Below are 101,977 nucleotides of genomic sequence, written 5' to 3'. Positions count from 1 at the left end.
TGAAACAATGTCTTTTTATTTGATGCCCCTCTCAGCAGGCCGTTCAATTTTGTTGGTTTTTTAACGCTTGTTGAACGATATATTGCACGAAATATTCGTTCAATTTGCTGGAACGGTTTGTTGTTGTTTTTTCTCTTGCAAAAATAGTGTGAAAATTAAGTGTTACCTTTACATAGAAAGAAAATTTGTTGTTATTCTACGTGAAGTAGAAGTATTGTGCAGGTATGTATTGTTAGTTTAAACAAATAAGTGGGAAAAACTTCAGAAATTCTGCAGTAAAACTAGTTCAACGGGGCTCTAACTCCTCATGTTAAAAATGGCTCAACAATGGACCTCTGTCTGCCGGGTTTGTTGAACGAAAAAAATGGCATTCGGTTCAACGGTCTGTTTCATAATCGGCAAACGATGGTCCCGTGTTGGCCTCCCGTTGAACGATTGATTGGACTTTCATTGGACCAATGATCCAACGTATTGGACCAGTGAAGGACCACCGTTGAACGTTTTTTTCTAAGTGGGGCCAAATGACATTATGCCAAACAAAAGCCATGCCAAACGAGTTTATGACAAACAAACTTCGGCCAAATAATGTTCACCCATAAATTACTTGCTTATAAATTTACAACCCGCATAACTGATAATGTAAACTGATGCGGCTCGAAGTATCTGAAAACTATTTGTACCATTTGGGAATGTATCTGTATTATTTTTAATCACATCAATATTGGATCGAATTCCCATCAGATCTACCCTGACTTACTATCGAATTCATAATGTTCAGGTTCGACCACGCCAGAATTCGATCGAATATATTATTATTACATATTTGTTTAATTTTAGCTATTTTTTATGCGAGGATATGTTTGTTATTCGCATATTTTTGGCATAACAAAGAAAAAACTTGACATTAGAACAATATTTTAGAGAGTAAAGTCTTCGCAGCGGATTCTTGTCGTGGCTGCTAGTGCTGCGATCATACTAAAATCTGAAATTGAGAATCCTTCGAGAGGTATTTCACTAAACTAAAACTAAATCTAAATGCGTATTAATAATTCTCGTGTAAGGGCATTTTTAATGATTACTACAGTAGTGACATTCCAAATTTGTATAGCGGCCCTTACACGAGTCATTAAAAATGTCATTACTAAAAAATAATATCATTTTAATGAACGTGTAATGGTGCAGTAATGACGAGATTTATATCAAATTTGAAATACATCATTACTTAGTGATCATTAAAAATGACAAAAATAATGCTCGTGTAAGGGCCGCTTATGGAGAATTTATCATTATTGCCCTTACATGTTCATTAAAAATGACATTACTTTCTAGTAATGACATTTTTAATGCTCGTGTCAGAGCTGCTAAGGAGTTTTCATTTTCAATCAATATTTTTACTTGTCTTCATGTTTCTTTCGGTATAATACAATCAATGCAGAGTGGAACGACTAGGTTTATGAAAATGCGTTCTATTTTATTTCAGAGAAAAATACAAAAGAAATACAATATGTCATATCAAAAGGTGGTAACTTTTTCGTTTAATCAGTGTACAAGCATCCCTGCTGTAAATTCCAACACTCCTCCTCGCTGAAGCACTGAATATTTCATTTCTACTCCTTCCTGACGAGCCCAAGACGCATCTCAAACTGAGTAGCGGCCTTTACACGATCATTAAAAGTGTCATTACTAAAAAGCAATGACACTTTTAATTATCGTGTAAGGTCTACGAGTTCAGTAATGACACGAGTAATGATGGAATTCCGGATTTTCCATCATTATCAACATTATTTCTTCTTCCTATATTTTTGTGGAAGTGCTGAATATTTTTAGAACTATACGCCAAAAAATGACAAAGTGTAGATTTCAATTGTTAATATTTCATCAACCTTAACGTTTCAATGGCAAATCAAATTTATTTTCAGCTAAACGAAAATAAAAATATTGCTATTGCTGGAGTAGTTACAAATACTCATCATTAATAATGAACGTGTAATGCTAAAAAGTAATGATGTACAGTAAAGCAGTAATGACGAGCGTTTGAGCAGAAGTGTCATTACTTAGTAATGACACTTTTAATGATCGTGTAAGGGCCGCTAATGACCTTTACAGCACAGACTAACAGACATGACAGTATGAGTAAATTCTTATAAAAATAATTTTTCGTGATGCACTAGTTCCACCTATATTGTACTGCGCGAACTATTTACTATCGGTACACCCCTTGTGTTATGTGAAGAGTTTTTTACTAGTTGGTTTCCCCTCGTTTGTCAACACCGATCAGCTGCTTGCAGGGATGCCTGATTTCATCGTAATATTTGAAAATGAATCATCACAACAAATTATTGGATTACGTTGATAATATATTTAACTTTTTTAGCGATGTTGGAAGGTAACCATTTATTTTTCTCAACGTTGCTCATCTAGATTATTTTTTATTGTGTTGGTAATTTACATCCGAAATTAAGTGGCGGTAGACCAGAAGCAAGTAAATATTGTAACAAAACGGGTTCGATTTTGTATTGCGTTGGAGGATGAGAAGTAGCACAATTATGTATATAGTTTTGGTAATATGTATTAAATCTGTATCCTGCATTAAATTCGCATGAACGTATACGAATCAATACATTACAGGTAATTCTGTAAAAATGGCATCTGTTCGTAAATGTATCTGGTATCTGTTCGTAAATGAAAAAAATAAACACAGTCGTGACATATGCGTGTACTGTCCTGTCTGTTAGTCTGTGTTTACAGGACCTAACGGCTTTGTTAAAATGTCAGCAACCATTCTGTCCGTGGGGCAGTGTTCTAGCTGGATCACACCCTTTGCGCATATATCCCTAGCATGATGGACTTTTGTATCAATATGTTTACTCCGTTTCAGCGATACAAAATCCATGCAGCTTCTGTTGTCTTCGTAGAGTACCGTGGGTTCTAGCTGCGCCTCACCAAGTTCCCGCAACAGTTTGCGCAACCAGATTTCTTCAGTTGCCGCTTCCGAGAGTGCGATATACTCGGCCTCCATAGTTGACATCGCAACGCAATTCTGCTTCCGACTTGCCCAGCTCACAGTAGTTCGACCGATTTGAAACACAAAACCGCTAGTAGACTTTCTGTCGTTTGTATCACCCGCCCAATCAGCATCGCTGAAACCTCAAAGCTTGAGTTTAGTCGCAGCTCTGCAATCAAGCCTTAGTTCGTAGTGGCCTGTTCCAATTAAATATCGCACTATCCATTTGTGTTCAATCCAATCCTGTTGTGTAGGACAACTGCTTTCCCGACTTAGTATGGAAACCGCAGCTGCGATATCCGGTCTTGTATTCGTTGATACGTAGAGAAGATCACCAACCAGACTATGGTACTGTACATTATCGGGTAATACCTTACTGTTCTGTTTCAAATAACCAACATCCAAAGGGTAATTCGACGGTGTAGTGTACGATTTAATTAATACCTAGAAATGTTAGGATTAAATTAAGAGTACAGAAACATCGAAAGATTAAAATAAGTAAATAAAACAACTGGCAACTGTGTAGAGCGCAGTTGATCAGTTCTTACCCACTTGTACGCGGCGGGCAGATTCCCTCCCAGACGACTGGCTATGTCTGCCAGCCATTTTTGCCGGAATTCTGCCAGAATTCCGGCAAAAGTCTGGCAACAATGCAACAACCGTTTCCGGCAGAGAATTTCGCCTAGCGGTTATTAACGGTTCTTTTCTGTCGGATTTTTGCCATACAAGATTGGCAGAACCGTTTTGAATCGTTTCTACATTTTAAGCGTCTTGGTTTTATTTTTTCAATAAAAGATACATATGAAAGGCAATAAGTTATTGCCCTTCATATATACTAATCATGAAAATTGTTATTGCCAATAACATTACTTTCTCACTACCAAACACACCCATATTTCAATCTCATTTACCTCGTCTCAAGATTCGTTTTTTGTACGTACATGCGGGATTGACGAATATCAAATGAAGTCGAATAAAAAAAAAAGGAGGGAAATAATCAAGACATGTACGGCGAGATAATGACGCAATTTCGCCTGGACAATTTTGACAGCAGCCATAATGCAGCCAGCCTTCTGACGGTTGCCAGAATTCCTCACAAGCGGGTATGAGTACCCTATAAACTACAGTTGTGTGTCTTTTGACTCTAAGGCTGTGAACCATTTCGCGGTTAATTTTAACCAGACCCTGTCAGCTTGGAGCGATCTCAATCTTCAGTTCAGCAACGCCATCGCACGGCGTCTCATTCAACATGTTATGTCAATTGTGTGGGTGCACAGCCCTGCTACTTTGGCGCGCACGAATTTGACATTTCTCTCCCCTACTTCTATGTATGAGATTCGATGCGGACTCACCTGAGGGCGACATGCTCGCAGAAAAGGATGTTGCCAATGATTTGTTCGGGAAATCTGAGAGCTGGATATCTTGTTAATATGATGTCTTTGTTTTAACTTTTGGTTAAAATCTGACATTCGAGTGGTTAATTTGATGTTGTCAAAAATAACCTTGCTCGAGAGCATGGTTATTTTTGACAGATCGATAGTTATTTTCCAACACTGAAAAAAATCTCGCAATGAAAATTCTAATACTAATTCGTTAGTTGAAATTATTTCCAGTTGAAAATAAACCCAAATAACTTTCCGTCCGTCAAATTTTGAAATGGGCCACAGTTTTAGTCAAATTTAACTACTCGACACCAAATAACCACTCAAGTGTCAGATTTTAACCAAAAGTTAAAATTAACCGTGAAATGGTTCACAACCTAAGTCTACTAAAATCCAAGCTAAACTATACTTCACTATTGATATGGAGCACGAGACTTTTAATAAGGATCCTCCGGATAATATCCTTCGGACGATTTATACCATTTTACATATCTGGATTTGATAGACGGCTTCGCTTCATTTAGTCCAAATCTACTAGCAATCTCATGAATAAAAGCTTTCTGACTTAGACAGTATACCACAGACTAACAGACATGACAGTATGAGTAAATTCTTATAAAAAAATTTTTCGTTATGCACTAGCTCCACCTATATTGTACTGCGCGAACTATTTACTATTTGTACACCCCTTGTGTTATGTAAAAGTTTTTTTACTAGTTGGTTTCCCCTCGTTTGTCAACACCGATCAGCTGCTTGCAGTGATGCCTGATTTCATCAAAATATTTGATAATGAATCGTTACAATAAATTATTGGATTACGTTGATAATATATTTAACTTTTTCGCGATGTTGGAAGGTAACCATTTATTTGACTCAACGTTGTTCATCTAGACTATTTTTTATTGTGTTGGTAGTTATCACCCGAAATTAAGTGGCGGCAGACCAGAAGCAAGTAAATATTGTAACAAAACGGGTTCGATTTTGTCTTGCGTTGGAGGATGAGAAGTAGGCACAATTATGTATATAGTTTTGGCAATATGTATTAAATCTGTATCCTGCATGAAATTCGCATGGACGTATACAAATCAATACATTATAGGTAATTCTGTATGAATGGCAACTCTGTTGGTAAATGAAAAAATAAACACAGTCTAGATGACAGACAGGATGTTTTTGATAGGGTAACGTGGCGCCATCATGACACATGTGAGTACTGTCCCAAATAAAGGAATATTCGAAATGACCGTTAAAATGATTGAAGAATCTAATTTGAGTGTCCTGTCTGTTAGTCTGTGAGTATACTTCCTTTTAATCTTTTCTCACTTTAATCAATGACAAAAGCCCAACTCGTTCAAGCTCTCCTTCACTGTACCGCTCCAGACCCTTGCCGATTGCTATAGTCCGTAGAGACTCCGCTTCAGTTTGCATACAAGCCCCTCTTTACCCGGCACGTTGAATCCAGATGGTTGACGCATAAAAATTTCTTCCTTAAGGGTTCCGTTTAAATAGGCAACATCAACGTGTCGCATTTGACATTGGCGAACCAATCGCTTGTCGTCCATGAGGTAGAGCCACGAGGGACCAGGTATCATTGGAAAGTAGAGACTGGTATTCCTCGTCCATCGCATTCACACTGTTTATCGCTTCTTTGTAACTCTTTGGTTCATTCTCGTTCAATCGTGCAACACCAACAACATAATCTTTCATACGCTTTGGTAGCTCATTAACGTTCGAACGTCGCGACCTTCTTGGTTCAGGAACGTTTTCTTCCGATTCTCTCGAATCGAAGAACTTTTCACTACTTGAGTTCATATCACTGTGAAATGACGACTCCCCGAGCGCACTCAAATCCGAGCTGCTTTCAAGTGGTTCCGGATCTACATTTATTTGTTGCTGTATGGTATCTATCTTAATATCCGATGGTAGTTCCGGTTCACATTCAACTACTCACTCTTCCGAAGGTTTTAACAATTGCTCCTCCTGAAACTCTTGACCTAGTTCCAGAAAGTTAGCGTCTCGAGTGATGGTGACTGTTAGTTCGTTTGTCTAGGAAACGATATGCCTTCGATTCGCAATCGTATCTGTATGGGTACAAATGAGTTTATAATAATCCACGCATAGTATGCCATGACAACTGCAGTGGGGACGATGGCACTAGGTCAATCGAATCATCGACCATTCATTGATTGCATCACGGACAGCTGCACAGGTAATAAGTGATTCGCTCTCAATGTGATATAAACAGGTGGGGCAGACCACATGGCTTGTTTCGTTGGTAACCAAAAATTTGTAAATAGTTCGGTGTGACGACATACATGAAAAATAAATTTGCTTTGATTCAATGCCAGCTAGTCCGAACGGTGTGACGAAAGCAAGCACGTGGTTTTTAGTTTTACTTGGTTTGCTGAAGCAAAGTTAATTTCACTAACACAAAAGAGATGTGTTTGCCCCATCTGTTTCTACCACATTGATTCACTCTGGGTGATTCCGTTTACAAAGGAAAGTCCATTATTCACAGTAGCCAACAAAGATAAGCATCTCAGCCTTGCTTTCCATCTTTCCCCGCTTGGCAGGGGACTTTCAGGTGACTAATATCTGGTTTCTGACCACACCATAACTCGAACGGAGTTTTATTAACCGCTCGTGATGGTAATCTATTTTGTATGTATGCAGCAGCCGTGACTGCTTCTCCCCAGTATTCTTTTTCCAATCCAGCATCGAGAAGCATACACATTGCCATCTCTTGCAAGTAACGATTACGACGTTCGGCAACACCATTCTGTTCCGGTGAATAACCTGCAGTCAGCTGCATCTGAATCCCTTCTGATTGGTAGAACCTTTTGAATTCCTCGAACTCGCCACCGCGATCGGGACGAATAATCTGTGGCTTTCTTTCGAATTTATTTTCCACCAATCGAACATAGTTTTGAATGCCTGAGATTTTACTTTTAACAAGTATAAAACAAGATATCTACTGAAATCATCGATGTGTTAAAAAATACTTCCGCCCACCAACCGTGGTGTTTTTCATTGGTCCGCACAAATCTGTATGGATTAAATCCATCGGCTTAGTGCTTTTCCGCTCTGATTGCTGTGGGAAAGGCAATCGAGACATTTTTCCTTCCAGGCATTGCTCGCACCACAATCGACCAGCTTCATACCCATCACCAGTTGTTCCTTCTTGATGCTGTCGAACACCGATTGATGCCGATGCCCAAATCGCCGGTGCCACGTATGTTGACAATTGATGGAATGTGTGTATCGCTTAGCTACCGCTGCACACTCTGATTGTTTCAACTCGTACAAATCACCACTTCGCTCACCTAGAGCAATAATTGCATTCGACTGGTCAATCACTTCGACGCTATCCCGTTTGAATAGTACATTATATCCCTTATGGACAACAATCCACTGTCCAAATCAAGCACATATAAAACTTTGCCCAATTCTATTTTTATCGATTTACCTGATCCAGTTACACTTAGAAAACTATCGCAACCAAAACGTCCAGGTAGAGTACTATTTCCGTTTGCCATCGAAACCTGAACGTTCGACGACTTATTCAATTCATCGAAGAAACCCTTGTCACGATTATGCCACCTATGACGATTCTAAGGCGAAACGTGAAAAAAAGTATACATAGTTATGTGTTCTAAGCACAAACATATGGTAACTCCCAAACAACACAATTTTTTTTTTGCAGCTCTGAATCAGTTGAAAGCGGTGGCCTTTCGCGAGGGTAACGTGCCACTTGAGCCAATTAGTTCTGATTAACCGGTAACCAAGCCAGATTTTAATAATCTACAGCTTCGTTCTTCTAATAGATTTTAAAAGCAGTTAAATTCGTGCTACTAAAATAAAAGACATTTCATGTGTTTTGATTTTGATTAAGAACATGTTGCTTGTTCAAAACTAGTTTTCAACATTTTATTTTTCTGTCTTATGTATTTTAATATGTTTTCCATATGCATCTTTCCGGTTAAATGCTTTCGAACACACATTGCATACAAATGGTCTGACATCTTCATGTTTCGTCCTGTTGTGCCTTTTCAAATCGCGCTCATGTATGTACGATGCAGAACATTTGGGGCACTTAAACGGCTTTTCATCTAGATGACCTTTGATATGATAATCTAACCGATCCTTTCGAGTGAATGTATTAGGGCACAAGTGACATTTGAACGGGCGGTCTTCCCTTTCGCTATGGATTACCTGATGTTCTTGCAACAAATGTTTCTTCTTGAATCCTCGACTACAATATTCACACTTATACAGATCGTCCGGTACAGAATGGTATCGCACATGGGTTACGAAATTCGGTTTCAATGCAAATCGCATTTTGCAAATCGGGCACTCATACTTTCGAATATTGGCATGACTTTGTTCATGATCAGAAAATGATCGCTTGTCTTTGTATGTTTTTCCACATTGAGAGCACTGGAAACGATGTTTACGAAATGGTCTGCGCTGATGTTCAATAAGTATTTTATCTGATTTGAACCGACGAGAACAAATTTCGCATTCATATTGGTTATCTAGATCAAGAGTTTCTAATTGCGGTATGTGTTCTTTTTTTGCGTGATCTTTGAGAATATCTTTGGAGTCGAATTGTTGACGACAAACGCAACATTTGTGAATATTCAGTCGCATTTCATCAATTTGTTGAATAATTTTCACCCTTTTGTGAAATATTTTCTCATGCTCTCGCAGATTAAAAGCATTTGCAAAACTATCTGGACAACGTTTGCAGAAGTGTAGTTCCTTGGAATACATTTTTCTTTGATGCTGAAGGAGATTTTTTTTGGTTTCGAATCTTTGATAACAAATACTACATTCAAACGGTTTCTTTAGAATTTCTTCACTATTTGTAGTTTTGTTTCTGTAGTGCAATTTATCAGAATGATCCAGAGCTTTTTCGAATGTACTCAACGGCACATTACAACCACAGCATCTATTAGGAAGGCGTTCAGGTTTATTACAGTTTTTCTTGTATTTCGGCTCTTCGCAACTTTCTGAACTAGTTTCATCTTCTTGTTCACTAAGAAAAAAAAATTTCTCGTCAGGAACTTCATCTAATTTTTTAACCAGCCGTTTAGGTCGAGTTGTAGATGAACTATCTTGTGTTGATATACAGTCTACGATTTTAGTTTCATAACAAGATGGCATTACTTCTTCCTCGCCCTCCGATTTTATAATAGTTTCTATAACATTTGGAATATTATTCAGAGGATCCCTATAATATAAAATCCAATAACGGCTATTTTTAAGTATTTACATAAAATTTATGCTTACAGTTCAGTTTCTAGTACGTTGTTAATATTGACTTGTGCCTCTAAGATTTTTCTAACAAAACGGTGGGCTATTATCAATTCATCCTTGCAGGTCCCGCAACAGCTAGATAAAACACTTTCTTCGGTAGGAATCTAGAAGCAAAGTGTTTGTCTATTAAAGACACAAAAAAATATCTCACCCGCCAAGGCTAGTTGGACCAAACCATGGTCTTAGTCATAACATCACAAAAAACTATCTTACCTTCAACTTCAGTAATATATCTTGAAGCATGGATAGCAAACTCACTCCATCAATCATTTCATTTAATAGGTGATCATCATCAGAAAATGATCGAATGCAAATTCGACAGATTTTGTGTTCAATTTTTATGTTTAGAGGCTTTTCCATTTTTTCAGATGTTTGTATACTTTTCGATGTGTTCTAGGTTCTTTCCGAAAAAGTCGTATATACTATTGGGTGCGTATTTTTGTATATCTTTTTTTTTTCATAAACTACCATATTTCCCTTTTTTATAGAAATTTAAATCGGATCGATAAAATACTTTTCGTGTTGGCATATTTTTGAAAAGCGTACTTATTATATTTGGAGATGGGATAATAGAAAACCGATTGATAGATTAGCAAAAGAAAATATTAAACAAAGCGTTCTCTCACGTAGATAGGACGTTTTGAAAGATGGGTATAATATTGAAAGAAGAGTTTTGTTGATGTTTCTCGAGTGTCAAATTCACAGACACTGCAATTCAAAAGGTCGTTGTGTCGTTTTGCGCAATTGAGCAATTTGACGTCTCTGTTACGCACACCGATGCAGCGTATACGGATATTGCGGGGTTCGATTTTACACTGACGTAAAAACATTTATAAATTTTATAATTATACACTGCGGAAAAAGTGCTTAGAGTTTCATTAGTTTAAAACAAGCAAGAATCAGTTCTATTTCGTGTTGGAGATTTTTGTGAACAAGTTTATGGTTATCTTAACTGTTTTCTAAGCATTGCACAATTTTTCGATAAAATATTTCTTCAATAATCGGCCCTATGCGGCTCGACAAAATTTACTGGGCATCTTTGGCACACTCACACTAGTATTAATCATCTATTCTACAGCCAGAGATGCCGCGTATTTTCTTAGAGAATTTTTATAACCCTGTATGAAAATAATAGAACGAAATCTTCGAAATTCTATGTTATTCTAGTACATTATGGCTCTAGAATGAGAGATTAAATAAACATTCATTCATCATATCTTCATAATTGGAATTCTTTTCTGTTATATATCAGTAATAGCACAGATAACAGATATACAGTGTCGAACAAAATTTTTCAAAATCCTGTGAATATTTCAAATTTGCTATACGTTGGAAACAGTATTGCCACCTACTCGACTGTTCGCCGCGATCTTTCAAAACGTTCCACTACGTTCCAGAACGATAACAAAATCCTCCTGCCTGTTATAGAAATATTCAAACTACAACAATTTCAACACTTATCACACGATTTCCCTAAGTGGTAAAGACAACTTTATTTCCATGTCGCATAAATCACATGAGAATTCGATCGGAATAAAACAAAAATAAACTTGTCAATTTATCGAACAGCAAAACGAAAATCTAGCGTAATGTGAATGTTGCACCAAAAAACTGTGGTTCATGCGAAAGCGGAACCCAAATCGTGGTGGAACATTTTGTCGATCGTTGTGACATCTGCAAGTGTTCGCCACGCTGATTGAGCAAATTTTACACAGGGTTCATATGTGAGCCTGTATATCTGTTATCTGTGGTAATCAGCCTCCTGCTATGACGTCATGAAACTGTGGCCAGCATCATTCTGGAAAAACCGAAACAATGAAGAAGAATGGCTTACAAAAAATTGGATTTTACAGACTACTTGTTTATTCAGTATCCTTTACCGCACTTCCCCGCAAAGTATCGATCAGAATATCATCACTACGATAAGGAAATTGAGATTTTACTCGATTTGAAATGCTCGAATGTTTGTTTACCCTTACTCTGAGCGATTTGATTGCCCACCAAATGCCCCAGATGTTGGCTACGATAGCACTTGCTGGAGCGCCCTATCCTTGCCACCGGGCTGGTGGTAATAGCAATCTCTGGTGCTGGATGGCATTGGAGTATTACGGCTAGTTATCCAGAAGTCCAGCCTCAACATTATCACGGAGAATATTCAGGAACGGAAGAAATGGATTTTCGGACTAGATTGCGCAAAACATTTGTAAACTGGTTTCAGTCTCGAAATCAACTTATCTACAGTCCTCTGCCTAGTTGCAAAGCCATCAGTAGGGGAGAGAAATGTCAAATGTCAGTAATCCCTTGCCATGGCGTTGCTCAATTGAAGATCGAGTTCGCTCCAAGCTGGCAGGGTCTGCCAGTTTCCAGCTCTTATATTTTTAATCAGTATTTTTTGTACTCTTATTTCATCTTATTCATAATATGGTTTTCGATTATACTTATATGTAGTACATAACATTTTCTTTATAAATCTGTATGGGATTTCAGTACTTTATGCGCAATCCAGAAATGTCAGATACTTTTACAGAAAATCTGTATTACCCTGTGTTAAAAATGTCTATCTATATTCTACTTTCACGTTTAGGTTTTGCAAGAACTGCCGATGCATCAAATTCATCTTTGACAGCTATCGGTGGTTTGTTTACATATCTTTTAACACGTATTCAAATTAGAGTGAACACATAAACAAACCGCCGTTAGCTGTTAAATGATATTCATTCAATGAATTTTGTGAGGTTATGTCATGTTCATGTAAAACCTAATCGACGGCACGACCTGCCACTCGTCCACAGATTAACAAACAGGACACTCAAATTAGATTCTTTAACCATATAAACGGTCATTTCGAATATTCCTTTAGTTGGGACAGTACTCGCATATGTCATGATGGCGCCACGTTACCCTATCAAAAACATCCTGTCTGTCATCTAGACTGTGTTTATTTTTTTCATTTACAGAATTACCTGAAAGGTATTGATTTGTATACCTCCATGCGAATTTCATGCAGGATACAGATTTAATACATATTGCCAAAACTATATACATAATTGTGCCTACCTCTCATCCTCCAACGCAATACAAAATCGAACCCGTTTTGTTACAATATTTACTTGCTTCTGGTCTGCCGCCACTTAATTTCGGGTGAAAATTACCAACGCAATCAAAAATAGTCTGGATGAACAACGTTGAAAAAAAAATAATTGTTTACCTTCCAACTTCGCTGAAAAAGTTAAATATATTATCAACGTAATCCAATAATTTATTGTGACGATTCATTATCAAATATTTTGATGAAATCAGGCATCCCTGCAAGCAGCAGATCAGTATTGACAAACGAGGGGAAATCAACTAGTAAAAAAACTTTTACGTAACACAAGGGGTGTACCGATAGTAAATAGTTCGCGCAGTACAATATAGGTGGAACTAGTGCATCACGAAAAATTATTTTTACAAGAATTTACTTACTCAAAACTATATCGCAAATTTAACTACCCCTCAGTAACTCGTAATGTCAAAACTAAATTGTTCGAAGAATTATTGAAACTGGCAACAAAGGCAAAAATTGTTGATTTAGAATAACAGTTACCTTAGTTACCACTGTTATTTCGTTGGTAAATAAAAATAGTCTTAAAAGGATTCAAAGCGTGATTGTTTTTACTGGAAAAATGACTTCGTCGGCCAAGTACCAGGTAAGGTATTTCTAAAATATATGCATACAAGAGATTTTACAAATTTGCTTTATTTTGCAGTATACCCGTTGCGAAGCCGAGCAACAAGTATCTGCCAAGTTGAACTGCAAGTTGCTTGTATTATTACCAGAAATTGAGCTTTGTTTACGATGCGGAACTATTAACTTATGGAGTAGTTTATGAGCGCCTCGGTTGGAAACAGGAACATACGACAGCTTACGGTCAGAAAATTGGTAATTTTCTAGTATATCGTTTCAATAATACGAGATTGATACAGAACCAAATAATTTGGTGTGTTTTGCCTAGCATTCAAAATTTATATACATGCAGTTATATTTCAGAAACCAGTTATCAGGATCGCATTGGAGATGGAGCAGTATTGTGACTTTTTGATAGATAGTAAAATGATGTAGATAGTAAGGTAGTAAAATGTTCCAGAAAGCGAACTGAAAATGCCAGCACCAATTCAGCAGCATTCAAGAACTGATAATGATTTTAGGCAAATGGCATCGAGTCGGATTCGGATCTCGTCGGAGCGGTAGGAAATTATTCATGTGATCGATGTTGTATAAAAAATAAAGCATCCCTAATGAACTCAGCTCAACATTTTATTTCTTGTAGTAATTACAATCCGAGTTAAAATCACTAGGTTATCATTATCTTTTCAGTGCATTAGTCAAAAGATATGACGCGGACGTTGGTTTGTTAGGTGTATCGAAAATGAGGGTGATAATCCAGACGACAGTGATAGACAAAACGTTCTTAGAATATGTGGATTATGTATCTGATTTTCAAGATAAGTGTATTAAACCCATGGGAAAGTCGGTCGGTTTTCCATTACGTCATTTAGCTTACAATATCTCACCGCATCGGAATTTTCCGACTGTGTCAACTATTTGAGTCCGTTTGGTAATTTTTCACTTCATTAGCAATGGGAAACCTGAAACCGACCTTCTACTTTGCTCCATCGAATCAGCCAACGACATAGAAATGATTTATCAACACACCAAATCTATCAGGCGGTAATGGTTCCTTTTTCGGCGGAAATGTTTCAAGCTATAGTGATGTCGTTCACGTCAGCCATCTGAGGCGGGAGGTCATATTCGACATTTTTTTCTGGATGAAGTTGACAAGATTTTCCGTGAATTTGCAGAGATTGGGCACCGACTTTGCTCTGAAGGAAAATGAGCCAGGCCCGATTTTTCGCTAGTATAATTCATTGTATTATTTACCTGAAGCAAACCCCCGTTTTGTTCCGGTGGCAAACTATTTGTTTATTTGTATTGGGACTTCTTGGAAACTAGCTCGTAGCAACTAAAGAGTGTTGCTCGACAAGATAATTTTTATCAAATACGAGGGATCGCTCGATTTTGGTAACTGATGGTAAATCATTACCGGACATTTTCAAGCCGATTTTTCTTCAGAGTGCCTGGTCGTGTCGTCGACCTAATGATAACTTCATTACAGAGTAGCAATGCCATTCCTAAACATTAAGCTTTTTTAATGAGATCAGCGTTCATTCTTCATATCGCCATATCTTACTGTAGCACTTACGAGAAAGTGCTTTTCGATCAGATGATATAAATAAACTAAAATTTAGTATTTCAACTAACGCTTTTGTTTGTTATAATCATACATTTTTGTTTTTTTATAATCATACATTTTTGTTTGTTTTTAAGAACTAAATGATTTCTTTCCGACTAATTTGCAAGGTAATTTTTGAAACCACTTTTATTTCGATTTATATCTGTTTTCAAAATGCTAAACACCAAGCTTTTGATTGATATTGCCAATTTTCAAAACATTTGGCCCTTTTGTCGGGAGAAATTTTCACATTATTCACATATACCCATACCACAATCAAACCTTGGTATTTTATTTATCTCTGCATCGAATATTTTGTGTAAAGAAAATGTGTTATGTAATGTAATGCAATTTTCAAACATTCTATTGATAATCAATACATACGTTTGAATTGTTGAAAACCTCCTTTTGAATTGTTGAGAGATGAAAATTCTCTGGTTTATCGCGCGGAAAAATTGCTCCGGTTTGTAAGAATTAAAACTAATACGGTTCATTAAAACAGTAAGCTTAGTTGTGACGTTATACAAATAAGATCATAGATGAATTGAACCAATTTTTTTTCTTGATATAAAGGTATAGAAGGATTGAATCAACATAGGCATTGCGGATAACATCAACTCAACTTTGGTTGACATATAATAAGTATTACAATGTTTCTTATATGTTTATTCCATATATGTTATTTGCTGGGAAATAAAGTGTTATTATAATCCACAGCCAGTTTACAAAACAGAAGAATTGTTATGTTTTATGTTAACTAAAATTTTTCACTTTACAGGTTTTGTCGGCTATTGATTATTAGGTATAGCGTGTTACAGTTTGAAGGTTTTGTTAGTTGATGACTGTACTAGCGGAAGTGTGAATATAATGTTAATTTGCAGTAGGGTACAAATCATTGATATTCTATGTGTCATGCTTTAATTTTCTGGAATAAATTTTTTTTATGGTAATATGAGAAAATCTTCATAACACCTAGATATTGCATGGAAAAAACGCATCATTGAATTATCATAGAACATATCATGACTTCAAGTAAATACTGCCATAATATTATGTGAAATACTTTATAGAGAAATGAAAACCCGCAGAAATTTTCTCGGATTTACAGACAGCGTTGCCAGGTCATTTTTCCAAAAATCTGTATTCGGCGCAAAATTCTATCTGTACCATATCGGTATCCGAATCTCGTTAACATTACTTCACGGAAATGTCACCAAAGCTCATTTTGGTGAGCAAAAAAAAAGGTCTCGTTGCCAACCTTTCATCCTGTCTATCCATGCTATCAACGAAAATCGGTATTTATCTGTACGATCCGTGAATTATCGGTATTTTGGGAGTACATATCTGTATTGCGGTATAGAGGTCAAATATCTGTATAAAAACCGATAAATCGGTATACCTGGCAACGTTGTTCACAGACTTTTGCAACCATATCTGAAGATGTTTAATTTTTTTATCTGTCATCTCTGCTCGCTAGCCACTACCTTTTCCTATCTTCCTGGCTACTTACAGATGCCCTTTTTGAAAAATTCGACTTGTTTAGTCGCAATCCACGAATCGATTGATTTTTTTAACTCCATTAACATATACGAGGTCTGTTCAAAAAGTTCCCGGAATTTTTTAATTGCGCGCGTCTGGAGAGTCCGGTGGTCAAACATTTTCTTTTATTGTGTTGGTACATATGTCCCTAATGTATGGTAAAATTTTCAGCTGTATTCATTGTTTACATTCTGTCTTGTAGCGGCTGGTGTAGACGTGTTTTTTTTAGCTCGGCGATTTTTGTTAGTTTAAACAATGGAAGAATTGAAGAGTCAAAGAATTTGTATTAAATTTTGCGTGAAAAATGAAATAAAGTGTAACCAAGTGTGCGAAATGTTACAGAGAGCCTACGGTGAGTCTGCTATGAAAAAAACAAGTGTTTACGAGTGGTATAAGCGTTTCCAAGATGGCCGCGAAGACGTTGAAGACGACGAACGCTCCGGTCGACCCAGCACGTCAATAATCGATGAAAATGTAGGAAAAGTGGAAAAAATGATTATGGATGATCGCCGAATCACTATTAGAGAAGTTGCTGATGAAGTTGGCATATCAGTTGGCTCATGCCATCATATTTTTTCAAATGTTTTGGGCATGAAACGAGTGGCAGGAAATTCGTTCCAAAACTGCTGAATTTTGATCAAAAAAACAAACGCATTACCATCGCTCAGGAGCTGTTAAACGACGGCAACGACGATCCAAATTTACTTGAAAGGGTCATAACTGGTGATGAAACATGGGTGTACGGTTATGATGTCGAAACAAAAGCACAATCGTCCACATGGAAGCACCCAACGTCACCAAGACAAAAATCGCCGAGCTCCAAAAAACACGTCTACACCAGCCGCTACAAGACAGAATGTAAACAATGAATACAGCTGAAAATTTCACCATACATTAGGGACATATGTACCAACACAATAAAAAAAAAATTTTGACCACCGGACTCTCCAGACGCGCGCAATTAAAAAATTCCGGGAACTTTTTGAACAGACCTCGTACACTGAAAATAATTTGCACGTTAGCATCATGTGCAAAGCATTCGATCTATACCGGACCTTACACGATCATTAAAAGTGTCATTACTAAAAAATAATATCATTTTAATGAACGTGTATGGTACGAGTTTTCTATGCAAATTTGAAATATCATTATTTAGTCATCATTAAAAATGACAAAAATAATTCTCGTGTAAGGGCCGCTTATCACTACTTGTAGAACACATGGAATTCATGAAAATAAACACTTAACTCATAAAATGAGTGTAAAAACTGTTGATATTTAGTGGAAATCATGCTACGTTTACATGAAATGCATTTAAAAACGATCAGATATATCGTTACCTCTAGATTCTATACGCATTTCATGTGAATGTCACATAGTTTTCCAAATAGATTTTAATTGAAACAGTGTTGACCGATTTAAGTGTTTTACATTTGTGCTGTACTCATTCGCACTAGAAAATGAAGTGTTTAACACATGTTTAACACAAATAGCAAAACACATCACATCCAAAAGAAAAAACACATCAAAGCTAAGTGAAAAATAATCTAATCTCGCATCTTAGTGAATTTGCAAATAAAATCTTGAAACAAATCGCCTTGGTTATGTATTATATGAAAAAGCATATTAAATTGAAGTGGTGTTTTCATATGAATCGACCGTGCAAATTTTTATCAGTGTAATTGGAAAAGTGCTTGTCAGTCAGGCCATGCTTCATCGACCGAAACAAATAATAGCCGGAAGGAGCAATATCTGGGCCATACGGCGGGTGGAATAAGACTTTCCACTTTAGCGGAATCCTGAAGATGTCGTTTATGAATCCTATATATTTTTCAGTTCGATGATTTTCTTTCATTGTTTCAACCTTCAAATATCACATTAAAAACGTACACATATATTTAGGAACACGAAAGATAATCGAATCTAAAAAGTTGTGAATATAAATTTAATAAGAGTGGAAATATATTAACATTCCTTTATAACCTACGCTTCCAAGTAAAGCAGCGAACATGATACGTGAGATTTCATGACTAATAATGTTAGTTTGTTTTTTTTTTCATTTCATTTTTTTCATTAGGACATCTACATGTTTATATATTTATCAGTAAGAGAAAACTACCCATGAATGGCATTTGCGAAATAGTATCCCTCATGGACATGATTTGATTTCTGATCCCTAGCACTGCTCTGCTATTGAGCTACCCTATAGAAGAAACGAAAATAATTTTCCGAATCCGACTGTACATTTCGCTATCTAACACAAATTTGGATATGAACAGAATCGTAAAATAATACACAAACTTAGCATGGTTTATCTGCATCACCCAAATTTTTGCTCAATTTTCCTATCGAAATAATACGTATCTCTCTAGCAAAAGCAAAATTTGGTGCAAAGTATCACTAAACATGTCAAACTATGTCATTCTATTTCACCAAAACCATCAGATATCAGATAACCGTGTATGTGGATTTAAACATTTGTCTTATAAACTTTTAACAAATTCGACGCTCGTCGAGCATTTTCATCATCCACCGTTATCAGGGCCATGATATGTGTTAGTAATCGACGGCCTTCAGTTCCATTTAGTTGGTTGTGGCGCTTCATGTGTTCGAACAATGTTTCATATCCACGAACTGGCTTATAGCTGAGATCCATTACTTCTAAGAAATTAAGCAAAAGATCTGCGTTTCTCGGATCATTTTCGTACACCTCAGTAACAATCCGTTGATATGGAAAATCATCAAGATCACGGAAATTGTCAACTGCATCCTTTATCCTACCAGCTCTAATGTTTGCAATACATAATCGTTCAAGGGTGGCTTTAGTTTTGGCACGTTCTTGTTCTAGTAAGTGAAGATTTTCGTCAAGCTGCACCTTGAATAGTTGCATATTGTTGCGCAAATTTTCCACTTCATTTCGATATCTGTCCTCCACATCTCTTTTCAGATTATCTATCCTACGTAAAAGACGTTGTATATCTGTTTGGTAACGAGCTTTGGCTCGCTCATATTGGGCTTGATTCATAGTATCTCGGTTAATTGATTTGTAGTTTCGAATTACTGTTTGCAGTGTTCCGCGGAATTGCGTTAGTTGCTTGGCACATTTATCAACATTTTCAAGGTTGGCATCAGTATCGAATCCCAATCGAGTATCAATTGGTATACTTTCCGTAGTCGAATTAAGATTCTTAGTGAGGCGAATCAATTCCTCAATTTCTTGATGTGAAACAGTGCAAGCATCTAACGGAATAAACTGTTGACGTTTGATTCGAGCCTCCGATGTGCAGGACGTGAATGTCACACAGATTGTTATTACCAAAGTCACGAATTTTAGAAACATCTTGTTCTTACAATGTGTTATACACGACTAAAATTATTTCATTGTACAGTAATCAATATAAACCGTCTTATCATTTCCATTGAAGAAAATGCTGATCTTTTGTGTATACAGGTCATTTAAAATGGGAATCCCGACTGTTATAATTTAATACTTTCCCGTCGAACTGAACAGTATTGAATTCTGCTATACTCTAAACCTAGTCCGAACCTTTTGACGTGAATTCATCTTACTTTACTATAGGACGCCTTTCCTATCCAAATGCAGATATACTTGGGAAGGATTGTTAGTTCGATGCATGTTGCTACTTAGAAGATGAGAAGGAAAAAAAGTTTTTTCGTGCTGAAGTGGCTCGGCCGTGCGACACCGCGAGATACCATAGGTAGTCAAAAATAGTAAAGTCCATGTGACTATTAACGAAACAGCTGGATGTATGGTCATTGTAACCTTTCCAATCAAACTAAGAAAGAAAGAAGAAGAAGAAGAAAAAAATGTCTGTAAAGGTAATCTTAAGGATAAGAAACCAACTTTGTTTGAATAGGTACACGGAACGACCGAGATCAGCATTTTCGCGAAAAATTTAGTTGATTTGCTGATTTTAGTTAGTTATTTTTTGAGACAACTAAAAAAATCTTACTTTTGCTGATTTAGATTTTTTATTCTCATTCCCTTAATAATAATAAAATATTTGTTGAAATGACTATTTTTTTTAGTTGAATTCACAAATTAAACGTACTGTCATTTCTTAGCTAAGGCACACTTCATATCCAGTCAACTAATTTTTTAGTTGAATTAAAGAAATATAATTTTGTTTTCAACCAATATGAATGGTTGAATTGGCTTCTGCAATCTGCAGCTATATGGCGCCCTGTCACCGAAACGGTAACACCTTAATAGCGGCCCTTACACGATCATTAAAAGTGTCATTACTAAAAAGTAATGGCACTTTTAATGATCGTGTAAGGTCTACGAGTTCAGTAATGATGGAATTGTGGATTTTCCATCATTACCAACATTATTTCTTCTTCTTATTTTTTTGTGGAAGTGATGAATGTCTTTAGAACTATACGCGAAAAAATGACAAAGTGTAGATTTAAATTGTTAATATTTCATTAACCTTAACGTTTCAATGGCAAATCAAATTTATTTTCAGCTAAACGAAAATAAAAATATTGCTATTGCTGGAGTAGTTACAAATACTCATCATTAATAATGAACGTGTAATGCTAAAAAGTAATGATGTACAGTAATGCAGTAATGACGAGCGTTTGAGCAGAAGTGTCATTACTTAGTAATGACACTTTTAATGATCGTGTAAGGGCCACTAATGACTACTAGCCACTAGATGGCACACTACTGCCGAAAAAAATTCAGACGCGGTTGTCTTTTCTATATTGGCAGGTATAAATACGATGTTGTGTTAAAGAAAAAGACATAAACGAAACGTAAACATCTTTTTGAATTTTTTTTCTTCTAAATCACTGTTTCTTCATTCTCACTGAAAACTTTGAGCACTCGGAAAACAAAAACCGAATACAAATAGTACACCGGACGGCGCAGCTCGGAAGGTTTGAAGATACAAAAAAACTTCATCACAATTAGAGTGAAACATTCGAAATTCACTTCACTGTTCCGCGTAAAAACATTATTACGCACAATCGCTTCAAGTGCGCACAAATTCTGAATAAATACGATTTCCACTAACAGTTTACGACATTTTTACATATCGGTTTAGAAATTTAAATAAAGATATATCGAACACATGCGAAAAACATCAAAACAATGTTCAAGCAGTTTCAATAAGACTATCCTTTTTAGCTTTTTAATGGATTGTTTTGCTTTGACACTTCTCATGAGTTTTTGGCTAATAAACTTGTTAATAATACCCATTTCAGTTTTGGTTTTTTGTGCTGTCCTTCAGTAATGATGGTGATAGATAAATAGAAACAAATTTTCTGATTTTAATAACAAAATTAGTTGTCAATGAGAATTTCGTGTTGGATTGAAATATTGCTGGTTCGAGTCCAGGATATTCACCAACTAAACACATTCTCTAAAACTAAGAGTTTTTTCAACAAAGTAAATTCTCAATTTTAACTAATTTTATAGTTATTTTGGAAATTTTGTTGTGAAAATCAACTAATCCAAAAACAGTAATACGAATTAGGCGCAGAGCTAATTTCGGTCGTTCCGTGTACAAAATAAAAATGGTGGGCATATTCAGCATCTCCAGAGGCTGGTTGGAAAAATAGTCATCGTCGTCTAAAACTGAAATCTTAAACATACATCAAATTAATCAGGAGAGAGCGAGAACCTATATGAATTTAGTTACAAAACTGTGAAGACAAATAAGGCTGCTTTTTGCTTGGTTGTTTTTATTAATTATGTTTTGTTATGTGTTCATTGAGAAAAAAAGTTTAAGTTTGTTAAATAAGCGCGATAAATTCGAATAAATTCAAATAACGATACATTTGAATTTAATCAAAGTTCGACTTTTAAACTTAGCAATTATGTTGATAATACATCTACCGTTTAAACCAAATCGCAGTGCTCTTGTTCAATTAAGAACATTCACTTCTCATAAGCCACGTGTCCATTATTTGGTATTTTTTAAACCACCCCCTCGTAAACTTTTCGCCCTCCTCTGAAAGTTTACGTACACTTTTCGTTTTCACGATACATGAAGGAAAACAAGTTTCTGTGACAAGCACTATAATTCAAAATGATTTTCTGGTTTACCTGAAGAAATTCATTAATACAGTTGAAAATGAAAATTATTCATCCAATAAAATTTTAACCATGTATTGATTTTCTAACTTTCGTGAATCTAATGATAGGTGGTAAGCAGCGGTGGTTTACGTTCTACACCGGTACGTACACGGGACCAACCGAGCAAAAAAAAAGGTCATTCACAATCGACAATAAGTGATTTCTCCTAAAAAAATAGGTAAAAATGATATTTAGTGTATGTTGAAACTACGTACACCATGCTGTAATGATACCGGTATTTTCCCAACTCTGATGATAAGGAGTGTTAAAAGAGCATTCCCCAAAGATACAAAATTGATAATTGATTTTGGAAGTCTCATTGAAACACGTTATCCTTAGTTAAAAAATCATGTAGGATTGCTGTTGTCACTAATTTTCACAATCAACGATTTCAGACGTAGATCAATCGGCACTCATGTCTGATCTTCCACTTCCGGTGAAACTCTCAATGAGTGAACACATTGTGTTGTGTTAGTGCGGTGAAAATTTGAGTATTTGGATAGAAAAAAAGGATTTTCATCCGTACTTTGGCGACTCCACGTTGTCACGAAGTGAGGTTTTCACTTGTAGTCTGGTGAAAAGAAAGTCTATAAAGGACTATAAACGAAAATTAACTGGCAATATAGCTAAGTTACTGTGCCATCAATCGGTGTCATCTCAAGTGAGGTGACGCCACCCAGAAGTGAAGAAGAAGAAGAAGATGTGTAATCTTGATAATATGTGATTTTCCTCCACCAAGACCAAAGCTGATCGAATCATCCAATGATTGATCTTACATGAATTTTAGCTCAAAATCAGTTCTGATTTTGTGTGACAGAAGGTCAGTACTGATTTTGATCGATGTGATTTAAAGATCACTTATTAATCGATCTTTAACAGATCAGATCACTAGTGATCATTATTGGGAAAGATCACAAGCGATCTTCTTTGACAGTGATCTGACGATTTTTTATCTTGATTTTCCAAGCCTTGAGTAAGACAATATGTTGCTTAGCCTTAATATTTTGGAGCACTAGTCAACAGGTAGATCGTAAATAGCAACCAGAAATTAAATGTTTCGGCTAGTGTTTTGATGATCGATATAATTGGATGTCTTTGTGTTACCGGAAATACTTGAAAAAATGGTTTGTAAAATTTTGTTTTCCAACAATTTGTGTTGATAATTTTAGCAAAACGGCATTTTTTACAGAAGATTTTTATATTCTATTTGAGAATTGAGAAAAAGTTATATTTAATCCATTGACTCAATTGAAAAAGATTCACCATTATCATTCCGCGGTCAAATCTAATGGTGAAAAATTATTGCGTAAACCCAGAAACCTAAGTTTTTAAGATTATCGTTAGGGAATTCTAAAACCGTGCAAATTTTTCAAAAGTTTTTAAAATCTCACAAATATTTATTTTTCAAGATGCACAAGCCGAAAAGGGATGCAAAGTTCTGAAACCTCTTCATTGCCAATGGAATTCAAAGAAAAATAAGATCACATACGAAAGACTTGCTATTCAATCAAAGTACTACTAACTTTTTAGATCAGATAGATGCTTTTAAATTATGTTATGTCAAAAGTTTCGATTGATTAAAGAAACAATCAACAAATATGCAAACATTACATACAAACCAATTCACAACTTCTCATATTGCTATTAACACAGGAGGCGATAGCAACCAGTCGACGCCTTTCTTTTGACTAAAGGTCGTCATAGACACAAGGATATAGATAGATTTCTGCTCGAAAGTGCAAAACCAGAGCAATCCACGCCACCAGTGTTTTTCAATGAAAAACGGCATTAGTTATCTCACCTTTTGACGACCTTGGGGAAGTGATTTTTGCATCATATCCCAAAAGTTAAATAAATGATCACTACACAAGATCAAGCCATCTCTGGGAAAACGAAGTGAGGTTTCAAGTTCTTCCGGAACCGGAATACAGGGACCGCAATACGAGAACTGATATAGTCGATTTAGTTACTTACAAATTGGAACAGTTTTCAGCTCAGTTTCGAAAAGTTTTTACGTTCTTTTTATCATCACTTTCAATAATGGTTTCGAAATTTTTAATATTCAACACCTTATAATACCTGAACTGGAAATGTGATCTAGATCAAACCTAGTATGTGCTCATTGCACTGTAAGTCTTTTTATTTGGATTAAAGTTTGTAAATGTTCGTTCATCTAATAACAGTATTTAAAAATTAGACGAATTTTTAAACCAATTTTAATAAAATTTCTGCTCTACCATGTTCCTTTCTGCAAAAAAAACACTTAAAATTGAAACTTTTACACTAATAACCCTGTAATTTCGGCATCGGGAGTTGTTCAGGTATTTTATATGACGCCTTTATTTATATCTCAGTTTGTGAAAATCGGCTAAACCATCCATAGGATCCGGAAGTCATATTCAAGAACACAAGTATTGTCATTTGTATCTAAATTTGTAAAAATAGATTCTTCTCTCTCCAGGTATCATTAGATAGGTGGTTCGGACTGACTCTAACTACATGATAACTTATATGAAAACCCTGATAAAATTGAAAATTTTTCACTAATTTTTGGGAACTGAATGTCGGACACAGATTAAATCCAGGGATTTTCTATAAATTCCTAAGGCCTTTTGTTTGAAGCTAAATTTGTTAAAATCGGTTCAGCCATCGGTTATGAAACTCAAACGACACTGTTTTCATAGTTCAGTTTGAATAAGGAAGTTGCTAGGTACGTAGATGCTTAAATAAAAAAAAATCTGATGGACACTGATAGGGGTTTTCCCATAGATAATTATTCTATGTATATGAAGTTACCATCTACATAATTCGATTTAGTTGGAGAATCGCTTGCTATTTCGACGGACGTTTCATTACTTCATATAATCAAAATTATGAAGCATTATATCCCGGTTGAGGTGCAACACTTATTAAACAATTTAAGAACTGAAGTAGTGCAAACCAAAACCCAAAATGTAAACTTTTTCGATGGAAATCATCAAGTGTTGCTAATTAGAGCTGATCAAGCCCTTATAGGCTTTAAATACAATGATAAGATTAATAAATGGCATTATTTGTGGAGCCAGGGGTCGATTTTCTCTGCTTCGGATGAAATCGAATACTGTCCATGGATTATTACGAACGATGGATTCATCACTCTGAGAAGTGGAACTGGATTGCATGTATACAAACTAGATGACCAAATGAAATTAAACTATCTAACGTCAGATGGTCGCTACCATGACACATATGGGTGGAATCAACCTGACCATAGTCTATTGATTGGTTACTTCTACTCTGATCCAACCCAAATTGGAATCATGAGTCGTGATTCTTCAGGAAATATCTCTTTTGAAGCTGTAATCAAAGATGAAGCTTTGAGGTTGTCTCCGCTTTCTATTTGGAAGATGGATCCTAATCCACATTTAGCGGTATATTGGAACAACATGAATACAATGATAACCCTAGCGTATGTAGATTCAACAAGCCAACAAGCATTCATAGTACGTAAGCGCAACGAACTCGGAATTTTTAAAATTGGGAAATCTCACTTGATGGAAAATATTCTTTCCACTTTGATACCATTTTCGCAAACAAAAGAGGACAATATTTTTTTCGGACGGACTTCTTCAGATGTAAATTTCATGCACGATATATTCCATTTCAATTCAAGCGGATTGCACGTATATAGATACATTGCATCTTTACGAAGCTATAAACCAACATTCTTTGCACCAGTGTTATCCGATAAACTTGGATGGAAAAGCGACCATATTGGTTCTACTGTTCTGTACGACATGGATGGAGATGGTATGGATGAATTTATACTAAACGGACCCGCAGGATTGAATGCAATGGCGATTGTTCCAGATTCAAAAGAAATCGTCAATATTTTGAGTACTAGAGAATTGAATGTTAGCTGTAGGTATGCTAGATCGTTCGTTATGTATTATTTAAACAAACAACAAGGATTCGTATCAGTCACTAGTAGCGATATAATTTCTTTCCGATTAGAGCTATCTCCTGATAGTGCTTCTGAAGAAACAGAAGACGATCGAGAAAACGATGAGTTTGATATAGTTCCAATACCTTTACTGCCAACAGTCAATCGATCAGTTGTACCTTTGCATGATCAGCTCGATTTCAAATCCTTCTTGTATCCGAGAAATCCGCTGCTAGGAATACTAGACTTTACCATTACTATAGTGAATGTCCCAAACGCTTTCGGAATACCCATTTCTCATTCTATTAAGTTTAGAGAATATGGTATCGCAGATGTTCTGGGTTCTGGTTGGACTCTTCCTGTCGACTGCATTTATGTCGATCGAAAGGGAAGCATATTTCCCACAGAACATACATATTATCTGGTAAAGGATGGTGCTATATCTCTATTGAAGCCAAAACATGAGAGGGATACAAAGGATTATATTTCGTTCACTTTGGATGGATCTACTGATGTGAATATTAAATTTTACAAAACGGACAATAAATGGGAAATAAAAACTGTATTAGAACTGTATTTGTATGGATCAATCAATAACATAGATTGGATCCAGTGGGAACCAGGGTCCGATGAATGGCCGCGCATGAGTAATACGACTGTTTCTATGAAAGCGAAACCACTAATTTGGTTTCTCTCCTTACGAAAGGACAAGTATGAAAATTTTCTAAAATATATATATGAACCTACGTACTCCTCATTGTCTTCGGGGAAAAAATATGTGGAGAAATTAAATTTGATAAAAATTTCTAATAACAATGGCGATTTCGTGCGATTTAGCTATGACCAAATATATAATACAAAATTATTAGTAGGATTTTTCGTGCGCACCATAAGCTACAATCAGGAAGTAAAATTCCAATATAGTCTGATTAGAACTAAACCACGTTTAATTTCTATTGATCAAATTGGATTACCGGTGTTACAGTTCAAGTATGATGGTTCAAAGGGAGAACTTACTGAAATTCACTATCCTAATGGGCTTGTGTCGAAGTTTTCCTATGGACATATAAATTTTTCAACCGCTTCTACCGCCAACAAGTTTAATTTTTTTTCTGATGCTCAGGTCACCTACGGGGCTGGTTATACGATAGTAAGTGGGAAAACTGAGTCGGGTCAAGTACGCATAATGGCACGAGACGTCGTTGGATCAAAGACTATTGACCTAGCAGCGTTGACATTTCCTCATCTTGGTAAAGAATTTGTTACAAGCTATGAAATTTTTACATTCGATCACTTTTTTATCGTTTCTTTATCTCATGAGAACCACAAAGAGTTGTGTTTATTCAAAAAAAATGTATACGGTTGGTCTGCGGACGTTTCGTATATGAAACTCCCGAAAGATAGTATCACTATGATCGGGAAGTCATACGTTTTAATAAGAAACGGTAAGAAACTGTCAATTGTACAGTTAATTGCTGAAAGATGGGACGTAATTAATGTTTCGAATCAACTTTCATCCAATGCAATAGTCCGAGCATTTTCGTATGCTTATATTACATATGACGATTTAGAGTTACGTGTGGGCTTTCAGGACGACATTGGTACCTGGATAACAAAAATTTTGCCATTCGGCACCAATATGATGAAATTTAGTATGCAAGTCCTCGAAAGTTTTGGAACGGATAGTGATACTATGAAAAATCTTCAAAGTCTTTTCATGGAAGGGATTCTTAATACGCACCATAACGCAATAGTTATTAGAACATTATCCCTAGCAAAAAACAAGTTTTACTCAAACATGCATTTTAAAGTTTTTAACGAGAAATATGAAATAATCAATCAGGAAACGGTCTCTGTTTTGATAGAAGATTTAGAAACTTACGTTCTCCATCTTCCTCCCATTGACAACAACTATTTTAATGTTTGTTACCGCTATGCTAATGGTAAATATGAACTAATAGTTAAATCACACACTGGTTCTGTTCAAGATGAAGTAAATAAACTTAAAGAAAATGTGGAAGCGGAAATTCGTAAACATCCTCACGCATCAGATGCTGAAAAGAATAAATATCGACGTGAGAGTTTCGAAAATCTTGATAGCCAACTTCGTGAAATTTATAAAAATGTCACAGCAAGTATTCGATTCGCAATTGATCCGGCTAAATTAGAAGTTTTTGTTAATAGTGATTATGTAGTTTCCGCTTCTAGCAAATTTAGATTCGATGGAATGCGTTGGAGCTATCAAGAAATTCCTCAGTCTGAAATAAACATATCCAATTTCACATTAGAATTAGGTGAATCGTACAAACTATCAAAATCTGACAGAAACGCGACATTTGAACTTTTGAAAGGTGATAGCTTGATTTTGAATTTGGATACACCATATGGCAACGATCTCCTGTTGAACTATCCGACATATATTGGAATTCAAAACTCTAGTGGAGGCGGTGATAAAATTTTCACTTTTTCAAATAACAAAATTTACCATTTAGCTAAAGGAGAAAGGATGAGCAAAATTAGTAATAACGTCGCCATTGTGACGGTGACTAAGAACCAAAAGTCGGTTACAATTAGGTCTATTAAATCTCTTACCGATTTTCGTGAAAATGTTGTTGTAAAGCAAACATTTATTCATGATAAGCAAAATATACAACATACTACATTCGAATATAACTTGACAGAAGCTGAACAATATTCCGATGGTTTTACATTCACCAAATCGAAAATTTTTCCTGCTGGAAAACTAGAGTTCGGGTGGTATGAAGAATCTTTCAATTTAACCACGATGACCAATAGCAACAAAACTGTTCATAACTCTAGGGGACAAGTTGTAAAGGTAATAAATACTGAGACAGAATCCAAAAACGAACCATTTGATAACAATGCTATATTGACAGATCGCTTAGGACGCTATAGAATCGCGGATTTTCGTCCATACAAAATTTCACAAGAGGTTGTGTCATATTACGGATTTGAACCATATGAAGTGAATCGTATTGGAGTAAATAAAAAATGGATCTTCGATATGAAGTTGATACGACAAGAGCATTCAAATAACTTTCTGCGGTTGCCTGCTGGATTTTCGATTACAAGCCAATTCCAACCAAAACTGAACGGATTGTCTTACTTGGCAGCCTGTTGGATACGCACAAATCAAAGAAATTTTATTGCTCATAGTTTAACAATGAAAGTGCTTTCAACGAATAACACTTTGTTGAAAGAACTCCACGGACAAATTCAAAAACGCATTGGTCAATGGTTCTACGTAGAAGTCGCATATCGCAGTGAGACCAAAAATGATACATCTCGTTTTGATATAGAACTGAAAAATGATAGTATTCATCCTATGGATGTCGATCATATCTTTTTCACACCGTTAGATTTTAGTTTTCAAATCAATATATTGCATTATAAAACCGGAAAGACTCGTGCTGTTTTAACTAATTCGGGGTTGTTGAGTCAAACGATGTATGATTATTTAGGAAATATTGTTGCACGAATTTCTGAGCAAGGCACGGTTGATTTCTATGCAATGAAATCGAGAAATTCAGCGATGACAAAAAATGGAGATTTATTGTCGCTGGTTGAAATGCGACCGATGTTTGGAGAACTGAAATATAGTTCTAGAGATAAAAGTTACAGCGAAATATTGAAATACTCTCCGGAAATTCTAGGTGTAAGGTTTTTGTACTCCTTTTCAGGAATTGGCAGTGTTTTACTTTCCTTGGGTGATTTTTCTGTGAAAATATTTCAACACGAAGGTCAAATCAAGTTAAAAGTTAACAATTATCAATCGACTATCGTACATTCAGAAGGGGAATGCACGTTTATATTAACAAAATCACACTTCGTGGTTTGGATAGAGGGTCATTTAATATTAGAAAAAGAATTCGATTTTTCTTCAAACATTTGGTCACATGTAAATTTCAAAACAGTGGGACAAACATCTATATCTGAGATTATTTTTATGTATAATCCAGTGGTAAGGGTATTTTATCAAAATAAGTTAGGTCTTACTATTCAAGAAATTGTATTAACAGATCACAACACTACCAACTGTCGTCAGATTGTTTATGACGAAATTGATCGACCTGTTCTTAAAACAAAATGGACAAAGTTGAAATTAGAAGGACACACCTTTCTTAATTACAATTCACTATTTGTGTCAAATTTAAATACCATCCTGCAAGACAGAAAAGCTGAAGGTCTTGTAAATCAGCTTCATCCTGATTGTGAAGGTTATCCGTTTACATGGATTTCGTATCGAGATGACCCTTTGGAAATAAAGTCTGCAGTAGGATTGCCTGGAAAACAACATTCCGTGGATGGTCCCCATAGCACTAAATATGGTTCGAACCCAAATGTCGCGTTTTTGAAAGTTTTGTTCCCTTTAGCGAAAAATTTCAAACATGATTTCGAACTAAGCTCTGAGGACTCTTTAATAGTTCGTGTAATAGACAAATATGGAAATAAAGTGGCCGAGCTAGTCAAAGTAAAGAATCACAATCACAGATTGACCACGTTTGAGTATGATGATCAAAATAGGCTAATACGTGTGCTCCCACCAATGTATCATCAGAAAAGTAATATACTATCAAAGACAAGTTCATTTGAATCCCTTGTATTGAATGCCGATGAATTGATCCTCCGGAAAATGTGGGGTATTTATTATCAATATGACACAAAGGGGCGTTTAGTAAAAAAACTAACCCCAGACTCTGGTAGGCAAGAGTTAATGTACACGGATGAAGGTTTGCTTAGGTTTATAATACATGGTGATCGAGAATTATCTACTTATGATATAATTTATTACAATTACGGATTCGACGGAAAAATTGTCGGAAGGGGTATACTAGACGTACCAAGGTATAGACTGAACACATTTTTAATGAATAATTCCTCTTTGCCGACATCGGAAAACTATATTATGTATGATTTTGGTGAAAATGAACTTGCGCCTTCGCACAGAAATCGTGTTCAAAAGTCCCGAAAAGTATCTAATGGTACAACAACTACAGAAGTCCTTTTGTTTGATGATCAGAAAAAAATACTAAATCAAATTTTTGTTTCATCAGTCAAATCCTTGTCTATTTACTATAAATATAGAAATGACAAAGTAATCGAAATTATATACCCGTTTATAACAAACGGAAAATTACTTAAATTATCGTATGACTATAATGTGGCTGGCAAAATTAAAAATATTCGTTTACATAATCGTACGATCGCTTCGTTGAAATACACTGCTTCCGGTGTTCCAATGGAATTACATTTTGAACCAAATAGTCGTCACACGTACAAGCGCTTATTTAATTACAATGAACCAGGTTATGTGTCGACTATTCAGGATCCATTTTTAACTGAAACTGTAGATTATATCTCCAATAGCTATGGTGCACAATCGTTTAGTGATGGAACTATTTCCGCTACTACTTTCAATGCAACTTGGCACAGCAACAGTAATTTTGAATTGTTGAAATTGAAACCAACACATTTTATAACCAATGATACTAATATTGATCAGGCAAAACTTTGCTTCCAATCTCTTCGAAAACTTGGATATCTGGACGAATACAGCAGACCGCAAAAAACCTTTTACCCGGCGTTGGAGCTTCAAATGCCTTCAATATGTAATACTGGGAGTAGATCAAATTCCATATCAGCTGCATTGACAAATGGATTTAGTTCAACGTATGGGCATCGATACGATTACGAAAATCATAAACAATTGATAAAGGCTAAATATTTTCAAAGCCATAACGAATTATCTTTGAATCCTTTAACAGAAACAACATTGTCTAAACATATTCGTGGGATAACCGTTTCTGAATCAAAAGCTATTTGGAACATACTTAAAACAGCAGGCTTTATCACCACCGATTGCAGCAACAGTGTAGTTTGTCATGCTCTAGAAGGAAAGTCTTTATTTCATCCAAGAATAACCAATCACACTAATGCTGCATCGTTAGAAATCCTTTTTGCCAGTGCAATCAAAACACGAAAAGATATATCAGAGCCAATATTCAAAACCATTTGCAAAGTTTGGTATAGCTATGACCCAATCAACCAAGAACGAATTTGCAACGCTACTTGGGAAGAATTGTTGGCTGAAAATTTTGTAGGAATGAGATCCGACAAATCAACAAAAGCGTTAAACCCAGAATTACAACGGATATTAAGGGGATATTCAAAACATTTTGGTCAAATAGCTTCAATATTATACGATCATTTTGCAAATTCTTTGGGGAAATCGAACGCAGATGTGCAATCGTATGATATAGATGCAAACGGTAATCATATTCATTTTTATACAGGATTTAAACGTTACCGAATGGAATACATTGAAAATACCAACAAAATTTCGAAGGTTTTTCTTGTAGATCTGAAAACTGAATCTATACGTGAAATTGAGTTTTCCATGCATCACAACTTTGAAGGAAGTGTAACAAAAGCATCGCATAAAGGAATCAATAAGATCGAGTATGATCCTTTAATCAAAAGAGCCACGAAAATTGAAATGTCAGATGGACGAACGGTGTCGTTTGAATATGATGTTCGCGGTGAGCGGATATGTAAGCGTGTCAAAGGACGTAATGGGCACATTTTGAAAGAAAAATTTTATATGCGCAATACTGAAGGAAAATGCTTGATGGACTATGATGTTACATATTTGGAAGGTGACAATACACGTTATGTTCGTGGTACTGCATATGTGTATACGGGTGATAATTTAATTGGATTTATCCGCGACAGTCAATTCTATAGTGTTTTCGCGGATCATGAAGGCTCTATTCGATTGGTTGTAAGAAATAGTGAAGTGGTAGCAGCTTATGATTATCTTCCCTATGGACAGCTGATGCGAGAATATATTAGCGACCCAGAAGGAGGAATCGCGTATCGTTATACTGGGCAAGAATGGGATGAAGAAACTGGATTGTACAATTTTCATGCTCGTTTGTATGACCCTGAAGTTGGTCGATTCTATCAAATCGATCCCAAGGAACAATATCCTAGCCCGTATGTATACGCTGGAAATTCTCCGATCTCTTTGATCGATCCTGATGGACAATTTGCTTTCGTGATTGCTTTAGCATTTGCTGGAGTAGGAGCGTACTTGGGAGCATCCGCCGCAAATAATTCGTTTAATCCACGTAAGTGGAAGCTTAAACCTTCTCTAATAGGAGGTATTACGGGTGGAGTTTTAGGAGCATTAGCTCCAGCTGGAATTGGAGCGTCTTTCACATTTCTCACCGCTTCTGTAGGGCTTTCGGGGGTAGCTGCAGGAGGATTGATAGCGACAACATCGGTTGGATTTGCGTATTTCAGTAGTGCTGCTGCGAATAAAAATTGGAATCCGATTGAATGGAACTGGTCAAGTCCCCAAACATGGAATTCTCTCTTCTCTGGCAGTCTCACCGGAGCAACATTGTTCGCTGGTGTAGGCAAAGTTCATAGCCAATTTATTGCACTAAGTGGAACATCAAAGATTGTATTTGTAGGAGTAGTGTCTGTTAGTACTGGAGGTATAGCCCTGTATAGTGGATCAACGGCAAATGATGGAAACTACAGCTTTTGGGATTGGAACTGGAAAAGTCCTGACACGGTGTGGAAAGTGACGATGGGTGCTAGTTTTGGAATGTCTATATCTCCAGACTTGCAAAAAATACAATCAGGTGTTTTAAACAAAGTCAAAGATTTGAAATTTCTCATTCCAAGGAAAGGAATTACTATGGATCAATTTTTAATAGATACTAAGACTTATTTTACAGACTCTGTCGAACTATTCAATCAAATCAAAATTACTCTAAAAGGATTATCCAATCAATTAGTACGTTATCCCGGTTTAGCACAGACTATTGTGATTAGACCAAAACAGTCATTTTCCGATAGCTTTCTCGAAACAGTTCAGTCTGTTTTGTACGAAGCTTCTAAATATGAGCCGCTTAAAAATGTTACGGGAGATATCGTTACCGCAATAGATGATATTAAGAATATTGATCAACGGGAAGGATTGCGTAAGATACGTAATATAGAATGCTGTCAACTTCAAGTAATAAATTACCCAACAATATATCAATCAAATATGTTGAGCTCAGCTACTACTCACTTCACATTATTTGACACTTTTTTAAGAGGATATATGCGATTGAAACAATTTGTTTTTGGAAGAAGTTCTAATTGTTCAAATACTACTGATTTGAGAAATTTAAAAAGCTATAAAAAACATTCAAGAATGAACACTCTCAATAATTGCTATTATATTAATGAACCCAACACACAACTTTCTGTAAAGTGTTTTGGATTGAATTCACAATACGAAATTTACGCGAAGTCTTGGGATGAAAAGTATTTGACTAATGATTCGTTCTCATCCTGTAAACCTATCGAACACTTCGGAAAAGCGTCTGTAGCTTGTAATGGAGAAAAGAGTTCTTTAATTTTCACATCTTATTCTGTCGGTAATGTGCTAGATTACTTTAACGGAATGATATTGTTGGCTATAGTAACACCCAGAGCAGTATCAAACATGAAAAATCAGATATGGTCATTGTTAACCATATTCAACGGAAAAGCTGCTAGTACGAAACTAACAGATACAAATCAAGTTATAAATTTAACGAACAGATTAGAAAAACTGTTAGACAAAATTAAAACGGTTGAGACTATTACTAATGTAGCTTTATCTTGGGCTAGGTATATTTGGTGCGATTTGAAGGATGATATCACAACATATTCTGAAAATTCTGAAGCACATAGTAGTGTTCATCTTTCGAATCGAATGGATGCTTTGGAAGAAGAATTGATGGAAACTATTATCGTGTCAAAGTCTCATCAAGATAGCATACTTACTTTCCATAACGATAATTACACCAACTTTATTGATGGCTCTATATTAATGAATGGAGATTATTTTGTCCAGTGTGGAAACAAAGTTCCCTTAATTGCATCGCATATATTGGTAGAATAATTTAATTCTTCACTGTAACTCGAATGTAATATGTTTGTGCTTTCATTCGTCTGTAAAATTAACGTAAAAGAATTATTGTAAAATGGCAAAAGTGTTAGTTTTAGACAGTTTCTTTGAATTATATTATGCATGTATTTTCTTTTCTTTTGGCTTTCTCGCAATTCCAGATGATTATCACCTATCCTATTACAGTATCCTATTCGTAGGTACCGATTTGTAGGTACAGGACCGGCAATTATTTTAAAACTTATAACGAAACGAATGATTCACGGCATGATGCTTTCGCACGCGCCAGTGTTGCGGAGCGGAAATTTTCCATGAGCGGAGAAAGCTCTTCCATCTTCCATTCCATGAGGTCATGAAAAATGCAACAACACTGCTGCGTGCGATAACGTGAAGGCCGCGAGTCATTTTTTTGTCATAAATTTAAAAATAATAACTGCACAGATTTTTCAGTTGATTGTATTATTGTATTCTAATGTGTTTTCCCAATTTGTCCAAGGCCTAGAACATGATAAAAAAAGTTATTCATCCAATTATTTTTTATATGGCTGGAGTTAAAGGTTTTAACCTAATTGTGATATTTTATGTAATATGTCTAAGTTTCATTCAATTTTTTTTTGAATTTTCAACTATTCTCCAAACATTAAGTTAGAATTTTGTTTATGTATTGCTAAAGCTCATTATACGTATGCTTCATATTCAACCAGGATCTAATACGCTCAATATGCTTCTGAAGATGAATATCAAATGGAGGAAAACAGCCATAAATGTTTTGGCTTTGGTTTCAATTTCTATTTAGGAAATATCTTATACTTTTGATGAATATTTCATGAGTCGATAAATTGTTAGTTAATCTTTAAAATGTATGCAAATTGTTCCACTTTCGGATTTTTCGAATTACTCGATTATCTCGAGTTACTTCCATATTCAATAATCAAATATGATTTTTAAACTAATCAACTAAGTTTTAATCGATCATCAGAGTTATTAATCGATTATCGTTATTGGATTTGTCGAACTGCTCGATTGACTTAATAATCGAATATTATTTTCAAATAATTTTATTATATTTCAGTCGATCAACTCGGTTAATATTCGATTAATCGATCGACATTCCGACATCCCTAGTCACGCCAAGCATTTTTTTGTGGAATTGGCTAGTTGTCGAGATTGAAACAAATCTCTGGCTTGATAATTTAATAAATGATAGAAAATGTGAGACATTGTAGTTTCATTTTTCGGTGAAAGGTTACCAAGTCTTCTGTCACTGATAGATTTTTATAGTTTACATTCTGTAATAAGATAAAATCTGATCCAGTACCGTTGTCATAAAGTCTTAGTTATTCTAGATATTCAAGAGGTAAAGATATACAATAAATCTCTAATGGCTTCACTGGATGAACGATAAGAAAGAAAATGTGATTAAAATCACATATTATGTAAACAACCGTTCGTGGGCATACTATTTTTAGACGAGGAACGAAAAAATAGTGAGTTAACGCACAGTTTTAAAGTTTTTGTAATATCTTTCATAACCAATAAACTTACAGTTTCCCTTGAAAAAGACAGTGTTCGAAACGTCGGGCAGTATATAACAGCCATTCTTATTCAACAGACCGGTAAAGCCGAAACCATAATTATTGCAAAATTAAAATCAACAATTATATTTGTGGAAAAAGTTGATTGGTTTGATTTCAACCTCTGGGATGTATTTTTAGGCAAATGTTCACTTTCCCAATTCCAATCATTTTAATTTTAGTTGAAAGACTTCACGTCAGAACAAAAATATGAATGGCTTTTTAGACTTCCTCGCGATTTGGTATTTTCATAATTATTTTTTTTTCTTATTCGTGATCGGCTATAGATGAGTGATAAATATTGATAATTTTGTCACCCTACTAATATAAGTACTCGAATAATCTTAAGTGAATACACCCGATTTTTCATATACGCAGTAAGGTAACAGAAGTATTTTGGCCCACCTACCAAATTTTATGGATTTAATCGATGTTAAGTGTATATGTTGCATAAATTTGAAGCTAATCACACTAAATTACTCACTGCGGAAGGGTTTTTCAAAGATATTACAACATTTGGTGGATATTTTTACAAAGCGGGCCGAAATAAAATCAATCCTAAAGTGGGCCAAAATACTTCTGTTACCCTAAATTATTAGAATTTTCGAATACATTCTTACCAAAATATGAGTTATCTGAGGTCCAAGTGTATATCAGGTATGCTCACTGTTTGTCAGCTGTTTTGTCAAAACACGTACCATCTCCAGAGGCACGCACACCCATAACTTTAAATGTGAACTCAGTTGCTCGATCATAGCAACCACTCACCATCGAGAGCTCAGTCATTTGTAAACTGCGGTGGTGAGCGGTTCGAGTTTTGAAAAGAGTAGTGGAATAATACTTTCGTCAAACGCGTCCGCTCAATAAATGATCCTGGAGTGTACTTTTGCCAAATTGAGCTGATACATCCTTGTTGCAACAACAGATATAGATGAACTGTTACATACTGTGCTTTTGCAAAATAGACAGAATACTTGAAGTTGATAAGTGTGATGAACTTGAGCAGATAAAAATGAGTGGAATCAATTGAACATGATTAACATTTTCGAACATTTTTTGTGATCAGTAATCTTATATCGCTAAGGCAGACATTGTTCTCAAGTTGAATAGTGCAATCATAAGGGTGGAGCAAAACATTCATCGTGACATTTTTAAGCAGCGGTGAAGGATCAGGGCGACATTTTGTATTCTCATATAAAGTTGTCTGAAATCGATTGTGTGTAAGACTCGAAGAACAATAGATGAATCGAAAGTTGAAAAAAATAATTGATCTATAAGTGTTAGTGTGGCTCTCTGAAAAATTATTTGCGGGAGTGTAATAAAAGCGAATACGGTATATTCTATATACCAGCCCTGACTTCAACCAAAATGCTTATAAAGTTAGTTAAAGAAGATTTTTCGTGCATGAGAAATGGATTTATATAACATTGTCTTCGTTTGATCGAGTTATTCCGAATTTATTTGAGTAAGGTGAGTAAAAAATTTTTATTTGTATCCGTTTCAATTATACATTGATTTTTGCATAATCGTATTTATGAAAAGTCAGACGTTTGAATCTTTTTTAGATTTGGTAATAATCGATCATTGAAATGGCTCATTTTTTCATTTCTGGTTATTAATTGTTAATGATTATTACATGGTAGTGAGTTCTTGTTGGCTTTCTTCTTTGTTTGTATTGTACACGGCTGGGGTGTTTTGCTATATGTGATACAGTCGATACACTCACTTGATTATAGCATAAGCAAAATAAGAACCGAGGGATTCGACAGTTAGCTGTCAACATAATCAGCTGTCAGAGTAACTCAATAGTAACTCACGATTTGAAACAGCCGTCCATGTGAACTATATTAACAAATGTTATACGAAGCCAACCACCATAAATCAAGTAAACCTAGCATTTACGCATCCATTTTTCACTAGACGGCGCTTTTGGTGTCACGGGCTGCTGTTACATCACTATTACACTGGGAATCTAGACGCATTTTTTATAAACAATTATCTATTTACCAGCAATTTTCATATTCAACTTTAACATTTCGTAGAATTGCTGTTGCTACATTAATTACTTTTTTTGTGTTTATTTCTACTGTTATTTCTTACCCGCTGAACTCTGCGAAGTTCTTTGCTGTGATAACCCTAGAACGCTCTGGTGACGTTTTACATTCATAAACACTTTCATATTTGTATCATAGAAGTGAAATCTCTTCAAAATTGCTAAATTTCTATGTATTTACAAATAAACGAACCAGTTTCATTCCAACACCTTTAGTTCCTATAATAATATTTATGTTTAAGCTGGGTATAAATAAACGATATAAATACATAAATAGTTTTTTGATAAGCAAGTCTCTGAGTTACGTAAAAAATTCCTGTTTACCTTCATTTTGCTGGGGTACAAATCCGGGTTTAAAATATAATTATACAAATACTCATTGAAAAACAAGTTCTTCAAAAAAACTATATATTGAAATGTCGAATAAAAAGAATATGTTACAAAATTTGGGTTTTGTTTTCGAAATGTTCGATAATATGCGTCAGGTATGAAGCAGAATTCACCTAACCTTTCTATTACATTTATTTTTGAAAGAACTCGCAATAATTTTTTTATTTTAGTTGATATTAACTTTCAGTACTTATATCTAAGAATTTTTTATAGCTCTAGTTAATTGAAAAACATGGAAATTTACAATGAAAAAAGAATAATGTAGGATGCTTTATACAAATACTCAAATATACAAACTAATTCAGCATAAAGCCTTAGAAAATATACAACGGCACTTATTAGAAAGTTAGCCTTATGGTGTATGTTTCGTCTTTGATTTCATTGTGCATAGCAATTTAAATTAATTTTCATTCGAACATAATATAATCTCACAAAATTGGCTGGATCACCGTCAACTCGACGTCAACATTTCAAAAGGGCCTAAGGAAATATTCACAAAAGAGAAAGTAAACAAAGAGAAACTCTCATTGGTTTATGTGCCCTTATCAAATGTTGACATCGAACTATTTGACAACTGATTTGTTCACATATTCAGTCCAATTCAAATGCATGTTCTTGAATATATATATGCAAACCATTAATATCGGTCTAACATGAGCTGTGCAACGGTATTACCACGCGCTCATTTGTGGTGCCATACTGTACAACGCAACTTGAACCCCAAAAGTTAGAAGTTAAAATGAATCGTAGTTAATAATAATAATTATAATAATAATAAAACCTAATTGAATCGAAATTCTTGAACTCTACCTGTACAAAAACTTTGTGTTTGATATACAAATATACAAATATTCCGTTGATAACAAACTTCTTAATAGTGAGTGTAGTGACTTTTTTGCATTTATTTATTGCGATTTCTACTGTTTTCTCAAAAACTACGACAGTATCGAAAAATATACCGTTCTTAATATACTTTCTTATAGACCTTAATCAAAGATTAGAGAACTATCGTTATTTAACAAAGAACCATTGTTCACTTATTCTTCCAGAAGAATTAGCTCTTTTGAGACGTTCGTGAACGGATTGCCCATCTCTAGTGTGATGCGTCTTTTCATTGAGCTTCTAAATAAAAGCTTGTGGCAAATGCTGGGCGACCACAGATTGTGGTTATTAAATTGTTATTATTATTATTGTGTTTTTAATTGCTTGTGCTTAGTTGTTACTTAACTTCACATATTCATGATAACCTGATAAGTTGTGTGTTGTGCGGTTCACGTTTAACTATTTATCAAATCAACTCTTTCTTGTAAAACTATCTAACACAAAATTTTGTTTTTTTTATCAACAGCTGTAAACTGCTGGCCAAACACAATTTTTCTTATTATCGAAGACATATTTCTATTGGTTGAAGTTGTTCCATGTAGTCTCGGCCACATAAAACTTTTGTCCGAGAACATATGTGTAGCCTATCTTTTAATCAATTTATTTGTATATCAGTATGTATACTGGATACCTCGTGGTAACCTTTCTATACTACATCTGAGATCATGTTCCGATCATTAGGTTCTGTTTCTGTGTCCGATTTGGTTGCTTGCTGGTGCGATGACCAACATTAATGTATCTTAATATTTTAATATATCTTAATTGACATAATTATTCAAGATCTGGCAGGACTGCTGTCAATTTTCGTAATATATTTCGTAGTAGTAAAAATTGTGAAAAATCCACTGTTACAGTTCCGAATTTAGTTTTACACACATGCATTGATACGTTTGAAGATACAGCATACGGTAGATTTAGCCAAATTCAACACAATTTTCGGTTTCGTGTTTGCTCCAAGAAGTTACCAAATTAATTATCTTATGAGTTTTTAAGCGGAATTATAAACAGCGGGAAATCGTTTGAATGTCTGAATAATTTTACGTGTATCAAGCACCGGAGATTACAACAATGTAATTTTTTGTATTGTTTTACAATAACTCTGCAGTTTTGTAGATTATTTCAAATTCATAGCTTCAAAATAAAATTTAGTAATTCTCGAAAAAAGCTTCAGGACCTATTTACTAATAATTACTTTGTGGACAAACGTTTCTTTTTGTGTTCGAACTGTACTGGTTATAATCTCAACACTTTTTCTAACCCTATTTGCGAGGTAGGGAATAAAACAAACTTTGATAATTCCAGTTATGATTACAATTATCATTTGATGTGCTGTAACTCTCCTTAAACTAATTCTTCACTTACGACACTCAAAAGCTATTTTCCATTACATTTGAATGTTTATTCTATAAACAAATAACCCCATCTTCTTAGTTGGTCATGGAGGAAGAATTGTGTGTCCTTATTCCGGCGCATGAATAAACAAAAAAAAATAAAAGCGACCATCGAACTACTTTCAGTAGCGTTATACAGCAGACAACAATGGCAGCACCCGATGCACCCAGACGTCTGACATACGTTTGCACACAAAGAAATGCTCACTGTCATCTTTCGTTGTCTTCAAAGTTTACAGTCCTATGGCATGCGCAAACTGACCATCACAACCACGTTGGCTTTTTAGGACTAAAATGCAGGAAATGTTTTGATCGAATATCACCTTTATCCCATTAGAGCTCCGCCTCAATTTTTTTGAGAGGATTGTGAAGTACAGCTATTTACTGCATCATAAGTTCTAGGGTCCAGTAGTTGTAGTTCACAAGTCTTATTTCTTAATTATATTGAGCAAAATCGGATCCCATAATCATAATGAGTGATTACTTGGGCTAAATTAGTAGTTGATTTCCTCTCGTTATTAGTTATTTCATGAAATTCCACGTAAGCATACTTTTCATTATCAAATTCAAATCAAGTTTGTATCACATTACGGTTTACTTTTTTTTTTAATAACTATTTATTGGAATATGAGTTAAAATTAAATTATTAAGATTTAAATTGGGTGTTCAGCCACAAGTGGTGACTTTTCAGCCCTATTATATATATATATATATATATATATATATATATATATATATATATATATATATATATATATATATATATATATATATATATATATATATATATATATATATATATATATATATATATATATATATATATATATATATATATATATGATTTGATTATTTCCATGAGAATATTATTTGCTTCCGCAATTCTGAGATTTTTTGTGTACGGAAAATTCTAAACCTACTTGTATTGTGTAATGGGGAAAAGAAACTTATATACTAACTTACTAACTAATACAGAGAGCGAATCGATTCAATTGAAGATTGCATCGATTTCTGTCGGAATTTGCTTATAATATTATGTGACATTACATCTAATGGTGCTATATTTGTGAGTCTGTGTAACTCATTTGTACTAAACCAGGGAGGACGCTTTAAAATCATTTTCAGAATTTTATTCTGAATCCTTTGAAGCGTTTTCTTCCTTGGAACAACAACTTGACCAAATTGGTACTGCATAAAGCATGGCTGGTCTGAAAATTTGTTTATAAATTAACAATTTGTTTTTTAGACAGAGCTTAGAATTTCTGTTTATAAGAGGATATAAACATTTAATATATTTATTACACTTTGCCTGGATTCCTTCAATGTGATCCTTGAAAGTGAGTTTTTTGTCATACGTTAAACCTAAGTATTTAGCTTGATCAGACCATGTCAATTCCAAGACATTCAATTTGAGAATGTGATTATTGTTTGGTTTAAGAAAAGAAGCTCTTGGCTTATGAGGAAAGATAGTTAATTGCGTTTTTGCTGCATTTGGTTTAATTTTCCATTTTGACAGATAATCACTGAAAATATTTAAACTCCTTTGTAGGCGACTGCAGATCACTCTTAGATTTCTACCTGTGGCTAACAGACTTGTGTCGTCACAGAATAGCGATTTCTGACAACCAACGGGTAGATTTGGAAGATCAGAAGTAAAAATATTATACAAGATTGGAGCTACGCTCGAACCCTGCGGAACACCGGCTCGTACGGGTAGCAATTCAGATTTACAATTCTGATAGCTAACCTGAAGAGTACGATCAGTTAAATAATTTTGAATCATTTCGATCAAATAAATAGGAAACTGGAAATCAGACATTTTTGCTATTAAACCTTTGTGCCAAACACTGTCGAATGCTTTTTCTATGTCTAGAAGAGCAACTCCAGTGGATAACCCAGAAGATTTATTTGCTTTTATCATGTTTGTTACTCTGACAAGTTGATGAGTAGTTGAATGTTCATGACGAAATCCAAACTGTTCTGGTAAAAAAATTGAATTCTCATTTATATGAGACATCATTCTCAACAAGATAATTTTTTCAAAAAGTTTACTGATAGAAGAAAGTAAGCTAAATGGTCGATAACTTGATGTTTCTGCTGGATTTTTATCAGGTTTCAGGATAGGAATTACTTTAGCGTTTTTCCATCTTTTTGGGAAGTAAGCTAATGAAAAACACTTGTTGAAAATTTTAACCAGGAGTCTCAAGGCAACATCGGGAAGATTTTTAATAAGAATATTAAAAAATCCATCATTACCAGGAGCCTTCATGTTTTTGAGTTTCCTAATAATTGATTTAATTTCGTCAAAATTCGTCTCAATAATGTCATCGTGTGATAACACTTGGGTTGAAGTATGCTCATATTTCAGTGAGACTTCATTTTCAATAGGACTCACAACGTTCAAATTAAAATTGTGTACACTCACGAACTGCTAAGCAAGTTTTTGAGCTTTTTCGACATTTGTAAGAAGTATTTGATTTCCTTCCTTGAGAGCAGGAATTGGTTTCTGAGGTTTCATCAGAACCTTAGAAAGTTTCCAGAAAGGTTTAGAATATGGTTTAATTTGTTCAACTTCTTTAGCGAAATTTTCATTTCGCAAAAGAGTAAATCTATGTTTAATTTCTTTTTATAAATCTTTAACTATGTTTTTCATAGCAGGATCACGAGAACGTTGATATTGTCGTCGACGAATATTCTTCAACCGAATGAGCTGTTGAAGATTGTCATCGATGATAAGAGAATTTAATTTAGTTTGAGCTTTGAGAACTGAAAAATTTCTAGCTTCGATAATGTAATGATTCAAATTATCAATTGCTGTGTCGATGTCCGCAGAATTTTCTAAAATAGTTTCATGATCCACATGATTTCCAACGTGAGATCTGTAATCCAACCAATTAGCTCTATGATAGTTGAATATAGAACTAATTGAATTAATCAAAGCTTCGTTGGAAAGTCTGAATGTTACAGGAAGATGATCTGAGTCAAAGTCAGCTTGTGTAATCGGTTCACTACAAATGTGACTTTGATCCGTTAGAACCAGATCAATTGTAGACGGGTTTTTCACGGAAGAGAAACAAGTAGGATTACTGGGATGAAGAACTGTGAAGTAACCAGCTGAGAGTTGATTATGAAGTATTTTACCATTACTGTTATTTTGCCTACAATTCCACTGGACATGCTTAGCATTTAAGTCCCCTATTACGAAAAATTTCGGTCGATATCTTGTGAGTTTTTGCAAATCGCCTTTAAAAAAATTTAATTGATCGCCGGTGCATTGAAATGGCAAATATGCTCCAGCGATGAAATAAATTCCATGAATGGTTTCAACTTCGATTCCCAAGCTTTCAATAACTTTAGTATTGAAAGAAGGTAAAATTCGATGTTTAATTTGCCGTTGGACAAAAATGGCAACTCCACCACTTGTTCCAGTAAACCTGTCAAATCGATGAACCACATAATGTGGATTACTTTTCAATTTGACATTTGGTTTAAGAAAAGTTTCTGTCACAATGGCAATATGAATTTAGTGAACTTGGAGAAAATTATAAAATTTATCTTCACTCGATTTCAAAGATCGAGCATTCCAATTTAAAATATTCAAATAATTATTTAACATCACTGTTAAATTTTAAATTCATTATAATATTATTTGCAAATTTCTATTCGATTTGAAATGCTTCAAAAAGTGATGAAGGCTGACTAGTTGTTAGTCTTTAAAAAGACTGTTAGTGATTCAGGTAGCCTTGAAAAAGACTGAAGCCTTGAATCAATGAAACTCTAGGTAGCCAGAAAAATTTTCCAGGAGCCAAGAGCTATATGCGTGCGGTGCGAACGACTGTTCAACACCGACTGGTTACGGTTTACTTGAATGTATCTCTTGAACTTTGTTTAAAAATATTAAGTGTTTCATAAGAAGCTTGGTGTTATATACTTTCCGCTGAAAAAAATTCCCATATCTTTCGATTTCAGATTGCGACTTTTTGTTGAAATTCATTTGTATTTAAAATTCATTCATATCACGAAAACGTGCTTAATCCACCTAGCAATAAGATGATACCTTTTTTATCGATTCACATGTTTTTTTTGCATCAATATTCGTTTGTCTTTCGAATTCAATAAATGTATATATTTTTTGAATATATTGTCAAACAATTATGTTGCTAAACCGGAACCTAAAAACCAATCGAGCCAAAATACTATGCTGAAGAGTAGTGTATTCAATCTTTCAATCAGTCAAAAATGATTGTATAGAAAATTGTGTTTAATTTTGAAATATCGATATCTCCGTAAACAGTTGATGGATTCTTACAATCTACGGCTCGTTTGATTGGTATGAGGTACTGTGACTGATATAGTCAAAAAAGCAACTTTTTACATAAAAGTTTGTATAACTCGGAAAGTAATCACATTCTGAGAAATACGCCTTTTAATGTTGGGCATACATACAGACACATATACACAGATATACACATAGACATTTTCTCAATTCGTCGAACTGAAGCCATTGGTATATGCCACTCGGCCTTAAGGCCGCGGAAAAGTTTTGCAAAGTTTGAGCGAATGCTATTTTTTATATTTAAAAAAGGTTTTAATATTTAAAAAAAGTAAAACCAATGATTTCATTATAACTAATTGGTTTCGTATATGAGATGACAACTGGAGCTGAGATGAATAAGGGTAAAAGGAAAATGTTTTTTGTAAATTTACAAAATAAGGATGCATAAGTTTAACAACTTTATTTGAAACTGTCGAGCAAAATTTAATTTGAGTTAAATCTTTTTAAACACGCCTTCGACTAAACTCAGTTTATAGGGATATTAAAATAATTTATAAAATCATCACACCGCTTATAAATGCTCGAAAATTAGTCATGCAGTCCAAATTGATATGTGCTATGGTTTTAAAACCCTCCATGTGGAAAACGTTCATAATGTTGTGATATATATATATATATTTAGATTTGGATGATGAGCTACAGGGCGCCTACCCCCGCTTGCCCAATGGTCAATTTACACTTTTTACAAGGTAAAGAAGTTAAACACAGTCGGACCATATCGAGATTGATCGTTTGAAATAGACAATATTTCATTTGGTGGTTTCAAGCATTCTTATGTCTGGAAATGGTCACCAATTTGAATTAACTTGATGCAGTTGAAGTGAATATTAATATATCACATTCGTCCTGAGCTGATAAGTTTGATTCGAAAAGGAGGACTAATATTATTAGGAATAAGAGTAAATTGACATATTAATAATTGTTAAGGAACTTTCAAACCTTTCCGATCCGGTTAGGTACAGGCACTGATGTTATGCATATTGCAATGACGACGAAACTGATTCGGTCAAGTGTAAATATACTCTCAGATTGGGAAAGGTTTGAATGTACCTAAATTTCAATATATTTCTCAAAGGACAAAAAACTGCTCATAGCTCTCAGCACATTCCAATGATTATGACAGGACGGATACTTCCCACTGTCTATGGAAGAAATGAAATATGCTGATCAAATCTCTCATGATTGGCGGTATGTATGTATGTATGTATGTATGTATGCATAGATTGCAATGTATATTAACTCTGTATTTCTGTTTCCCCTGTTCTTTGGCTCAGAAAAGGGAATGGAATCATGTCCTTTTTGTTATCTCTGCGAGCCGCAAATAGCGTGAACAACATCGTCCAGTGTCTGTACACCTAGTAGTTTGATTGCATGTTAAATGCAGCTGTATCTTAGATTGCGTTGTAGAATGCTCCCTGATATTCGATATTTTCATTCACTAAAGATACACTCACCCGTCAATCATCACTCATATCCCACTATGTGGATGCCCAAAAAAATACATCGACATTATCATTAAGGAATACATTGAACACATAGAGCAATTGGTAGGATGACAAAATACCGATACGATACAGACACACGACCCAATAATTGACTGGTTACCGGGTGACTAGTGTTTATTTGGGCTCCATAACCTAGTTCGTTCGGTATGGAAAATGTGGAGCCTTGTAAAGCCATCTTTGTCATCTTTGTTAGTGCTTGAATTTATGTTTTGCCTTTCTCATATAGAAAGGTTATGCAATCACTTGAAAAACCGACCCGGAGGGCCAAGTGTCATATACCATTCGACTCGAACTGAGCAATGTCTCTGTGTGTGTGTGTGTGTGTGTGTGTGTGTGTGTGTGTGTGTGTGTGTGTGTGTGTGTGTGTGTGTGTGTGTGTGTGTGTGTGTATGTGCGTGTGTATGTGTCAAATAATCTCACTAGGTTTTCTCAGAGATGGCTGAACCGATTTTGACAAACTAGGATTCAAATGAAAGGTCTCGTGGTCCCATACGGGATTCCTGAATTTCATCCGGATCCGACTTCCGGTTCCGGAATTATAGGGTAAAGTGTGTTCAATATTGTACACCGTTAGTTAAACCGGCGAAACAAAAAACGTAAAAAATGTTCTAAACTGGTCTCAAAACTACACAAATCGATAGTCATTATCAGTAGGCAACTAAACAAACTGATTCCGGCTATCCTGGTTCCCGGTATCCGGTTCCGGAAGTACCCGAAATAGTGGTCATATATACCAAAATGGATCTCACTCACTTTTATCAGCGATGGTTAGACCGATTTCCACAAACTTAGATTCAAATGAAAGGTCTTTAGGTCCAATATGGAATTCCTGAATTTCATCCGGATCCGTCTTACTTGACTTTCAATCAATGAATTGTGATAAAATCGAATACAACATCTTTGCTTCTGCTCTAAGAAGGAATACCGCAGAAAAAGTAGTTCGTAAATTGTTCAATACTTTTGTTATAGCGACGCTGAAATCTCGAAGTGAATGCTCTTAATTTCATCTTACTCTTGAAGTCAATCTATTGAACAGAGACAACAGAACTCATTCTTACCTATGGTTTTCGTATATGAGATGAATAATGGAGCTAAGATGGAGACCGTTACCCTATTAATGTGCTCAACAGAGTCTAATTACAGAAAGGAACTTGATGTTGCGCCAGCCATTTCTGATTTATTGGAAGATTAGATAAGTTCTAATAGCAAACGGGTGTCTGTCTTTTTTAGAAGTGTAACATGAGCTTAAAGTAATTCAACATAACTACGCAATTCCTTTGATTAGTTATCTATTTATTGCGTAAAGTTTATCCTATCATAGTTCCATACAATAAATAATTTATCTCGAAACATACCCTAGCACAATTTGCTCATGCTTATGCCAACTAACGTTTACGATGACCTACTATTTTCAGGACTCATGTGTCAAGATTTCAATGACCCCAGAAAGCTATTCCTTCTCATCGACAAAGTAAATCTTGGGAGGCCGTGTGAAGTGCGTAACAAGTTATTGCGTAGCAAAATTGGATTTATCGCGTTCAAACAGTTCCAAAAATCTGTAGGCCACTAAAGTTGGACTCGGTAGATGCGGAACATCATTGCTAGATTTTGTATATATAGCCTCGACACGGTTGCTATATACGTATCTATGCTTCGTTTGTATTCGGAGGGAGATTATCGGTTGGGTAGTCTAGGGAAGGCCACTACACTATTTATAATGTGGCGAATATACATGACGCAGAAGGTGCCCATCGAGTGGATGTTGGTGGATGGTATTTTTTTTCTGTGTGAGTGAATTAGGCATGATATCTTTCAGTGTTTCCAGTTTTGATATATAAAATAATAACAGTAATCAACGGTTAGTAAAATCCTTTTTTTGATGTTTTCGTCAATTTTCATCATTGACAATTCTATTTCATTTAAGGGTTTTGGTTCCTCTTAGGTTCCTATTTTTAACGTTCCGCCTGTCGCTCATCAATGCGTAGCATATTATGTTGGACGTTTAGCAGTATTTGCTATATACAAATCACTTGTTCACACCAAACTGATCAGCCGAAAGTGAAACGTTAAAGAAAAGAATTTTATTCATTTGATTGCGATTAATTAATGGATCTTACTCACTTTTTTAGAGATGGCAGAACTGATATTCTCTATCTTAGGTTCAAATGAAAGGTCTTATGGTCCTACCAAAAAATTCTGCATATTTTCGGATTCAACAAAAAATTACACCGGTGTTCAGAGAACCATGCCAAAATCATATAATAAATTGTGAATTTGAATGAATTTTGTAGTAGTAGTATAATTTGTACGGCATGTTAGTTGATTGATGGCCATACGAACCGACTTCGATTATACCAATTCTCGGGTTCCGGTCCCAGAATTACCTGCAATAGTGGAACTTATATCGTTTTTTCATGGATGGCCTAACCGAGAAATATTTCTAGCTAATGCACAAACAACATCTTTGGTTTCTTTCAAGAATCGAAGAAAAGTACTTGAATAGAATATCGCAGTATTACATGAGAATATGATTGATATGAGAAAAGCATCATTACGCTACTAGGTGGATTGAAACAGGCTATAGGTATTCATGTTTCTTTTAATCGTACCCCGAATTCATTCTGGCGGAATTGAACAGGATTCGTCGGTGTCAGCATCACCCAATATTCGTTTAACATTGTTTAACCCAGCATTCGTCCGTTTAATGCTGTATCATATGAATGTAAGTGGCGAATCACATGAATTAGAAAGCATGTGAAATCTCAACACGAAACAACTTGTTGAGTTTAAAACGTTTTTATCAGTGGCAGATTCACATTTTTAGTTTCCTCCATTTTCCCAGTGATTGTCCAACCCTGACGGGAGTCAATATTAAAAAAAAAAGAAAGAATGACATAAGTCCGTTCATCCATTCTGAAGCCGTATTGCTTCAGAAAGGATAAACGGACTTACATCGATCTTTCTTTTTTTCTACAGTGTAGTGAACAAAAAGTTGATTTCGACCTTCGATACAAGAATTCAAAATTTTGCTTTAGGAAGAAATGGTTCGCGATCTAAAACTACAAATTATATAAAAAGTACAAAGCAATTGAGTTCGATGTGTACTATAAGGAGCATGAAAATATAAAGTTTAGCATTCCAGTTTATGTGTAAGATCATGCTATAGCAATGCGTGTGCACGATCTTCCTTCAGTCACTACCGATGTATTTATTCGAAAAGCCATGTCGCAGTACGGAGAGATTTGATCAATAGAAAATAAGGTATGGAAGTATTCCGTTATCTTGAATAGCATAGCAATATGTTTGTTACGTATGCGTTCAACGCAAGCTATACTACCTTATGTAACTTTTGGCCAAGACAAGGCTCTCGTGTAAACCGCTGGTGAGCTATGGTAAGCTCACTATGGTAAGCCCTGCAAGCATCCAAACCCAAGGACCACAGACCTTCCGTTACATCAGCTCCAATCAACCCAAATGCTTCTGAGATAAAACTAAACAACAATAAAACACTCTCCTCCAAAGAAACGGATGACAATTAGATCCAGTATTAGAAAAATATTTTATTTAAATTTAAAACCGTCATGTTAATGCCCCGTTTGCACTTCTGCTTGGTGCTAGTATACTGGCTCCAGCACGCTACCAGCATAATGTAAACGCTTGCCAGCTGCTGGTTGTTGCCAACATGAAAATTTCTGAGCGTTCTAAATTTCATGCTGGCAAGCGATGCTGGTGAAGAAATTAAAGATGGCGACGGAATGAAAATATTGAACGTATTTCATGTTTTTCTCTGTTGAAAGCATACGTTCGTGTAAAGATTGTCAATATTAAAATTAGGAATCACGATTTAAATATTTAAATATTGAAATATTCATTGTTTTTAATCATTTTTTTTAAATTTTGCCAGCAAGAAATTGCCAGCAATAGTGTAAACATTGCCAGCTGCTGGCGTGCAAGTATACTGGTACCAGCATGCTGGCAACCAGCAGTAGCGTAAACGCTACATATAAAAAATACTTGAAATAAAAAAAAATCCATGCGCGTAAAATATTCATTTTATGTTCAAACGGCTCTATTAATTTCAGAATGTTTCGTTGAAAAAAAAACAGAAAATGTAGAGGCCACAGTTACCACAAAATAAAAAACAAACTTACATCACTTCTATATCTTGGCTAAAACTGCAGCAGGCATATATACCTAACACCATCATCAGGTTTCGAACGGGCTTGCTATAACTGTATTGCTCTACCCTTACACATAGGTTACGAAACGGAAACATACCGTTTCTATGTTCTATTGCACTACGTTCCTCATAGGCGTGCTAGTGGTTGTAATGCCAACACGAACCAGCTGATTCGATTCCATACCAATGCGCTCAATAATGACAGCATCACGCATAGAATCTGTCCCACTCGGTGCCCATCTATAGGAATATGATACGAAAAGATGAATGTAAACAAAGAAAGAAATAAATAGGCATGCGCGCAGAGAATGTATGGGTTGCCTGACAATATGAATATGAACAAAAAGAACGTTTTCGGATAGCCAACAAGGAATTTTTAATTGCTGTTAGTAGCAAAGCAAACATAAAAGAAAAATATATAGAATTAGGGGAAAAGGTGAAATTTATTTAAGCATAAAATTGTCTACGATATTATAGGAGTACATTTTTAATTATTTTTAGTTAATCTTTCATAATTTAATAGTTTCTTTTGAAACAAATCAATATCGGTACTGCCTATAACTATGCGATAATTTCGATTAAATCGCTATTATTTAATAAACAAGATGATAATCGTGAATAAGTTGGTTCACTGTCATATCAAGGTACAACGTATCCAGGTACTCAATCGATTCGATCAGTAAAAACGGTCTACATGAAAACAGGTTTTCATGGCGCATATTAACACAATACAATCCCCCGTCTGATAGTCGCAACTTTTTGCACGGTTTTTGCGTTTTCGTTTGTATGTGTTTCGTTTCTAAAGCAGCTGACACATTGATGTTGCTGATATTGGTACGTGAAACGATTAAAAACTCTGCCATGCGCTGGATAGGCGATCTGTACTCTGTCGATCTGTTAAGACGGAGAAGTGAACCTAAGTGATGCGCTGGTGACGGCAGCAACACGTTGATGAGTATATGGTACTAAAGTTTCAAAAGCAAACGTGGTACATAAAACTACGACTACCAACAGATAGTTTTAAGTGAATGGCAGTATCGATTATTTTAGCATAATTGGTTTTAGTGTTCATGACGACACAACCCAAAGTTTTAGATTGGTCGATAATTAAACGATTAGATCAAATTAAGAAATCTAATCAAAACTTATTGTAAACTTCTAAAAAGTCTTCTCCTCAATGTCGTCATCTTCGCCTATTAAGGAATTGTTTGTAAGTTAATATAAAATCAACGTTTATTTACATCCTGCGCATGTGAATGTCGTTTCTCTTGCACCTTGTAATAAAAAAAACGTCGTAAGGGAGTAGTACCATTTGCATATAGATTTTGACATTGAAACTTATAGAGAGGGTTATTTCGTTGAACGTGTGAATTTTCAATATAGTATAGGATTAATTTTTCAGCAATTGTATTTGAAACCGAATAAAATATAAGGAAGAACTTCAGCTATTCACGTTCTCTCGTAAACGTGACATGTGATCCAACCCGAACTCCTTTGTGTTACTAAAATATATACACTTTTCATTCCTTTACATAGTTCGCGCGAACTGCGCAACTGTGCTCGATCAAAGCATGCGCGGTTTTCATCTATGGCACATGTTACGGGGTAGCCAGTTTGACGCTTAAAGCTAGATGAGGTTTGGGTATGTGCCATTGAACAGAGAGCAATAAGTAAATGACACACGTACGGAGCTTGTTTAATACACTACCAAATTGTATTACAAAATAAACCTCATTGTGATTGCATGTTTCATGTATGCAAATAAAATAAATGAACGAGCATGGCAAAGCATAATTCGCATAATCCGTATCATAACTGAAAATTGAAAATATTGCTTTTCCTAATCTTCAGTAGTTCTCAAGATGATCAAAAATACTGTAGATAACCAGTTCACTTACTGTGTAATATTCTTACATGGTAAGGTTCAGTAAAATTTTTGGATATTTCATTAAAACGTTCACAGAACCTGCGGTCGTAGCCAATAGCTTAGCTTAGTTACAGGTGCTCATATGAGTTTCTCTTGATAGATTAAAAACCAGAATAAATATTGAACCATGCGCATGATACTAGTACGAAAAGATGGAAAATTAAGAATGTTAGTTCCACATTTAGCAGGTTAATAAACAATTTTATTTTATGATAGTAACTATACACTGAACAGGAATTAAATTTTGCCTAGTTTCTCCTTGGTATGTGTTGTTTACCACAGCTGTCTATCTCATCGTTTGTAGGTAAAAATGCTGCAAATCATTGATTCAATCAACTCTAAACTACTGAAAAGGTGATAAGACCGAATGATTTCGGATCACAAACGCGGAAACCGGAAGCAACATGTAGAAAAAACGAAGCTTTTTAGCGTCACGGCAATTTCACTAGAGTTCTCAACATTTCAACACGTGATGATGGAAAAACTGTGCTTCGCGAAGTTACGTCCAAGAAATCAAGACAAAGGCAGAATTATCAGGACAGTAAAAATTTCGAAATTCGCATCGAGATACTTCATTTTGCAGGGTATCAGCATCAGTGGAAAGCAAAGTGATATTTACATCACAAAAGGCTGATAAATGATAAATTTTAGAAGACAGAATGCTTCCTAATCCATTTTATGTACAGCACTCTGAAAAACCATTATTTTGGGTAAATTTAGCCTCAAGCCGCTACTCCAAAAGCGTACTGAAAGAGAAGAGGTTTCCGGATACGATGCTTCATGTCTCAAGTTAGTAGAAAATTATTTTAACTGACTATAATATAACTCTAAACTAGCTTGCAGCTCCTGAACTGCATTGAACAGTATCAGTTCAGAAAAATGAGATGTGACAAGGGTCATATAAGTAAGCAGAAGGCTTGTCGCAGCTTAACTTGTACCTTCTTCCAGAGAGTCGAACTTAGGCATCTCATCAATGCAAATCATCCGAGTATCTAATACAGAGGTTCCCAAAGTGGTCGATATAGACCCCTTGGGGTCGATATCGTTTTTGCGAGGGTCGACGTAATCGAAAACTGACTATGGGGGTCGACGAAGTCTAGAAGTTATTTGAAATATTCATGCTAAAAAAGTTGTGTTTATTTGACCATCCGCAGAAATTGGTAAGTATTTTTCATCAATATCACAAAAGCAAGAAATTTAATTTTCAAAGGAATTTGTTAATGGGGGTCTGAGCAGGGTTGCCACATTTAAATCTGCATTTTTCAGAAGAAAAATCTGTACATCTGTATCAGGAGATCGAAAACCTGTATTGAAAATCTGTATGTGGGATGTGGTAAGAAATCGAAGCAGAACGGAATGAAAAAGTCTTTCTTGGTTTGAATTTTATGATGTTGTATTTGGAAAATGAAATACAAGTTATTTTTGAGTTTGAGCCTTTCGAAATGATGAAGTGAGCATAGAAAAAAATCTTATTAGCAGATAGGACATCTGTGTTTACTGCTCTTGGTGTTCTTATTTATGTAAGTTTAACCCTCTTTTAAGTATTAACACAAAATCAGGATAATGGTTTTACTTCGAGAAACAACAGTACCATGATTCAATATATTGCAACTCGATCATTATTCTATTTTTAATTCACACTCTCAAAAATCTGTATAAATCTGTATTTCTTGCCAAAAATCTGTAATTTGTATATACAGAATCTTGGTCACAAATTTATCTGAAAAATCTGTAAAATACAGATTAATCTGTATATGTGGCAACCCTGGGTCTGAGGCATAAGTTAATTTTAGTAAAGGAGTCCATGACCCAAAATAGTTTGAGAACCCCTGATCTAATATGTCATAAAGTAAAGGTACATGTCGTTTATAATTTACTCTCCGGATTGGTTTAAATCAATATCATTCCTACAGAACTGAACACAGTTCTAAGAGTGACGAAATGCATAGTTGGGCTGATTTAACCTAAACGAACAGTAACTATTTACTATCCGGTTCCATTCAATCATTCAAGTTACAAGGATCGCTTCCGATTTAATGAACATGATCCGATGTCTGTTTGTAGAATCATCACTTATTTGATTTGACGTTGGGTCAATTTCGATATTCGTCGTCGCAGTCTTCGATATCATCAGTTCTTAGAGAATATCAATTGCTAGATCTAATGACGGGTATAATGAACCTTATTCCAGCATGTTTTGTTTATTTTATATTTTCCCTTAGATTGTCATCTCTCTCGAGATGTGTTAAAATAATTATATCATGATTTTAATTTAGTTATAAAAATAATGTTATCTCCAAACAAATACAATAATTTCTCAGGTTTAGTATGTAACTATGGTCATCTGTTGGTTTAAATGACGAGGAGGACTTATGCCTTTTGGAGGAAGACAATAGAAAATTTTTGCTTCGAAAGGATTTTCCCTGCTTCAAAAAAATATTGTTTTTTGGTTTAATAAGAAATCATGTGAAAATTATTGACCATTAAAATTAAACTTTTTTTCAATCAGTTTTGTAGGTAGTTGATTGCTGCGGATTCGCATAGTTCTTATAAAGAGAGAGTCGAATCAACAGCAGGTGGTTTTCTTACTGCCGAAAAACAAGCTGGACTGATCAATTGCGATTTTTGTGTGGTTTAAATAAATAATTTGTTGTAGTTTAGGGGTAGTTTTGAAGTCTTCTTTTTTAATTTTCAAATGCGCAAAATCGTTTTTTTCTCGATTTTTTTGTTTGGATTCCAATTTATGAACTCAAGTTACTCACGTAGTTCGGGAACAAGTTATTTATTCACCAAGTAAATGTAATTAAGTTACCTCTTGAAACTCTTGCCCACGTGTTTCTTCGAAATTGTAGATGTATTCTCAGCCGAAATGGGTTATTTTCCCTTCTCAGATTTTGTCTGGGTGGTACAAACTAGATAGTGCGACGACTGACGAGTCTTTCGATATTGCTCATAAGTCTTGAAAACAAACAAATAAGAACATTTGTATCACTCCTAACCTTTAGGTGTATCTTGAACTAGTGTTAGAAATCATCCTATTATAGACATATTCAGGTTTGATACTGACTGTACTTAACCATACTGTACATAAACTGACTTCCTATGTATAGTCGGGAAATCCGCTTCCAAGAATGGAAAATTATTTATCGGTGCATCCTTGAGACCCGTTCAGTGTTCAAATGGCATGATTATACATATATCACAAAACCACTATTAGCAGGTTGCTCAGCTGTCCATAGCCTTTTTCAGCTGTAGTATAGCAGTTGTTGTGAAGCGCTGCATTATTATTTCAACTGTGCTGGTTTTCATTGTACAGCTATAAAAATATAACAACTGTAGATACGAGGCAGCTTTGATAGAGCTGTAGTTGAAATTGATACTTTTTACCCTTTCAGTTTTGTAGTATACTGCGCAAAGAATTACTTTTGTCTCGCTTATGAAAAGAATTGATTTGGAATCACTTGAAAACTTTAAACTACCCTAAATAGCTGTTACATATTACCAAGTTCAAGATTACAACTAATCATAATTCTTAAAAACGCTAGACAATTTTTCTGACTAGCATGATATCTATCTTGAGCGTGCTGCTAGTCCAAATTGCGTTACAACTGAAATCGTTTCATCTGTATTCTATGAACAGAATTTTTTAGAAAGTAAAATTAGATAGATCTACATAACAGATGAAAAATGTATGCTCATGAGATATGCATGCTGTCACCTTCTCGTCCTCTTTCACATTTCTAGAATTCATATCAGCTGTTTTCTTTTTTCAAAGAAGAGCGAATCTAACATTGACAGCAAATGAAGAAAAACATCAATTGATGTTTCGACTCTGATTTCAATTCCTATTAAATAATTATCGTATCGTTTCTGGAGTCGACCGAATAGGAAAAAATCGCAGGGAGCCAAATCAGGTGAATCCGGTGGTTGCTGAATGGTATTCGTTTCTAGTCAAATGTTCACAGATAACGATAGCATTGTGAGACGGTGCGTTATCGTGGTACAAGATCCACGAGTTGTTTGCCCACAAATCTGTTTTTTGGTGAATTGATTCACGCAAACGTCTCATAACGCACAAATAATATCCAAAAGCAATGTCCAACTCCTCTGTTATCTCTCTAATTTGCGGTCTACGGTCATCCATTCTTTGACTTTGTGGATGTTTTCGTCGGTTTTCGATGTCGATGGATGGAGATACACTGCCAAAAGTCAAACTAAGTTGATCGATGCACTGTAATAAATCATTGCACGAAAATGTTAACGATTTCTTAGGTATAATTTTCATGTCACTGTAAACAAAACAAATAGCTCTTAAATGACAGAATGTTCTGAAGATGGTAATGGTTAAAAATGTTAAACTTTATGATAGAAACGTCAAATCTACCGGGCAACACTCACTGTTGTCAAGGTTAAATACATAAGTAACAACCTACGTATATAATATTTAAGTTTACAAATCATCGCGTCATGGGGTTTCGTTTGTTGTCTGCTACTCCACATAACATGCGAAAAGTTTTAGATATGTCTATGAGATCTGTCTTTGAATGGCCAATCAGAGCGATTCTTTCTAATCGATAGGTTGCCTGCTTTTTCAATAATGTCATCTCTGATAGAGAAACCCTGTAAGCTAGTGTATCATCTGTATACTTTAAAAAAATCAAGAAGTCACTTCGAGGGTTCACAATATTTTTACACAATATTAAATGCTAAACATTTTTCAGCTGAAAACAATTTAATCAGAGAAATTGTTTTATATTTGGAAACTTCTTATCACTCGTACCAAGATCACACACGGACGAGACCACTTATCGTTGTGCTACACGCTAGTTCGCTTTTATCCGCGCATTGTTGCAAACAGCAAATTAATAATTTCACTTCAAAGCGAGTTTTACTCCTATAATGTCGCTACAACATATTATTAAAAAGATACATTTATCAAATAATATTGTTCTAGCAAGATATGGTGATGAGTTGTAAAAGGAGTTAAATTCAAATCATTTTTATGTACATTTACGATAAGTAAGGGATCAGTAGGGACCATCAAAGCTTCCGAATAAAAAGGATTGGATAGGGAGAGTGAAAATGTCAACCTATTTTTGTGACGGATATTTCTCACTACCTGTGACCATCCAGTTCTTTTTAGTACTGTGAGCAAAGGCAATGAGAAATCTTCTTCAAGAATGGTGAAGCATTAGATTATTATTTTTAATAACAAAAAACCTTGAATTTGTATAATCTATGTTGAACAACTACATTGAACGTAACTTTTATAATGTGTCTAATGTAGACAATTCATATAACGAGCATGTTATCAGTAACAGATATAAAAAAGTAATGTTTTCAATGCCTACCACTGGTATTCATTATTAATATGATTATAGTATACCTTGAGCATTGAAATCTTGTAGTAACTACTATTAATATAGAATGAGCTGAAATAATATGATTAAAGTTTATGAAATATAGACACTCTTCAAGTGACAAAATCGAGAAAACATGGCACAAAATTATTTCACAAAACAATTAATAGTTAATTGTAAAATCTTATTTTTACCTTTATTATATCTAAATATGTTTAGGGATTTTAGTTTTTAACAAACAAACTTAATAGACTTAATAATAATTAGACTATAGTATTTTTATTAGGTAATTTTTTCCTAGTGTTAAGAATAGATTTAAACAAAAATAAATTTTCGTACTATTCTTTGGTCGCGATTCCATTGCCGTTCACTTACACCAGCATTCAGAAAAAATGCCTATGGTCATGGATTTATGGAGGAGCGTATATATACAACTTTTGTATAGTTTTGTATCGCAACACCAAGATACTGTAGTAGTGGTTTTGTGTTGTATGCCCAGCAAGTTCTGCTAACCCCCAAGCACAGTTCCGCATCCTGTCCTTCTCAGCTGGTTTGCCGTTCTGCGGTGAGTTGATGTTGGATATGTGTTAGCGCTTGGTTTTTCGATTTCGTTTACTACCACACCCCCTCCCTCGTGAAAAAAAAACTTCAGCTCGAACAGAGAAAACGGTTTACGACAGTCAGTCAGGCTCGTGCGGTCGAAGTGTAAGCTCAAACGTGTTGTTCGTTAATTGTATGCGATCTAGAACTAGTACTTGTAGCGCAGCTCATAGCTAACAGCTGTCCGTACGATCCTCTATTGTTATGATACTTGATTCGGTTCGGAACGGAGATAGAGACATGATTACTTGATACTTATTCTCAAATAGTGGATACGCAATATCACTCCACGGGGTGCCGTGATATGAATCGTGGTTGAGCATACTTTTGTTGAATGTGTGGCAATGATTGTGTTAATAAATTGTGTGGATAATCTGGAACGGGGAGATACCAGATGTTTACATTGAACTGAGTGAAAATGACTTTTCGCTGTTACTGTCGTTATGGTGCTGGCATCGACCGCAGTGTTTAACCTTTGTTTTTAATTTAATACGATAATAACGTGCTGGTGGAACTTCCGAGCTGCATTACTATAGCAGTGCTGGCGCAGTCAGGGCCGATGTCCAGTTTTGACGGTGCGAAAGGTGTTCAAACTGCTTAAGGTCAGACATCTCCGAAGCCTATTTCGTATGCTTTTCATTTTGTTTCACGCGTGGCTTTGGTTGCCCTCTGAATAATTTGGGGGAAGGGGCTTTTTTATGTTTTATACAGTTAAAGCTTGGTTGTGTAATTCCACAATGTCAAGACGTCGCATGCAAGCCATTGGTTCAGAGCCTGTTCTTGACAGCCTGCTAATTGCTGTGCCACAGTTTACGAATGACATTCAAAATCTCTGTGTGTTTTTTTTTCAATCGACTAGTTTCTCTTAATTGAAGCGTATTACTTGTGGGAAGATGATCAGTTTTCACTTACATTAATTAAGTGTTTTCCATTGGAGTCTATTTCCAAATAATATTATTTCAGTTCCGACTATCCAACGTATTTGCACATTTCATAATATATATCTTAAACCGACTTATCGATTACAATACGAATTATCACGAAAAATCAAATGACGTTGCTGGAGCGTAGTACGGTTTATACAATACAGCATTCTTCGTGGCTGCTTCGAACAGGCAAGGGAAAACTTACACCATCTTATTGCACACATTCTTACCAGCACTGAAAACGTAAATTGATTTGGGCCAGACGGAAGTCAAAATCAAACTAACCACCGTCGGTGGTGAAACAAAAACACATACATAAAGGCGAAGGCAGTCATTCGACATCGTCCAACTCATTTTCTCTATTGCGTTGATTACATTTACTTTTTCGAGGTTACTTGAATAAAAAAAAGACAACGTAGTCTCCCGTCTGCAAAATTTATTGATTTTCTTTTGTTAATATAATAATTGCTGAAATAATTACTGTACAATACAATAGTAGCGGAACTTAGTGAATCATGCATTGTTTACCGTTTACTGTAGTAATAGCAATGATCGGATCCAAATGAACTTATTTGGTGAAGGTTGCTTTCAAGCGCATATGTTTTAATTTTTCGAGGTCAGCCTTCGTTATGAATTCAACCATAAAAACCTGTCTTAGTTGCCAGAATGTGACTTCAGAAAGATTTCACCATTCGCGCACCGAGTTGCTATGAATCGCGTGAATGGTAAAGTTGGCAAATACGCAATTCGGATTTCCTGCACTCTAAGTTGATGAGCATTTAAAGTTAGTTCAATTGTATGAACAGAACATGCCCGTGTTCGTAAGTATGATCAATTCAAATATTTACAGATTTGGATTTACTTTTTTTTAGGTATTCACAATTGTGTCTAAAAATAATTAAACGAGATGTCGACATAGTAATAATTTAGTGATGTAACTGCTTGAGTAACGATTTCTAGTCATCGCACATCTGCTCAATCTCATCCGTCCACTAATTCTGCTGCTCCCTACGTCAATCTATATTTGCAACTAGTACGAATGTGGAGTTGGAGAAGGGCTAATATATCTACAAGCACCCCGTTCTGTTTATATATTGAGTACGTATGATGAATCCATAGGCGTGGTCATACAAATAGTTAGACACGGATTTGTGATAAGACAAGTACAGGTTTTATTAGAATAAAAATTTTAGACTTTGTTTTTGAATTTGGAAAATAACTCAGAAATAATAAGTCGAAAAACATTGAAATTATGCATTACGAACAAGTCGTTTACCTACAGGTCCTCTTAACCGTATATGGGGCCAGGGGCGGCAAGTTTAAATAATAGGGGAACACAAAAAATTATTACTAAAGATCATTAAATTTCGCAATATATAAAACATTTTTTTAAAGGGAACGGTGAGGTTAAAGCAAATAAAAAGCAACCAACGATTCTTCGGTGATATTATTGACACAATATTACATCTACTAACATGTAAAACTAGATTTTGCGTCTGTATCGATGTAAGCTCCAGCAAAATCAACTGGGAAGTTATTGATATGACACATCTTTCGCGATGCTCCTGTTATGTCCATCTATTAGGATGTAAATTTTTCTAAGTGTGTAGTTTCTCTTCCCAATGTTTTAACACGATCACAAAAATTTTCCTTACTATTCCAGTAATAACCAATACACGATTGTGGTAAAGTATAGCAAATTTCACACTGTAGTAAATTAGTTTAAAAATGTTAGTAACATAGTTAAGAAATATGAACGATTACGGAGACGGGGATAACAGAAAAAAGTGTTATCTCATAAGATATTTCTAGTAAATTTTCAAATATTTATTTCAGTTGCCAAAATATTGGGAGGGCATGGCCACTCCAATAAATCTTTTGGAGGGGCAAAAAGTGCTCTGCCCCTCCCCCCCATAGTTGCCGCGCCTGTATGGGGCAGTAATTATGATTCTGATCTATCCTAATGTATTTTACTGCTTATTCTATTTTTTGTGATTTTATTCGGGCGGATCCGAATATCGCACGTAGTTTCGAGGACTTTTTCGCACACATCTTCCCCATGCGCTCTGCACATAAGAGTTTCGTTTCTATGCTGATCCAATGCTCAAGTCACGAGTAACCTCAATAGAAATTGAAAGTATGTTTTCGCGCTGTACGTTAATACACATTCAGGTTGGTAAAGCATTTCACAGTATGCAACGGTACCTCATTGTTAGGCGGAGTGCAGTAGATTTGGCAAATTGATTGATTCAATAGAGTGGCTCTTAAAATGCACTAAACAGCGATATATCTCGTAACATATTTGGCTGAACACAACTTTCGGTTATGACCTGTTTTAAAATATTTCGATAGTTTGTTTCATTATTCGATTCATTAAACTTTTGACGCAAAGAAACCCCCCACGGGTCGTGGTAATTTTCTATTTACTGTGAATCCAGGAAACCTCAGACATTCATGAACGCTCCAGTGAACAAAAAATCGTGATTGCACTGAATAAAAGCAAGAGAATAATGACCAGTGAATCGGCCATACGCTGTAATGGAACACGGTAACAAAATGAGCAGCAATATACCGTAAGGCAACAATACCCATCGAGTAATAGTACATATGCGTTGTACCATTTGAACGTCAAATTCGAATTGGTGCATAGATTCTGATCATAATGTAGTATAACCATCCTCAATTTGAATCTTCAATAATCACAACTGTGGAACATGTACCCTGTTATAGAAATATCATAAAAATCTAGTTTCTATTGAACTACGGCCATCTTCAAATTTCGATTATTAACAATATTTTTTAATCTCTTTGCTCATTTTTTATACATTTGAATATAATTAAACTAATTTTTTGAAACTGTAAAATATTAACTCTAGACCTGAAACTCGTATCCAGATAAAATATAACAGCATTCATTAAAAGTATTGTATCCTTCATTGAATATTGAATTTGCGAGAAATTATTAAGTCCCTTTAATATTCATTTATTTATTTCTTCCGAAAATTTGCGAACTTAAATGGAATTCATTGGGACCATCAATTTTCTAAACAGTAGCTTTTTTGCTTCTTTTAGTGCTTTTTTATTTGTTTCACTGATCTAAAATTCCATTTTGTTTTTTGATTACATTCTAATTTTACTGACAACGGTAAAGAAATCTTATATTATGGACCAATACTTTCGGAGCAGTATGATCGAAGTCCACGAACATTTTATTTCGGTTATAGTAGTTTTAACCTTGTGATCGTACATCAATCGGCCGAAAAACCTCCTGACCCTATGCGCGATGTCGGAACTTACACGGGAAGAGCTCCGATTTTACTAAAGAGAAAATTGGGGTCTGATATCGGGAAAATAATGTATTTTCATGTTATTAAAATACACCCTAATATAATGAACTTTTTTTCATATTTCGATGTAATTTATGCATAACGCGATGTAAGTAAATTTCTAAAGAATAACAACTCTTCAGTAATATTACTTCTGAAGGCCATTGTCTAAGTACCATGCGCGCGGGTGGTTTATGAAATCTTCGATGGAAATTTTGAACAATTTGCATAAACCAAAAACATACAGATCTTTAACAAACTTTTATCTACCAGCAGGACAAAAATGGCTATAAAATTCGGAAGATTTTCCGAGTCTTATCAAAAATAGCTCTATAAATTGAGTGTTTTTGAGATCTTTCACAATTATTACACACAATCAAACTGAAGTGGATTTTCTTCAGTTCATTGCAAAATTGATCTTATTCTGTAAAAAAACCTAGAAAACTTAACAAAACTAACATTATTCCGTTTATAAATCAAATTAGTATCGTTGCGAAATAATTTGTATTTCATTTAGTACTTCCAAATCTCTCAAAATACAACGAAATCGGTTATACGAAATTCATTGATTTTTCATGAAAAACGTGGCTTTTCCAAAAATGTGTCGGAATGTAATCCTTGTAATCAGCATAAGGTTTATTAAAAAAATGCATCATGTCATCGCATTATTTTTCCAAATAATTGTGAAAGATCACAAAAACATTCATTTTTCAGAGCTATTTCTGATCAACACTCGGAAAACCTACCGAATTTTTCAGCCATTTTCACCCTGCAGATAGATAAAAGTTTTTCAAAGGACTGTATGTTTTCAGTTTCGGCAAATTTTTCAAATTTTCCATCGAAAATTTCCTAAAACTACCCGCGCGCATGGAACAAGGACGATGGCCTTCAGTCGAACCGAAGATATTGTATACGCATGATTCAGAATTCGTTGATTGGAAGTAATCCGCAAAATAAGGTGGTGACTCCATTCATGAGATGACTGATGTTTGCAATGATAATTTAGTTTACAGTTTACTTAGATATTTATTAGTTTTTAGGTAAGCAATTTGTTTCACTAATCGTAAATTTCTTCCAATTGTTATTTGCCTAGTTTCAAATAATTTAAGTATAGGCTTTTAAAAATTTATGCAACGAACCAGATCCAATTTGCACATTGAATGAAAATTTACAAATTGAGAGGTAAAATGTGTACATGTACGTAGACTAAGCAAAGTCCTATCCGCGTATACATTTTACCCATGCATGTGCACTTTTGCTGTTATCTGTTTGCTATTCGAAAAGGGGGACTATAAATCGAGCAGACACAACGGTGCCATTTTAGTGTATTTCTCACTTGAACGTATGGTACATTCTCAAGCTATTGTATAGATTTTGAACCTCGACGGGGAGTCGATACACGTCAATCACGGTCTTTATTTTGCTTCACACACAGGTGACAGAAACGATGTTTCTGTTGAACTGGGTCGTCCGTTTGTATAATGCTGGGATGTCACTTTAATACTGTTCCTGGCGAAAGTTTAGTAATTCCCACATGCTGACTTGTTTATGTAATGAATTGAATTATACATTCTAATTTATAAGTCACTAGTATAAAAACATTTTCTTACATAGCATAAATTTGTATCTATGTTTGGTGAATTACCATACTCGTTTTTATGCCACCGAAATTACTGCATTATTTCTTTGTATGACATACATTACTTTATTCCTGACATCCGACTGACATATTAAATACAACAGTAGTGCATTTCGATTTCTTTTGCGTGTTGCTTGTGATGTACTACGAGCTGTCTGCATTCCCAATGACGAATGTTTGCCACATATATACATGAGTCTAAAGTTGCATTTCTTTTCCGTTTCACGGAATATGACCCGAATGAAACCACATCCATAAAACCAATGTGAGTCTTTTGCGAGTTCTACTTTTTCGCGAATATCAGTGATTAAAAATTTTCTTTCTTTCTTTGTGTCGTTGCAGGTAAGACGAACCACTTACGATCAACGTTTAGGTAAACGTACAATAGTATTTTTGATCTGACCGTTTCCTAGTACAGAGCCGAGACAAGTTTATTGCGAAAACAAACCGGCTCAACAGAAGGAGTAGGGAGTTTGTTAAGATGATAGCCTTAAGGTTAAAACGTCAATAGTGTGGAGAAAGTGAGTCTGATAGTCGTAACTGGTTGTCGAGATAACATTGCCCTATCGGAAATCACTTTTGCGGCGCAGTATTTCAGCTGTGATGATTCGTAAATAGTTATCACAAATTCAATCATATTTTGTGCAACTATTCCACGTTTAACCCGCACAGAGAGATGTAATATTTCTGCTACTGAATAGCGATAGTCGACATAGAACACATTTTCATACAAATTTGACAGATGTAGTAAAGTTTTTGTTTTCAAAATACCCTGTGTCTGGATATTGGAAAGCTTATTTTGAAGAATTCAATAAAAATCAGTGAATACAATGATTGTAATTGCGGTGGCATAGGATCGTAACTTTTCAATAAAAGTTATTAAGCTATTGGTCTTGCGGTATACATATTACTTTGCATTCTGCCGTGTTGTTCTGTAGATTATAACAGAATGACTTTTAATTCATACTCGAGAGGAATAACGATTGTTAATATTTGAGCATAGCCGAATTGAATATACTTCAATGATATAACAGATAATAATAATTATTAAACTACATGATGGAAATTTATCGATTTCACGAAAGCACACACGCTTCCATTTGTTGCACTTCTTCTATCGCGCCTGATTAATGCCATTATATGACAAAATATCATCACTGGTAAAATTATTTTTCTTCCAGTCACTGTGGAATGCAGCATAAATCCGTCCACCTTTAACAAACAAGCGATCTATGCTTCGTCCACAGCGGCAGCTGACGAAAGCTTTAAATGCAAAAATCGGATGAAAACATTTGTTTTGAAAGAACTGGCTTAATGTTTTTTTCCGAATTTTGTATTCAAGGTTGTTTTGTCCGGTGCTTGCAAAAAAATATGTTTTTAGACCTATTTTGCATTGAAAAGTCTGTACCCGGTTGTTGCTTTTAATGTTTTTATCCGATTTTTGCATTCAGCCGTTAAATTGTAGAATTGGTAATTATTTTCAATGTTCGCTAAGTTTTTGATATATTTTCTTAAGTAACATATTTCAAAAATGTTTTGTCAAATTTTCAAGTTTTCCAAAAATTAACTCATGATTTTTTTCAATGTTTTAAACCTGGGTGCTTTATTGTACTAAACTTTCTCTCCGTTCAGCCAACAGTTGTTTTTATTTATTCTTAATTTTGGGAGGATATTCTCTCTTATTATTTCTCCGAGTTTTTAGGAATATATTTATCTGGCATTTTTTCTTTTTACATACTATTTCTCGTCTTTCAAGACCATAATTTGAATGATAGAAACATGTTTTAATCCACCTAATGGTGTAATGATGCCTCTCTCATATCAATCATAATCTAATATATAATATTGTGGTATTCTATTCAAAGTATTTATCTTCGATTCTTGAAAGAAACCAAAGAATTTTTTGTGCATTGACTAGTTCAGTTGGGTCATCCATGAAAAAACGAAGTGGATTCCACTATTGCAGGTACTTTCGGGAGCGGAACGCGAGAACCGGATAATTGAAATCAGTTCGTAAGGCCATCAACTAACATGAAGTACAAACTTTACTAGTTTTTATTGAAATTCAGATGATTTTATACGATTTTGACATCGTACTCTAAACGACGGTATAAATCCGAAAATATACAGTACTTTTTGGTAGAACCATAAGATCAAATAATGTCACGAATGTCACGATAGACAGGGATACCTGTTGGAGTTTTCGAGCGAATGAACCACGATCTCGTCTCACTCTACGGTGAACCCAGCATTCAAAAGATGGCTAAAGCCGGAAGGATACGGCGGAAAAAGTCCAATAAACAGACCACGTATACAACACATGTCACATATTAATTTGTTGGACGGCTCATGGCATAGCAAAACCGAGAGTTTCATTCTAAGATTACTAATCTTCTAACCAAAAACATGATAATCATATGATTCTATACCGACATACGATGCCCCTTTGTTCGATTTCTGCTCTAATACGCGACTTATAAATAATTATTGCAAACATGTATCTCACGAATCAATTTATTTTTATTGTTTTGGTTTATTGTGACATTCAGTAATATATGTATAACCATCGATAATAATAGTATCACATGAACTATATGTATTCTCATTGTATTTTATCACTGATTGCAGTAAAGTGAACGGTGCATGCAAAAAACTTTTTCGGTCTCATCGCTAGGTTGTAGGTTTGTAGGTCTAAGTTCAAGATCTGAGTTCATCAAGTAAGCCGGTGCAAACCGGATCTGTTTAGATGGACTGTGACCAGTCTGCATGATCAGCTGCGTGTTATCAATGAAAATGTGCGCTAATAACTCAAAACAAACGCGATATGTTAATCCAGTCGATGGGTGATAAGAAATGGTGTATTGATTGTATAGCTACAGAGGGGGCACTCGGTAAAAATCAATGTTACTTGTAGTAAGTAGCATGATTAGCTATGCTGGTGTATCGCTCCCAAAGTGATCGTTGCATTCATTCTCGCTCGTTTCCAAAGCGAGACGAAAGGTTATCTACGGGTGGACAACCGAGTCAATTATATTTGTTATTTCAGATTACAAGTACACATGTGTGGTGTTCAACTTGAAAGTTTAGGTTAAATACGTTCTATGTATGCATTCGGATATTAAAAACAGCACAGAAATTTCACGTGAAATGTTAATGTATTATTCAATGTAAATCGGATTGAACGCATTCAGTGTGTGTTATTTCATAATAATTTCAATGTTAAATCGTAATGAACACTCACCTGGATTGAGATGTTTCATGATGGTATGGGAGATAGCTTAGTGTAAAATTTTACCAAACATCTTATGCAAGAATGTAAAGGTATATTAAGGTGGGTTGAATTTGAAAAAAAAAGATCTTGACGCATCATGCAATTTTAAGACATTTGACATCGAAACAAAATTTTCGGTTTTGGGTAATTTTTCAAGATCAAAAATTTCCAAATTACACCACGGGCATGGGGACCGTTTTAATTAAATTATTGCATAGGAACCTTTTTTGAAAATCTCTATCATTTGGGCACTACCGCTTTATGAAATTCGAGATGACTTATTTTTATTGACACCCTCAAATTTGTTTAACCGACTCAAATACTGGAGTTAAGAGATTTCGCTGGATTTTTATGAAAACGCCCCTATCCCTATAAAATGGAAACAAATTGATCACGTAAAAAAGCGAAGCCTTGTTATTATATTTCTTTTGTGAAATTTGACCATCTGTTTCAACATACTTTGCAGTGTGGCATTAGCTCACAGAATCATTGCATGGCTGGTGCTACAATCCTACTGAAACTAAGAATCCTTCCGGTATAAAGCACAATTAATCAGAGCGAACTCGTATAATATCAAATTTTTAGTAGACTATTCGGAAATAATTGTTATGTCGAGAAAGATAACATCACGCCGATCGGTGAATTTATATATTGTTTCAAGAGCCCAACAATACTCGCTATGCTATGCAGTTGATTTGGAACTGCAGGTGACCGACTACTCGCGTTCGTGATAAGCCACGAACCAACGTCATCGAACAGACATTTTTCTCACATGTTTCTTCATTATACATGTTACCTTTCCTTGTTCGGTTTTTGTATTTCTCCATCATTGCTTGGAGCACTACCACTGTTATTATTAAAATCGTATATCTAACAAAACCAGCAGTACCAACCGACAATCATCATTCATTACAATCGTCATCCGTTGTTGTTGGGTACGAACATCATTTTTCCATATAACCTTGGCATGTATCATATTTACAACAATGTGACACACACACATTACTTGCGTCAAACATGTAGAGAATCACTTCAACTATATAGCATTTTCTATAGAGATAAAAAACTGTATAAGATATTAAAAAGGATATATTTAATGAATAACAGCAGTAATGCACAATATTCGAACCATTTGTTGCGGTATTGTTTCTTAAAGCCTAAGCAAAAACCTTTACTAATGAGATTACTCTAGATACAATTGTCCTAGATGTTCATACTCCAAAGTGGTGACATTTTTGATAATAATTCATACTAGCTACTAATCCAAATGGCATATGCGAAAATGATGAAAAAACTGGTACTCTGGCACTGCAACTATTTGATGTTTACCATCAGCAGTGCGGTAAAATTTCATTTTCAATCGAATAATATAAGATGAAAATGAAATTTATGGTCGCTGGCCGTCAGCATATCCTTACTAATTCATTTGACTTTTGCTGCCATTTTCAAGTGAAGCTCCCGGAATTCATCGTCAGTTGAATAATTGTACCTAGTCATTTGAAGTTTTGCTTGCTCAGTTTCGAGTGCCAAGTAGTGCAGCTCTTCCATTGTCTTCGCTCTTGGTAGTAAGCAGGTTCGAACGAATAGAATTATAAATGGAGTAAAGTATTAAAAATGAAAACTGAAGGAGGAAACAATTAATTTATATGTATTCTGTGATTGATATTTCAGCTATCTGGTTTGTCTTTCATCTATTATATTGAACCAATTCGAATGTTTACATGAACCTCATTTGAAGGCCGCTCTCACACTATTGAAAGAGATATTTTGTTACTTTAAGAGATCAACTGACGGTAGTTAAACTGAGTCTCGATTGAAGAGAAACGAGTGATGAACTGAATGCTGCCCGTTCGGGCCGTCAGCAAACATTGTGTGTGTCAGAGAGTGAAGTTTACTGCATTAGAGAGATCGTCAATGTGTTCCACATTCAGTTTCAATTGAATTGAATGAAGTCTCACTGCACTGACCATCAGTATCATTAGATAATCATGAAAGTATACCACAGTATACCGGGTAATCGAGATACATGCCTTAAAAAAAGATAATCGCATCAATGATTAATCATCATCGTATCTTGCCGAATCATCATGTAAAATCGATTAGTTCTGGGTCTAGCAAGTTCCCAGCGTTCGACAACAGATGGTGCTATTTGTCAACAACATTGCATCTTTATGCATTCGGTTCGCAGTCGCATTTTCAAGAAAACATGTTTAGCCAAATTTATGTGAGCGCCGCTGCTATTCTTAAATGTGAAAAAGTGCAATTAAGGTATGCGAGATTATTGAAGCATAATGTATTACAGTTCACCGCACCGAGAAAGGTTTAACAATGATGATACTACGTACACTGTGAAAATATCAGAGAATTATACATTACGGAATTTATAGGCTGACTTAAAAAGTGAAGACAGAAATCTATATAAATTTAAATTTTCCATTCAATCTAAAATAGATTTCCGAATATTTATTAACCTATCAATATTAAATTTGTTTCCTATAAGTTTTCTATGCAGCATTATATAAACTACATTTTTTCAATTTTCACACGGCTAGCTACTGCGCATGTATGAGTTTATATGCACGATTTACCTGCCAAGCAGAAATGTGCTTCTGTGGCTCAACCGCTACACGGATACTCCTTGTGATCTAATGATTCTCAGATCGAGTCCAAGTCAATACCAATAATTTTGTTTCATATTTCATTGATTTTCCAAATATGTAACTTTTAAATCGCACATCAAATTTTTTTGTATAACATGGATGCCTTTTGTTAGAGCTGTTTCAATGGATTTTTACAGGTTTCATTTCAACTGTGTATAACATATACTACGAACTGCTTTCAAGTGGTCAATCTATCAAAACATCAACAAAACGATCTTTGCACATGGTTCGAAACGGGAAATTAGCGAGACAAAAATATTTTCTCTATTAAATTTTTTATCTTTGTTAGCTAGGTCTTCACAAAAGTTATTTATAAGCAAGTAGCGCTTCTTTTGACATAAAAGGTCAGTAGATTGGTCCACGTTTGTATTGAAACCTGGAATCTAGCTTTCTTAATTTAATTTAAATTTGATTGCAGTTTACAGCAAAGTTATAGAAAACTTCATTTCAAGCAACTTTGCTGAAGAAGCTGCTTTCCTAGCTCTTCATTAAGTCGAATTACATGATTTTTTCAGAGTAGAGTAGTCTGTTCCTTTAAAAATCTCTTTTACTGTTCTAACTTCATTGTGAGCTGTTCTATGACAAAGTCGACTTCGAAAGATATGTCAAGCTAATCACTATGCATAATTTTGCTGAACAAGGATTTTTAATGTAAGCTACCATTAAAAAGTAATCGTTTACTAGCCGCTTTCAAATATCAATATTCAATAGATGCCAGATAGTTATAAAATAGAAAACTTTGAGAAGACATTTTAGAGGGTGTTATTTTCGTAACTGATTTAAATTAGTATTATAAATGCCTTTAAAAAAATCAATTAACTCTTAGATTGGACAATTTTCAACAACTTTGTAGTAAAATGCAATCAAATTCAAATTTAATTAGAAATGCTAGATTCCAAATTTCAATCCAACCATGGAGCAACCCAACGACCTTTTACATCAAAAGAAGCGCTATTTAAATACAATCCCAAAATAATAATATTAAACATAGAAAACATTTTTGTCTTGATAATTTCCTGTTTTGAACCACTGTTCATTGATGGATAAACAGCCAGAATCTGTGATTCTGACAACGTTTAGTTGCACCATAGAATAATACTCATGAAATAAAACCTCAAATTTGGAAGGGGGAGATATGATACTATAAAATTTTGAACGAATGTGATAAAGCAATTCCAGGTATTAACAGCAGAAAAGCTGGCAAAATCAGAATACACGTTTTTAAAATGGCAAACCACCATAGTGTATATGTTTCTAGAGTACCAGATCGATTTTCTACAACTTCTTCTTATACACCATTTTTGTACATTTTACAGTGTCCGAGTTTCCATGATTTAAAAGAAAGTTCATGCAAAAATACGTACCTCTTTTTAAAAACTCATCTTGAGTAAAATTGGTCTCTGCATCGGTGCAAAATAAATATTTTGTCATACTGAAAGCGTGCGCAACTTGCCAATCATTTCAGGGATGACTCAATACGAAATTTCTTTTTGTAAAAACTGGTACATACAGAGTATTTCATTTTTAAGGCAATGACCACTTCTAATTCGATTTTCTGGTACAAATAAAAATTGCTGAATTTTCGAAAGTTTATTATTTTCATTTATCCCTGACTCGTATTTTAAAATTCATAAAACGACTCAGTAATTAAAATAGCGTCAACAATTATGACAAATAATGGACAGAAATTATTGTCTTAGGTACTGCAGCACAATATAATACAAAATGTGTTCAGTTTGTGAAATATAACTAATGTTGATAAGGCTGTAATGTAACAATTGATAAGACTACATAGTGGTTATATGGGCAATGTGATTGATCGTTGAATGTTCAATATTACTGAATGTTGTGAATTTTGTTAAAACGATACCAATGATTCATTAAAGATTTCCGAACATGTTTATTGCATTATTATTCAGAGAATAGGAAAATAGCGATCCACTCCACCGCGTACAAGTATGAGGGAGGATCATTCATGTTTATCTTATTACTCAACATAAGCGATCTTAAAGTCTCGTTCCAATACCTGTTTTTGTGTTCTCATATTGAATTGAAAATCCATCTAGCTAATCGGAGTTTTTGTGATTTGAGAAACTTCTAGGATTCGCTCGAAAAATCAATTCATAGTTATTCAGAATAAGAGTGAAGACGTACTAGTCGAGAACAAGTTGTTTATCATTTAATTCGTAACATGATAAAGTTTTCGAAGGTTTTGAGAATACTTACTGACATGAAACGCGAGTAATGTTTAAAATAATAGAATGCTACATGTTTGTGTAAATATCAAGTCATTTCGTTTTTTATATTGCATAGTACTTTCAATAAGTTTTTCAATTGTATGTTTGGTATTTTTATTGCATTTGTTATATGGAAGAGTTTTTGCATTTGTTATATGGAAGAGTTTGCAAGAGTTTTTTAAAGGTAGATGCAATTGTTCGACAATTTATTACTCATAATTTTTACAATCCGTTCTTGATGGTCATATAACTATTAACGTAACATGATTTAAGTTATTATTTTGGAAAGTTCTACAATTCGTTTCGTCAAGTTCATATGATAGTTGATCAAACACATAGGATCAAGTGTATCTCGAAGAGCTGCATATTCAATTTCAAAGAATATCATTCGAAAATACAAGATTTATCAAAATATTATTTCAGTTACACTGCCGTTACTCGTAGCAACTAACGAATTTAGACTTGTTGCACACCAGTGCAACATTTGCTGGAGAAACCGACTTTTGATCGAAGCACCGTTGACCCATAGAGTTATATACCATTCGACTCAGCTAGACTCGTTTGAAAGCTACTATTGGATTATGAAACATATAAAGTTTTAGATGTGACAGCATTTATTCAATTTAATAATGTTTGCACAATATCGAAAATTTAAAAAAAATTTATAGCTTATCAGTGGTTATAACTTTGTGGTCTTTCGCCTCTTGCAAGTTTCGATTGGTCGTTCAGGTTGTGATTAATTACGGGCTGGGATTCAGCGTGGATTGCTACAATATAGCAAAGAAAATGACATCTTATTTGAAAATTGTTGTGATTGTTTATTCATATACCATAAATGCAGTCGGCAATAAGCTCTGTAGCTCTCTTTGTAGACATGTTCAAATACGGAAGATCACAAGTAATAAACGTATTGAAGTGACAATACTTTTAAACCCGGTTCTTCCAACCCGAAACTGGACCAGAAAGTGGTATCACCTGAAGACCTACAAGAAGCAGAAAATCTCGAAACAAAGTGTAGAACAGAAAAAGCGAACAGCAACAAGGGCCCGGAAATTGTATTTGCGTCTTTTGCAGTGTCCGGATGCATGCGTTTTGATGGACGATGAGACTTATGTAAAGAAGGACTCAAAAACCCTTCCGGGCCCACAATACTTTACTGTCGTCCTTGGGGAGGATGTGAGCGATGCGGACAGGTCGATTCAAGTGGGGAAATTCGGTCGAAAGGTACTGGTATGGCAAGCAATATGATCCTGTGGTATGAAGTCAACCATTTTTACACTACTGGAACTATAAATGCAAAAATCTATCTATCTGAGTGTCTCCAGAAGAGATTGATGCCTTTATTTAAGAAGCATAGTACACCTCCACTGTTTCGGTTTTAGCGTCGGCTCACTATGCCAAAACCACTCTCAATTGGCTTGCGGAAAAGGGTATAAATTTCGTTGAGAAAAATATCAATCCACCAAATTGCCCTCAGCTTCGACCCATCGAACGTTACTGGGCAAAAAGCAATCGTGAAGAGGGTCTTCAAGAAGACTGGTAAGGCAGCTGGGAACATGCAGGAGTTCAAAAAAAATTGGGCTCAAACGTCCAACAAATGCGTTGCAACATTTGTCCTGATGAAAAGCGTTCGATCAAAAGTTCGAAAATTCGTGAAGGAATAACTAAAATTTCATCTGGTTTTCATTATGCTCAAATTTAACCTCGTACAAAAAAAGGATCAATTTTTAGTTTGAAGAAAATATCGTTTTTTTATCATATTTTGAAAGAAAATTTTTTGGATAGCTTATTTTCGATACACCCCTTACCTTCAGCTCTTACTTACTAGCCACCCTAGCTGTAGGAGATAATCTAAATGAACGTGAAAATTTTGGACAGCCCGTTTACTTTATGTAGGACAAGCATGACTTTTAAAACACCAACGACCAACCCTTTCGAAAAAGCTTGTTCAATCAATGGTCGTGATCTGAGCAATCAGGTGACTGTGCTTACCTGTTAGCGAAAAGTATCCAATATAAAAATCAAGTTATAATCTCCCCTTCTCATACTTCGCCGTATCGGCCTTAGGGCACTTTTACTGACCTGAGCTTATGAGGCAAAACGGTTGCTCAATTGAAATTCAAACCAACGAATAATAGTTGGTGTTTTTTTGTAATTGTACATAGCAAGAGAACATATGTTTCTATCTAGGATAATTGTACCTATATTCATCTTATTAGTCGTGGGACTACATTATTTTATTAATTACTTGGTTTGCTATCAACGGAGTTTTACCTCACTTTCTGTAAGAACAGTGCTACGCTATGAAAATCTTAAATAGGGTAACCGTTCCCCTAATCATCTCAGCTGCACCATTCATCTCATATATGAAAATGATTAGTTGTAGATCTCAGATCAATGCAGTGTGGCTGAACGGATGAGATGGAAGTTCGAGTATTAATGTTTAATTTTCGTATCGTTATAACATAAGTATTGTGCATTTTATATCAAAAAAGTGGTATTGTTTATTTGACCCCGGCTTCAACCTGTTTATGAATGATATTAGATAATAAATGTGTCTCGATCATGACTATTGGTACAATTACCCTAGATGGAGGCAGTTCATCAAGGATAAAATAAATCAGTTAATAAGCTACCGCACGTCAATAAAAGTCATTTGAATGTTGAGGTTCAAACATGCGAATGAAAGGCAGTTTGTCCAAACTAGAATAATGAAGTGCAAATTTTAATTTGATGTTGGAAATATACAAATGATTCATCACAACCATAACCAACGTTAACCTAGCTTACTCCCATCGATATTCTGAAAACTGTACATAAGCTAGAATTTCGTGTGACCTACTTTGTTAAAACAGTAGGAGAAAAGCTTGAAGGCGGAAGAACGGAGTAGTAGAGGCAAGTGCAGAATGTTCGAAAGTAGAGACGTCATTCCAGCCCGATTCGCCTCCCAGCCTAAACCGTTTTGCTATGTAGGTATGGGGAAAAAGAAAATAAATACATGTGTGTTGCTGGCTAGGCACATAGGGCACGGAAACTTCCGATAGAAAGGGAAAATCTTCGTCGGTTTTTGTTCGCGTGACATGATTACTTTTCCCAACCGTATGGTAACTACCAACACCACTGGAGCAGCATGAGTTTAGTTAGAAGATTAATAAGGAGGTATTGTATTGAATATCGTGGTGACAATTTATTGGCTCCGTTTGGAAGGAAAAGAATGAAGGTTGAGAGTTAACAGATCTTTTCTTAGTTTTACTTTTTGCGCATAGACAAAACATAATTTTGCACGTTGACAAAAAAAATTGTTATTTAAAATTACCATTCAAATATCATTTTCATATAGCTAATTGTTTAGGATGAAAAAATATTGGCGATGTAGAAAAAATACGTATAATCCATATTTTATTAAAACTTAGGATGCATTAAATCAATTTCGGGTGAAATAGTAACGAGCTGACTGAAAACACACATTTTTAATTTTTACTTGGTTTACCCTAATAAATCTAATAAAATTATCAATTGTGTTTTTTTTTCAGATGCACAGCGGTAGTTTTATCTCGCCTAAACATCCGGCCATACCGCTGTCGATCGGTATTGCATCGATCGTTCTCGAGGGCCGACCAGCAATTCTCGATGGCGGTACTGCCCATACTGGCGATAGTGCTTCATCAGGTTGCGGCCCTGGAGGAGGAGGTGGTGCTGGTGCATCAGACGAAGATGGTGGGTCTTACGGATTGGCCTCAGATCATGGCAAACGATGTGTATCCGTCGAAAGAGCCTCTCGAGAGAGTCCGCTACAAGTGGCTGAATGTCATAAGTCATTCGTATCTGATGCTGCTCAGCGTATCAACTTGAAGCTCCAGCAAATACGTTCATGTCCTGGTTCAAGCAAGGATATAGTCGAAAACATGGTAACCGTTCAAGCGTCTGGAAGTAGTATGCACCACGGCACTGTTAGTGATCAAGACGAGTACGACGGTTATGGAGTTGAGACATACGCGAGTGAGGCTCGAGGTGAAACAAGTTCACTTGTTTTCAGTGCCAAAGCTTGGAGCAGAGATCATATCTACAGTGGATTCGAAAAGATGAAGCTTCTGAGTGCGGTTTCGCCGATTAAAGCTCCGCCAGCAGTTGCAACGCCGTTTATAAATTTCTCCCCGAATGTCAACTCAAAGAAAAAATCCGATATTGGCATCAACAATACCGTGTCTAGTAAACAACGTTCTAGAGATGGACCTCATTGTGAACAGTTTTTGAAAAAAATCGGTGTCATCAAAATAGATCAGAATGATGAAGCAGAACATAGCTGCAGTTATCGGAATGAATTCGTAAGTTTTCTTCTAAATGAGTTCATATTTAATTTTAACGTTCATTCTCGTAGTGTCTTCGTTGGCAAGCTTATTTTAAACAACTGTCATCAATTTTAACAAGTGGTGATGCAATTTGCATTGAGGTCTTTCTCGGTCCGGAAAATCACGCAATACTTCTGGAACAATGGATATTGAAATTAAAAATTAAGTAAGTTAATAGTTAAGTTTAAATCCAAGCAGAGCATTATTTACATTTTTCTTTGTAGATCTGCTGAATCAACAATGACACTACAATCTCTCTGTGCTGCCATACGTAGTCAATTATACTTCTCGCAAATTTCCGCATGGACAGACCTTATTAGGAACTCGCTGGAACCTGAAATTTTTAACAATCCCCGTATAAAAAAAGTACCCTCAGGATCAATCAGTGGCAACAGCAGCAGTGGAGAAGCATCGCCCCCTTTGCTACCAAAAGCAAAACTAGATATTCTTTTTCGCATTCGAGGCTATGACAACTCTGCATGTTTCAACGATACACCTACTGTGCACAATTTTCCTGCTGCCATGATTGCGGGCAACTATGTTATAGAAGTGAGCCTCAAAAGCTTGCCACGATTAGAGCGAATCCCTAGAATAGATGATGAAATAGATGCCAAAATGAACGATAGTTTGGTCAGCGATAGAATTGATTTACCGTGTCATGAGAAAGGAAAACATCGCTGTGCTTTACGCGAAGAAGAAGAAGAAGATCCTCCGATGGGGGACGATGATCTTTCGTCGGCCGCTATTAGTCACCGAGAAAAACAGCTGATGAAGTACAAAAAGCGCATGATGAAGCGCGAGAAGAAAAAGAAAACTGTTTCTTACGAATATGGATCAGGTCTCACGGAAACGATTCCAATGATAACGACCCCTCCGGTTTGTAAATCACCAGCATTGAATATTCCTACCGTGAACCAAAACAGCAACTGTAGCGTACCGCCATACACTTCCTCCATCAATTTGATCCAACCGCCACTGTACTCGAATTGCGACGATCTTTATCAGACGACCACGTGTGCCAACAACACTAAAGCTACACAAACTGCCGTCTTTTCGAGCATTTCCAGCGGTAGTAATATGTCAACTGTTGGTACTCAGACAGAAGCAAGTGGTTGTTGTTGTCTCTGTTCTAAACAGCAACCGATGTTGGAACCTGCTAAACCGATGAGCACAAACAGTGATAGTCAAATGCAATATAATAATAGTAATTATAATCGTGATTACCCTAGTGATGACTGTGATACAATCCAGCCCGAGGCTGACGTTGTGGTCCGCGATAAACATCAATGCGACAATTTCAGAGGTCTTCGAAAGGCCGAAATGCTTCTGCAGGCCATTCAGCGGACGGCAATCATCAATGACCACCACCAGCCTAAAACGGCACATTTCAAAAACAATAATTACTATAATGGTAGTTACAATGATAATAACAATATTGGTAGTGATACAGCAAAGTGCGAGCGAAGCGAATGTGATAATTTTACTTTCAATAAAAATGCGCTAGATTTAGGTGACTGTCGTTTATGCAAACGACAAAAAACGAAGCATAATTTTAAGTTAGCTCTCAACGAGTCGGAGAACAGTAGCACAAGTAGTAGCACCAACAGTAGTCCTCCCGGCTGTCGTCGGACGTTGTCTGAGAGTTTGGTGGGCCATTTCACCATACCATCGTCAACGTGTAACGACGGAACAGGATCGATCGATGTAGGCAACAGCAATAGTCAAAGTGCTCGGAAGAATGTTGATGATCTCAGCGTTGCACTTAGTAGTTCAACGGGTGCAATTGAAAGCGGAACCTTTTCATTCGAACAATTGAAAAGCTACCGACGTGCTTTCTCCGAAGATGTCATAGACACTATCAATTCGAAAAATATGCTTGAATCGAACCAAATTGTCGATGACGATGACGACCAGGAGGAAGATGAGGAGGATGAAACTTTTCATAAGTGTGAATGTCCGGTAAGTTAATTAATAATAAGAAAATCGGTATTCTATAAAATGAATGTTCTTTTTTCCCTATTTAATCTGTGCAGATTAAATGCTCTCTGCCAGCGTTAATTGGCCGTACACAATTTTTATCACCCGAAGCTGATCGTCTTCAAACATCAACACCAGCTAATAGTAGGAACAAATTTCCTCTCTATGTGAGTTGCGTGGAAAGCGATTGTTCTGTTAGTACAGCGAGTAGTGTGTCACCCCACAAGAAACAGATCCTCAGTTATACGGCCGCTATGCCTCACTCTAAACCAATATCTCCCACATATTTTACTATCCCCAAAATCAATCTCAGCAATATATTCAATATATCGCCTTTGGCACGAGAAGATTCTGGTTTCGCAAGCAGCTCAAGTCCAATACCTATTGATGGTAGTGTATTCAATTTCACAGGATCGATAGATCGCTTAAACGTACGTAAATCCAACTCAGCACCGACGAATCACCTTTCACCCGGGTCACTATCACCCAGATTCATTCGGTATAGTTATAAAAATCAACGTACTCGCCACCTTTCGGAGCGCAGTTCCTTTTCTGAACGTTCATCGGTTGGTTCTGACGAACACCTTTCGGATGATGAATTTCCTTATATACCGGATTCAGTCGCCATTGGTAACACTGGTCATGCTGCTCTTGTTTCAAACATGATTCCGTACTCACCATTAAAATTCGGAATAGCACAACGTTTATACAGTAAAACATTCAGCAAGAACCTCTTCAAATTTGGACGTCTGCCACTACTAAGTACATTAGAGGAGTCACTGTTGCAACGCCGTATTGCTCCCAAATTCCAAGTAGCGGATTTCAAAGTATTGCTGGGAGCATCAGGGAGCTTTTGTCCAACTCAACAAACCATTCCGGCTGCTTCGTACTTTTACGAACTACCGGGTCAGCACCTCACCACACCATATGTGGTAAGCATCCTTTTGTTCTGCAGCAATAGTTGATCAAACCAAAACGAACCATTCCTTTTCAGTGTGAACTACGTCTTCCAAGGAAAGGATACTCGGTCCCGCGTCAAGGTACAGTACAGGTTACATTGCTCAATCCTCTAGGAACAGTGGTCAGGATGTTCGTAGTACCGTACGATTTTCGGGATATGCCTGTAATGTCAACAACTTTCATCCGTCAACGCATACTAGCCTATGACGATAATAGCAAAAGTGAATTATTGCCTGTTAAAAGCGTGGAAGAGTTGAGTAATGCAGAGCAAATGAAACTGTTACGATATGCAATACATCTGAGGTGAGTTTTTCTTCAATATATATTATAAATAGTTGTGGCCTGTAATCTATGATGAATTCAATTGTAAAGACAGTTAGTGTAATTAACGCGGAATGATATTTCAAGTTGATACCATAGGTGTTAATCTAGAATAGCATATGCATAAATATCTTTTTGTTAATCTTATTTTTGTGTATTACATCAACGTTTTGCGGTACAAGTGTTTTGACCCTTTGGCCTTTCATCTTTGTTTTTCATACGATTCGTTATTAATAATAGGTGTTTCAGTTACTCTTGTTTTAAATATCAATGTTTAATCGTAATATTTATTTTAATTATTTATAAAATATCTACCTACTTATAACTATCCCTAACCTAATACGTACAAATTTTGAATTATTTGTATTACAGAGATTGAGCACCTCTCTTCAAATTTCGTGCAGTATTGTTCGAATTTTTGTATTACTATATCCAGGGAGACCATCTCATGTACTTCACTAGTCCTTGTCCAAGGGGGTAGATTTAGAATCATCTTTAAGATCTTACTTTGAATGCGCTGAAGCCTAAGTTTGTGCGTTCGTGCACAGCCCCGCCAAACAGGGACTGTGTATTCAATTGCGGGGTAGATGATTTGTTTATAGGCAGCCCTCTGATTCTTCAGGCACAGTTTAGATATTCTACAAATCAGCGGATACAGAGACCTAATGAGTATGCCTCATTTTTGAACGATTTTGTCAACATGTGACCTGAATATCAGATGTCTGTCAAAGGTGAGTCCTAGATAGATAACTTCGTTGGACCATTGGAGATATTCATTACCGAATTAGAAAAGGTAGGATCTTTCCGATTTCAAAACTGGTATAACTTTAGCTAACTTCCACATTGAAGGGAAGTAACCAAGCTCCCAGCACCTGTTAAAAATTTTAGCTAAGAAAACAAATGAGCGAATACTCAAATGTTTCAGCTCAATGTTGAATGTGTTGTCGAAGTCGGGGGCCTTCATATTTTTGGATTTTTTCACAATAGCCATCAGCTCATTCGCAGTGACTCTACTTTCCTCAGGAACCAAGCTGTCTGATTGGTCAACCTCAGCTACGCTATCAGCAACGGCTCTTTCATGTGGACTAACAATGTTGAGTCCTAAATTGTGAGAACACACAAACTGCTGGCCTAGCGCATTTGCCTTCTCTACTGGTGTGATTGAAGGTATTCCTTCAGCTGCGTCCTGGGGTGACATCAGAGGAGGAATAGGCTTCGATTTTTTCTTAAGCACCATCGTTAAGGACCAGAAGGGCTTTGAATGTGGGAGAATTTCTCGAAGCTTTTGCTGGAAGTTCTTGCTGCGAAGCTCAGATATCTTTTCCTGGGTTATCCTAGTTAAGTTGTTATAAGAAGTCTTCTTATCTAGAATGCCAGTTCGTCGATACTGCCTCCGGTAGATATTTCGAAGTCGGATGAGTTTCTTGGTGTCACTGTCAATTTGAAGAGAGGAACTCGGCATATGTTGTACTGGAACCGTCCTATCACGAGCGACTGTGATTGAATGCTGGAAGGAAGATAGGGCCGCATCGATTTCCATCGGAGGATCTAGTGGCAAATCGATATTAATAAGTTGGTCGGTGATTTGTTGAAATTGGACCCAGTCGGTGCGATAATAGTACCTCCGATGTTGAATAGGCACTGTTTCTGGTGAAGATCCCAACGTCAATATTACTGGAAAGTGGTCGAAAGAGAGCTCTTTGAAGACAACCGGAGAGCTGTCTATGGCGATGTTGCCGATGAATATATCCAAAATGGAATGAACTCCCGATCTGGAAAGTCGCGTCGGTTGATCCGGAGCGAGGATGTTGTACTGTCCAGCCTCGTAATCTTCGGCAAGTACGAATCCGTTTCGATTCTGTCTTTTGTTGCCCCACAGCTCATGCCGTGCGTTCAGGTCCCCAACAATGATGAATTTGTTCTGTCGTCGAGTGAGCATGGCCAGATCTCGCTTCAATGATGCACACGTATCATCTCGAAGATTGGTTTGTTTGGGGCAGTGCGCTGCAATAATGATGATGGGTCCCATCGTCGTTGTAATCTCAATTCCGATGGCTTCTATAAGTTGCAATTTAAACGCTGGCAGAAGCCTGTGCTGAATGGATCGTTTAATGGCAATGGCAACTCCCCCTCCTCTGATAGTTGTCCTGTCGAGCCTGTGAATCCTGTAGTTGGGAATAAAAAAAGAAATTTCAGGTTTAAGATGAGTTTCAGTTAAGATAGCAATATCGGCATTCTTCTATTGAAGAAAGTCGGATAATTCAGCAGTTTTGCTTCTGAGTGAGCAAGCATTCCAATTTACTACCACCAACTCATTATATTGCATATTCGATGATGAATTTGTCTAAGGCGTTGATTTGATCTAACCGCGTTCTGCAGTTTCGTAGTTGTGTTGTCATTGTTCAAAAAAGGACGATCAGTTGTTCAGCAGAGAATAAGTCACCAGAGTCATCCTTTGCTTGTGGTTGATTATTGCCCCACCCAGGAGGGATTTTGGAGGAAGAATCTTTTTGTGATCCAGCGGCTGAATTTTTTTGGATTACTGTGAAGAAGTGGCGGCAAATTTGGTACATCCCTCTTCGGTGGGAGCCGTGGGAAATTAATTTCATCCTTCTGTGGAACATTCTTGCGCGTTGATTGTTTACGGGACACCTGTTGTCGAATTTTTGTGAACTCAGCACGTTTGGGACACGATTTGCTAATAGATGGATGGTCGCCATCACAGTTCACACATTTTACAGCGATGTCATCTAGTAGGCAATCGTTGGTATTGTGTGATTCGGCACATTTCCCACACCGACTTTTCATGTGGCAATTCCTCGCTCCATGGCCGTAGTTCAAACAGTTCGTGCACTGTGTGACATCCCGATGTACCGGTTTATACTTCTGCCATTCGATGATTATATGGAATAACGATTTTATCGTTTTCAGTTGACTCATGATGATGGAGCCCTTCTCCAGATGAACCAGGTACAGTTGATCTCGATACTTTTTGTCCGTGTTATGTCGTTTCATTTTAAACACCATCACAGACTTTAGTCCAGCTCCCGACAGTGCCGGCTTGAGTTCGGCTTCCATCATGTCGGGTAGTCCTCGAAGTACAACCTTCATAGGTTTGTTGGCGACAATATCGTGTGTGAAGTATTCCGCTTTTATCTGCTTCATGTACAATTCCACTGCTTTGTAATCGTTGAAAGTCGGAACAGTTATTTTGTAGCCTTCAGTACATAAACGGATTGTTGCCTGTATTCCTTTGCTGATCAGCATGTTGAAATTCGAGCGTAGAGTTCGTGGGAAGCCCTTCAGGTAGAAAGGCGGCATATTTCCTTCTTCTGTAGTTCCTCTTCGACATCAACTGGCAGATCAGCGTATTGGTTGTTACTTAGCAATAAATCGATAATAAAACAAAATCGAAATTAGTCGTAGTAGGATATTCGTCTATCCGCATCGAGTGTTAGATGACGAATGTCTAGAATAGGACGGACCCAAAGTGGCTTATTAGGAGATAGCGGTGCAACACTCAGAGATGATGAGTTTCATTTTTTATTAGCGATTTGTAAACTCTAACACCCATTGTTCCAAAGAGCAAAAGAAATTTTCTTCGGTGTGGTTCAGCGGGAATTTTAAAAAGAAATATCAGTTCATTTGCTACATTTTTTTCTGAATGAACAGATGTTTTTTTTGAAGATTGATCTATCAGTAACGAATAAAACTGCTTCTGCGTTTTACTACAATGACTGTTTTCCTCATATTGTAAGTAGAATCTTAGGTAATTCTTCTCGTTTGCGTCTGCTAACTTGTGATGACATCACTGAATGGTACAGCAACAGAGACTTTAACGCTAGTTAGTTTTTGTTCATAGACCAATGGACAAACTTTTTTTCATTTTCACCGCTTCAACATGTGCTCACTTAATCTTAATAAAGTTTGCGATGAATGAATATATTAATATATTTTTTCTTATCTTCCAGATTCCAAACATCGCGTTCAGGTAAACTCTCATTACACACCGACATTCGCTTGTTGATATCCCGGCGCACTGACTGTGATACAGCGGCAGCACACGCGAAAAACCTGCTTGAGGCACCAAATGAATTGAAAGTGGTCACAATCGTTCCGGAGAATCCCAAGTTTAGTCTGAGAGTAGACAAGCAGTAGAAAAGTGATTTTGTCTATTTCCTACTTTGTTTTAGCACTAATTCAGTTTTGAAAATTTTAAGTTTTCAAAATTTTTAATTTGTATCTTTTGTTTCCTGCCATCTTTCGTTGGCACTGTGATTGTGAGTCCATCAAATGTCGTGTTTACCGCACATCACAACAATACGAATTATTTATTTGGTTCGATGAATTGTGTTCGCGACTATCAAACCAACGATGGATGGATCACGTCTGTACTTTTATTTTACTGCACTGATTTTATATCTCATTATAATTTGTTATGAATTCTTTTGTTAATATAATGATTCGGAAAAGCTATTTTTTGTTTGGGGCACAATTTCACATGCTTGTCATGTACACTATAATTGTCATAGTGTTCATTTTGTATGTATGAATGTGAAAACTATACCTAAGGTTTGAAAACGATAGAATTTACAAAAAAAGTTTGTTATGGTTTTCTTAGAAACTGGTAGTTGTGACTAAACAAAACGAGCTAATATTTGTGTCCGCTGTTTAAATAGATTCCAAACTATCCGATATATCTGCTTATCATCAGAAAATGATACACTGATGGATTGTGTATGCTTAAGCTGTGATTTGCAAAGATGACTGTTTGTGCAGGTGTGTTTGTCGTAACTCTTTAATACACAGCACGAATAAGATTATCTCTAAACATAAAAGCGAATTGTGTATATTGTTAATATGTTTTATTCAAGTGATGTATGATACGATATGATCAACAAGAAAATGTTCTTTTTTAGGTTTAAAATCGCTTAAGGCTCTACCGGCTTCCTAGCCTCGATATAAATAAAGTCCAATTGCTGCTAACATCGTACATTTTCGAGTACAACTTTCATTTCTAAACTCCGTGAACGTTATCCAGTGTTAGACTATATTCAACACACAAAGAAAAACATTATGACATACGAGTTTAGTTTAAGATAGTTTTCGTTCCAAATAATTGCGAAATTTCGACATTTGATCAACATCCATTTTCATCATTCGAGGCTTGATATCGACATGCACGAGATTCTTCCCATGCAAACAAATAGAGGGAACATTATTATAACAGACGCATGGAAAAGTCCATTTTAATTTGTCTATTTCAGATACTACACATCGAACTCGAGTATGGAGCCTCAATTTTTTCGGTTATGCTTTTTTTTTTTTTAAATTTTCTACTTGTGGTTGTAAAAGAATATTTACAAAATTGAAATCGCTATTTAAAGCTTGACGCATTCTCACTTTTTCAGGAATGTGTTTAGGTTCATTTTAATTACGAACGGAATAACGGAAATTCAAACCACGACGCAAAAACTGACATTGAATACGTTAACTAAAGCTCAGTGTACTCGTTAAAACGGAATGACATGTATGTTTACTATGCAATTGTTTTTTAATCTAATTACAATCGACTCGTCTTATCATACCGTAGAAAATATACGTGAAAATAATCTTCACAGTGAAGTATTTTAGGACAGATTCTATATAGCTAACAAAACCGTCATCGCCGAATTATGATATCAGTTTGATATCAACATTTCAAATGAAGAGTAGAATATAACTCACTGCCATATTTTTGAATCTGAGTTACACCGAGCAAAATAGTAGTCAATTTTCCGACGAAGTTACTTTTGTTTGTAGATAAATTGAATTTCTGATTAGATAATTGAACGACGGATAACTATTACTCTAGAAAAAATAAGATGTTTTAGACATTGCATTCTTTAAAGTGTGGAAGGGAAAATGGTTCCTGCTGTGTTGACGCCAAACATTATTGACTATAATTAGTCTTGTTCTATTGGAAACATTAGAATTGTGAATACCAGCGATAATTTGTATTCGACATGTGTTACGAAAATATCTTCCAAATATGAAAACTCCTCTGATTTCCTATCCTTTCTGGCGAACAATTAAATTAATATGTACCATGCAGAGAATTATGTTTCATCAATAATACTGAATGGTTGAAGCGATGATCTGATTCGGGAAAAATGTCTTTATCCTATCAAATTAGATAGACCTTCTTAAAATGTATGTTTCTGTTATCAATCATGGAGAGCGATCCCAAGATATGTATATTTGTTTTAGTAGTTCTTTGAAGGTGAATTCTAGGATGAATTAATTACACCACACTGCAATTATTTATCATCATTTTTCAAAGTACAAAGTCGTTTCCAAATGAAATACATTGTTCGTTTTTTTTGCATCTCCTGCTTTACGATGTCATTTTGCTTTCTCATAATTGTGTTCCACCAAATAGTTAGGATATGAGGTAAATGAGGCCTTTTCCATGCAGATTTTTAGTGTTCTACTTGAACATTGAACAATATCTGTGCTGTATTCGACATTTTCAGCATAATCAGATATTTTGAGGATGGACTAGCTCGGCTATATAATATTTTACATATTGTTCTTGAACGGAATGGCCCTTTTTCGAATCAGTTCGTTGATATCGCAAAATGTATGTATGTAACAAATAATGTCACTTTATATTTTCTTGAAGATGACTAAACCAATATTCAAAACGAAGATTTGTCAATATTATCTAAATCCGCCTTCCGCTTCCGGAATTATGGCATATGTGTAAAACAGCGATTGTATAGCCTTTTTACACGAGAAAGGTAAAAAATAAATAATGTCACTCCCTATCCTCAAAGAAGACCACATGATAAACTCCTGAATTTCATTCAGATCCGGTTCCGGAATTACAGGGTGTTAAAAACAAACATTTGGGGGTAAATTCTATAAAACTGGTTTGAAAAATCTTACAGTTTATGCCCAAACAAGCGTTCCTCGGTTATAGCGACCATCGATTATTGGTTCCAGAAATATTTCAAACTGGAACATCGAGTTCTAAGAGACGGTAGTGTTATTAGTCATTTGGTCCACGATTAGTACAGCATTGGTCACAAACTCCAAATAAGAACTTATTCACGTTTCTCAGAGTTATTGTTGATTTTTTTTTAGATTCGACTTCCAGTTACAGCATTACTGGGTATTCGAACTCCGGATTTACAGTGTTTGAAATTTTATGTGATGTTTACCAAATCAGGTTAAAAATAATTTGGTAATCGAAACTGATTTGTCGATAATGCCTAAAATATACCCAATTAAAATAAAACCTGCGTGGTAGACCGTGCGACCTCTATGTCCTATATGATTGTAAAAACACAATGGTTCAGAAACTAGTTTTGTTACATATTTACTATTTGCGTTACTTGTAACGAACGCAGAATTGTATACTTTAATTCTAGTGATATATTACATTGTGAAACTAGAACATTTGATATAATCAAATCAGTACTGAAGAACAATGCTGCACTTGATAACGAGATAGACGTATTTCTGCTAGTTATCGATTTTCTTCGACAGATGGGTCTTATTTTTTGTTTTTTTCAGTGGGAACATTCGACTGGCTACATCAGCTGATATACACACCAAGACATTTTTAACTACTTTTATTAACCAATTATTATTTGAATCGCACAACTACAATCAAACTCAAACAACTCTAGTTACATTAATTTCATCAACATGATAAACGACCTTCCGAACAAAACACAGCTTAAAATGTATAGATACTAGTCAGTTACAATAGCAGCAAGTTGCAAATAAATAGATCGGATTAAAGGCTTTGTAAAACCAGGTGTTGTCCTGAGTGTGTACATTCAACAGTTTAAAATGCAATAATTAAAACTCCAATTACAAATCTATCACAAAAAAGAATGAACAGTTTGTCTGTTTACAATAAATAAAAAATTTTAGCAATCATAAGAGAAGACGAACACAACAATAAACAGTTGTGCAGACCAGACCTCTGTGTATGAAAAGGAACACGCAACACAGCAAAAACATTAGAAAAAGTAGGGATATCATTAGTTTGATTAGACATCGATAACGATGAACAAGAAATAACAATATACCGAAGATTTAAAAATTAGTGGCAAGTGAAATGTGGACGTTAAACTAAATGAAAACGAAAAAAAAACTAAAAACATATACACATGCTATATATTTATACAACCCTTTTTTCAAACATAATGGAAAATATTTAATAAATAAATTTGGGGAATCGCCCCTCTAGATGTTCAATCAATGAATAAAAAATAACAATATATTTGAAAAAATAGATGATGAAAGAATTCCCCCCCTTGCCGACTGGATGACATAACATATCTTCTTATCCGTCCTATATTAGTCCGATAATCTCCACGATTCTGTATTTCATTCGAATCGGATTATTTCGATCGAATGCGAAATATTACCAATCGTGTGTTAAAAATTAAATTGGTTTAATATTTCGAGACTATGATAAATGTCGTAAAATGAGTTAGTAAATATATATTTATAATGCAAATTTCAACATATTGCGTAAGTCTGCGCAAAATCAAACAATGCTCAAATACTTTAATATTTCCATCTATGTTCAACAGCAGTGTACCTTGGCTTCATAGTGTTAAAGCTTCATTTCTATGGGAAAATCACTTTTTTTTTAAAATCAAATTGAATCTAAGCCTACCACGAAAATATTTTACCCATTTCAATGAAACAGGTTTGTGATTCTCCCCTATTCTGAATTTCGGTCGAATCGGATTGTTTCGATCGAATACAAAACTTTGCATCCTGTAATTCGATCGAATGATGCTTTTGTATGGAAAACTCGAACTCGATCGAGATCCAGAATGCAAAATCCGTGTCGAACGAAATACAAAATCGGGATGATTTAACATTTTTCATTACCACCCCGATTCTGCAATCCGACGGATTTGTGATACGAACGAATCTACACTTTCGTTCGAGTTCGAATTTTGCATTCTTTATTCCATTCGACTTGCATGATTCGATCGAACTCACGTTGAAATTTCGAACACTAATTATCAAAGCTGTCAACACTACTTACACGTTCTATATTATTTATATTATTCAATTCTTAGTAAACGGAACCGTCACACTTGTATAAACAAAATAGAACGAATCTAAACCGAACAGAAGTAATACGTACGCAAGTCGATCGAGTAATGTTCGAAAATTTAACAACTCGAACGAATGATATTCGAGTTCATACCAACTCGAACGGAATGCAGAATGGAAATTGCACATTCTATCGGAATATTTCGAATCGATCGACGTACAGAATAGGGGTGTACAGCTTAAGTCTGTACCAGAACTGATAATTTAAAGTTGGATTGATGTTGTTCTTATGCATGTACGATGTTTGAAAGTGTGATTGATTCGAATGTACACCCCTATTCTATACGTCGATCGATTCGAAATATTCCGATCGAATGTGCAATTTCCATTCTGCATTCCGTTCGAGTTGGGTATGAACTCGAATTTCATTCGTTCGAGTTGTTAAATTTTCGAACATTACTCGATCGACTTGCGTGCGTATTACTTCTGTTCGGTTTAGAATCGTTCTAATTTGTTTATACAAGTGTGACGGTTTCGTTTACTAAGAAATGAATAATATAAATAATATTGAACGTGTAAGTAGTGTTGACAGCTTTGATGGTTGGTGTTCGAAATTTCAAGTGTTCCCGAACGAATCACACAAGTCAAACGGAATAAAGAATGCAAAATTCGAACTCGAACGAAAGTGTAGATTCGTTCGTATCACAAATCCGTCGGATTGCAGAATAGGGGTGGTAGACGGTAATAAGCACCCTGATTCTGCAATCCGACGGATTTGTGATACGAACAAATCTACACTTTCGTTCGAGTTCGAATTTTGCATTCTTTATTCCGTTCGACTTGTATGATTCGATCGACTCTCGTTCGGGAACACTTGAAATTTCGAACACTAACCATCAAAGCTGTCAGCACTACTTACACGTTCTATATTATTTATATTCACCCCTATTCTGAATTTCGATCGAATCGGATTTAGTCGAACGAATGTAAAAATTTGCATTCTCTAATTCGATCGAGTGATGCTTTTGATACAGAATCGGGGTGATTATTAATTTCTTAGTAAAAAAACAAACTACCGCCATTGTTGTTGTACAGATAGCTCAATTATTTTTGTCTTTTTCGAGTGTTTTTGATCGTTCTGTTTTCGCTTTTTGCTCATATTCGATACACGGACTTGCCGTTTTTCATCCAGGAAACCAGTTGAAAATTGCAGCATTTCTACGGTTCCAACGTCTATTAATGCATTTTTACTCTACTGCTCCTTTCTGAGTGCTCGATTACCCCATTTAGTTCTACTATCGATTGTCCATTCAAAAGTTCGAGCTGCTGAACATGCTCCGAATTTTTTTAGTATTCGTCATATCGGAAGTACCGCCCCCGTTAGCCCGAAATGTATTTAAATTGATATTAATTTTAAACAAATTTGATATCTTTCTCAGTGTGGGATTATCAGAAGCTCACCCCTCGCGTTTCAATTTTCGATTGTTCCCTTAGGGAGAGATGCCAGATGTTTTCATAGAAAATCAGCATTGCCCTGTATACAGAGATGCCAGGTCTGCAGATTTGTCTGTAAATCTGCAGATTTGGGGTATAGTGCTGCAGACATTTTTTGTTGTGCAGACTTTTACAGACTTTTAAAATTCTCGCAGACTTTTGCAGATTTTTGAAATTCTCACAGACTTTCGTCTATATTTACAGAATTTTGAAATTTCCGCGACCTTTTTTTTTTTTTTTTTTGCTCACCAAGTCAGTTTTGCGTGTCATACTTTATATAGAAATTGCTGCCAGCAAGACATACTTCTGACTGCAGATTTTTTTTCAGATTTACAGACCCTGTCTGCAGATATTTGAAATTTTTACCTGGCATCTCTGCCTGTATAAAAAGTTTATATTCATCAGCATCACAGTCATTAATAAAATGAGATCAATGAAATGATTGAAATGTTATTACAACAGATTATGATTATAGAATAAGAGATTCCATGAAGTTTCATTCTTCATATCTTCGTAGTTCACTACCGCGCAAATATATACAACGACGATATTCAATATAATCTGTTTTATCTACAACAATTGAATTTCAATTCAATATACTCATACAACTCTCAGTCTGACAAAGTTTCGTAATGCTATGACTTTCTTGAATATAAGTTCAAATTGGTTATAAGTGGTGATTTTAGTGTTGATCATCAAATATCTACACAACAAATTTGCATTTTAATTTGTGATTTGTCCGTTGATTACCTTTTATCTCGTCACAGCAAATGAATATAGACGGAAGACATTTTTTTTCACTTGTGAATTCTGCATTCGGGTTGGCGGTTCAACGTATAGAGTGCTGGGGTGGAATCATGTAAGGTGATAAGTGACTATCACCTCCTGGTGATAAAGAGGTGATCACCAGAATGTTTGGAATCACCGAAGGTGATCACTTTTACTATCACCATCACCGGTGATTGAGCTAACTTCACCCATATATCACCTGTCAAGAAACGTCAACCGTTCAGGAGTTAAATATGAAAATGGCGTATACCGTTGATATTAGAAAGAGTAATATATGAAAGTGGCGTATACCCACATAATATTCAAAAATCTGAAAGTTTAATTTTCAATTCTTTTCATTAATTTGTTTGGTAAACATTGTTTGGTAAACATTAAAAACCTTATTATACATATGTAATGTTTTTTGTTAATTAAGTACAAATAAATAACAAAAAACATAAAATGTGTATTAGTAAATACACTCACAATGCATTCAAGAAAGGTATACAACATTAATTTCGAATACAATTATGTGTAATGCAAAAACTAAAATCGTTTTCGTATTCAACGGTGGCACTACACCGGTGTAGGGCAAAAAAGGATGAGTTGTAACGAGTATAGTCGGTACTACACTGCACCAGTGCAGCGCTAAAAATGAACGGTCTAAGAAGTTCGTTATCGTTCGAAGTAACATTACAATAAACAAGCAATTTCCTTTTTAAACCATAGTTGTAGCTTGAACTCATTTTCCTTGTGCGACAGTAAATAAATGAAATCATTGAGGATAATTTTTATTTACGGGAAATGCTTTTCATTCACGGATTCATCGAAACATCAATATTATAATATGAGCTGCACTTTGCTATACGATATTCAATTAAAGTTGTTATTGATCACAATTTCGTATACATCGCAGGAATTTCATTTATCGAACAATTTTAAAAGAATATGTGGATGCAATGCACGACAATGCAATCAAATTTACATGTCTGCACTTCATCTGGAGCGGTTAGATTCCGACTGTTTTCCTTTAGCAACACAAAATATCAAATCTCACTGTTATTAAACATAAACATCCTATCTATGTTTAGTAATAACGAATTTATATCACCTTTTAGCAGCACTCATTTTCTATATCTGTAAGAACGCAAAAATACAAAATGAATTATTCTGATAAGTGACAACAAAAAAGCTATCACCGGTGTTTTGACATAAAGGTGATGATTAAGTGGTGAAAATCACCTTACGTGATTCCAAAAAATAAGCGTTAAGTGAGCCCTCTCGCAGTGTTGACAGAAGTGGGTGATTATCACCTTACATGATTCCAAATTTTAAAAAGTGATAGTCACCTGGTGATAATCACCTTACATGATTCCACCCCTGGTCTTACAAACCAGTTGACGTATGTTCGAGCCCCAATCAGATCACTTTAAAAATACTTACCTTACCTAACAGCTATAGGCCTGGGGTGTCCTTTGCAGTATCAAGCATACGTCTCCACACAACTCGGTCCATGGCTGCTCGTCGCCAGCCACTCAAGGCACGGATGCTTCTGAGATCACCCTCCACTTGATCGATCCACCTTACTCGCTGCGCTCCTCTTCTTGTACCAGTCGGATTAAATTCAAGAACCATTTTCACTGGGCTGTCGTCCGACATCCTTATGACATGCCCAGCCCATCGTAGACGTCCGATTTTAGCTGTCCGTACGATAGTTGGTTCTCCTAGCAGCTGTTGCAATTCGTGATTCATACGCCGTCTCCACGTTCCGTCTTTCATCTGCACTCCGCCATAGATGGTCCTCAGTACCCTTGTTTCGAAAACACTGAGAACGCGTTGATCCTCTGCCAACATAGTCCAGGTCTCGTGGCTATAGAGAACAACCGGTCTAATTAGCGTTTTGTAGATGGTCAATTTCGTGCGGTGGCGTACTTTTCTCGATCGGAGGGTTTTTCTGAGTCCAAAGTACGCACGATTCCCTGCCAAAATACGTCTATGAATTTCTCTGCTGGTGTCATTATCGGCGGTCACCAGTGAGCCCAAATACACGAACTCGTCAACCACCTCGATATCGTCACCATCTATCAATATTTGTGGTGGGAGGCGTAGTGTTTCTTCTCTAGAGCCTCTTCCTCTCATAAATTTTGTTTTCGACGCATTTATGGCCAGTCCAATACGCCTAGCTTCAGCTTTCAGTCCGATGTAGGTTTCCGTCATCTTCTCAAGGTTACGTGTCACAATATCAATATCGTCAGCGAAGCCAAAAAGCTGTACGGACTTTCGGAAGATCGTGCCACTCGTGTCGATCCTCGCTCTTCGAATCACACCTTCCAGGGCAATATTGAACAAGATACAAGAAAGTCCATCACCTTCACGTAGCCCTCTCCGAGATTCGAAGGGACTCGAGAGCGTCCCAGATACTCGGACGTAGCACATCACTCTATCCATCGTTGCTTTGACCAATCGCGGGAAACCGTATTCGTGCATGATCTGCCATAGATGTTCTCGATCGATTGTGTCATATGCCGCTTTGAAGTCAATGAATAGGTGATGCGTGGGTACGTTGCTTCTACTTGAAAAAGAAACAGATCAATAATCCATAGCATAATCTTTATTTGGAGATGGAAGAGGATGTGTGGTTATAAATTATCATTCATATTGCGATATCACGTGATCACGTAGTAAACACAATCGATGACCGCCATTAATCGGTGCATCATCACAGCAATCGTTTGTTAGGATGTGAAAATACTGTCATTCGATTATTGGTTCTATTTAAGGTCAGAGGTAAGATTAAATGACACACAGAACGTGTTGGATGATTCTGCAGAACACGGATTTACACAGAGGCTAAGAACCACATTGGGGCCTGAATTGCGCATTGTCCAGTCGTTTACCAACCTCACTTTAAAAAAAAGTTTTTTCACTTTAAAAATGCATATTTAATTTATGTCCGATTCGCAAAAATAACAAATAATTTCCGTTTTCACATTTACTTTCATTGTGAGAAAAGGAAATGTGCAGTTAATTTGAAGTCAACGCGATACACGTACTGAAAAAATTAATGGTAGGAGGCACACGCAACTAAAAACAAACTAATTCAGAGTTTATACGACTTTCGGTGAAACCCTCAACGAGTGAACACGTCGTATCGTGTTAGTGCGGTGAAAATTCGAGTATTTCGTGAGAAAGAAAGGATTTTCATCCGTACTTCGGTGACTCCACGTTGTCACATAGCGAGGGTTTCACTTGTAGTCCAGTGAAAAGAAAGTCCATTGGACTATAAACGAAAACTAACTAGCAATCGCTGTGCCATCAATCGGCGTCATCTCAAGTGAGGTGACGCCACTAGAAGTGAAGAAGAAGAAGAGTTCATACAATTTTCTCAGTCAGTAGGATCGTCAGTACTTAGCCACGAGATTATCGTATGCGAATCGTAGGACCGCCTTATGAAGTCACGAATATTGGAATTCCAATAAAAAGCTTTATGAAGTTCATACGAAATTTTTAAGAATATTGTGCGAAATTTCGATGGCAAACATAAATTCTCTCATATATTGTGGAATTCATAAGCTATTCGTATGAAAACTATAATAGTGATAGATGAGATATATATTGCAGAGGTATATTTTTTATATTAAACTTATGAAATGGTGATTTTTGATGCATCATAAGATTTGCCTTATTATTTTCACTACTCAATTTGCCCAAAAATAAATAATAAAGACATGTACGTGCTTATGAATATTTTTTTAAAATGTGGTTCGTTCCCGGTACCTTCTGAAATGACCGCACTCACCACTTGGTGGAGCGCGAGATTAATTGAATTGTTATCATTTCAACCTAAGTGTGCCATAAAAGCTCAATATATACAAATGAGCTACCGAATCGAAAGGGTTCTCACGTTTTGACATTTGCATTATGGATGTATGATGGGAACTCAGCAGTGCAACCAATTTATCACCATTGGTGCCAGTTTCACGGAGGACCGTAGATGTGAACCAAAATAAAGATCGTGACTGTCATGTCTGGAAATTCGTTTGTGATTTGCCTGAGTGTATGAAATCAGCACAATGCAAATAACTCAGTATAAATGGCAACGCTGCATGTAGGTCAGTTTCCAAATTTTGACATTCGAATTCATCAATGCATGCATTGTGCATAATGTAGCTGTCATAACCAGATTTATTGACTTTGCTTTTTGTATGCTGGAGAGTGGTTTTCTGTGTGTTTAACAACGTAAAACAGTAAAAAATGCAAAAAACTGTAAAAATAATAATTATTTAGAAGTAAATAATTTTCATTTGTCACAGTTGCAAGACACTTAATCAAAACCAGTGCGAAGTTTCTTTTCAAAAGCGTATATCAGGTATCTAATTTGTTTATGCAGTTATTACGAGTAGCAGTAAAAATTGCACAATATTTTGTTCTTTTCTCCATTAAGAATAATTGAGGAATATATATTCCTATCTTAACACAACAGAAATAACTGGCCGAAGAATGGATCAGGAAAAACTCTTCACTAGCGTCGAAGAGGAATGTTTATATTGGAAGGAACGATGCTTGAAACTCAAGCAAGAACGAAACGATGTACAAAGAGAATTCGATGATTTTACAGAAGAATCGCGGCAATTAGAAGCTGAATTAGAGATGACGGTAGAACAACAAGAAAAAAAGATCCGTGACTTAAATCAAATGGTAAATCAGCTTCGAGTAGAATGTGAGTCCTACAAACGAAAAGTTACGAATACAGAAAATGAGTCGAATAAAATTGACGCTGATTATAAACAACTGGCAAAAGAAAATGAAAAATTTAAGGTGTATATCCGTGAACTCGAGCAGAAGAACGACGACTTAGAAAGAGCTAATCGGGTAGCTAGTGAAAGTGTAGCAGAATTTGAATCGATGCTTAACCAAGCATATGAAAAAAATGCTTTGCTGGAGCTAGAAGTAGATGAGAAAGAACGCATGCAAATTAAACTTCAACGTCTAATGGACGAAGCACGGGACCTTAAGCAGGAATTAAAAGTAAGGAACTTTTCAAAAATAGAAGGCGAAGACGAACCGTTGGAAACTGCGATAGACAACATAACAGTTGAGAAAACATTTGACGTTCCCAACGAAATGAAATCTTTGACATCTACTAATACCAACACCACCGCCAATCTCTGCCTCAGTAGTAAGTTGGAAAATATCAACAATAACATCAACTGCAGCAAAAAGACCGATTCCACCATCGTAGCACTTACGAAATCAACCAGTAAACTTGACTTGGAATCTAAGGAAGTATCATTGGATAATATAGTATCTCAACTTGACGAAGATGCTCTTCAGCAGAAATTAATTACTGAGCGAAACGGAAACATTGATACTGCATCTGCTCTAATTCCGAATGTTTTGAATGCACCAATGGCTCCCAGTGACCGTGTATCGACACTAAGCATTGTTGCTGACTTACTCCGACGACTTGATAATATGGAGGCTAAACTCAAAGCTTGGAAAATTCGTAAACCTTCATCTCGTACAAATCTTGCATCAAATGCAAGTCATCGGCATAACCATTTGAATCATCATTTGCAGCATCATTCTCAACACCAGCAAAGCTCACCAGTGTCGATAATGGGTGGGACACCTGCTGACAGCAACGCATCGCTTCATTCCATTGACAGTGGGGACAGTTGCTGCAACGTACAGTTGCACTCTTATCAACCGGGAATGGCAAGCATTGGTACACAAACCTCTCAGCAGCAGCAAATCCAGTTAGCTGCTGTGAAAACCGAACTGAAAACAAGCAAGTAATTAAACGACTCCTGCTCTTTTACTCTTATGCGTATACATTATATTTTTAATTAAATTATTTAATTTAATGTCCAACATTTTTATTGAATAAGTGTCTTTAGTTCATGTTTGTACATATATGTGTAAAAGAGGAGAAGATGTGTGGTAAAAATCAAATATTTCCTAGCACGTTGATTTTGTTTGTTTGAAAAACGTTGATCGAATTCAGAAAGCAACATAGGTAATTATCTGAGAATTATATAACAGTTTAAAATATTGTCTTCGATTTACTTGAATTGCATAAGAATTTATATTTCGGGATAAGCCTTTCTCTATATTTTTCGAAGAACTTTAAATAAAATATCGAGAGATCTATTGACGAAATTGTAACAAAAAAGAGTTATCAACACATTTCTAAATGTATGTATTGATGAATTAAAGTGCTGTCATATGTGAGCAAATATTGTTATAAGTCGCAGCTTCTAGATAATATACTATAAATGCAGAATAAAACAGCTAAACAATACAACTTAGTAGACCAAATTCGATAATGTATACACGATATAAGTTCTTTCAATAGCATACATAATAGAAAGCACAGTTAATCCCAACCTAACTGTACATAACAGACTAATTGACAAGAATAATGGTAGTATATCATTATTGATAAGAAAAAAGTTGAATAAAAATATTTATTGGAATCAATTTAATCGAAATATGTCATTATATCAAGCACGATGGCCCTTAATATCTATGTTATTATCGGTATCACTACATTGTACACATCGAATAAAATGAACTTATTCCTATTATGGAAGGCACCTCAGAGAAAAACAGCAACTTCTTGGATTTCATGGTGTTATAATTACATGATTATGATATAAAAATCAACAAGCATGAACGACATGGCATCAACTCAAAAAATATGCTGGACGAGCATTATTTACAGACATCGGTGGTTTCATTTACATGTTCAGTACACTGAGTTGTTACAATTTCAGTACACTGAGGTGTTCTTTTTCCACTATCACTGTCACTTCACTTACATCTCACTTCACTTGATTCTATCTATTACCAGTATCACACTCAGGGAAGTAATCACTATAGCGAAGAAAAAAATACCAAAAAAAAAGTTGGTTATATGATTTTCATAATAACAAGCTCATCTGAATAATTATTTTTATCTCTGGAGCGACTTACGTGACAAAGATCTACATTCACCTCACTTGATTTTCACCGTATAATGATACCGGTAATAAGGATCACAGAATGCACATCATCACACTAACAAATTCCTATCTCCTGTCTTCCTGTATGTCTATGATGACATTTGGTCAATAGAACGACCTCGGTGCTAACAAATTCTGAGTTAGTGACAGCATAAGAGTAAAAAGTTTGTATGTTATGGCCCATTTATATTATGGATTTAAATAATATTTCCTCCCATTGGTTGGTGGGTGGGCTTGACGGTATTGCAAACATCATCACATACAATCAATTAGCGTTACAATTTGATCAAAATATGAGTTACAGCTTTTAGTTTCATAATTGAATTAAATGAATAAGATATGGAACGAATTAAATTAATAAGATGTTGATTGCATTACGCTCCAACATCCGGGGTTGGAGAGGCCGGTAGAGCTTAACTGACGTTCTTTTTTACGTTTTATTTTCAAACTACCGGTCCTTATTACCAGTGTGAAGTGGAAATTAAGTGAAGTGAACGTATCCCAATTGGGTTTCACACGATGCCAACAAATGAACGGTAAATCGAGTCCATATTTGACGTTTATTGGTGGTTTGTGTGCAATGGATTACTGTGGAATGAGATAGAATATAGATAGAAAAAAAAACGAAATAATAATGACTTAACCAATGAGCAAACCACTGATAGCTGTCAAACGATGTTCATCCAGTTTGTATGGTGAGGATGTATCGTTTGGGACCTGATGGGTGAGATGATGTGTGAGTGAAATGTAAGAGTAAGTGCATGCCAGAATGGTAATAAAGGCCACCGTTTCAGTTCAGGACTAACGATCGACCATTAGAAGTGATAGAAATTGGGTAACGGTACCCCCATTCATCTCAAATCCATTAGTCATTTCATATACGAGAACCATTAGTTATAGTGAGATCTGTTATCTCTGTTTGATAGATTAATTTCAGAAGTAATATGAAATTTTGAGCATTTTGCTTCGCTAAAACAGCAGTATTGAACCACTTCCGAGCTACTGCTATGCGTTATTGCTTCTTAGAGACGAGGCAAAGACTTTGTATTCGATTTTATCACAATTCATTTATTGAAAGTCGAGTGATTGCTAAAATAACACGGTGACTCTACTAATGAGATGACTATTGGCACACAAATTTTAGTTAGAATCTATTAGAATGGAAATAGTAACTCAATGTTGTAATACTTGCGTGTGGAATACATGTAGGTATGTATGCATGTGTGTATTTGTGTGTGCCTGTGTGTATGTATGTATGTATGTATGTGTTTTTGTGTGTATGTACAATATACATTTTACCGTGCCTTTGGGTGCGTTGTATCTAAGTGGTAGTGATGCATTTCGATTGTGAGTCAGTGTACACCAGATGCCCAAAAGTGCCTGAGCGGATGGTAACACTTTCAAGGATCAACCGAAGATAACGGGTAATAATATAATTTCCTCATATTGAAAGAGGCGTTTATATGACGCGCATTCGGCCTGATACAAACTAACGGGGAGGGAAACACATTTTGGACAGGGCTGTAAAGCTGATTGGAACCCTTTCCCCACCAAAATGCGATATAAGAAAAACTATAAGGATTTAAAGAATATTCCTTCAAAAATAGTATTTGGCCCACCGACGTATTGCTCGATTCATTATTGCTTTTTGATGAAAAAAAACTAGAAAATGCAACGGGAACTCTGTAACACCGTAACCTTGAGAAGATGATGGAAACATACATCGGACTTAAAGCTGAAGTTAGACGTTTCGGACTGGTTAAAATGCGTCGAAAACAAAACATATAAGAGGAAGAGGGTGTAGAGAAGAACAACTACGCCTTCAACCACGAGTATTGATAAACGGTGATGATATCGAGGTGGTTGACGAATTCGTGTAATTGGGCTCACTGGTGACCACTGGTGATAATGATACCAGCAGATAAATTCCGAGGCTTATTTTGGCTGGAAATAGTGCGTACATTGGACTCCGAAAAACCTTTCGATCGAGTGAAGTACGTCACCGCACCATCTACAAAACGCTTACTAGCCCGATTGTTCTTTATGGTGAGGGGCCCTGGACTATGTTGGCAGAGGATCAACACTCACAAGTGGAACTCACATTAATCGCTGGCTTTAGCAAGAGTTTTTCATTTCGCACTTGATGGCAGACAAAAAGTGGTCCGATTTTAAAGCGAATACCTACGATACTAACCCTAAGGATTTATTCGTAGATCTGCGGATGTCTTTCTTTTCTACGGATAAACCTCTTGA

At 35.6% G+C, this 101,977-nt stretch overlaps 4 protein-coding genes, 1 long non-coding RNA gene and 1 pseudogene across 10 annotated transcripts; 4 read left to right on the top strand and 2 right to left on the bottom strand.

Annotated features, from left to right (window-relative positions):
- Positions 1–7,440: 7,440 nt before the first annotated feature.
- On the bottom strand, positions 7,441–10,349 carry LOC131429199 (zinc finger protein ZFMSA12A-like; annotated as a pseudogene).
- Positions 10,350–13,236: 2,887 nt separating this feature from the next.
- Positions 13,237–13,992, top strand: LOC131429657 (uncharacterized). The gene is made up of 3 exons (XR_009229447.1): positions 13,237–13,394; positions 13,455–13,627; positions 13,736–13,992. It is a non-coding gene; the product is annotated as an uncharacterized LOC131429657 (long non-coding RNA).
- Positions 13,993–18,457: 4,465 nt separating this feature from the next.
- Positions 18,458–19,893, bottom strand: LOC131429654 (uncharacterized). The gene has a single exon (XM_058593928.1). The coding sequence runs from the start codon at positions 19,855–19,857 to the stop codon at positions 18,988–18,990; it is 870 nt and encodes a 289-aa protein (XP_058449911.1). The 5' UTR covers positions 19,858–19,893; the 3' UTR covers positions 18,458–18,987.
- Positions 19,894–25,470: 5,577 nt separating this feature from the next.
- LOC131429649 (uncharacterized) lies at positions 25,471–35,594 on the top strand. The gene has a single exon (XM_058593916.1). The coding sequence runs from the start codon at positions 25,497–25,499 to the stop codon at positions 35,511–35,513; it is 10,017 nt and encodes a 3,338-aa protein (XP_058449899.1). The 5' UTR covers positions 25,471–25,496; the 3' UTR covers positions 35,514–35,594.
- A 2,297-nt stretch (positions 35,595–37,891) lies between these two features.
- LOC131429650 (protein Atossa) lies at positions 37,892–89,657 on the top strand. 4 transcript variants are annotated; one of them, XM_058593917.1, is made up of 8 exons: positions 54,397–54,546; positions 54,594–54,917; positions 77,310–78,101; positions 78,155–78,291; positions 78,350–80,084; positions 80,159–81,034; positions 81,097–81,365; positions 85,355–89,657. In XM_058593917.1, the coding sequence occupies exons 2-8, from the start codon at positions 54,876–54,878 to the stop codon at positions 85,539–85,541; spliced, it is 4,038 nt and encodes a 1,345-aa protein (XP_058449900.1). In that variant the 5' UTR covers positions 54,397–54,546; positions 54,594–54,875; the 3' UTR covers positions 85,542–89,657. The 4 variants fall into 4 exon arrangements, with proteins under 4 accessions (XP_058449901.1, XP_058449900.1, XP_058449902.1 ...); XM_058593918.1 differs by lacking the exons at positions 54,397–54,546; positions 54,594–54,917 and adding an exon at positions 37,892–38,563; XM_058593919.1 differs by lacking the exons at positions 54,397–54,546; positions 54,594–54,917 and adding an exon at positions 59,789–60,319.
- A 7,229-nt stretch (positions 89,658–96,886) lies between these two features.
- Positions 96,887–99,154, top strand: LOC131429653 (nuclear distribution protein nudE homolog). 3 transcript variants are annotated; one of them, XM_058593926.1, is made up of 3 exons: positions 96,887–96,964; positions 97,031–97,086; positions 97,162–99,153. In XM_058593926.1, the coding sequence occupies exon 3, from the start codon at positions 97,218–97,220 to the stop codon at positions 98,514–98,516; it is 1,299 nt and encodes a 432-aa protein (XP_058449909.1). In that variant the 5' UTR covers positions 96,887–96,964; positions 97,031–97,086; positions 97,162–97,217; the 3' UTR covers positions 98,517–99,153. The 3 variants fall into 3 exon arrangements, with proteins under 3 accessions (XP_058449909.1, XP_058449908.1, XP_058449910.1); XM_058593927.1 differs by having other exon boundaries at positions 96,891–96,964; positions 97,201–99,154; XM_058593925.1 differs by having other exon boundaries at positions 96,890–97,086; positions 97,201–99,154.
- The last annotated feature ends 2,823 nt before the right edge of the window (positions 99,155–101,977 follow it).

The sequence above is a fragment of the Malaya genurostris genome, chromosome 2 (genome assembly GCF_030247185.1).
Source record: "Malaya genurostris strain Urasoe2022 chromosome 2, Malgen_1.1, whole genome shotgun sequence".
NCBI classification, from domain to species: Eukaryota; Metazoa; Arthropoda; class Insecta; order Diptera; family Culicidae; genus Malaya; species Malaya genurostris.
Note: the sequence above shows the minus strand (reverse complement) of the source record. Positions and strands in the feature narration are given on the sequence as shown.

Coding starts and splice junctions, on each gene's coding strand:
- LOC131429650 (XM_058593917.1), top strand. CDS start 54,876: ATGCTAAAAAAGTTGTGTTTATTTGACCATCCGCAGAAATTG. Junction 78,102..78,154: donor GCAGTTATCGGAATGAATTC/GTAAGTTTTCTT, acceptor TCATTCTCGTAG/TGTCTTCGTTGGCAAGCTTA. Junction 81,366..85,354: donor CGATATGCAATACATCTGAG/GTGAGTTTTTCT, acceptor CTTATCTTCCAG/ATTCCAAACATCGCGTTCAG.
- LOC131429653 (XM_058593925.1), top strand. CDS start 97,218: ATGGATCAGGAAAAACTCTTCACTAGCGTCGAAGAGGAATGTTTATAT.
- LOC131429649 (XM_058593916.1), top strand. CDS start 25,497: ATGAAGCATTATATCCCGGTTGAGGTGCAACACTTATTAAACAATTTA.
- LOC131429654 (XM_058593928.1), bottom strand. CDS start 19,857: ATGTTTCTAAAATTCGTGACTTTGGTAATAACAATCTGTGTGACATTC.